The following is a 139,910-nucleotide window of genomic DNA, read 5'->3' as shown; positions in this document are numbered from 1 at the left end:
AGGAGCAGTTGGAAAAAGAGGCGATCGAAAGAGAAAAGAAGTTACTGGAAAAGAAGCATGCAGTGAGAGTGAATCAGCTGATTCAAGAAACTATGACTGCAAGGTAATTCTTTTTAGATTGGAATCTATTTTATATAGGAACGTTTTTAGAGAAGAAGCTGTGAAGTTGACATCACGCGTTGCTTACCTAGAAGAACAACTGAATCCACCAAGGTCCGATGGTGAAACACAAACAGACGAAGTGGAACGAGAATTCTATCTGCGACAAAACCCGCCAGACCCAACTGATGCTAATCAGAATGGAACTTTAGGTTAATCTCACATTTTTCCACCTTATAAAAAATTTGTATTCAGTTTCCCAAACAATTCAAGCCGACCCTTCGACCCCATTATCCATCATTGCCACCCAACCAGACCTTCACAGTCCCAGCCCAATGATGATTCCCTTAGTGACAAGAGATAACAAGAATCAAACGATTTATTGTAGTCAAGAAGCATTGAACCACATTCAGGTAATTTATCGACACCTTTTAGAAGTACGAGACAAGATACTTTAGGCTTGCCAAAACGAAGCCTTCATTTGGAGAAACAAAGCTGCACAACTGGAAATTGTTGCTAAAGATCAGCTAATGAAAATCCAACAGCTCGAAGAAGTGCTCCAAAAAGCCATGGAACCACCGCCAGAGGTATTTTCGCTCCTTGAAAAGATATTGTATTCCAAAATAACTAAATTTACAGAGCCATATCACAATGACACCATCCGCGTTCATTGTGGAAGACGTTTCAAACACTAACAAAGAAGAAGACCCTCACAATGTAAATTTTTCAAATTTCATTTCGATTTGCTACATCGTATTTTTTTTATTCCAGGACCCCATTATCATCACTGATTGTAATTTCGCAGCCTGTCTGGAGACTAAAAATTTGATGAAAAATGAAATTGAGAATCTTCGACAAGTTTTCTCGGAAGCCAAATTTAGAATAGAGGAGATGGAAGAAGATGCAAGCATTTTCCGGCGAGATCTTGAAAAAGCAGATGACGATAGACTGAAATTGGAAGCCGCTTTGAAAGAATCAAATGAGGACATTGACTCGAAAGCAGCTGAAATTGTTGCCTCCCTGAATACAGCCAATCGACTACAGGTAACAATTAATTTCCATTTTTCATGAAACTCTCCTCTAATAGTTGTTTACTGCTTTGGTCTAGGTTCTCAACACTTCCCCCCTCTCTCCGTTCTTCTCTTTCTTTCTCTCTCTGTCCCTCTTTTTTCCCGGCAGTCATAAAACATACACACGGACTCCTCGCCCTTCGTGCAACGATGTCCGAGTGGTTAAGGAGATGGACTTGAAATCCATTGGGCTTTGCCCGCGTAGGTTCGATTCCTGCTCGTTGCGTCAAGTTTTTTGATTTTATTTCAAGCTTTTTTTAGCTTCTTTCACTGATTTTGAAAAGTTTTCAGCACGAAAAAGACCAAATGCAACATGCTATTTCCTATATGGAGGAGAGAATGCAAGTCTATCGAAACACAATTCAAGATCATCATTTGGTAGTGAGTGATGAGAAAATGGAAGATTGGAGGAAAACGATTTCTGATCCAAGGTTGGTGCAATAGATTGTAAATTAGGTATTCATTGCCAATTTTTATTTCAGGTACCAAGTCATGCATTCTAAAGTGGTTCAAACAACATTAACATCTCAACAGCTCTCCGAACACGAGTCGGACTTTTTGAGTACTCAGAAAACCTTGCACGTGAGTCATCAGGTTTAAAAAAAAATTGAAAATCAGAATATCAGGAACTCCAAAAAGAGTACAGTGCCAAAAACACAACGCTGGTCGACAAGTTTAAAGAAGTCGAGGAGATTTTATTGGCTAAAACCGAACTTGTGGATGCTCTGACCAAACAGTTGGAAGATATCAGAAAGGAGCAGACTAAAGAACTCTCATTGAAACAAACCGAACGAGATCAGTACAAAAAATCACTGGAAGAAATGACATTAATTGCTGAAAAAGTTCCGGTTCTGGAAGCGGAAATCATGCAGCTTTCAAAAGATAAAAATGAGATATCAGCTAGACTGAAACATGATCAAGAGTATTTTGAGGACGAATTAGCTAAACTTCTCAACGATTCGATGAATATCAAAAAAGAGCGAGATGACTACTTGACTGAACATATCCGCGCTAATGAAGCAATGATAGAAAGGCTCAAATTGGAAATCACTGGATTAAAGAAAGATCTAGAGGACCAGAAGATGCAAGCACATTTGCAAAAAGCAGAACTCGAGAAAAAACTGTCAAGTACCATCGATCACGTTGAGCAACTCAAGAGCAAGGTGAATTTTTAGAAAATCCTTAGCTGTATTTTGATTTTCCAGGCCGCCCCATCACAGCGTGATGTAGAATGTCAAGCTATTCCACGCCAAATCAACAAGTACGTTGGATGTAAGCCAAATGTGAAAAACAAGGAAACGATTATAGAGAAGGTGAGAAACAAGCATGAAATACCTGTAATAGAAGGGCCCCATAACTTTAAAACAAATTTTCACTGTTCCTATGAGAGATATCGAAATTTTGTCAACTGATTTTTTTATTCAATGTTATATCAATTGACAAAATTTTGATATCTCTCATACTAACCGAGATAGTTGTGCTCAAACTTGACAGTGTGGAGCATCTCTATTGCAGGTTTTACGGTGAATTTTCAACAATTATTTTTCAGGGTGCGTTATTTGATGAAAATGAGGAACGACTGAGAATCTGTAAAGCTGAATTGGACACAACACGCCGCCAGGTTACAGTACTCCAACAAAAGCTGGTTTCCATCATTCAACAGCAAGGCTCACAGAAAATCAAAAAAAGGATAGCAGTGGTGGAAGACACGAACAAGAACACTGTAACCTCTGATGATATGGACACCAAGTTGAGAGAAGTTGAATTGAAGAACACCGAGTTGCTCGAAAGAGTAAGCCACAACAAATTTGAAAAAGATAGAAACTCCGTGTTTTAGATAAATTCCTTGGAAGCTGAAAGATTTGTTGCCAGCTCAATTGAAAAGAGTCGTATTCAAAAGTTGGTCACCGAATTCGACAATCTGAAACAAAAACTCGACAATGACATGAGCAACTACAGTAAGGAGAAACAATGGCTTCAGTGGAGGATTTCAAATTTGGAGAAGGATAATTCAGAGCTTCAGAAGCAAATTCAGCCAAGTATTGAGAAGTCTCAGGAGTCTCTAAATCGAACAAACTTGCGGAAGACAATGTCAGAACCAGATTTTGGAGACAATATGAGTGTTGAAGGAGATGCAGCATCGACTAATGATAGTGCAGAGTGAGAATAAAAAAATCAAGACTAAGAATAAAAACGAAGAATTTCCAGCTTCATGACGGAGAGTGTCACAGCTCCGGTGATTAGTCTTCATTCAGAGCAACCATTTTCACAACTTGCTGATGTTTTGAATCTAGTAAGGTCTGATTTGGAGCAAGTTCTTACTGAGATTGAGGAGCCAGAGACTGTGAAAACAGATGAGCCGCAAATTTCTCTTGAAAAATCGACCGTAAGTTTTTTTTTGGGAGTTTTCTTTATATTCCTCTTAATTTTTCAATCAATAAAATTATCCGACTCCTAAAAATTCCAGACCAAATTTGAATAAAATCAAATATTTCAAAACCAAAACTTTGATAAATAAAAGTGAGTAAGGTGAAAACAATCTGAAGTTTGAAATAATATGTCATCCTAGAACCTAAAATACCACGCATGGTCTCAAATAAATTTTCTATTACTATTCCCTTTTATTTAACGACGTGCCGTGCAAGTTTCTTTTCCTCAAAAAATTTCAAAACTGCTCACAATTTGAAGTTTCATAGTTTTCTGAAAATATTGAAGACCAAATTTGAAATGTTGAATTTATATTGCAGAGTATTCTGAACGATGTGTTGAGCGAATGGGCTGAAGATGAACGAAGAACTTTGGAGCGGCAATTAAAGCGATCCCAGGAAGAGCGAACGATTCTCAAGGTACAGTAGTCTCGGAAATTTTCAATTAATGATTTTGAAATTTTCAGAACAAGAACAATAGAATGTCAAAGGATCTTCAAGTGGCGATGGCGGAGTTGAATGTGTACAGGTCTGAGAAACCACATAAAGAAGATGAGCCGAAGATTTTGGAACGAAGCTCTAGTTTCTCCTCATTCAATCATGCAAAAATAGAAAACGACACACAAAAATGGAAAGAAAAATCTGGAACACTATTCCGAGAAGTGAACAGAATTCGGCAAAACTTGGCAGAAGCGCTCGAGCAGAATAATGAACTCCGATACCAACTAGCATTAGCGAGAGGCGAACGAGAATTATCTTACTGTATTGAAAAGTAAAAATTTTGATTTTGTTAAACTCTCATTCCAATAGTTTTATTCCAGAGATACACAATATCCAATTTCCCCGTCTTTGAGTTACCATACTGCGCATGAGGGTCAACGAAAGGATGATATTATTGTTCACGAACCTCAGGAACCATTCCAATTGGGATCCTCGAAAGCTAGTTTGTCTTGTAGCATTATGATTCGAAGTAACAGCCTGGATAGGAAAAGTCAGCCAAGAGAAAGAAGTCGACAAAGAAGTCGAAGTGCAAATCGTAGACCTCCAATTTCAAAAGATGAACTTTCGAAGCGGGAGAAACGAAGAGAAATGAGAGTGAGTCATTTTCCTGCAACTGAATTCCAAGAATCCGGACGGAATGAGTCATGTAATTTCAGCTCCCGAAAGGCGTATCTCGATCTTCATCAGTCACTTCTCTTTATTTCACATCAAAGGAACAACAGTGAGTGTCTTTTATGGCAAAAAAAGAAACATAATATTTTGAAAGTGATTCCTAGAGAAGATTGGAAATATTTTTGCAGAAAGTTGCCATTAATGTCCGCTTCTTGGCATGAAAAAGCGTTGGAAAACGAATTGCTAGATGGCGACACCGATTACGACAGGAGAAATATCCGGGTGAGAAGGGGTACTTGATCATATGATTTTAAGTAGAACTTGCTGAAGAATGAAATATTGGAACTTATTTGAGAAACTAAGAAAAACGTAATTATAGGTGATATCACTTCGTGAAAAAGTTGGCAAACTATCTCGAGAAAATAAGGATCTACAAGCCAAACTGACTTATTTCACTGCTTCTCAACCAGATTCTTCCAAAATGCTGGAGCTTGAGCAAGAAACCGAGGAACTGAAATCAACTGTGAAAGAATTGCTCCAACGGGTCTCACAAGCTACTCCGAATTATGATCGCCAAATTAAACTGCTTCAAGATGAACTAGACATCCGACGTCAAGAAAGCGCGATGTATGAGAAAAAGTTAACTGAAATTGAGGAAGAACGGAAAGAAATGTACTTGGTGATGTTCAAAAAAGGACAACAAGCAGCTAATATGGAAATCACGGAAGACAAAATGATGGATGCAATGACGGAAGACAGAGTTACTCTCAAGTTTCTACATGATGCCTTTTATTATTATTTATTGAACCGTGGAGATTCCCAGGAACATTTATCGGTGTGTTTTGTCCTATGCCTATATAAAACATCAGTGATGTGGAAGAGAATGTCTTGGAAAAATATCTGCTTATTTCGGTTGTTCCGCAGTGACCGAACCCACAAGATTTTCTCTTGCACGTCTATGATTTTTACATACCGGCATAACAAAAAAACCTTTTTCAATTTTTTTATATTTTTAGGTTATGATGACTATTCTCGGTTTCACAGCTGCTCAAAAGTCCGAAATCGCCAATCAAAAACGTGGTAGATCAAATTGAATTGCTCTTCCCAATTGCCCTTCACATCGTTCTGCATGAACAAACCATTCCAAATTGTTATTGAGCTTTAACAGTAGTAATAATTGTTTAAATTTTATAATTTCTCATATTTCATGAAAACTGATGTCTTAACTTTGTTGTTTTATTTCTGTATCGGGTGCTTTGTAAAAACTGCGTTCTTAAAATTTTTTTTGTCAGCTGGGATAATTATTTTTGGCATTTTCTCGTTTTTTTTATTTCTTTGTTTCAACAACTGCACTGTTTTCTTTTTTTAAACTTAAATATTGTTTATGTATTATATAAAAAAAATAAATAATTATAAAAATAATAAAAATAAGATTACGTAATAAATATCAGGTTGGAAGAAATGAAAGAATCAGAAAATTGAGCGGAAAGATCTCGGGTATGCTAAACAAATAATTGATTTGTCAAAAAAAAAGAAGAAGAATTTTCGAAATGAGACAAAATGAGCAGGACGAGAACAAGGAAAAGAGACAAAGAAGTAGAAAAGAGCATTTAAAAGGTGACATCCCGTGAAAACAGAAATTCGAAAAATCATCAGAAGAATAGAATCAGAAAGAATCAATATTTTCAAAAATGGTTAATACTATGGAAGGATAGACATGTTAGAATCGATCTAGGGACGGAATATAAGAGAATATAGGAGAAGGGGGGGGGGGAGGAGAGTAAAGGCGGAAATTCAAATTTCGAAATGAACGAATATGAAATGTGTAGAAGAAAATTTAATGGAAATTTGAAGGAACAACTGAGAAGGATGACAATTGCTTTTCTAAAGGTAATGAATGGGGGATATTAAGCTTGAGCACGCCTGATATGTGCTGCATTTTTCTGCTGGTACGGTTTGGCAAACGTTTCTGTAGCCACTGGCTGATGGACGATAGTCTCCACTGGTTCCAAACTGGACTCCTCGGAGTTTATTGCCAAATCTCCCATCATCTCAGCAATGGCCCGATCAATGTTCCCACAGAATCCGCGTGTGGAGAATTCGGTTTCAAGACGCTGCCGCTGTAAAAGAACAACACGATAAATTTCGCCCATACATTTGGATCATTCTGATCCGAGAGTCGATAACTAAGATATTTTTCTTTTTTGAAACATCATCTCCCCCCTCTCATCCTGAGATTTTCGGTTATCTGATCCGACTCACGAACCTGTTTAGCATATCCCTCCTCTGTATCCAGTTCTGGCCAGTCGGTCTTGTTCATGTGGTGAAGCATGGCGTCGGCCAAAAGCTCGCCGCATGGCTTGGCAATCTGTAAACATGCAAGATGACTATCGTTTTGTCTGGTGGTTGAGAGGAACATTAATACACTAATGATCAATTCCACAAACCTTTGTTCCAGTAATATCCTCCAAAACTGTTTCAGCGGGACCACCACTGTCACAAACGATAACCGGCCTCCGTTGGTCAAGAGCTTCGATTGGGACGATTCCGAAATGCTCGTTTGGCGGTGTGTATAGAGCTGTATCGCACTGTTGATAGAGTTGGAATTTAACCTTATCCGTTGGCGACGGAATGAAAGTGACCATATCAGTGACATCGAGCTCCTAGATTAACACACTTTTTCGAATGAATAGCTGGAAAAAACACCATACCTTGGTTATATCCTGCAGAAGGTCATAATAAATTCTACTCTCTGGAATATGTGGCATCACTGATCCGGCCAACTGAACGTGCAGATTTGTGTATCCTCGTCTTTTGAGGATTGCTGCAGCTTCCACAATGATATCTAGCCGTTTCTCTGGCCAGAATCTGTTCATTGAGAGGAAGGTGTAGACGTTGTTCTTGGCACGTTCAGCTCTGCTCACTGGTTTTTCGGACTGCAAAACACTTGAACGTAGATACAAAGAACGAATATTAAGGGCCTTACCGCGGTGACAATAAAGTCAATATCACATGGTGGGTAGACAACTCGGACCTTGCTTTTTTCGATATTAGGCATCACTTTGCAGAATTGTGTGGCTGAAAATAAAAGTTATAGAACTGAATTTTGAATCAATCTAGTACCTGTAAAGTTGCTGTTCACGAAAATCTGATCAATTTGTCCGAAGAGCTCTTCCTCGACGATTCCGATCAACTTAGCGTACCATCTGTACAAGAAGAAACGGGACGGAGTGACCAATTGTTGTGGGAAATGGCAGTAGAAAAGGATTTTACATTGTGGGAAGCGCCATTTGATCATCGGAACGCAACTGGAACTTTTGAAAGATAAGTATTATAAAAGAGTTCAAAGATTCCTACCTGGCAGAGTGATCAATGATAGCAACATCTGGGTTCAAGTTGCTGAAGACCATATGCCAACCAAGGGCGACATTTTGAGACCACCAATCTCCTGGATGCAGTTTTAGGCCGACTTCGCGGATTTCTGAAAATAAAGAAAGGGATCTTCCAAATTCTATTTATCCAACTTACCAACTCCGTCAAATGTGTGATTTTTCCAATATTCATCTATCATGGTTGTGAGCCAAGTGACACGATGTCCTTGTGAGACAAAATGTCTGATCAGTGCCACCGTACACCGATCGGAGCCGCCGTTCCACTGCTCCGGATGAACAATGACAACGTGCATCTGAAAATTGAAGGAATTCAACAAGCTTTGGATTCTATACTAATCCCTCTGAACTAATTATAAAAATCCGGTGAATGGAGAAACCTCTATTGCTAGGGATGGCCATAAAGAAAAATCGGATGCGCATAGATAGGATCACTAGTGCAATTTCGAAAGCATCCAGAGTAGCGGGCCGACAAAAAGCCACTATAAAAGGAAAAGGAGGAAATGGGAACAATTTTGAGATGGCGAAAGGAGATGATGCAGGATGAGGAAGAGGTGAAAGTCACGGAAAGTCACGGATAGAAAATAAGGATATATTGATTGACACTCGAGGTGTGAGGTGTCAAAAACTATTGCAAAAAATAATTGAAGAAAATGAGCTTACCTTTTTGATGGCAATGTTGTTATTCAATGTGGAGCTGGACATCTGGGCACGATTCGTGGATTGAGTTAAGCTTCTTCTTGTTTTCGACTCCTCCGAGCTGAGAAAAAAAATTTCAAAATACCAAAAGAGCTCTAATCAAGATTCTTACCTGCTTCTCGCCAGCGACAGAGGTTTCGGTACAGAGCTCACGACGAACGAACCAGATGAGAAGAGAAAGTGGGACGGAGAAGAAAAGAGCGCAGGTGTAAAGAGACAAAATCGAGTAGCGCTTTAGCTCGGTGAACATGAAGGGATAGGTGACACTGTGTTCCCAAGGAAAGAGTGAGAGAGAGAGAGCGATGGAAGCAGCCGGCAGATGAATCGAAGATAAAGCACACAGTCGGACTGCGCTCTAGATGCGACAATAGACCGTCTATTCGATATCGAACACTGTATGAAATGAAGGGGACGACGGGATGAGGCGCAATTCGAGTCCTTCTTTTCTCTCGGAAAATGAAACTCCGCCCCTGAATTGTCGGACAATACCGAAAATCTTGTTTTAAACAGAGTTTCACTCCGCCCTCAACGAAAGTCCCCACTGCTTTCTCTCCGTCTGCTTCATCCCCACTGCTTTCTCTCCGTCTCCCAAGCCTTCTTCTGGTCCGTGATGGTTGGGGAGCGTAGAAGAAAAAGGAGAAAAAGCGAACCTGATGGAGAATTTGAGGAGGCTACAGATTAAAAACACGATCGAATTTTGAGATTTGGTATACATCCATGTGTGTGTGCGACATGACATTGTCTTGAAAGAAGTGCAAATCGTACGGATTCCGCACGTTTTTCGGAATAGGGCAAAAAGGGAAAACTTTTTGAAGATATGTAGGCTACGGGGCATAAGTGTAGACGGCTATGCTGATGAGCCGATAACTAAAGAGAAAGTTGTGTACTATACTAGAAGAGAAGTTATAGGTAAACTGAACAACCTGAAAGAGCATGACGCATAAACCAGGATTTGCTCATTTTGAACATTCTCAACAAAAAGGCTTTTAGATGTTCGAAGAAAACAATTGAATAGAGTAGATTGGGATTTTTGAACCATCTTTTTAAGACACTCAAATTGAAAATGCTCTTATAGACTGTGAATCTATACTTACAATATGAACTTAGTTATGTTGGTTTCCATAAGATGAACATAAGAATGTCAGTTTAAAAAATGTTTGTCATGATTTTACCAGCACTTTTGTGGTTTACAGATTTTTCACACCCCATCCGGAAATTGGTATAATTGAGATTAGTGTGCAAATATAGAATGCCGTTTTATCAAAGCAATTACGGTTATGTTGGAGAGATAAGTGTTTTTCAGTTTAATAGACACTCTCATTGTTCAATTATTGAGAAGCTGCTTGTTGAAGGTGATTACTGCAGTTTACTATACCAGTTTAAATCTTTATAAGCATTTTTGTGTCGTTTTTTTTCTAAATTTACCTCCATTGAATGTGGGATCCTTCAAATAGTTCTTTTTCTCCAGGAACCTCCCTGCTCCTCAAACATCTGGAAATTCCTAACCGGTGAATCTTTCCTGTCGTTTGATGTATTATGTGTTGTAGTCGCGCAATGGCAGAAACAGGAATGTTATATAGCTTAAAGATTGACCGTTGGATATGGATTTCTTCGGTTTTTTTTTCATCTTACGGTGAATTTTTCGAATCTGCTTGTTTTCTGCTATGTTGCAGGAATTCTGATTGAAAATGTTTTTTCTCCAGATTTTCCACGTTTCTTTCAACGTTTCAATAGAACCTCGTCTTATACGTTTATTTTAAGTTCAATTATGTCGGTTCCATCAGAAAATGTCAAAAACGTGCTATTTGATGAAATGATTTTTGTGAAAATGCTAACATTTTGTCAGTTGACAAATTTTTATATCATTTGAAGGAACTGAGATAATTCAGCTCAAAATGTACGCATATCGGGGGCTCCTATTGGAGCATTTACGGTATACATTATAGAATTCCAGATAAGTAGTTAATTGACATTGAATTCCAGATAAATAGTTAATTGACATTTCTCTTTAGTTTGCATAGTCTATCATGATGCAGAAACAAAATAAACCTTTAACTTAACATCAAGTTTTAGTTGTCTTTTTTAGCTTCATCACTGTAGAAGTAAAATTCCGAGTTTACTTATGATTTTTTGTTGTTTTCTGAAAGTATCAGAGTTTTGAAATTGCATTCGACATCTAGAAAGATCGAATGTTCATAAAGAACCGAACTAGCCGATTCGACACTTGATGGACTCGTTATTCCTCTCCCCCTCCTCTGCGGAGTTTGATTTTTCAGCATCTGCTGGCAATCTACCTCCCAGATCGTGGACAATTTTTCATCAATCTACATTCACCTACATGAATGTGTGCGGCGGTTGAGATTCCAGTTTGTGACGCTTAATTTGCCCAGGAAAAAATGAGAAGAAGGAGAAGCTCGGCAAGAGAAAGAGAAAAAGACGATCTTTGGATCTGATAAAATTGCAAGCAAGCGTTCAACAGACACACGCAAGCAAATTCCTATTATTTCGTCGGCAAAACTATAAACGATTTTTGAATTGATTCGCAGAGAGATGGCAGGATTTTAGCTGGTTCCGTTTTTTATTTGAAATGCGTCAAGAACATGTTTGGAAAATCTCTTCCTGAAGTTGACAACAAATCTTTGTGTTTTTTCGTCCGTTAGCTTGTTTTTTTGATTATCCAGTTTTCTGAAGCCACAAATATTGGATAGAGCTTATTCGCGATTATTTTGGAGTTGAAATTTCTACAAAGAGCTGCAGAACATTTGTTCAAAAATAATCTGGAAAATTCGAATGATATTATATGAAATTTTCCAAAAGAAGAACTTCTAGCATGATCATGGATTTTTTCAGATTTTTTTCTCCTATTCTTGGTCTTATGTTCTACCCATGCATTTCTTGGACATCTAACTTAACAGTACCATCTAATTCCGTTTGTCTGTCACTCACGCAGGTCTGAATTTTACTTTCATTCTCGCTTGCTTGCAAAATTCTCCGACCTTTTCTGAACTTTTGTCAGACACCGCCCGCGTACCTCCCGTATCTTTAAAATCTGATATGAATCGGTGGGGGTGAAAGGGCAGATTACATTGAAAAACGGGGCCAATTTGAAAGCAAGAGTTGACGAGAGTGAGAGGATGAAAGCGGCAGCGACAATTTCGCTCTCAGAGCCGCGATAAGCATCGATTCGCGGTCAATGGACGTCTTCTTCTTCTTCTTTTACCGGTGTAGGGGCAATCCGGAATAATCGTTGGCTATCGGTGTCTTTTTCCGACAGGTAGCGGTGAAAAAGAAATAGCCACTCATTACACTAACCCGCATTTTCACTTTTCTCTAATTCAAAGTTCAGGCCAATCCGTGTTTTTTTTCTTTTAGTGGAATAAGGGAAACATTTTTTTATTCCGGAAAATCAAAGGATATGAATTACAAAAAACGCAGGGCAGTACACTGTTCAGTATTATTCTAAATGTTGAGAGCTCATCGGATCATTAAACGCACACATTGACGCAGGAATGGAACATGGAAAACTAGAGTATGGTTATAAAAAATGATACTGGTGCAGACAAGAATACACAAGAGGAATGTATCTACAGGTTTGGAGCTGAAGGATGGAAAGATTAGCTATCAAGAGACAAGAACGTTTGAGAATTTCACAATTTACAGTAGAAAATGAATAAAATAATGAGAAAAATAAGCTAAAAGACGTATTGAGCATAAAAAGCTGTAGATGAAGCTAGGACCAAAAGGAAACAGGTTTTATTGTGGCTCAGTGGAGCGCTTACGTTTTCTACCGGTCACTGAATAGTTCATCTCGCTTTCGTAGGAGTCAAGTGATACCTCACGCCAAATGTAATACGGATTGAAGTCGGCTTCAATTTTGAAATCGAGTTGACCTCCGACTGGCTTCACTTTGTGATCCTCGGTTTTTAGTCCCGGTTTCATAATTTTGCGGTTGAGTAGAGCATATCCTAGCCATTCGATTGGATTTGCAGGTTTCATTTTTAAATTGACTAGTTTTGCGAGAACCTGAAATTTGATCAATGAGAGAGGAATAACGGATAGATAAAACTTACGAATTCCAGATCAGTCTTAATATTATTCTCGAGATAAGTTTTCGGAAGTTTGCAAGAAGCGCTCATCCATGATTTCTGACACTCTGGAGTCATTACAGCGGAGAGGGTAATTGCGACTTTCATTTTCTTCCTGGAAAAATATTTATCTTGAGTTGCATGACGAAAAAGTTACAATCAGCTGAGTTTTCTGATTATCTCGATTCAAAGAGATGGCCCGCTCATCTTTGGGGAGCAGTGTATTTCAGTAAAAGTAGGCCGGGCCGGGCTTTTTTCCGAATTTCGAAGGCCCGGCCCGGCGGGCCCGTCATTTCATAAGTTTTGAAATTTTTTTAAAAACCACATAAAGGGGACCCTTATGTGATTTTTTTTAATCAAAAATGTTTTTTCGAGTTTTTTCGATCTTTTTAGATCAAACAAATCAAACAAAATCTTTTTAGATCAAACAAAATTGAAAATTTCCTCAGGCCCGGCCCGAGCCCGGTCTTTGGCGTGCCGGCCCAGAATTTTAAAAGTATGGTTGCAGGTATATTTTCGGAAATTTTTAATTAGAACTCCGTCGAGAAGATGAGTTTGTAAACGAATAGTATATTTTGAGTGTTGAGTTTCTACAGGATAGTTCACGGATGGCTGAATCCTACATCCCATAAGAATCGTGGACAGTTGGCTAAATAAAAAACTGTTACACATTCAACAGTTTATTGAAAAATACATTTCCTCATACTTGTGGAAATGAATTATGCTGAAAGTTCATGACTATAGGCGGAGGTGGGTCAGCATCCGGATGATACTGACTAAAAACTGCCTCAGATACCTTCAGAAGCCGAACACTACTCTACTTTCGCCCAACAATTAGGAGCTGCCCGCAAAGTAGTTACAGCACGTTCATGGTTCCCTGTGGCAGTTTGCCTTTCGTTCTCAAAATAAATACTTACTTCATCTCACACTCATCATCGCTTCCTTCTGACTCGGTTGCTGAATTCTCCAGGCTCTCTCCATCGTCAACGAGTGGTGGGTAGACTGGTCGCTTTGGCATGTACTGATTGAATGCAGAGACCAGCTCTTCTTGAGACAGTGGTACAGACGCCATGGATACCGCTGCAAAAAAAATACTTCAGTTAAAACTCAATAAAGGACAGGAAAAAGGTATTTTATTGCGGGAATTTATGAAAACTTTCTTTTTTTCATTGAAAATCATTTAAATTCGTAACTTGAATGTAGTAATCAATAATAATTACTGTTTCATTTGTCGATTCTCTAGAAAAAACAAAGACATACGTGGATATTAAATCAATAACGCTATAATTGTATTCGAACGTGAGGAACGTGCGCGATTAGCGCGTCAAACACACAAGAAATGTGTCAGCACAAATACTGGCGCAATTCGCTCGATTCATATTAATTCTCCATATTATCAGCACTAAAGTTTGGAGAATAGAATGAAAAAAATAATTTAGTTATTTTCGTAACAATGAAGAAATTGCCGATTTTTTGAGACCAAACATGTTTGGGTTTGTAATCATTAACGCAAAAAAGTGATACAACATACAATCGTCTTCTCGAAAAAAAAAGAAAAAAATAGAAAAAAAAACTGAGAATGTACAATGAAATACATTTACTTGAATCAGAATAATTGAAACATATGCGAAAAATTTGAATTTTTTTTCAGAAAATATTTTTTTTTAATTTATCACTAGAAGTTCAGGAAGAATAGCGAGACAGAGAAAAATGGAACATAGCAAAAGAAAAACAAGAAAAAAAGATTGCTCCCGGTGAGGCTCGAACTCACGACCTTCAGATTATGAGACTGACGCGATGCCCACTGCGCTACGGAAGCCATGGAATCTCTAACGGCACAATTAACGAAGCGGAAAAATAAAAACATTTTTTTCAATTTGTGAATAAAAAAGAGAAAATAAAACTTTTACATGTAAATAATTGATTATTTATAAATTTTTATTGAATAATTGGGAGTTTATTGTTTTTCAACAAGAAAAAATTAATTAGAATTTCGACAGCTTACATCTACTAGCCATAATTTTCAATTAGTTTTTCGACAACTTAAATTTTATATCAATCGATCCAGAAGTTTGGGTCGGGAAGAAAACTCTCTTGGAGGATAGTTCGAAAATCACTCGTTTTTAAGATATATGCTAAAAACAGGTCAAAAAAGAAATCAACTTAGAGGGTGCAGATTAGGGAAAATAATAGGGAAAATAATTCACGTTTTTATTCATTTTTTTACGTGCACCCTCAAGGATTCTGCCTCTTGTCGAGATCCCTAAACTGCATCATCTACGTTGATTTTTTTTAAGCCTGTTTTTGACATATATCTCAAGAACGAGTGATTTTCGGACTATCCTTCAAGAAAGTTTTCTTCCCGACCCAAAATTCTGGATCGATTGATATAAAAATCTCAAAAATTTTGAAATTAGCGGACGCCCCCTTTAATTTCTGAGAAATCGAAAAGTATCAAGTCGTGCATCGAACTCAATAAAAGAATTGAAAATTAGAAATGAGGGTTTACCTAAAAGAAAAGAAAGAAAAAAAGATTGCTCCCGGTGAGGCTCGAACTCACGACCTTCAGATTATGAGACTGACGCGCTGCCTACTGCGCTACGGAAGCAGGCGAGTAACCACAGGGTGTTGCGCCCACAAATATCAGAGAAACGCGAGAAAAAAGGAATAATGCAATGAGGTGACATAGACGAGGCATTGGGCCATGTGTGGATTCATTCGAGCTGTGGCAATGTCCAACGAAAAGATTTCTTGTGTATATGGAAATAAGAACTTATTACTCATAGTCTTTATTTTAAGGAAAATAGAACCGAAAGTTATGTTTTTTAATCGAATAATAAAAGAAGAAGAGTTTGAAACCAATGGATGAAAATGAAAATGCGCTCAAAAAGTGTAAGAATGAATCCCACGATAAATAAATGAGCTGAGAGAGTATTTCATCAGAAGAGCTTGGAATTTTGGTGAGTAAAATGAAGGTAGATATAAGATAAAAAAGAAGAATCCATGAAACATATCACAAACTGTCACAATTTCAGGTGAGAAGTGAATTTTGATTGGGGTGTGGTGGAGGAAAGAACGTATAGATAAAATGCGTGATTTTGTAGAAAAAGATACAGTGAGGAAAGTAATATTGATTTTTGAAATCAAACGATGATAAAATTTAGGGTCAGTGATAGGATAAGGGGTGGTTCACCGTTTTCTGGCAGTGATTTAAAGATAAAACAAAATAAATGGTGAGCAATAGATGGAAGCAGAGTGTCAGAAATATTCCGAAAACAAAAATAAAAAATAAAAAATTTTCACCAAGAATTTGCCTTTCGTATTTTTGAGTTCAAACAATTGAGAACAGTGAAAGGTCATGTAAAATAATGCATAACTTTTTGAAAATAAAGGCTGTTTGGGGCTACTGGAGAGTGAATGAAAAACGGGGGCTAAAGCAGATGACATTTCTTAGCAGATATCACAACACATTTTGAAACCTAGATGGAACGAAAAATAATTTTTTCAATTATTAAGATATATCGGTACGGTGGTTAATTTTCTTGGTATGACAACATAGGAGGCAAATTAAACGGCGTCTAGTGACGTGGCACCCAGATTGGATTTGTGGATTCCTTGCTGATAAGGGCGTACACTCTGGCGAGCACATCATTGGCGCTGTGCACATTGGAGATTTCATCTGAAAAAGGCAACATTAAGAACCAGCAATTCCTAGCTTGCAACTTACGAGTGAACAAGTCTCCGAAACTTTGCTCGATTCGCTGGCATCTGGCATATTGAGCTTGAGCCTCGTCCTCACTCATTGCACGGTCTTCTTGTCTGTTAGAGGCAAGTTGGTTGTCCAAATCCCTGAAAATCCAGATGTAATTTCAGTAATACTACCAGAAAAATTACATGATCTGCTTTGGAGATGCAAGCTTGACGAAAATGGAGATTGGTTGAATGTTAGCGTTGGTCTGGAGTCGGCGGATAGCGTTTCCACTGACGTCTAGGATACAATGCCTTCCTTGACTAGCAACATCACGGACACTCTGAATGCTGGTTCCGTAGAGATTGTTCTGGAATTGTCCAGCTTCAATGAACAGGTTGTTCTTGACATCTTCCTCCATGATGTGCTTGTTTACGAAATAGTAGTCACGTCCGTTCAACTCTCCTTCACGTGGTTGGCGAGAGGTATCTGAAAATGGAATAATGAGAAATTAAAATTTTTCGATTTTACAACTTACGTGGAACACAGCTGCTAAATCTGGCAGGGTCACGGTTGACAAGCTCATCGTTGATTCTGTCCTTGAGAGCTCCGAGAATGATGACTGGGCGGACGTAGTTGATGTTCTCTCTATCAACAGTTTGATAAGAGAACACTGGCTCCTCGGCAACGTTGGCGGTCTCTTCAGCCAGATCGTTGAGTCTGTCGGTACTCTTGACGAATGGGAACTTTCTCGAGAAAGACAACTGACTACGGCTTCCACGACGATGCTCCAATCCGGTGCTGCTTGAGTTTCTTCCAAGGGATTGAGATCCTGAGTTGAAGTTCACTTGCTTTCTACGAAGTCGTTCTCGTTTCTCGACACGCTTTCTGGATGGAATCACTTGCTCTGTCGTCTCCTCTCCGTTCTCCAAAACCTTTCTGGCGGTCCACCACTCATCATCAGACGAGTTGATAATGTGGAGGATGTCTCCATAGTTGAAACCCATGGTTCTGTGTGGTGGGACCGAGTTTTCACGAGATGGATCGAAATCGAAGAGGGCTCTGACGTATTCCGATTTTCTATTTAATGTTCCCATTCTGGACTGAGAGATGACGTCGTTTCTCAGCTTCTCAATTTTGGACTCGAAGATTTGATATTCACTTGGTCTGTACTGAAGGGTAAGGAACACTGGATTTCCGACGTTTCTCAAAGCCTCAGCTGCTTCCTTATGCGTAGCACTTCTCAAGTCAACACCATTGACTTCTAGAAGAACATCTCCGGTCTTGACGTTTCCACTGAGATCGGCAACGCCTCCAGGGAGAACAAAACTGATATAAATTGGCTCGTTATCTTCTCCACCAACAATGTTGAATCCAAGTCCGTTCTGTCCCTTGACAAGTTGAACTGGACGTGGCTCAACAGGAATTCCAACTGGAGTCTGGGAGCTGTAGCTGGTGTTCACTGGTGCTCCAGAGGAGATGTGGCTTTGAGATCCCATCGAGCGATTGTAGTCTTGAACGGAGCTCGCTAAAACATTTTGGATTATAAGAATATTGTAAAAGTTTTAGAAAACTTACGTCTAAGAATTGGGGTTTGAGAGACATAAACTGGACCGTTGCCCTTCTCGACAACTAGACGAACACGATTTCCAGTGTTTTTGAGAACATCAACTGCGTAATCGTGAGTGACATCGATCAATGAGTGATGATCGACTTCCAGAATCTTATCTCCTTCTCTGAGTCTCCCGTCAGTGTCAGCAGCTCCGTCTGGGATCACTTTGGTCACATATATATCAGTATCTCCCTTGACGTGCTCATTTCCGCGTCCTCCAGCAATCGAGAATCCGAGTCCGCGAGCTCCCTGTAAACAATATATATTTTATTCAACCTTTTTAAAAATGTGTGTCACCACTCACTTTGATCAAATCAATGACAGTCGTGTTGGGTCGTACGACACGGTATTGTTGGACGGATAATTGGCTCAATGATCCGTGATGAACAGGTGGAGGTGGTGGTGGATGCAATGGAGTTGATGGAGAGTGAATTGCATGTTGTAAGTTGCCAGCGCTTACAGATGGTGTAATTCCACTGCGTAGATAGGAAGTGGATCCTCCGAAGTTTCCTCCGATGGCGATTGGAGCATCATCGCGACGACGCTTGAGATGAAGAGTGACAAGGTTTCCGGAGCTTTTGAGTGCATTGACAGCTACTTCGTGTCTCACATTTTCACAGCTGATGTTGTTCACCTTTGTGATAATATCATTCTTTCTGCAACATCAACTATTAAGATACCCTACTATTAATAGGCATGATATACCTCATATGACCATCAGCAAGTGCGGCACCTCCTTCAATAATATTGGTGACATAGATCGAGGTATCTCCGTCTTCTGTTGGCTGGTCCGTACCTATAATCAGATTTTCGATTATGCAATAATTGCCATTCTGGGCGATACCTCCAGTGATTGAGAATCCAAGGCCAGTGTGACCTTTCTCCAGATAAACTGTCTCAATCTCCCATTTACGGCCATACTCGTCGATGACTCCGTTGTGCTGTAAAATTTCTCGATTAGGATTCGTGGCACTAGTAAAGATAAAAGGCTAACCTCAATAGTGCGTCGCTCAGGACCGCTTGGTGTGTCAACTGTTCTAGTCGTGACTTCCTTCCATGTTCCATCATGGCTAGTCTGACGTTGACGCTCATGGAGATAGGATGTGCTAGATGAGTTGTATGGAGAAGATGAGAGTCCATTGACAGCAACTCCGTTTCCGAGTCCAACCGATCCAAGACCTCCTCCATTCAGATACGAGAATCCTCCACGATCTCTAAGCTGAAATTCCACAAGGTTATAGATAAACTCCCAGAAATCAAAAACTTACATCTGAAGCAAGTGGAGTAGTGCTTGAAAGATTATAGTTGGATGTGGAAGTCGTTGTGATTGGGGCGCGGCTGTTGTGAAGAAGTGGATGAGCTTCCAGTCGTTCAATCAGTCGCTTCACTTCGGCAACCTTCTGTGCGTATCCTTTTCGATCGTTGAGCAAAGTTTGTTCGTACAAGTCATGAATGTCGAGAAGTGTGTTCATCAAGTTTGACTTGAATCGCGTGATGAGTGTTTCGATAGTCGTCCGGAGCTCCTCATCTGTGTGTCTGCTGAGTGCAAGATGGTACTCTTCCAGAAGCTCTATCGACTGATGCGCTCCTGTAAAGATGTATTTGATGTTTCTGTTTAGTCCCATTATTTATCTTAAGCCCTTCTCAATTTCCAATTAGACATAGATTTTTCTCTTGGAGTACAATGTTTCCACTTTCCCCCCTCCTGATGATTCATTTTGCGGCAAAACATGGTCAACAAAAAAGTTATCATGCGCAGCACTGTCGACATTTCTCTTCTCTTTCTTGCAACAAACAGCGATGAGTCATCCAGGGATGCGCAGCGCACCTCAATTCCCTCGTTTTCCTTTCGGAATGTACAAGACTGGCCCCCCGGAAAGCCTTCGGAATGGAAAGGAGAAGAACCCCGGTCGGAGGACTGTCGGACACGTATGCGCGCACCATCACAAACAGATTGTTTTCTTTTTGTCCTCCATCTTTTACCTTCACTGCATTTTCTTCTTCTTCTTCGTTTTCGTCTTCTTCTTATACAAATATAATGTTTGCGCATTCAGAGAGACGCATCCTCACCCCCTTTTTCTTCCACCACAACCACCATGCGCGCGCCACAGAAAGCATCGAGAGGGAGGGCTCCGACTAGTGTGAACTTTTTGAAAAACGTATACAGAAATTATTACGTATACCTTTGCTATCTATGTGTATCGGAAGAGAAGATGCGGGTGTATATGTCAACACACACCGAAAACGGCATGAGGTACAAAATCGAGAAGAAAGAAAAAGGAGACGAATGGGGGTGGCCGTATTTGGCAGTTTTTAGGAGGCGATAAGACGATTGAGACAATATCAGTAAAGTCATGAGAGGGTTTAATGGAAAAACCGACGCAAGAATTTTGTTTGGCTAATTCTGATCATTGTGACATTGAGTTTAACGACCACACGGCGACGGTAGATGGCGGTTTTATGATAATTGTTTTAAAGGCGCCAATAACCGAAAATGAATGATCGGCAGGTTCAGAAATCCCCCTTTCTTTATCCATAATTTGAACTAATGATTTGGCCCAGAAACTCACTTTCCGATGACTCGAGAGACATGTTTCCGTCGGTGTTGGGTTTCAACTCCCACTGCTATTTTTTCGATGCTTGTCGCTGAAAAAAGAAGAAAATAAAATAATTATAAGTTTAAGACGGTTGTCAGGGTGAGAGGCTTGAGAGAGAGAAGACCAGGAGAAAACAAAAAAAAGACTCAATTTTAATAAATTTCGAAAAACAGAGCATAGAGACGATAGAGACAAAAAGGAAAAACTGTGGCGGTGATAAGACATAACTTATCAGAAAGAAACAAGAATTTACGGCAAACACACGCACACACATACACATACACAGGGCCCAAGCCGACAGTGAGTTTGTTTTAGCGAAACTTGATGTAAATAAGAGGACAAGGAGATGCCGAGAGCAAGACGAAGGGAAGAATCGAAGGGATTGAAATTTCAACAGGGGAAGAGGAAGAAAAGATTTATGAGAATTAATAAATCCATCGTGGAAAACAAATGGAAAAATGGTTGAAATTCCGAAAAAAGGAAGAAGCCGAACTAAAAAAATTGTGGGGTGTCGAATTTCAATTCGCAGAATTTTGCATATAATTTTCATCTTTTTTGGGGGCTCCAATCTTCTACGATTTGTGGGTTGAGATGTGGAAAAATACAAAAATTATCCTCGTTGTTGTATTCCGGGCGGGTCGCATCTTACTCCAAGATAAGTATCTATATTGGAGGTGACTGGAGGCGAAACAGAGAAGGCAAAGATCTGATAGATATGCTTGAGTGGTGGTGGTGGTGGAAGAGGAAGAAGTAAAAAAGGGTTCGCGTATAGGTAAGGTGAGGAAGAGAGGGGTCTTTTTGGCGTTCATTGGACACCAAAACCTCCGCTATGCCGATGGTTTTTATTATAGGTGTGGGTGGAGGGTACGGAAGAATCGCAGAAGAATCTCCTCCAAAGAAACGGATGTGTATAGATGAATAGATAAAAATGAAACAATCTAACTTGCTGATTTTTTAGTTAGCTTTCTCAACGTGGTTTCTTTCTTCAAGCTGAGCTATCAAAAATTAGCAAACGGTAACAGGTAGATCAAAGATTTCTAAAAAATGAGCTTGTGAGCCCATCTTCAGCTGGAGCGTCCGATCCAGAACTGACCATACAGATCGTACACATATTGAAACTGGAGGGACCGTGAAATGATACATGAGTGGTCAGAAAAGGAGGACACATCAGAACAGCAAAAAAAACAACACTGTCTTATTCTCTCACTCTTCCCGGATGAGTCACGGTCTGTGTGAAATTATATTCAACATGTACAAGCCAACGGAACATTAGTCATGGCATGCGGGAAAGTGAGAGAGAGAGAGAGGATGGTAGTGTATGGGTCTGGATGAGATGGTAGAAAAAAAAACTTCAAGAGAAGAACATCTATTGTACGAAAACATGTAAGGAATTGGAAAGTATGGAGAGGGAAAGAGTATGAGAGAAAAAGTGAGGGGAACGCTAAAAAAACCAAATGTGGTGAATAGAGCGTTTCGGAATAGAGAAACGGAGGAACACCTTATATCTTGGACATCCAATGAAGTTTCTAAAAATTCAAACGAAATTCAGAAAAAAAATTTCCAAAAAATAAATCTCCAGCATCCCGCCACGTGTTTGGAAACTACTTTCATAGCTGAATAGAAGACCTGATAGCTCCAGAGCTTTCAATCTTTAAACCTCCATTCGAGTTTTAGAACTGAAATCAGAGTCACCAAAATTGTGAATCCTCAAGATTGGAAAGATCTTGATATTTACCGCAAAACTGGTATGATACTGATATACCAACTAAACCATAGCTTCTATCAACCTCCAACTTTTTAAAACTGCTCGATCTTTGCACTCGGAGCCATTTAATAACTACAGTATCAAGTCTCAATGGTCTCACGAATTACAAACAAGGTATAAACATGTATTTTTCTATAAAACATGTCTATTGCCTGAAATGGAACGCACAAGTTACTCACTAACTAGAATGTTAGAACAGAGAGACGAGAGCGAAAATGGCAAACATCGAATCGAATCAAATGGAATCAACACATTCGATCATGGGTTAGATGTGTGGAAAAATAGAGATAGAAAGGATGTGACACAAAAGGGAAGAGCATGGGAAATAGGAAAAAAAACAAAGTGAATGGGAATCATCAAAACGAATCGATCGGTTTCCCAGAATGTGTCGTGGAGCGGGAACCGAAACTGTTTATATGCGAATGTGTTGATCGGGAGGTGGTTATGGTAGCTTTTGATGGCCATAAAATCGGAGGCCCCTAAGAAAGAAGTCGACGAGAACTAAGCGATAGAGGAGAAGCAGGGAGAACGAGGGGGGTGCTGGTTTTGCTGCCCCAAGATAATAGTTTCTCAACAAATATTATCATGACAAACAATCGGTACGATGAAAATGGCGACACTGTGTTGGAGATCAAGTGTCATTAGTAGAAACGGAAATGAGTCAACCGCTTCCCTTTAGTCGATGAGCCATTTAAGGTTTCGAAGTTTTTTTTCGAAAATTCTGTATGCAGAGGCAAAAAAAAGTAAACGATTGTGCATGAATTGGAATAGCTATTGATAAGATGTGAAACGTGTGAAAATATGGGAGTAAGATGGGAGATAGAATGAGGGGTATTGACAGTCAAAGGCATTGGTGCGTATAGTTGAGAAAATGCTTACGCATCTTTTTTCCCATCTTTCTCTCTACGGGGGACTTTCCAAGCCCTGACAAATAGTTTTGCGTATTCCCCTTTCATCGCCGAATTTAGAAACCCCCCACAGCGGGAGGTAACAACTTGTCCTAATCATTCACACCTTCAAACAAACGGTTATGCATAAAAAGTCAAGTGGAGGCTAAAGAAAAAGCTAGAGAAAGTCTCTGAAACACTCCGAAATTAACTGTAATAATTCTAAGAAAACGTTTCTATAGAAACAAAAAAAAAAAAGAAAAGAAGGAGATGAGAACAAATTTGAATGAGCGTAAGACTGTGGATAATGCGAAGATGTTTGGAGGACATGGTTTTTGTGATCACTAAGGAGGTGCCTCTCCTGTTCACCACTCACTCTCTTACCTCCCAACAAACATCATGTTAGAAGAGAGGGTTGGAAGCATTGCGCCAGAAAAGTCGGAATAGTATGCAGGCAACTTTTTCGTGGACGGAAAACACTGAGATTATGGAATGGTCAAGGTGTCTTCCTTTTTCTCTATTTGAATAAAACATAGACCGGACACTAAGTTGTCCCGCCATTTTTTCAAAGAGCTTTTCCAACAACTTACAATCACCTCTTATCTGTTTGGCCGTGGATGCCGAGCACCGAGGGCAAATCATTAAAACATGAGAGAAACATTGGTGGCAAAAAGAGAAGAATTGGATAACTAACAGGCGATGGGGGAGAGTTTTTTCAATCGAAAGAAAGATTCATCATCATCAAAAAGTTTGGAATATCAACAGGGCTCAAAGTTCAGGTTACTTTTGATTCCCAATTTGATGAGCATTTGATAACAGTAAGGCTAAAAATAGCAGAAAAAATTTTATCGTTTCCAGAAAAAAACGGTTGAAAGGGTTTAAAAAAATTAATGATAGCGGTCATTAAGATTAGAGCGACTAAAAATAGCCATGAGGTTTACGAGGAAAACTGAATTTTGTAGGAAAGAAAGAAAAGCATGAGAGGGTTTGGCTCGGCACTAAAAACAATGAAATACATAATTAGTGTTTTTGAGGACAACAACATCTGGAAACGAATAAAATGTGAAAAAGCAAACTAGATGTAAAAATTAATAAGATAAAAGGCAACAAAAAGTTTGAGTGGGACCTCATGTGTTCACTTGCTCCGAGACATCAATGCTTGCTAATCAATTATTGTTCTCTGTCAGCAAGATGACCCGTATATTTTTTGTTGGGTGAAAAGTGAGAAAAGAAAGGATCAATTTGGGACTTTTTGAATACTGGGTCCTTAAAAGTGAAGCTCGTCTGAAAAGTTGAAAAAAAACGTGTCTTGAAGATTTTTTGAGAAATAAAACTTTTTTGAGAATTGTAGAGACTAATAAGAAGTTAATAACTTGACAGTTTGTTAATTTTAGAAGAACTGGGTTCAAAAAATATGAAAACGTGAGTCTTGCAATTTTTAAGAATAGAGCAACACTGGAGTAGAATAATCTCTATGAGAAACAAATGGACCATAAAAATTGGACTTCCTTATTGCTCAGTATTGCTGAATATATTTTCAACCTCCAAGTGGAGTTCAGTGACTTGAAAATATTCAGAGTTGTCTTAAAGTTGGAAACACAGAGACAGAAAAAGTGAGAAATTGTTTCTGTAGAATCTTCCGGTAGCAAAGGTAATGGGCCGCAGCAGCTCGGATTAAATGCGCGTCCTTCCTAACGACAATGCAGGAAAAACAAGGTGCAATAGGAAGAGACGAGGTGTATAGAGGTCAAACCCATCTTTGGACAAACGTTCCCCTTCTCTTACAACGAACCGTGGCCCTCCTTCTCCTTCACTCTTCACTTACTTTCCGTTGCAGCAGAACGGTTTTGCCGGAGATGAGGGGCGGTGGAGAGAGATGGGTGGAAAATGAACCAGCGGTCATTCAAGATGAACGAGAGATGCGATGGGACCATGTCAGGTGTGCGGAGACGCTGATTCCCATCTGATGTAGATATTGGACGCTTCGGAGACAAACAGACACCCAAACGCTAGCGAAGGGGGGCACACAGACACACACAGAGACTCACTCACCTTCCACCACCAGAGACGTACACAACACATCGTCAAGTGACGTGTTTGACTCTACCTGTCTGCCGCTCTCCCCTCATTTACCTTCTGGCTGCTCTCTCAATGAAAGAGGTCATACTTATCGGACTCTCTCCTGGGGTTGACCTTGTCGATGTCTTTTAACCACCCCCCCCCCCTCCCCCAAAACGGATGAACACCGTTCGGCATGAGTGGAATGCGCCACCGCCGCCACTCCCAAGTGTTGAGAAATGCAACATTTTGGCAGTACCGTATCGGCAAAGGTGGGCCAAAAAATTCGGCCTTGGAAGTGTCGGATGAAGAATAAGTGGTTTAGTGGAAAGAGAGATCTAGGAGGGATGAGCGGATCAGGTAGCTGGAGACAGAATGAATCTGGATAACGGGTACAAAAAAAGTGTGGAGATTTGAGAATGGATGCGAAGGTAGCGGGAATAAAAAATTAAAATAGGAGCTCATATCGTGGACTTTCAGACTTTGCCAGACTACAGAAACAGTTTTTCCTGAAATTAAGATATTCCTCAAACTTTAAAGTTAAACTATAAAGCTATTCATGGTTCATCACCTAGAAAGCGCAGAGGTACTGTAGTTAAACATGAATACCGTGAAATGAGGTTCGAAGTACAAAAATATACAGAATTCGAAAAATGAAACCGGAAGAGAGATAACTAGAATTATAGTTTCTATATCTGTACAAACGATAAGCTATTCTCTGAGTCAACGTATGATATGCAAATTTTTTCACAGAGTATAGTAATCTGTGACAAATTTCTGGGTTATAGCACACAAAAAAGGTGAGAACACATATTCTTTCGAGTGATTTTTCTTATTTTCAAGTTTCAGCAAATCAAAATATCCATATTTTTTGAGCAATGAGGTATCCGTAGATAATGAAAAAAACTGTGAAAAATTTAAACAACTCGGCGGATGTATTTATACCGCATTTCTTCTATTTAAAGCTCGCACAAACCGTAAACTTTGAGGTCAATTATCTCAATTCCTGTGAAAGATGTCAAAAATTTTTCAACTGGTAAAATATTGGTGATGTTATGATGAATAGTTTATCAGTTGACAAATTTTTGACATCTTTCACAAGAATCGAGATAATTGAGCTTAAACTTGACAATTTCGGTAGGCTTTTATTAGTGGAAAAACGGTAGCAGTAAAACTCAAAAACAAGAAAACAATAAGAAAAAAGGATCTGAGGATGTAAGGAAACTAGGAATAAAACAGTGACAATTTCTAGGTTATTCAAATGTTTCCTATTAAATGACGTCAGTTCCGCAGGTAAATTATGTGATTTCTCGAGAGAAAAAGGGTCATTCCGTTCATTATGGTTGTTTTGCTGCCAGGTACACCATTATTTACCGCCATCTGCCAAAAACTGTTAGGCTTCCGATTTCTCTTCGCACATGATGTCACTGTATGTTTTTGGTAAGCTTTTACATTGAATCCTGCCAGAAAGTTACTCATCACACCATAGTTCAGTGGCAAGAAGGAAAAATTCCAAAAAGTTCTTTTCTCCTTCAATCTTTCGGTCACACATACGAACAGTTAGTGTGGAGCTTGAGCAAACGAATGAGTTGAAAGACAATAGCCTAACTGTCAACAACACAGAAAGCGCCAAGAAGTTCAATCTCTGAACTGTACATTCTTGATTCAGAGAGTAATTTATTCAGAAATTCGGGAAAATGAAGATAAATGAAGACTAAAATCATGAAACAAGAACATATAAGTGTGTGAGAAAATATGAATAGTAACCAAAATAACTACTAATTATGTATTTCCAGTTTACTGCATACCACCAGTAGATTCGAGAATGACTCTTCCGCGTTGATCCACCTTAACGACCTTTGGAGTTCCTGGCTCGACGGTTGGCTTGACTCCACGTTTTGGAGCCTTCCATGGACCCTTTCTTGGCACCATTTGAATACATTCCGGAATTGGGCACACACTACAATAATCAGTTGGTAGTTGCTACTCGAAGTATTAATCTTACCTGTAGCACAGAGTGCATCCAGTACAATCATCTTCAGTAACATGTGGTTGATGGGTAACGGCATCAAAGGTGATGGCTTGGTATCCAGAATCGTTGCAGGTCATGTAACACTTTCCACAGTTGATGCACATATCCTAAAAACTCTATTTTGTAAATTTCGTGATTTTATAAACTTACATGGTCAATAATGGCAACCTCGTGTTCTTGATTACCAGAGGTAACATATGGACCGATTCTTGGAAGAGCTTAACCGATAACATCCTCAACAGTTGGTACTCGAGCGACTTGAGTATCAGGTCTTGAAGCAAAGTGATAGTTGTCAGTGTCAAGAAGGTTTGATTCCGAAAGCTTGAGAGCCTCAAGCTTCTCACGCTCATCTCTGAATTTTCCGAAGAATGGCATATTCTTCTGTCCTTGGAGAAGGATTGGTTTTCCCTTCTGGTGCTTCTCGACAGGTGGAGATTGTCCATCCCATTCCTTAAGAGACTCAGCTCCTGATAAATAGAGAAGTGCCTTGAGTCCAGTGCAGTAGTCTTCGACGACTGTGAAGTCTTGATTCTGAACTGCCGAGCACACTTGGAGTACCGATGCTCCAGCCATCAAGAACCCAAGTCCAGTCTCTGCACTCTCGATTCCTCCGGTAGCCATGATTGGGAATCCGTCAAGCTCGTTGGCAATTGAAGACACAGCCTTCATGGCGATAGGGCGGATAGCAGATCCGGACATTCCTCCGTAGGTGGTTCTCTTGGTGTTTCCAATTGCTGGCCAAGCATTTCCATCAGCCTTCATATGCATCAAAGAGGAAACCGTGTTGGTGGCGGTGACTCCAGAAGCTCCTCCATCTCTAGCAGCACGAGCAATTTCACGAACGTCTGTGATGTTTGGAGTCATCTTTGGGAAGAATGGAATCTAGAAATTGATTAAAGTTGAGTTCACTACACACCGGCAGCTTTTAAATACCTTGACACAAGCGCGAACCCATCTACAAATCTCCTTGACAATTTCCGGACTCTGTCCACAAGCCAATCCCATACCCTTTTCTCCCATACCGTGAGGACAGGAAAGATTGAGCTCAAGGATATCTGCTCCAGCAGCCTCACTCTTAGTGGCAAGCTCAATCCAGTCTTCTTTGTTGTAGACGCACATAATAGAAGCAACCACAATCTTTGTTGGATGGTCACGCTTAAGCTCACGGATGCACTGAAGCCAGTACTCACAAGACTTCTCAGAAATCAATTCAATATTCATGAAGGATCCTTGATTTGGTCCGTACAATGGTCCACTGGTCGATCCGCGGACGATACGTGGAGAGACGTTGGTGACAAGATCCTTGTCCAATCCGTAAGTCTTGGTAAGAATGAATCCCCATCCTTGCTCAAAAGCACGACGGCACATTGGACCAGAAGTGGTTGGTGGAGCAGAAGCGAGTCCGAATGGATTCTCAAACTTCACACCGCACATATCAACGGAGATGTCAACTTCGTCGATTGGAGTGAAGAACTTTGGAAGCTCCGGGGTCTCACCCAAAACGTTTCCGTGTTTTGCTTGAATGTAACGATGCATGTTCCAGGCGGCGATCTGAATTTTGAATGTTAGATCCATTAGGGTCTGATAAGTACCTTTCCGTCATTGACAGACTCAACAGTAGTTTCAGCGACTCCAGCGACATCTCCACCGGCGAATACCCAAGCTTCGGATGTTTGTTGAGTAGTCGAGTCAACTTCGATTCCACCCCACTTGTTCAATTTGCATGGTTGGAGAGCGGAGAGGACTGAAAAACAACTTTATGGTCGTTTGTAGATCAGAAAAAGTGAATCTCAGTCACAGATCTAAAACCCAAAGTTTTTCTCCAAACGAAAGAAAAAATAACCTGTGTCTTCTTTCAACGTGGATCCAAACGCGGAAATCACGTAGTCGCATTTCAAGATAACAATCTGTTCCTCATCCTCGTACCTGAAACGAAAGCGAATTCGCTAAAATTCTCTTTCCCTTTCAGTGCCCCATTCGATACTACTCACCATTTGCCGTTGTCGTCCTGTTCGGTTTTGTTGAATTCGATTGAGACAATACGGCCATCTTTAACGTTGATCTTGCGTGGTGCTGAGAACGGAAGGAACTCGCACTTTTCTTCCTTGGCGGCTTCCATCTAGGTTAATTAGAGCGTGAAGGGTAATTAGGGAAAGTTTAGTGACTCACCTCTTCTGGAACAGCACGAATTCCGGTGAATCCTTTACGGAAAGCGATGGTGACACGAGAAGCTCCACAACGGAGAGCAGATGTGGCACAATCCATAGCAGTGTCTCCAGCTCCCAAAACAACTACACGACCTCTCATTGTTGGAAGTGGGGTACGCTTGCATCCACACATTCCTGAAAAAGGAACTTACTTGACGCAGGCACGGATATATGGATGCATACCTGGTTTACTGGCAGCAGCCACAGCTGGAAGATAATTCTTGGAAGTGTAGAAACCATTTTCAATAGTCAACCCTTCAAAAAGTGGGTCAATCTTTGGCTCTGGATTTCCGATTCCGATGAAGACGGCAGCAGCTCCTTGAGATTTCAGCTTGTCGAGAGTGATATCCTCTTTGCAGAGAGATCTGTTAGTTTCGATTTTGACTCCAACATCTCTGGCCAATTGGATTTCAAAGTCTACAACATCATATGGAAGACGGAATTGTGGAATCTCGGCAGATGAGAGTCCTCCAATATATGCTCTCTTCTCGTAAATAGTGATGTCAGTGTATCCGAGGCGAGCCAGGAACGAGGCACAGGAAATACTGGCTGGTCCACAACCAATAAGAGCAATTTGCTCTTTGTGGGAAGCGTTGCGGTTTTCACGGACTTCCTTTGAAACGATTTGACGAACATTCATTTGTTTGAACACCTGTAAAAAATATTAAGGAATTCGCTCAAGATTCTTGGAATAACCAACATCACAAGCGTATTGTTGAAGTCCTCCGATGTTGATGGCACCTTCCTCACTGGCTTGCAAATTACACGATCCGACACAAAGATCAGAAGTTGGGCAGATCATTCCACAAGTGAGTCCAAGTGGGTTATCAGAGAGAATGGCACGAGCAGCTCCATAGTAATTCTTGTTGGAGATGCTAGTGATGAAGCTCTTGATGTCGAGTTGAGTTGGGCAACTTTTTTGGCATGGTGCATCGGCACATTTGAGGCATCTTAAATTTTTTCTAGTTTGTTTTGCTACTACGTTTCTGAGGAACAAAAAACTGTTCCTTATCACATTATGAGAACTGATTTTTCACAAAGATCACTACGTCACAGGTATCAACAAAATGAGAAAAAGGGAAACAGTTCAAAAATCCGATTTTGCAAAAAGATCGGTTTACGAGAAAACTAAAGTTCATTACACACCTCATAGCCTCTTTCAGAGCTCCGCGCTCACTGAGAGTTGTGTGCTTGATGTCACGAAAATCATTTTTCAGTTTGGATTCTCCACAAGACTGAAACGTAAAATGAAACAAATGTTCTGAAAATTGACAAATTTACCGCTCCGCATCCTTTCTCCTCGTTTCTCTTCCAATTGTGCTTATTCTTCTTGGTGACAGCACTTGGTACCGCGTTGGCCTTGCTTTGGACTTTTGGGTTAAGGATGAGGAGACTCTGGAAATTGAAATTTTTGTTATATATATAATCTTATAATAAATAAATGGAGTGGTGTCTATTTTCTTTTTTGTTTGTCTGTCAGTTTTTCTCAGAAGAGAATTTTCTTAGAAGAAAAATACCACAAACCAAATTCGATCTACCATAAAATGTTTGGGTATGGCAAGTCTGAAGAACAATGAGAAAAAATCATAGAGTTTCAAATTAAAGAAGCGGAGCGACAATCTGTAGGTTTCACCAGCCTACCGTTTGAAGCGCCGGTGGCGCGGCAAACAGGCTGGTTACAGTAAATCCTGTAGTAGAAATCTACCGAAGCGACAGACAACGTTGAGCTCGATTATCTTGATTCTTTGTGTAAGATATCACAAATTTGTCAACTGATAAATTATTTAACCAATTTTCGATATCTCTTATCCGAGATGATTGAGCACCAAGTTGACGGATTGGGGTGGTGCTCTATTGAATAAAATATACATCAGAGACATAATAAATCTGAAAACGTTCAGATTTATTATATATCCTTTCAATTTCAAACTTTGAAATTGTTTTTCTTTGAATCAAGGTGTTGTTTGGGACCATGTGGATACCCTTTTGCCATAATTTGTAATGTAATAAATTTTCACTCTAATAATAATATATTATATATTTTTGAATTTCTGCTCAATATTTTGAAAAGTTCACAGCCACTTTTATAGAGAAACTCTCAAACGTGACCGTCAACGAGAGATCAAAGGTTTCTCGAAAACGCTGCTATCGGGCTGCACGTGTACGTCGCACGTGCGACAGTTATCAGGTACTGTCTCTTATCAAAAATCGAGAAACGGAGAAAAGGCGCCTGCCACGGAACTTTGTTTTAGTATCCAATTTTGATAAAGTGATTCTGGACTGGGCCTAAAAATGGTTTCTGGAGATTTGTAAGATGTATACCTCAATATCCGGAGAATCCTTGCTGAGAAGTGGAAGCCCGACGTTTGGGTTGGAAGTGTTAGGTTTCGGAGTCATATCTGGAATATAGAATTATTTTGAAGAAAAATGAAAAAAAAGGTCAGAGTTTTAAGGGAACAACACCTATAAATCGCAAAAGTGTGACTTGAAACATAAAATACCCATGCTACCGTACAGAATGAAACTTTTCTATCAACATCAGTCAAAAAGGAGACAAAAAATTCACGACACGATACAGGCAGCAACCCGCGCTGCCAGACCAAATGACAGAGAGAAAGATAGAAAGAGGACGAGGGGACTATATTGAAAAGAAAAATGAGAACTGATAATATAGGCAAAAAAGGTGAAGAGAAAGGTGAGAGAGGTAATGAGAATGCCGAGATCGTATCAACCGAACAGAACTGATAAGATTACAGCCGATTTTCCTAATATACTGCATATCATCAGCGCCACGTGTTCAGGTTATCAAGTCTTCGATTGTCACTCCGTTTTGATAGATCTGTGTCCTATCTCTTTTTATCTTTCTTCTATATATTTTCAAAGCAGGTTCATTGTTTCATGCAAGAGATATTTTTCGACTCACTCTTTTTTTTTGACATTTTTATGATATAGAAGGAATGAAAATGATAGAACTGATGAAGGTCGCGTGATTAAGAAGAATAAGAAGATAAAACTTTATTTTCAGTGTGAAATAAAAATTCAATACGCGTAAAGACCAATTAAACAGAGTACACCACAGTAGTTATCTACTACTAACAAATTTTAGGGAAGAAAAAGATAAGATAAGAAAGGATAAGGACCGAAGAGAATATTTTTTTGATCTCTAAAACTGAGAAAAACTGCAGAGACAATCAAATAACTACAGTCAACAAACGAGATAGAGAGCCCGGGTCAATAAAGCGATTGGAAAGTAAGAGAGAAAGAAAGAGGAAAGTGCGCAGAAGAGGTAACCAAACGATTGCGTTGGTCCGAGAGGTCACGTGATGTGTATGTGTCTTGGGTCAGGCTCACTTTGCTCTTAGGAAGGATTCAAATTTACAACATCTAGTCTAATAGGTTTAATAGCGTTGCAAATAGCGAAGGGCATTGACAAAAAAAAGGTCGATCACAAATCAAAAGATCAGGTTTATTTCATTTCTCTGCTGTCGGTTAGTTTTTTTTGTTACATCGCCGAAACAGTTCTCTGTTTGACAATGCGATCGCTATTTTTTGCTATTTTTCTGCGCTTTTCAAATTCTTTTTTGTCTTCAATATAATGATGATGTATACTCGTAGTTTCTAACTTTGGGAAAGATTTTGTGAATGGGGTGTCATTTTCAAAGCGAATGGATTGCAGATGAGGAGAGGAGGATAAATCTCAATGCGATAATTCCTGAATAAGTAGAGAAGAAATGGAGAGAAAATTAGAGATCAATGGGGGTCATTTGTGGAATATGTTTCTATAGGAGTCAATTGATTTCAGAGAAGGCCTTCCAGAATCTCTCGAACGTCGGTCGATCGGTCTGCTCTATCCGGAAGCTTCGCGTTAAAAGTTGCATAATCTCATAGGGGAACACTGTTGGAATCAATGGAACATGCTGAGAAAAACATTATGACTGAAAGTTCAAATTTTCCTCTCACCGCATGTGGTTGATGATCCAAAAGAGCACGAGCATTATCAACGATCTGCTCATTGGTTAGTTCCTCGTATGGTCGCTGCCTGCATTGATAAGCCATCTCATAAACCGTTGTCGACACTGCCCAAGCGTCTGATTTGTGTGTGAATTCGTTCTGGAAAATTCGTATGAAATGATATAAGGTCTTCAGAAATTCGAAACTAACGTTTACAATTGATTCTGGAGCAGAATATCGTAATTGAGCATGGTGGGATGGTCCGCGTGGTGAGCAAATTTTCGCATGGAATTCGCCATCCAGAAGGATGTTGTTGGGTGTAAAGTGGCCGTGAACTATTCGTATGCTCTCCAAGTAGGTCATTGCAGAGAAGACATCTTTACAGATTCTTGCAAGGAACTCGGTGCTGAAAATGAGGAATAAGACTGAGTATTTTTTACTGCTTAACTTTTGTCTTTTTCAGTATCTTCAGCTGGCTAAAAATGAATTAACTTGGTTGCAAATTCAGATTTATCAGTCTACGGTAAACGACAAAAACTTGTCATACATGTTTTGGCAAGATCATAATAAACAAAAGTATAATTTCCTTTTTCACGTTGACAGTATTTTTTCCAAATTCCATTCCGGTGAGATGTGTAACAAAAAAATACGATATGCTAAAAAAGAGCATCAAAATAAGAGTTGGGCCACTCGAAAACCACTCATATTTCCTTTTTCGGGTATTACAAAAAAGCGAACTGAAAAACGAACGCTCCAATTTTGTTGGAATATATATTGGAATATTTTTAGACATGTCGGAAAATGCTATATAACTTTTTTAGGACTTTTAACAATTTTTCATTATTGTCCGGTACTGTATTTTTAATTAATTTTCTATTGGATACGGTACCACGTTATTTGGCTCATGAAAAATGAAAACGAAACTATTTTTTATGAAAATTGTCAAAATATATAATATAAAATTACAATGCTCCCTTCAATCTCTAACCCATTAACTTACTCCAAAGATGTTTCCGATGCTAGCCAGAAGTTCCGAATGCAACCATACTCCACAGGCTCCAATAGCAAATTGTATGACTCATCGACTCCGTAGAGTTCGACAATCCGTGGATGCCTTCCGCATTTCAATAGGCATGATATCTCATCGCCCATCGCTCGTGTCCCATGCACGCAATCTTCTTCCTTCGACGATTTGTGAGCACATTTCAATCCTCCAAAAATGATACACTCCTTGATCATTGTGAACTTTCCCTCGCCAATTGCTTTCCCAATGAGCAGCGCGCTAGTTGGATATTTCTTTCTGGAATTTTTATGTTTTGAAATAATACAGAATGCGCGAACTAACAGGGCAGGAACTTTTTTGACACTTTTATAAGACCCATTGCTGCTATTTTCAGGAGACACTGGTTGGGAATATGTGTGTTCTTCTTTGTTCGGCTCTGGCGGGGGTGGAAAATTAAAATCATTCCACGTCGGAGGTATCACCCGGCAAGATGAGCTGGATTTTGAGGAAACGCTGGAAATAACCAAGTAGCCACATCAGTAACAATATTACTGACCTCAACAGTGTAGATTTCTGAGATCTCGTATACAAAATGTCATTGGCAACCTCGTAATGGCCATTTGACAACTTTCCATTTGATGGGAACACGTGGCACGATGGTTTGTTTCCCATATGGGTAATTATCAGGTCCTTCTTGACATTTGAATCTACGCTCTTGTTCTTTTGCCGTCGTTTCAGACAAACCGAGATGCAATAGATGCTACCAACGAAGATCAGTAAAAAGATTATGCCACCGATTACTGACAACTTTTGCGTTGTTGCTGATTCAGGAGTCGGGACCTTTTCAGTCATGAGTGTAAGGTTAGCAGCTAAATAATTGATATTTTTTTGAGAAACTGTGTGTTTAAAAATACCTGATGTGAAATGAACTTCTGTCAGAAACATCCAATCTGATGAGAACTTTATGGAAATTCGAACCTTACGCCCAGCCCGATTGTGAAGAGGCACTCGGAAATCATATCTGAAAATGAAAAAATTTCTGGTAAACCCAGAATCATACTGGATTTACCGTCTACTGGTGTTATTCAACGTCTGTCTTTCACTTGAACTGATTTGAGAAAATAGTGGGAACGTCTTTCCATCTTGGCTGAAAAATATAGTTTCAGTTTGATTTTTGAGCAAGCTACGATGTATAAGCTTTTTCTCAAGATTAATTTCGAAACAAAGTATGACGCGTAGTAATATACCGTGAAACCTCTAATAGAAAGACCCCGAAATTTTAACATTGAGCCAATTTTTTTCGCTTCATTTGATAGATATAAAGAAGTTGTGAACTAATAAATGGATCATCATAAAATCATAAGTGTTCTTTTACTTGACAGATTTTTATACCGACTTTTTTATATCCAATGCGTATAAGAAAGAGGGAAGATGAGGCGCTCGGCGGACTCAAATTTGAGCCGAATTTCAAACCTGTTTTTCTCGAAACTGGTGAGCCCGCAGCAAAATCTGAATATAGATTTAAAAATGTCTCATTCTCAGCTTTCGAATGATATAGGTCTCTTATCGAATTCCCATACCCCAGTTACAACCTTCCCTAGTTAGTGATTGAGATAATTGATTGATTAATCTATTAAAAAAGCGCCAGAGCCTCAAAAAGAGTCGGAGCCACCTGAGCTCAAACTGGGCATTGTGTGGCACTTCTGTCACAGGTTTTACGGTTTTTTTCTAAGCTTCGATGTCTTCAAAACCACACCTGAATATGACGTCAATTCCATCGATTCGATTCCCAAATGTCGCAAGAACTACATCGGTGAAGTTGTGAATCTCTTCGAACTCAAACAGTATAGTTACACGTCCATCTAAAAATTTTTATTTCGTTTTTCCTCTTCCCTTCCATTCTCATACCAGTAGTATCCCTATTCCAGCCGATCCAACTATTATTCATTTGATTCTTCTCAAACGGTGACGTCTGCGCCACATAACCATCCGTCAGCAGTCCGAGACCCCTGGAATTAATCGGTTTTTGTAAAACCTGTCGATCACATTCATCAATCAAGTTAACTGTTATCAATCGTTTTATTCTCGAAACTTTTATCGTCCAACTCCTCCTTTCTTTTTATAGTAATGGTTTCTGATGCCCTTTCAAGTGAAATAACTTTCCAAAAAAACCAGAACGAACCTTGTGATGCCCGATTCAGTGTACATTTGACTATTCTCAAACATATTGTCTTTGAAGTCTAGAGTGTCGAGACGAGAACCATCTGGCACTGTTGAGTAATAGATGACACCTGGAGAAGATTTATGTTATTTTTGAAACAATTTGCAATATGCAATACCTTCATGTTTCCATCCATGAATTTCTGCTCTCATACAAACAGTTCTTGTGTTCTTTGATGATGGAACGATTCGAATTCGTGAAGCGACTATTGGAGGGTCCAAGGCTCGAATGACAGGGGTGGTGGTGTCAAAGTTGCCATCCATGTACACATGACCAGATCTATTTAGGTATCGAATCCACTGACTACCGGGTCGCATGTAGTCAATCATGTAATGGCTTGCAAACTCCCTTCCGGTCCCGTTTCCGTATCTTCCTTGAGTTTCAACAGAAGTGATCAAAAAGGTGTCGTTAAGAGTGACCTGAAATTTATGAGTTTCTGTAATTACTACATTTTTACGGTAACCCTTATGAAGAAATGTATTACAGAATGTTTTCACGAAAACTGAGACAATCAAATACGCTAATTCTGAAATTTGATAAACTATCAATTTTTTTCAGTTTGCATTCTGGCAGCTCGCTTTCTATAAGATGTCAAAACTTATCCAGTTAACAAAATGTCTCGCGTTTTATTACGAACGTGTCAATGCATGGTCACTGATACTCTGATAGAACACCTCAACCTACACATATACTCAAATAGAAGCTCACCCTACACATACATTTTGCGCATAATTATCTCGGTTCCTTCAGAAGATATCAAGAATTTTCCAACAAATGTCCTCTTAAAATTACCAACATGTTTTAGTTGACACTTTTTTGATATCATTCGAAGAAGCCGAGATAGCTAACCTCAAAATGTTCTCATCTGTTTACGGTTTCTCACAGTGAACAGGATAATCGTGGCCATAGTGACTTCTCTTAGATGAAATATCTCTGCCACAGTACCTGCAAAAATTCGTAGCTCTTGGAGTTGATCTGGGGTTTCGGGCACCACGCCCCTGACGCCAGTTCACTGTGTAATCGAGCATTTTGAGGTCCCACACTTTGTTTGTCGAAACTACTGCTCGCGGTTATTTGTGCATCGAGTACATCACCATTTTGCATACCAATCGGTCGCTCCACGAATTGATCTATGAGAATGAGATTCAGGAGGTAAGTTATAACATTTATGTGACACTCTTATGGTTTTAATTAGAATATATTTTGACGGGGGAACTCACCAACTCGCAGAGCATTTGTTGTCGTCCCATAAATTGCTAAGAGGACGAGTACAATTTGCATCTCATCTGAATAGCAATCCTGGAATAAGTTCTTCGTGGTGGGGCAATAAATGTATAATGCGAAGGAGTAAATGTACAGAAAATGCTCAATATATAGAATTAGTCGGAGAAATTCAAATTTCGGTTTTGAAAAATATGAGTTTTGCAAGAAAGTTCAAATCTAGAATTCAGATAATCTAGAACAAATGAAGAACATGAATGAGTGATCATGAATTATGAATGTGATTATATTCAAAAGTTCAATGCCGAAGAAAAGAATTATCCTAAAGAATGAGCATAAAAGAAACGGAAGGATCAAATGAATCACAAATTCGTGCGCACACGTTGTACATTGCGGCATAGGCCACAAGGACTCTCCAGAGCAATGTGACGGAATACTTACTATATGTAAATCAAAGACATCTGTTCATAATAGCAATCATTGTGAGCCATAAAGAAAATATGAATCAATGGGAAAGGGTGAAAAACGCAAGGGTGAGGTGGTTCTGGCTGGGATAACGACTAAGGAAAAAAGATTTTATAAGGTGCCGGATGCGCGAGGTTTTTTTTCCTTGTTGGAATCCGGGATTCGATTATGCAAAGACATCTGCCAAGTAAGGATTTATGCGCAGGTGGTGGCGCTAGAGAAGTAGGTCGGGGATGAGAATCGAGCAAATGGTAGAAGAAGATTTGAACATGATCTGAACAAGACTGACAGGAACTGATGTTATTTTATTATGAAAATTCAAAATTCAAATTAGAATTTCTGGATTTTAAAAAAATCGTGAAAACAAATTATCAATAACAGTGTCAAACAAATCAAACAAGAAAACTCTACATTTCAAAAAAAAGAACAATAGTCTCTAAAAATTACCCATTAGTCGAATTAACCTACTAACTAATTAGCCAGGCAAGCTTTCCTAATCATTCTTCTATTGTTTGAGTGAAGTACACTTGTACAAACGAACAGTTGTTTTGTACTATTGCGGTTGACAGGAAAAAGAGTGTGAAAGAGGAAGATTCCACAGAAAAAGTCGTCGGTTGCCGTCGCCGACAGAAGGACCCAATCGAAAACAATGGGCAATTATACTATTAACTATGTACATGTAGCACTCCTCTCCACCTCTTCCCCCGAACGCCTCCCAACCATTTAACGGTTATTACTGCAGGAAATCAAAATAATAGAAGTAATGATAATAATAGTATTAACCGCGGGGGCGTTGGCAACCGGCGATGGTAATTTATGATAACTTATGACTAGTAGTACTGTAGAGATTGCGGGATTTGATAGAGGATTCGGAACGGATATGGTGATTTAGTGAAGAGAGGAAATGGGCATAGTAAAAAAGAGAATCCCAACGGAGACAGTTTTCGTTTTGTGTATTCCATAATGAGGAATTCAAAATAAAGTGGTTTCAACGATTCGAAAAAGAGATTAAAGTGACGATCTCTACCACCAACAGCCAATTGCGTAAACGACAACGAACAGGTGAGAATGTTCAACTTCCCATTTAAGCATGATTGATGGGTCGACGAAACATCTGTACCCAATTCGGAAACGAGGAGAAAAATGGGTTGAATTAAAACCGAATTGACATCGCGATGCGTTTTGCCTAATTACTTGAACTTTTTTACCTCGTCATCATCATTAAAAGTTTTGTTGACAGTGTTGAAAAGCTGACATTCAAACTCAGTTTTTCTTTTTTAATCGTTCCCGCGGGAACGGAGAGGGAACAGAGACAATTATTAGGGACAATAATGTAGAAAAAGGGAGTTGAGACGCAAACATTCACTCAGTGAGAAACAAGCGATGCATTTTAGAAATAAAAAAATGTATACTGTGAAATCATAATACACTTGCTTTCACCAGGCTGCTGCAACAAAAAATGAAGTGGTTGTAAGAAAAGCGTGGACAGCAAAAAGTGAATTGGATGAGGAGGAGCTAATGTATTCTGAATGCTCCGGAGCAGTGCGATGCAAAAAGCGTGGAGCAATGTGTGTGGGTGCGGAATGAAAACAAAATTGTGGCACTGGATTGCTATTTTTTCCAAATAAAAAAATTTCAATTTAAAAAAAGCAAAAGTTTTCGAAAGGCAAAAGAGGGAGAGAGAAAGAGAGAAGCGAACAGTTTGAGAATGTTAGAGGTGGTATGTGTGGGACGTTATCAGTGCTGCCGACAGGATTATGAAATGAGAATTGAAATTGAAAAGGCAGCCCCCGGTGAAAGGTGAAAGGAGAGAAACAGTATGTCGAAATTAGTTCCGACTTTTTTACGTGGGAGTTTTTTTTTACCTATTCGAGAAATTTCTAGCTTGACCGGGTGTACTGTATTTTGTGATGGTAATACAAGTATACTTACAAGTTTGTCTCACAATTTTATTTGAAATTAAAACCGGCAAAAGTATATGAATTCCATGATTGCTCTAGAGTTTTCGAAAAATTATAAAACGATCAAAATTTTAAATTTCGAAATTTTAGACTTATTTGACTCACTAGCGAGCATTACAGTTCTTCACGTGAAAATGAAATACAAAACTGAGGAGACGAAATTTGGCTGCTCTCTCAGATTTTCTCAAAAAATAAATATCCTAAGGAACACTACGAAAAACAGGAAAAACGTATTTCCTCTAGTTTTTTTTGTGTTCTGATAGTATCAGTGTGTTGAGTCATAATACTGTTTCCAGCATTTTCCTCCCACTTTCTTAACACAAAAAACTCTGAACACCACGACCAATTTTATGTCACTATCAATCACACAGTTGGTCAGAAAGTGATTTTGATGGACAAATTCTGACAGCAGCCATTTTTTTGCCTACTTGTTTTTTGTTTCAAAAATATAAAACAAAAAAAAAAGTATCTGATGGGGTAGAAATAGAATCGAAATAGAAAATAGTAGTCGAGTTTGAACAAGAATGACTGGTTTTATGAGAGTGGTGGGTTTCGATGGCATTAGAACACCTGTGAGCCCATGGCAAACATATTGAAAAAAAGACATGCGGCAACAAAAAAAGTTCAGACCTACTATATTGGATTAAAAAAAGGAAGGATGGAGATGGGATAAAAGAATGTGTGAGAAGATGATAGAAAAGAAAAGTGTATAATCGAGAAAATAGTTTGCGACCGATGTGTCGGATGAATTGTTGTGAATGAACGGAAGTTGCAAAGCGGGGGGAGAAGGGAAAGGCTAGGAGAAAATAAGGAGACATTGAACTACTACCATAAGACGAGAAGATGAAATGTCACGACACGGAATTTCGTGTATGTGTTGCCATTCAAGTGTGAGGCGGACGACACCGCGGGAGGGATCAGCATAAAAATATGATTCAATTAAGAATGACATGCAACCGTTCGGTTCAAGGATTAGTGGTAACATCCGAACGACATGTGTCAGTGTTCCATGCTGCTCAATTGCTCATGTGCTGATTTTCCAAGTTGGAAATAAGGAAAGGAGGGACCCATTGTGCATCCGCCACACATACATGCATAATAAGGTGCGGTTTTCTGTGACGGCGAGGTCCTGTTCCGTTCGAAACGACTTTACTCGTTTCGTCTTTCCTTCAACTACATGCATAATTTTAAAATGTCCCAAGAAGTTTAGGACTTTCTCCAAAAGATGAAAAAGTTTCCAAAAAGAATGAGTCGGCCCTCTTGTTCTGAAGCGTCAATCCTATTTTTCATACATTTTGTTGGTGCTTTAGTCTTTTGCTGGCTGAAATTTGAGTAGTGGTGAAGACAATACGAGTGACGGGCCTCAAGTATTTTGAGCTAAGAGAGCAAAAGTTTTTGAGTATTCATGAATCTATATGAACAATTCAAAAATGATGAAGGGTTCCGAAATACTTCGGCACTCTCAATTTTTTCCCTCTAATTATTTGTCATTGGACCGAGAAAAGAGGGAGAGGAGCATTCGTAAAAAAAGAACCGAGAATGCGTAAGAGCATAGTTAATGAGGGAAATTTTTAACATCGAACCTAATTAATCACGCAGAGTCCACAAGTCGGAAATTATTTTGGGGAGAGAGTCACCGGAAGATTCATTAGCAATGTGTGAAGTTTGAATCAGTCAACACACGTGATAAAGTAACTGATCTTTGTTGAAAATTTGAAAAATGTTAATGGGATATTATTCAGGAAAAAAACGAAAAGATTAGGAGCCACAGGATAATGGTTTTGTAATTGTATCGAAAACAAGTCTGATTCAGATTTTTTTTCAAAAAAAAATTATAAAAGTGAGTAATATTGGCTCAGTTCAAAAAAGAAACGTTCTTGTTATTTGGGAGCATTTAGATTTCAAACATTATCGCAAATATTGTAAAACTGAAAACTTGTAGATATCTGAGAGTTTTGCGACTTAATGTTGTGTAAGATTTTTAAAAAGCCAACTAGCAAAACGTTCATCATATTATCAACAGATTTCTTGTAAGCTAGCGTATTTTTCAGTTTACTCCCAACCATTCCGATCATTTTCAGGAGTCTGGGGCTCGGCTATCAAGTTTACGATCACTTTAAAAAAATATCTAAATACAACATTCTCAGTTCATGTTTAGGATATGTATAGTCGTTTCCTCCTAATCGAAAAATAAAAAAAAAGAGCTTCATAGTGGTCATTTCAAGAAAAAACGACCGAGTCACCGGACGTCGCGAAACGAGGTAGGATTAGTTTGACGATTAGTAGTTTTTGATCCAAAAGAAGTATACGTTTATTCTTTTACTCATGTTTTCAGTGGGTAATCAAAACTCATACGAAATCATAGGTAAACACAAATGGACACTCAAACAAAAGCAAACTCATTTTGGAATAATAGGTGGGCAATAAAAAGACAATGTATTTACAGACGAGTCCATGTCCAACAATCTTGTTCCAAGATAAGAAAAACGGGTCTCATCGTACATAATAAGGTACTTTGAGGAGGAAAGGGAACATATCACCCCCTCATTCTGTGTAAATATGAACAATGAGGGATGGTTGGGAGGAGATGGTAGTGGTCTGCAGCATTGAGCAAATTGATTTACAATCTGCTTACAATAGAACAAGAGAGGGGGACGTGTGTTGGCACGCGCGGTGGAAATCGGCCCATAGGTAGAGGGAAAGAGGTGTCACCAACAATCTGACTGGTGGCACAAAAACAAAAGAATGTCGGAAACAGGGAAGAAGACAAACGGAAGATGTTGAAGGGATGGAAGGTTAGGAAGAAGTAAAAGAATAAGAAGAAAAAAAAGAAAAAGGAAAAACGGGTTGAGAAGGAATGAATTAACTATTCCTGTCTCTTTTATTTTGAAAAATTGAGTTGGGTTTCTCTGCGACATTCTTGTTCATTCATCACTCCCACAGATGCTTAAGCTCGACAAGAAAACCGGGAATTGAGGAGGAAGCAATGAGATCAGTTACGCGATTAGTGTTGAGATACAACAGACATTTCTAGTGTATAATCTACAAAAAACACGCAAAAACTGTCAAGTTCTATTTGTCCAAATAGTAGGAGATGCTGCAGATCATATATGTTTCTTTTTTCATAAAATTGTATGTTCTCAATGCACACAGGAGGTCAGTAGATGGCAACAGGAAACGGAAGCATCTTGAGAAGCGAGAAAAACCCGCGAGGCAGGAAATGAAGTATTTAATCCAAATTAATACGCCTTCCTAATGTTGTCGGTAAGAAGAGCAGCATTTGAGAATTAGGCCCTCCCGGGCCGCCGAAATGTGTGAATTAAACAAATAAAAACAGTTGACAATAGGAGACGGTGTTAAGTCAATAAAATTTTTATATTCTTTCTCTCTCAAACAATTCACTTCAACAATAAGAGGAGAAGCTTTATAGGAATATCGAAACAAGGTTTTTAGGCAGTCCTCCGCTGTTCGTCATTTGTATAATACGGTTTAGTCCATGTTTCATCGAATTTCGGCATTAGTTTTGGTGTGGATGGCCGGGTGGCGGACATAATGGAGACAAAATAAAGAGGATTAAATTTTGATGTAGTCCCTTACCTCATGAAAGTGGTAGAATTGGGGTACAAAGTTGGAAATACTAAAGGTGATGATACTGATCCTTTTTTGAAATTTTTTCGCTTTTTTTTTCCAATTTTGGGGAGGTAGTATAACAAGTTCTGCAAACATTTGATGCAAAATCAAAAAATTAATTCAAGAATTCATAAAGTTGAAAACCATGTCAGAAAAACAGAACTTCATAAATGCATCATAATTGTATGAATCGACAAATTTTCATTTTGAATTTTGCTAATCTGTGTCGGAATTCCGTTTTTTTATGATTTCGTCAGAAAATTCTCATTTTCAATTAGTCAGAAGAGAAAAGTGAATTTTATATACCGTATTTCTTCTAAAAGCGCACACAAACCGTCAATTTTGAGCTGATTATTCTCGGCTCCAATGGAAAATATCAAAAACGTGCCGGCAAACGAAATATTAGTGATATATTAATAAACAATTTATCAGTTGACAAATTTTTAATATCTTACACAGGAGTCGAAATAATTGAGCTCAAAATTAACGGTTCGGGTGAACAAAAAATTTATAAATATGAAATAAGAAGTTGATTGACCATCTCAAAATTCATGGATTGTTTAAAAAAACAAGCATTGAAAAACCTGAGAACTTACCTCTCATTACAATCAAAACTCAAAAAGCGAAAAGAGATACTACAGCAGACATGAATAAAAATTTTGAAAATCCGGAATAAGGAATAAGGAAGAAGGAATAACAATTTAAAAATCCGGAATAAGAAATAAGGAAGAAGGAATAACAATTTAAAAATCCGGAAGAAGGAATAACGAATAAGGAATAGAAAAAACACCCGGAATAAGGAATAACGAATAAGGAACGAAAAAATTTCCGAACGAAGGAAGATTTCTTTTTGTCTTGAAAAACACTGTTTATTTTAAAATACGAAAAACGAAGAGAGAACTCACAAACCGAGGCACAAACAAGCAAAATGGAGAGGGAACTCTCAAACTAGAATTAAAACACTGAAAAACAAAACCATAATTGTGAATTATCAGTTTTCCAGGCCATAATTTTTCAAATTGAGTGAACAAAAAGTTAATTTGTCAACAGTGTCGTTATTCAATCGGCTTCTTTTCGGGGTACAGATGAGGCCCGATACACTCGTTTTCTGTTCTGACAAAGAATTCGTCAAACTTGCTCCGTTTTTTAGAATTTTTTTATGAAGTATTCAGTAATTGTAAAAAAAAGGAATAAGGAATAAGGAATAAGGAATAAGGAATAAGGAATAAGGAATAAGGAATTCCGCTCATGTCTGTACTACAGTAACCAACATATGAAACACTCAATTCACAGTGTATCACAAATGCATAATTCGCGTTAGTTCTTAGCTCATCAAAAAGATATTCGATCCCGAGATAATGAAAAAAAAAACTAATACGATGCTCAAAGATGCTCACAAAAATATGCATCCCCCTTCTCTCACCCATTTTGTCTCATCTAATTCATATTCCGGAAATTAGACGGCTCTTGAAATTAATAGTTGCATGTTTTTACATAAAATATTCATCTCAAAGCGACACCTCACTTTTTAATTCGTAGTGTTGTTGATCAAAATACAACGGTGGCCAAGAGAGTCATAAATCGACGATAAACTGGGATACGCATTCCAGGTATTATGAATGAAAAACATGACGAGTTAAAAATAGTTGGTGAACAAGACGAAGAGGTATGAACAAAAAGAAAAAAACCGAAGAAAACTACGACACATTCGAAAACGAAGAATAATGGATTTCACGAACGAAAAGGGGGCACGAATAATGAGGCTAATTTTCAACGGGTATGAAAGCAAATGGCTGAAAAAGAGAAGGGGAGAAGAAAAAAATGTTTTGGCATTCACAAATATGCAATAAATGGGAAATGTGTGAAATGTGACCAAGATGAAAAAAAGCGGGAAAAGCGTGAAAAAAGATAGAAAATGAAAAATTGTTCCGAATGTTTGCATTCTTTATTGCTGTCAGTTTCTGATTGACGCCCAAAAATATAGGTACTTGATTTTTGGAGTTCAGATAAAGACTGCCACTGGTTGAAGATATACGTCACCACACGGATCTTGACTAGGGAGCTATAAGTATTCCCAAGTTGTAATTTTGTTTCTTTGAGAAAAAAGTGCAAGATATACAGCAGCCCTCCTTAAACGCTAAAGAGCCGCCCGGGAATGATGCACTTGGTAAAAATAGAGAGTGTCGTTTTTCTGGAAGACAAGTCGGAAAAAAGAAAACGAGGGGGCAAATCCCCAACAATTCTCTGGTTGTTGCTGTCATTTCAAACACCAAACCCGTCATTTATACCATGAGAGAGAAAACCAAGTGAGAAGAGAAAGACCAAGAAAAAGAAGTTCAAAAAGTTGAAGATTCCTAAAATGCCTACGTTTTTTGAGTGTGCGTCAATAGCTCACAACGCTTTAGGACAAAAGCCGAAACAATCTGATTGACAAGGCCTCCTCAACATTCTCCGGGGACTCCCGACGGTGGGGTCTATATGCGTTAAAATGTTGCAGACCCCAGTTTTTCGAGAGTGTGGTCCAAGAGTGTGGTCTGTGTATATGGAGGTCCCCACTCGTATTATTATGTTTATTACGTACTATGATGATACGAATCTTTTTGAAAGAAAAAGAAAAACACAAATATATATTTGAATGGGCATGTGCGCGTATTTTTGTTGTGGCTACTGGAATGTTATACCAATAATATTTCGAGCATTCGGGAGTTTTCCAAAAAATTAAATGAGACTATGGAATAACCGGAAGAACCTATTCTACAAGGGAGAAAAAAATATGCAAGATACCGTGAACACCCGAATAAAGGTCATCCTACAATTTCATTTGAGCTCAATCATCTCAACTGTTATGAGAGGTGACAAAAATCGGTCAACTGATAAAGCTGTTTTTCCTAATATCACCAACATTTAATCAGTTGACACATTTTAGATATTTCTTGTAGAAATTGAGATAATTAAGGTTGAAGAGCAAGTGTAAGGCGGCTTTTATTAGATTGTTTGAGGTGTTCTGTAAAAATTAGATACTGTCTTGTGAAAGCGAAATACTGTGCTTACAGTAATCGCCATTGTCTAGAAATCCGGAATTAAACATCTTCGAACAATCAACTATTAAGCTATTTTTCGTTAAAGATATCATTGACAGAAATCAGAATACATTTGATCAATATTTAGAGAGTTCATTTGTTACTGGTCATACGGTAAACAAAAAGTATTCAGAACTCCAACTACATTATTTCACATATTGACCGAACAACTTTCTGGCATTTTCTCATCACTCTTCACTCTTAACTCATCAAATTTCTCTTTTCTCCGCTCCACTTATCAAAAATCAAAAAACGTCTGCGCCCATTTATCTAGACTTCCAAATTTATCCGCAGTGTATCTAACCCCCCGGGGTGAGGACATTTATCTGTTTGAATCACGAGCTCCAATCTCTCTTTTTCTTAGGCGACGCCAATCCTGTCAATGATAGATAAACACATTTCGTCGGCAATAGAACCGCAAAATAATCGGTCACCTTCGACCAGACACTCTTCATTCATCAGAAATTATGATTCCGAGATTTCTTACAAAAGTTTGTATCATATCTTTGTTGATTGGAGTTCCAGGAGTTACTGATGGTAAGAATATTTCCAAAAACCAAATAGTTTTGAGTTTGTGAAATTTCAGCAAGCACTTCAATGTATTCAAGACGAAGAACTCCAAGTGAGCGAGTCATGTCAATTATAAGACCAAGAATGTTTCAGAATCCAGAATTCAAAAGTGAGTATTTCAGTTTTCCTTAATCAAAAAAAAAATATATATTTAGTAGGCCAGACAATTCAAAAATCGATCCAGTTGAATCCAAATCGAGCCCTTCCGTGCTGTAAAGATGAATCCGGAGGATCAATTTGTAAAAACTTGAGAAGAACGGACATTAAGCTTTTCACGCAGAAGTAGGTATAATTAATTTTTGCAAAACTTTAATCATTTTTGTAGATGCCAAACGGAACCAGATTTCTCACTTGTGGTATGCTGTAATTCTTGCAGTGAAGCTGGAATTTCTTATCGGAAGAGAGCCCAAAAGCAAGTTAATCTTTAGATTCAAAGATATTAAAATTGATTTTAGCTTCTTCATCGGAAAAGCAAACTCCACCAACTGTTTTGATCGTATGAGTCCAGCATACTGTAGCAGATTTGAGACTGGAGATGATGCTTGGAACAATAGACGCTGGTCCTGTGACACCTCTCACTTCAGACTTGGTTTCCGAGTTTGTCGATCGACATGCGGATTTTGTGGTCTCGACTGGATAAAATCTCCAGAGCCTTTGAAATGTCTTTAGAGAATTTTATTAAATCATAATTTATTCATTATAAGTTATTATTGTTTTTATTGTTCCTAATTATGGTTCCAAAATTGATAGGTCGAGTTTATGACCTCCATTGGTGACGGTGATGATGTTGTTGTTGTAGTTGAACTATAAAACTTTACTCTCCATCTTCGCTTCTCCTCAGCCACTGGTTGAACACGACACGCCTATAATTTGAAGTTTTTCACAAAAAATTCATTTTGAAAAAAAAAAACACCTGAAGCGCATTATCCAATGTGTACTGAACGACGCTGAAATTGCAGTAGCCACACGATTTACGACATGTACGGAAAGCAATTTGAGGATTTTCGCCGTCACACGACCACGTGTTATGCGGCTCAAAAACGTCCGTTTTGTTGACATATCTAAACATTTGAAAAAATAACAGTATTTGAGAGTGGGGGAGGGGATCTCAACCTGTCACAGAATCCAGGACCGTATCTGTCAAAACAATGTTCAGAGACAAGAGAGCGAGCAATCAAGTCATATGCCATCCCAACGCCATCAGTATTGCAAGAAGAGCAGCACTGAATTAGTCTGGAAAAAAGGAGATAAATTGATTCTACTCAATCTGTTCAGAATTTCTTGAGAATATTTGAAAGATATGGGATTCAGCAAGCTGTTTGCCTGAAATTCAAACAAAATGTTGTATTTCCCATATTTGTAAAATCCCGGGCCGGGCCTGAGGAAATTTTCAAGGCCCGGGCCCGGTAGCAAAAATTTTGTCATTTTGAGCCAAATTTTGAGCTCTCTATACAATTTTCTCTATTATTTTTTGTGTTTTTGGATTGTTTGTCTGTTTGATCAAAAAATATCAACAAAACTCGAAAAAAAAGCACATGAGGGTCCCCCCTTATGTGTTTTTTGAAATTTTCAAAACTTGTGGAATGACAGGCCCGCCGGGCTTCCGAAAATCGGAAAAAAGCCCGGCCCGTTACAAGTATTGTATTTCCTTTAATATAAGCCAACCCAAAATTTCAGCTCAATTATCTCGATTCCCACAAAAGACATCAAAAAATTCTCAACTGATAAAATATAGGTGATAATATGATGAACAATTCTTCAGTTGATACAATTTTGACATTTTTCACAGGTATCAAGATAATTGAGCCCAGAGTTGACAGTTAGGGTGAGCTAGATGGATTAGAGGAAAAACGGTACTTCAATAATTAAGCTTTAAAACAATCAACTTTTAGATTTTTTTTTCTTTATCACTTTTGTTACGTACCTGAACTCCGCATCTGAATTACATCTCTTTGCAAAAAGCCGTGTATTCTGATGCATTAGCTTCGAACAAGCAGCTGCTCCTAAGTGGTCACGACAGCATGGCGGTTTTGTAGTGTACGATATTACTAGAAAACTCAAGTTGAAGATTTTCATACCCCCTTCAAAAGTTAGTAAAAAACTCAACTTACCTAATGGGAAAGACAGAGCTAAAATGAAAAAGAAATACAACATTTTTGGGAGAAAACCGTAAATGATCAGAAACCGGAGTTAAAATCTAATGAGCAATCGCCTTTTATGATACCGGCACCAAAGGCATGGTGGCACAACTACCGCCCAGATTTGACACATTTCCGTATTTGTTTTTCCGTAGTCTCTCTATTAATTTTCTCTTCTCTTTCCCCACTTAATGGTCGTCATTGTGTTTTGTAGACGCTTGATTTCCGGCTATCAGTCTTACGTGATTCGCATCTAACACACCCGAACAGAAGTTCGAAAAATCAAGTGGGAATTTTTTTATTTGAAAAGTAAAAAAAAAGAGTGTGTGGAACAGTTTGGGGGATTTGGGGTGGGTGTTAATCATCACGTGGTGATTACTGACAGAGAAACATTTGCAGGTTAGTACCATGTTTTTAAACAAGGAAAACAAAACTCACTCCATACATACTGTGGGAACGTGTTATGGATTCTCTTACAAACATTTTGGAAGTTGTTTTTTTTGTTCTGTTTTTAAGCAATACAATAAAATGAGAGAGAAGGAAACGGGTGCGCATCTACATACAGAAAAAAGAAGAATAATGGAAAAAATGGAGAGTGGAAGATGAGGTCAGCATAATAAATAATAAATTTTTTGTTGAAAGCATATATTCCAGAATTCACCGTACATCTGGTATAATAGAACTCATTATTCGATGGGTACTTTTTGAGTAAGAGAATATAATAGATATATGCATAAAGATTTAAAAAATTTTGGCAAAATCGTGTGATCTCTAATAGAGGGAATAAATTAGGAAAATTTAAAAGCTGATCTCTTCCAATTGCACCGAATCACCAGCCATTGAAGCAAACGATAAGGCGGGTCCCATTCCAGCGGCTGGAAAATCAATTATTTTCGAATGTTCAATTATTGAAATTCAGAATTTTTCAATGTACCTCGTCGGGAACGTGTCTGAGCTTCCTGCTTTCTAAGCTTGTATGTTTGACGGAAAGCACAGTGACGCGAGAGAATGGTACTGTTGAATGTGCTGATATCGGCCTTGGTGAGCTCATCCCCAACGTTGTATGTTTCTCGGACCATGCGAGTTTGAGCGTAGGCTACTTCTGGGGCCATGATCTGAAATTTAGGAATTTCTTGTTTTTTTCTAGAATTTTCACTCCTCACATCAATGTTTCTGAGCATCTCAATAAGCATTCTTGGGCTTCGGATCTTGGTTCTGTCCAAATCCTTGACAAAGCAACGGTTTCCAACAGTATCAACAATAGCGGTGAGGTTCTGAAAAAGCAATTTTGCATCCAAATGACAAATGAATTTCAATGAACCTGTTTGAAATCGTGCAAGAAGATCGCGGGTCGGTTAGATCCAAACTTTGGGACATCAATCTTCTCGTACGAATCGTTGGCGTTGATTTCGACGTTTTGAACCAGACGCTCGGTCGTTCCACGGTTCGAGAAGGTGGCCGCGTTCCATCCATGGTATACACCCTTTTGGTAGGCAACGCTTAAAAAGGTAGGGTTGAAATAGTAAGAACTACAGTAATCTAAAATTAAAACTACAGAAACCTGAAATTTGAACTACAGTAATTTCAAATTAAAATTACAGTAATCACAACACTGATTTTCTTCAAGATCTATATCCAACCTAGAATATCTGAGCTTTGTTTTCTCTCTCACCTGATGAGTCCTTGTTGGTAGAGGAAGAAAGAAACCAAAATGACAAAACTGAAGATGGCGATGAGTGTGAAAGTAAGCTTGGTGCAGCGGCGCATTCTGATGTTTTTGTTTTTTTTTTGAAATCAAACATCTGGCCCTGCCAAAAATACCTGCGAGCATTGACAGCGTTCTCGTAGTCCGGTGGTGATGGGGATGGAGTACGTGCCAATGGTGATGGAGAAAGTCGAATAATAGAGAGTGGGCCGAATGAGGAGCTTCTCTTCTCCTTTGGCCTAAAAACATCTGGGTGTGATTAATTAAAGAAGAATTTAAAAAACCTGTCAAAGTTGCCTCCCTCCATCGGAACCCATCCACAGTTGCTGATGTGCTTCTCCTCATCAGCTTCGCAGACGACTACCTGCTAAATCCCTTAGTTTAAAATAGAAGTTAGCAAAGTAAATGAACTTGAACATTTTTGAACAAAACTCAGACGGAAGCTGAAAAGTTTGAGCAAACCTACCTTTGGGTTGTCCTCCTTGACGCCTTCGGCATTTTTCTTATCGGTGTCGGTTTCGGTCTTGGTGAAGATCGTCATCTGAAAATGAAGGATGGATTGTTTATGGAAAACAAATCACGAAATGAATGTTGTATACGCCTGTTCATGGGGTGTGGAAAAGTGACCAGGCAGGAGGCAAGAGCATAAAACAAACAGTCAATGGGGTGGAAAATCGTAATACAATTTGTTATATTTAGGAGTCAGGACACGGTTGTATTGGAACAGGCACTAGATGTACTCCAGGTTATTTTCAAAAATAGAAACCACTAGAGAAGAATATGGTAGGGACGAATGTCGGTGGTTTGAAGGTCTGAATGGCTGGGGAGAAGATGCACTTGACCAAATTAAAATCTTTGGGAGAAGTGAAAAAAACCCAAAAAAAAAACGGATGGAGCAACAGCATCATTAACTAGATGAGTTCTACGGACATAAAATGTTTTTGGTTTGGGACAGGAGAAAAAAAAACGAAAAAAGCGTTTCGAAAATGTTTTATTGTGCCCCCAAAAGGGGTTTTTAGATTAAAAGTTTTTTTTTCGAATGGCCCTAAAAAGGCAATTCGGGTTGATTGAATTTTTTGAGTGGGAAGAAGAGCCAAAACATTCAAACGTTTTGAATCAGGGCTTTCCATCAAGGTTAATCAAAGCAGAACAATAGAAGAACTAGACCACATAGACACTGAATGCTGTGTAATCTTACTGCATTGGAGGAAAAACCTGAGCTTTAGAAAAAAGGTGAGAAGAGAGGAGAGGGGAAACAGGAAACAGGAGAGATGTGATGAAAACAATAAAAAGTTCTTCTTCTTATTATTCTCATTGGCTAGGCGACCACGGCGCACCACGCAAAATTGTACTGGCATTGTACGACTACTTTTGTTGTCAGTAGTATTCACCAGGTACTACAATACAATAGAGTTGTCCACAAACAGACACGAAGAAGACAAGTGGAGTGTGTGCTGGTCTCGGAAATCAAAATGAAGAAGCTTTAGCGACTATCCAATCAACCTCGATTATCAGTGAACTGACATTCTGGCCATAAGTGGTTGATTTACTCAAAAAAGGGGCGGGATTCGAGGGAGGAGGTTGAAGAGGGTAGTCGCTATCTCTCCCCTTTTACGAACAGCTTGGTAGCTCTCTTTCTCGGGTCATTCGGAGGCGGAAGTACGCGCAACACACGTAAATAGTGTTGAGAGAATAGAGGCGAATAATATAAGGTTGGGGACGCCGGAAAACAGTAAGAGGGAAAGTGTTTACCGTGCGTCTTGTCACCCTTTCAGTACGTGCATACTGTTTTCGGAATTGTGAGAGTTCTAATGAGCAGCAGCAGCAGGTGTGATGCGTTCCAATGGGATTATGGAATTAACCGTGGCCGAGTTGAACCTACTGTACCCAAAAAAGAAAATGATGGGAAAGTCAGGGAACCGTATCTAAGACTACATCAAGAAAGTTTCACCTAGTCCTTAGAATATATTAGTTCCAAGCAACGTTCTGTTACATGTGGGAGGACGGAAAAAACTTTACAGCCTTTTTCGCTTTTTTTCAAAATTAAGAGTTGTTTGAAACGCCCTCACCCAAAGGTTCCATATACCCCATACACCAATGTAAACTGAAAACTTGATATATTCTTCTTTGATGTGCCTTTGATCCTGGGCCGAAATTTGATCCTGGGTCAGAGAGTTTTTAGAAGTTTTTAAAACAAGTCGACTTTTTCTAGAAAAAAAGCGGAGACAAAAAGAAGAACTAATTCCAAGTTACTGATTTTCTGTTCCTATTCCAAAGATTAGTTTGAAACAAATATTAACGACTACAGTATACCAAGTCTGAGTAATCTGCACTAGCTAACTCGGTTTAAACCTCAGCTATCAATTTCGACAACGATTTCAAAAACGGAAATGAGTAATTGAGTAAGATTATTTTTCGGACCATCTATCAATTTCAAAAAATACAAAGAAACAAAAAAGAAATCGCTAAGCTTCAAATTGATGGCAGTGCTAACGTTTCTAAAAAAGAACAAACAAGTGTTTTTAGATGAAAAATCATAAAGTGAGAAGATGTGAAACTCTTTGCATTTCTTCATTAAATAGGAAAAAGTAGAAAATATACTTTTGCCTTCGATTAATTAATTCTATTAAAAAGAGCTTTTGGGGGGAGGGAAGTCATATCATCAAACATTCAGAAAATAATTCAGAATAGGAAAAGTGATGTTGGAACATTTATGAGCACTTTCGTATAGCTTTATCTTTTTCTTGCGATGTCTAAGTTATTTTAATTGACCAGAAGTTTTCAAAAAGTTTTTCTAGTAAAAGTTTTTCTAGTATTTTTCTAGTATCTAGTATCATTATTGTCTAAAAATAAAAAAGAACTTGCACTTTGGGTATTATTTACTTTGACCATTATGAGTCAAGTTAACAAAAAAGTGGAACACGTCAGTCTTGAAAAACAAAAAGTGACATCGCGGACAAAGTGTTTACCGAAACTTTTGCGGCGTGGACAGTTGAAAGGGGGGCTCGTCGGCTTAACTGTAATGGTTCTGACCATAATCAGAGAAAACTAAGAGAATGGTCAAAGACAGAGAGTGAAGACACAAAAACGATCGTGACCAAATAACCTTTTTCGATATTGTGCATTGCGGATAGAGTATTGGGAATGGTCACGAGAACAAACAGGAGGGCAATGGATGCGGGGACCGCACCAGCAGCAGGCCAAGTCGTCTCGGACACCGGCCCCCGGTGCGAACGGCTAGTTGCATCCTCCTTGTTTTTCGGAAAAAAAGGACAAGAGCCTCACGGCTTTTTCGGTTTTTATTTTCTTCGTCCATCGCTTCGCCCTCCTTTTCTATCCATCTCGGGTGGCGGTGGCGCGACTGGCTCCCTCTCTCTTTCTCTTTTCTTCGCTCCTCATTCGGTTCACAATCAAACAGATGACCTTTTTATATATCTCCTCGCGTTTTCTCATTTTCTCTTAGCAATGAATACAATGATGAAAGCGAGAAAGAGATAGAAGTGAACCAGCGGCTTTTTTTTAATGGGATGGATATATCTGGATGAATGAGAAAGAAAAAAAGTGAACTTTTAATTTAAAAAAAAAGTAATCAAAACAGCTCTAAACTTCTATGGGGTGCGATTAAAAACCATCAAAGACTACGGGGAAAAAATTCCCTAAAACACAATTCCGTAAAATGTACGAAAAATACTTTTCCTTGGCTGTCCAGTAGATTCGAGGTCAAACGGGAACTTGAGTCTGAACCCGCGACCACTTGAACTGACGACGGAAGGAATGGGTATACTTCCGGAGGTATAGGAAGTTGTAAACAGACTCTTTTTCGTTCTTCTTCAATAGAGAAAACGACTTGAACGATGTGCTTCGACTGAATGAATGGAGAGTGGCGGGCATGGGAAAATGTTTTTTGAAACATTTATGAATAGATTACAAAATTTCGTGAAATGACGGATTTCATTTGATAAATATAAACAAAATGAAGATTATATTATTTAATAGCTGCATCAGTATTTTAAGCTTGATCGAAATACGGTTTGAATGGAGCGAGAATGAAATCCTTCACCTTCTTCAAGTTCTCCACTTTCAAGCACGACTCGTGATCACCATCAATCTAGAAAAATTTCAAACTACGAATTGTGAGAAGTGAAAACTGAAAATCATACCAAATATGTTTCGATTGGTTGCAAAGAGAGCTCATCAAAACCGTTGCAAGTCATTGATCTGGACAGTTCCTCGTTCAGATCCACTCTGTAAAAATGTAAAAGAATGAGGAGATTCTGAAAATCTTTGCAAACTACCTAACAGCTTTTTTGAAGGCGGCATCTCCAAGTTGTTTGCTTTTGAACAGGTATAGTTTGGTATCAGACACGGAGGTCTTGTATTCTCGGAGAAGTTGAGCGAGTTTGATCTGCAAAATTGAAACCTGAGTTTTTCAATTAAAATTCCAAAAGCAAACCGCTCTATCAATTCGATGTTCACTATCTGGAAGGCCGGAGAAAACGTACTGAAAATACTGGAAAGTGTTTTTAGATAAATATTTTCAAACTCACAGTGATGAATTGCTTAATATTTTCGATATCCAGCTCGTTCGTTCGAAGAACCCAAGAATCAAAAAGCATTACGAATGGTATTTGGTATCCCCAGATTTTCAATTCTGCCACGATTTCACGACTCATAATTCCTCCCATTGAGTGGCCCATGACAAAGATTTGCTTCTGGCCGGCATGAGCAGCGATCTGACGTTTAAAAATTAGTTTTTCAATTCCAATTATCCCAACCTCCTGTGCATAGAAATGAGCGAGCTCTCTCAAATCACCACACGGATATTTTAAATCAAACTCGATTCCATAAAGGGAAATGTTTTTGGGGAAGATTTGCAGGAACGAGTAGTATGGATAGATAGTTCCTCCAATTGCATGAACCAAATAGATGCTGAATTTCGAGTTGGGCACCTGATTAAAAAAAGATGAATTAAAAATTAGGCATAAAAGTATACCTCTCTCAATTTGGTTATAACATTTGGAACCTTTGATTCTGGCTTGGTTACAGAACTCGCCAAAGTTTTGCTCAAATCTCCAAAATTGTTGGACTGTAGTATTTCGTGAGCTTTCACATCGAATTTCAACTCTTCAGTCAACCGATGAGCAAGTTGGATAGCAGTCAATGAATTTCCTCCGACATCAGAAAATTTGTCGGTGATTTCTGTTTTGCGACCCAAGACGTCACCACTTGCTTTGACAATCTGAAACTCTCATTTTATTTTATTTATAATTTTTTTTTCTCACCTTCTCTTCCAACGAATTTTTCATCGGGACCATTTCTCGCTTGTATGATTTGCGAACACTTTCAAAAGCCTGCAATAAAGTTGACTTTTCAATTTTCCCACTGGAATTCAATGGCATTTGATCGATTTGCACATAATGGTCAGGAAGATGAGTTTTGTTTTGCAATTTTGCAATCAAGTCAGAATATTGAAATGCTGTTGAAGTTCCAGCCAGAAAAGCAATAAGCATTTGGTTCGAATAAACAATTGCAACCTGAAGCAAGCCTAAGCATAAAAGGAGCTCTTTTTCAAGCTCAGTCAAATCCACTCTAGCGCCTTTCCATTTTACTTGATTGTCGATTCTTCCAATGTATTTAACGATTCCTGATCGGCTATCAACCACATCGCCGGTTGAGTAATTTTTGCCAAAGCATTTAGGATTAGAAGAAAAGTATCCGCGAGCCAGTGAAATTCCTTGAACTTTGAGAATACCTCGAATGGAATCATTTACAATTCGATAACATTCATTTTCCATTGACTCTCCTAAATTTGCTCCAACATTTTCTGACTCCGAAATTCTACATCGATTTGTCAGGGACCACACACAAGTCTCCGTGGGTCCATAAATTTGAATGATTCTCATTTTCGGATACATTTTCAATGCACATTGCAGTGCAGCATCAGAGACTGTCTCTCCACCGATGGTCAACGTCTCAACGGTTCTCAGCCTTCTCATTGTTTCGCTGGTAAATCCATTGAACACGGCGGCGGGTAAGAACGCGTATTGACACTTTTGAAGTTTGTCGGTTATTGTTGTGGAGTGGTCAGCAGAAATGAGACACCCACCATTGAGCATCGGGCCAAAGATGTTTGAAACACTGACATCAAACACATGTTTGACCGAATCGAGAACACGTACTTTCTCACGGAACATGCATTGTTTCGTAGCTGATGTCAAAAATGAGGAGACCGATTGTTCGGCCATAAAGACACCTTTTGGAACACCAGTTGAGCCACTGGTGAATATTGTGTATATTCCGGCGTATTGAGTTCTGGTTTTGAAACTTCGCAAATTCAAAACTTCGAAATTGACATCATGACTCTCATCAAACACGATATTCACTTTGCTCTTCACATATAGTTGTCGATCTTCGGGCCATGAGGGGTCTACTGGAGCATATGAGGCTCCCAATATCGAGCAAGCAAGAATTGAAATTGGTGTTTTACTAGAATATACTCCAATTATATCATCCTCTCTGACTGAAGCAGCTCTCTCGATTTGGTACTGTTTTTGAATGCACTTTGCCACTTTCTCAATTATCTCAGCCAGTTCAGAGTACATTATGGTGTTTGATGAGAGCAAAAGTGCAGGCGACTCGTCCGAAAATAGCTTCCAAGAGGTCAACAAGTCAATTTGGAAAAGAAATGAGGGGAAGTCGGCTCGCCGACGAACGTGTATAATTTTGTTATTTTGCGCTTTTGAAAACGAAAATTTTGCCTTTTTCAAAAACGTTTCGGAGAACAAGTTGACCGTAGACTCAAAATATTTCGAGCTATCGTAGTCTATGGAAATGAGAGGGCCGGTCGGGGTTTCATCAATTGTGAATGAGAAACTGAAGGCGTTATTTAAGGAGAGATGTTTGATTTCACATGTAGCTCCGGGGATGCTCACACTGGGATAGTCCAATTTTTGACGGAAGTTAAAGTAAATCGATATCGCATTCAATTTTCTATTTTGTTCAACCAGCGTGTGAAATGGAACATTCGAACATTTACGGCAATCTTTAAGTGATTTGGAAACGATTGTTAATATTTTTTCAAACTTTTCAACATCTTCTGAGATGGATGTTTTGAACAAGGCATTGTTCATAAAATATCCAACAAGATCTTTGTTCTCTGAATTCCTTCCAGAATTCGCAAACGCAAACATCAAATCTGTTTGTCCAGTGAAGGAACGCACGCATTCACAAAAAACTGCCAGGCAAATATTGTGTGTGGTTGTGCTATATTTCTTCGACATATCCACGATTTTTGACCAGATCCTTGTTGGAATTCTCTTTATGAAACGCTTGTGGTTTTCTTCTTTTACAGCAGACACGTCGTATGGGATAATAGTGTGATTCTCGTTCTCAAAGTATTTGGATGCATTATCAACCGCTTCCTGAAGATTCTCCACACATTGTTGGATTGCAAGTTTAGCAACCGACTGATTCGACTTCAATGGGAAAACAGTTTTCAGTTTAAACGAAGTATACAGCTTGCTAATGGTGTCAGCAAGAACTGTCATAGACCAGCCGTCGGTGAGAATATGATGTTGATTGAAAACAATGTGAATTTGATTGTTATCACTATCCTCCGCAATTCGTACTCTTAATGGTGTAGTTTGCCCAATTTCAAATGAATGATAAAGTTCTTGAGATATCGCATCCAACAAATCCCATCTGTCATCTAGATTATGAAAACTTTCCGTGAGGGAACAAACTTTTTGAATGGGTGGTCTGGAGTTTTCAAAAACACTCCGGTAACTGGTTTGATAGGCAATCAATGAGAGGATCGAGTATTTCAAGCTATTCCAGCAAAATGAAATATCATATTTCACGACAATTTCAAAAATCACATTGTATCTGGAGGTGACATCAACTTGACGTAGCATGAACATTTGAGTTTGAGAATGAGTCAGTTGGATATTATTAAAGTCGGGAATTTTTTCGTCATCTTGATGACAGGAAGGTCGAAACTGGGAATTTGACATTTGAACGAAGTCGGTGAATTGTTGAAGTGTTGGATTATTGAACAAATCGTTGACTTCAATAGTTTTCCCAGTTCTCTTCTGAACTTGCCAAACAACTTGAAGTGCACTCAGTGAGTCTCCACCAAGGGAGAAAAAGTTTGATGAGATGTCAATCCCTAAAGATTGTCCAAGTGTCTCCTTCCAGATGTTGCGGATTGAGGTTACAAGACATTCGCGTTGTTCATTTTCAGGAACCTCTCCTATTTCATCTCTCCTGTGATAGCTCAAACTCTTTCTAGCGATTTGGGCAGGATCTTCCAGTGAAACGAATAAAGTTCCTTCAGTTTCAGTGAGAAGCGCAATTTTGAGAGCATTATCTAGTTCTTCCGAGTTCATTGACAAGTTAGAGAGCATATCTTTTGTGGATTCCGTGGATTTTTCATACATTCTACTGTCTACCAGTGGAGGTAACGATAGGACCAATAGCTTCTGAACGAAAGTTGATTTGAGAGCTTCTACATAACAATTGGCACTGGCATAGTCTGAATTTCCGAGAAGAGGAATAACAGAGCTCAATGATGAGAAAGTGATATACTTGTCGACTTTGATGTTGTACTCTTGGAGAGCTTTCAGAATATTTGAATTTCCATATGTTTTTGTTGTCAACGTTTCTTCTTGTTCTTCAAAAGTTTTGTTGATTTTCGAGGAGGATTCTTTTCCAACACAATTTAGAACATAATCAAAGTGCTTCAAATTCAAACTTTTCAATACCTCCTGAACACTTTTCAAGTGTCGGATGTCACTGGAAATTTTCGAGCTTCTCGACACTTCTATAACGTTCGTCCCAAAAGAATGCAGCAGCCTAGATGCAGACTGGCCGACAAATCCACTCGCTCCAAACACCAACGCATTCTCTCTCATCTTCGTTTTTATCGAATGCGTGTTCGGAGAGATTTGCAAAAAGCCATGTTCGAACACCCCTTCCGAAGTGACACGAACATACAAGCCATCCGAGGCAATTGCATTGCTGACAACTTTTTTGAGCTCCAGATTCTCAAAGTTCTCCACAAACTTGATTTTGGTTCTTGAAACAATTTGATGGCATCGTAGCAGTCCCAAAATAATGTGAACACTTGCAGAATCAGAGGATGTGATAAACAGACATGTTTCATATTGACACTGTTTTAGAAATTTCTCCACTTCAAAATAATTTTGATGAGAATCCGAACAACCTTCAAGATGATAGACGAGGATTTTCGAGGTTTGAGTTGATCCAATATTCTTGTCATATATTTGAAAATCAGAAAGAGCAGCTGTAGTAGACAATGAATTATTCAATTTGCTCCATTTTTCCGAGTAAAAATTGAATTTTAAAACAGGGAAGGTCTTCTTGTGGCCACCAAATTGTACTTCATCAAAACAATATCCGGGTGCGTTGCCATCAATCTTCAATTTCGGAAACAACGGACGAATATCAATTCCGCAACACCAAAGTTCTCCAATACAATCGGATAATGAGGCTTTGGGGTGTTTTTTTGTTCCACATGTTGGGATCACAACAATTTTTGAGTTTTTCTTGCCCAATAAATTCGAAAGAACTCCAGTAGGTCCGATTTCTACAACAACATCGACGCCTGACTTGATGATGTTATCCACAACAAGATCTAGATTCACAGCAGTGGTAAGATGTTTTCTGCAGTATTCAGCGTCGAATCGTTTTATCCGCTGACCAGTGATGCTTGAAATAATTGGAATTCGTGGAGGTTCGGAAGGCAAAGATAAGCAGAGATTCTTGAATTTTTGGGAGACAGGTTGAAGCATTTTAGAATGGAATCCATGATTTGTTTTGATGTTGCGGTACTTGACTTGGCAGAGTTTGAAAGTTTTCTCAAGTTCGTCAATTGCTTCGGTTGGACCAACAATGCATTTTGTGATGGGATCAATTATGGCGGATATTACCACACTATTTGGAAGTTCTTCTTCATAATTCCATACCATCAACATTCGAGCTTTTTGGGTTTGACTGATTAAATTTGATCTTTCTATCAAGAGTTCCATCATTTCTTCTTCCGATATGCATTGAGAGATAACCGCCGCTGCGTATTCTCCCACACTATGGCCGATGAGAAGTTGTGGTTTGATCACAGCTTTCAAGCATTCGAAAATTGCCATACATTGAACAAAAAGTGATATTTGAGAGTAAAGAGTGTCTTGGATGAGATCCTCATTTTCATAATTCCCAGGGTATAAAATTTCTAGAAGGTTGGACACTCCAAGATGTTCTGCAGTTTTGCAATGTCTCTCCAATGAAGATTTGAAATCAAAATTATGTACATACTCATGCGGCAAGATGTTGGCAAATTGAATTCCTTGTGGAGCGAAAAATAATGCAATTTTTGGAGATTTCATAGATGTTTTGATTTTAGAGAAACTTTTGATTTGAACTTTTCCAATGATTTTTGAAGCGATGATAAATGCTCGAAAGTTCATTTGGTTTCTATGATGAAGAAGGGTTGAGGAAAGTTTGTTGAGGTTAGATTTTTTCAATTGAACTTCCATTGTTTTAATAGCTTCAACTAGAGAAGCTTTTGAGTTCGCCGAAATTGGGAGGATCACATTTTCCACGTCATCGTCATTTTTTTCTTCTCTGATCCCTAGCCTTTCAATAATCATATGAACGTTAGTACCTCCAATTCCAAATGAGTCAATCGCAATAAAACTATCATTTTGTATAAATGACTTCTGTGTGGAAACATTGAAAAAGGTTCCAAAACTATCACGAAATTCCGAGAAGTTCACTTGCGGGGGAACTTTTCCAGTTTGTAGCATCTTTGCGCACTTGATCAAAGATGCCAGCCCAGATGCTGCATAAGCATGTCCGATATTAGCCTTGCATGAACCAATTTGTAGATTTTTCTTGAAACAGTATGCTGTTTGAAGCGCATTCATCTCAATGGTGTCTCCGAGTGTCGTGCCAGTGGCATGACACTCCACATACTCGATTCTATTCATCTCTTCTTGTGTCAACTTTTCCAAAACTTCCGTCATACACTTCTGCTGCCCAGCTGGATTTGGTGCCATGAAGCTAGCACGAGAAATTCCATCATTACTGATTGCAAAGTCTTTGATAACAAAGTGAATATTGTCGTTGTCTTTTTTTGCTTCTGAATATTTTTTCAATACCAAACATCCAACACCAGATCCTCTCACGATTCCTTCCGAGTTTCTATCGAATGGTCTACATATTCCAGATTTTGAGAATATTGTTTTCTTCTCATCACTATTTCCAGAAAGACATTCGGAAGCTTCTGCAATTGACGCTGTACCCACTAATGCGTAATCCACAGAACCACTTTGGATCGTTTTCACTGCATTTGCCACAGCCACCAAAGTTGTTGAACACGCACTGTACACAGATACAGTTTCTCCCTTCAAATCAAGACAGTAGGATGCGTAGCTGGCAAGATAGTTGTTCATGTTCATAACGAATAGTTTTCTCATTGCATCATTTTGAGATTCCGGTCTTCCATAGTCAGATGGTTCCGATCCAGCAAAAACTGCAAATTTCAGATCCTGCCGCTTATCAACGTATCCAGAATTTTCTAATGCCAAGTACGAGTGTTGGATGAATTTCCTCACTTGAGGATCCAGCATTTTGGCATCTTCATCGGTGATGTTGAAGAATTTATTATCAAAACCAAATGGAGATTTCAGCAGACTGTTTTCTTTGCCAGTGGATACTACGCCATCTAGCAGGTTTTCCCAGAATTCTTCAATATTCTCAGCTCCAGAAAATTCTGCACTCCATCCAATCACAGCTACACGATTATCATTTTCTCTAAAATTAGTGATGTTATCGCTTTTTTTCGGGCTTGATTTCTCAGTAGATTTCGATTTCAGCATACTGGCCACATAATTCTTCAATTTTTCGTATGTGGCGTTTTCAAAAATTTCAGAAACATTCAATTCCAGGTTGAGGTGTACGTTGAGAGTGTGTCGTAGATTTTCCATACACAAAGAATCAATTCCAAGATCCATGAATGGAATATGTTTCTTATCGTTCATGTCCCTAATGCCGACGACATCGTAGAAAATGGATTCAAAGTCGGAAAATTGTTTCTTCTGAGCAGTTGATTTCAGAACTATTTCAGACAACAAATTCTGTAGGTGTGGTTGTCGGGACACAATTTCTTCAAAGTTTCCATCGAAAACAATTACTTGATGTTTGGAATTTATCAGATCTGTTGAAAACACCGACAAGGCATCTGAATTTGAAAGCGGAATCCATCCATTCATCTCGATTTGCTTTTTGATATCATCACACTCTGATTTGGCCAGCATACCAACTTCTTTCCAAGGTCCCCAGTGTATGATTTTAGTGTTTCGAGACAAATTCTCCAAAAATGAGTTCACCAAACCATTTGCAAATGTATAATTAGACTGTCCAAACGAACCGAGAATACAAGCGATTGACGATGAAAAGTAGAACTTTCCTAATTTTGAGCAACATCGGTTCAGATTTTTGGCTCCTTGAAATTTTGTCAACACCATTTCTTCTAGAATATCTTTTTTGATATTTAGATGAGATGCATTTTTGACGGTTCCAGCAAAATGGAACACATGATCAAATTTGGAATGACTAATAAAATCAGCGACATCTGAAGACAAGTAAGATTTGGTTTCCTCTTCTTTTGGTTCTTTTCTTGTGATGATGACTGACTTTTTGGGTTTGATCTCGTTTAAAACAGCTTTTCCGATTCCACCAGTTCCTCCAGAAATCAGGCACTTCTCGATTTCTTCCATTTTTTGTGGGGTTGGTGTGAGCCTTTTTAATCTTTCAACATAACGTGAACCATTGGAGTAAAAAATGGATTCAAAGACATCTTGGTAGTTGAACTCTTTTTTCAAATGATCGACATGGTCGATTGACACAAATTTGTAGAGTATTGGCTTCTCTGATGCCAAAGATCGCAGCACTCCTGTCCATTCGGTATGAGAAGTTCCATTTTTGAAGCAGGCCACAATGATAACACTATTTTGATCCGGACTGACTAGACTCCATAGCTCTGTGAGTTTCAAAAATTCTTCAATACTATTGGAGAGTGGATGGAACACAATTATTCCGTTTAGAAAACAAGAGACCTCTTCCATTTCAATTTTCGGAATGAGAGTTAGTCGCCCAACGCAAGCGACATTTCTCATTGGAGGTTCATTATTCTCGGCTTTTTCTACTAGCACCTTCTCGAAGAATATTTCCCGGAGAGGTACGCAAGGTTGTTGTCCAATTTCATCATGGAATGGATTCAATTTCCAATGAAGACTATTATTGAAGACAATTGGTGGTAGTTGAACTCTTTGAAAATGAGTTGCTTTCTCGAACACAGTTGTTCCTTCTTTGACAAAAACCATGCAACGCTGTCTTATTGGGTTCCATCTCTCATCATCAAATTGATCCGAAACAAGTTTTCTTTTGAAGCTGTAGATCAAAAATTGTCGGTGTACGTGAACCTTCTTTTGGAGAAGAGAGAGCATGATATCACGGAGAGATGCAGAAGAAGATGCTACGAATTCTCTGAATACACTGATATATCTCTCCAAAGATTTTATAGTGTGCGCTGATAAGAGCATTGGATAGAACACATCTTTCGATTCGTGAATTTCGGGATCATTTTGTTTTGGTTTGATGACCAAAGAACAGTTAGAGCCCGTGAAACCGAAATTATTGATAAGGAATGCCGAGTGCTCGTCAGCTAACAGATCTTCACCAACAAATTGACAATGTAGTGCACCTTTTGTTATCACTTCAGTTGGGCATTTCAAATGCAGTTGTGCCATTTTGTACTTTGTCTGCAGAGACATTAACAGGGTACAGAGAGAAACGAGCCCACTTGCACCTTCAGCATGACCGATGTTTGACTTGCTACTGCTTATTGAGCAATCAGTTGAAATTAACTTTGAGATTGCACTGAGCTCAATAGGATCTCCGAGTTTTGTGCCAGTACAATGGGTTTCGACACCAATGATATCACGGGTGTTGCTTGTAGCTTTTTTCATAATTTCCAGTTGGGATATTCCATTTGGTGTGAACAAAGAAGAACTGTTCCCGTTGTGACCAACTGCCCAATCCACAATACTGGCCATACTTTTCAGTTTTCCAGTTTTTGATATCAGCAATGTGCAAACCGCTTCTGATCTCTTGTATCCATTTGCATCAACATCAAAAGCTTTGCAAAAGTCTTGCACCGTCATTTGAGCATTTTGAAGCACATTGGATGTCATTTCATGCAAAACTAAATTGACTGTACCAACGATTGCACATTCGCATTGACCTGAACGGATAGTTTCGCAAGCAGACGATAAAGCGTGAAATGAAGATGAGCAAGCGGTATCCACTGTCAGAACGGGTCCTTTCAGTTTTAGCCAGTGAGCAATTCGCCCAGCTAGAGCGGAATTCGAAGTGCCTCCACCCCATTCTGCTCTTGGATTTTCCTGATTATGAGCATATACAATTTGAGAAAACTCATAGGTTGAACATCCAATGAACACTCCGGTTTTACTTGGAAGACTAGAAATAGACAATGAGTCAAGAAGCTTGGCAACACTGGTGAGAAGCAAGCGTTGTTGAGAATCTAGGTATCCAGCTTCACTTGGACGAATGCCGAAGTATTCTGGATCCCAGTAGCGGAGATCAGCATCAAGCAAAGCTACTCGTTCTTCAGTTTTAGCGTTTCGGGTTTGAAGCGGTTGTTTGACTCTATTGGTTTTTAGAAAACTCCAATTTTCGTTATTGGTTGACAACTGATTGTAAGGAAGCGTAATATCAAAGCCTACGATTTCAATTTCCGATTTTTTGGCCTCTTTGGCAATCGTTGGCGTCGGTGTTGGAGTTTCGGCTGGGACCAGTTTGAGTACCACAATTGTCATGTTTCGCACCTCGCAAATGATTTGGTCTCCAGCAACCAGAACAACATTAACTTGGATGAATTTGTCAGTTTCCGAAGTGATCACAGTTTGTGCATTGAGATTTTTCAATTTGAAATCCTCTTCTTGTTTCAAAGTGACTTGTCCCATAGCAACCGGTAAGAAGTAGCTGTCAGGACGACGAGGAACAACACTGGCAGTTATGGAATGCATAGCTGAATCGATGAGCGGCCAAGCAAACGGAGATGGTTTTAGACTTGAGAAGCATCGTTTGTCCGATCGTTTTGAATCATCCATTCTTCTGAATCCGCTTTCATATTGTAATCCGTTACGATAGAGTGTTTCGTAGAACTCATGGACGTCAAAAGGCTTCTCGTTTTCTCCAATGACCTGAATTTCCAGGGCTCCTTCCTTCATCTCAACTTTAGCAGAACATACAGTGACGGAATTCACGACCAGCTCGATTGACATGTCCGAGTTCCAGCGGATCAGAAAAGCTTTGCAATCCTCAATGTACCACGGTTTCACAAATTTCACATTTTTCAGAACTAAGTCCAATCCTGAGGCTTTGGATTTGACGAGTTGATCCATTTTAAACATTTGGTATGCTCCAGCAACAATTATTTTCCCGTTAAGGCGATGACCCTCCAAAATTTCGAATTCATGGTTTTGAATTGTATCGCTTTGAACTACAGGAAAATGAGCCAGTGGTGCATCAGTATCGGTATCACATCCATAAACTTTTGGCCATAAAATCTCAAATCCAGACTGCTCTAATTCCAAACAGGATTGGACAAGAGTTTCTACATCGGAATCTTTTTCTTTGCATGTTTGCACAATTCGATGTTTTGACAGTTCTGCCGGAACAATGATCCGTTTGACAAAAGTAGCCAGAATCGCAGCTGGTCCAGCGTCTATCCATACTGCCACTCCGTCGTTTCGCAAAGTCTCTACACAATCCACAAACCTGAAAATGTTTCTTTGCGATAAGGGCATATAGACAAGCCTCACTTCACGGCGGAGATGGTGTGTTTGATGATGTAGGCCTCCGAAAACGTATTAATTATCTGCCCCGTCACATTGCTTACCAAACGCGTCGCCCCCTGCCGAAATCGTATGTCTGCGAGACATTTGCGCAGGGCGACCAGATGGGTCTCATCGATTAGACTAGAGTGGAAGGGGTAGCGTTGGTTCACGAATGTGCCTTGTTTGCCTAAAAAGAGAGGATTAGACGGTTTGATACGTTCCCCTGCCCCTTTACAATGACTACTCACCCTGCCCCTTTACGAAAGCCAATGCCGAATCTAGCTCGGGTTTTGTTCCTGCGAAAACAACTTGTTTTGGACTATTGATGATTGCCACTGAGACTTTGAATTTTCGGAGCACGTCATCAGCAATTTCTCGTTGAACGGCAAGAAGAGCTCCTAGTCCAGCGATGTTTTCCATTGCTTTTCCACGTTCCACAATGAGACGAAGACCGTCTTCAAGAGTCATTATACCGGCGAGCACTCCAGCAGCAAGTTCTCCAACACTATGACCGAGATAGTAGTCAGGTACTAACCCAAATGATAACCAAAGCTGAGCAGTTGCAATTCCAAAACTAAACATAATTGGTTGCATATGTTTTGTGAGTTGGAGAAGCTTATAGTGTTCTGTGTTGAAGAGAATCTCCCAAAGGCTGACTTCTCCTTGCAAATATTCATCACATTTAGCTAAGCAGGATTGCAACGTGGCTCTGAAAACTTCATAGTTCTCGACCAGTTGTCTTCCCATTAGTGGATATTGCGATCCTTGGCCAGTGAGCATCAAAACGCATTTCGATTTTCTTTGGCAAGTCTTCACTTGCGTTTCAGTTGCAGCTTTGATTTTGCTGATAACATCCGAGATGGAAGTTCCAATGACTGGAATCGCAAAGTTTCCAGCTGCCGGTAATGTTTTTCCGGACACCAAACATTTAACAGCTTCAGATTTTGCTTTTTCCAAGTTTTCTTTTTTATCAAAGAAAACATTTACACCGAAGTATGGACAGAAATCTGTAGATTTCGTCTCTCTTTTATCCACGAGTGTCTCTTCTTGAGTCTCGTCTTGACCCATTGGACTTTCTTCCGCAGTGTTGCTCAGTTTGTCGAAAATGCAAGCTGCCAACTTCTCCAATGTTGAGTAATTGTAGGCATCGGCCAAGTTCAATTTGATTTTGAAAGTCAAGTTAATATAATTCAAAAACTCCACCAGCAGTCTCGAGTCCATCCCCAAATCCATGATATTCTTATTGCTTTTCAGTTTACTTGGAGCACATTTCACAATTTCAGAAACTTTCTCTTTCAAAAGTTCCAGAACCTCATCTGCATCTTCAACAGCCACATTAATTGAAACTTCTTCAAAATTATCGGAGAAAGTCGGAGATTGTTCATTTCCATTCATTTCAATTGTGACTGTAGAGAAGGGAAGAATTCCATTGATGATAAGATCTCTGGGCAAATCTTTGCGATTCTTCAATATAACATCCCAGGCAATATTAGCGACCATGACAATTTCTGGCTTTGTTTCAATACAAGCCTTCAAATATTTCAATGCATCCTTGTTGTGTTGACCCAAAAATCCAAGATCCGCTAGGAACTTCCGTACTTGTGGGTTTGTAGCCATTCCGGTATCAATCCAGTTTCCCCATTGAATAGCACATCCTGATTTTCCCTCACGGCGACGGCGTTGGACATGATGTTCCAGGAAAGCATTAGCAACTCCGTAATTGAGCTGACCTTCATTTCCACAAGCTGCAGTGAATGATGACATCATAATGAAATGTTCGATCTGAAAAAATATGGGGTTGTTGCAAACTTAGAAGAAAACTAAATAAAAAATAAACAAACCTTATAACTGAAATGCTTCTCAATTTCTTCCAAAACCTTCACACCGTCAGCTTTTGGTTTGAAAACTTCATTGAATGAATCTTTAGTCTGTCTCTCAATTTTAGAGTCTTTGAGTACTCCAGCAGAATGAATAATTCCAGTAACATCAACGTTAACACGGGTTAGCTCTTCAATCAATTTTTTCTTATTATTGACATCAGCTGCTATTGTGTGAACCTGAAAACTAACGTTTTGTATTTATTAAAAAGAAATCGATACCTTAGCTGTCCACGTTTTGATCTCTTTCAGCACATCGGCACTTGGCTGTCTTCGACTGATCAGGATAACGTTTTCAGCTCCACTGTTCCCCAAGAATTTTCCAATCTCGAATCCTATACCACTCAACCCTCCGGTAATCAACCAATTTCCAGGAATCGAAGAGTTTGAGTCGGTAAAGCTGACTTGTTGGATTTTCTGATCCCATTCAAAACTGATAAGTGGGTACTTTTCAGATGAGATTGTTTTCATGAACGCTCTGGCAATTGAATTTCCAAGACTGAACTCTCCAGACACTCCAAAATTGCACTTGATTTTGCTTTTCGATAAAGTTTTCACAAAATTCAGCAGACTCATGTAAATAGTCTCAATTGAACTATCTTGTAGTTTGTCAAAGTTAATCAAGATGTTTTGTTTCTCAGCAAGCATCTTCCGAAGTTCTTTATCCTGACCACCATCGATGTTGAGAGCTAGAATAAAATTCGAGCTTGATGGGTTTGACAATTGTAATCCTAATCCCGACCATGTTAGGAGGTAATCAAGTTTGAAGCCAGTGGGGCTATTTTTTAGAATGTAAGATTGTGTAAGTTGCTCGACTTCTGGCTCATTTTGGATCGGATTCTCCACTCCGTTCATGGTTTCCCCAGATGCGGGATGCAATGGGAAAGAAACACTTTTCTTCCTTACAATGTGATCTGCCAGTTCATCAACTGTGGGATAATCAAACACATCACTTGCGGTGATTTCATCTTCTGGGAAATATTTCTCATTTAATCGATTCACAAAGTCAACAATTGAGAGAGAATCCATTCCAAGATCAGTGAATCCTTTGGAGTCCAAATCTTCAGAAGTTAAGCTGTCAGTAGCCAAATCAAATACTGCAGACGAAATTTTACGGCGAATATCGTTTCTATCCACCTCAGATTCTTGTTGGAGCTGTGTTTCCAAGTCATTTTCGAGTTTTTTCTTGGATTCTTCTTTTTCCTGCTCCTGTTGTGCTTTGTAGTTTTTCACAAATTCAATCTGGGCAAGTTCCTGAGCCCTGACAGCTGGGATCGAGAGTTTGCGTTCACGAAGAAAAATCTTTGGGGTTGCTGGCTCAGTGATTCCTTTTTCATTTAGTAGTTGCTCAATCATAATGGACAAATCGATAATGTTCGGATTATCAAACAAGTCACTGGTGGTTAACTCAATTTCTGAAAAAATTGAATTTTTTTAAACAAAAAAGGAAAACACAATTTTACCTGGGAAGTACTTCTGGTTCAATCGATTCAATAGATCCACTGTCGCCAGTGAATCCATACCGAGTTCTGAGAAACCTGTACTCATCTGACTCTCATCGATTTCCAAACCAGAGTCAATGACATCGCCCACAGCCAAACAAACCTAGAAGCGAAACACTGATGAGAACTTTTTAAATTCAACATACCTTGTTTCTGACTGCCATTTGAAGCGTTTTTGCAGCCACCAGACTGGTTTCTTGAGATGACAACAGCGTAGATTTCTTATGCATTCTGATAGTTGGCACTTCCAATCCCTTGGCATCTTTGAGCACGTAAATGTTGGATAACACTTGTTTTTCTTGAGAGATCATCTGAAATTTGAATTTTTTTAATGATGCTCTGCACATGTCCATTTTCCTCACCTGGAATTGCCATAGAGCACCATCGTCCACTTGAACCATATAATAAACTGGCGGGAGTATTCCGAGGATCTCCACAAACATATCAGACGGAGTTGGAGCAAACCCAATAATTTCGTTCAGCACAATATTGGCAGTACGGAATGGTGAGACTTCTGATCGTGAGTCAACATAAATCATATTTCTTTGTCTTCTGATGACTGCGTTCGGGCACTCTTTCAAGTACACAACCTTGTCCGGAATTTGAACCTCAACGGCTGGCAGCTCAATATTGTCAATCTCCATGGAAGAAGCAGTCAACGAGAAAAGTTTCTTGTCATCAATGAAAGCAGAAACAGTGAACACTTCATCATCTTCCTCTTTCTTCACAATTGTCTTGAGCCATGCAGGTTTAGTCAGTGATAATTGTTCAGTTTTTAGGTTTTGAATAGAGAATGGAATCTCATTTCTGATTTTCAAAGCGTCAATTGCAATCTCGGTCATTGTTCCAACGTCGAGTGGTTTTCCCTTAAAGAATTGAGGATGACGTAGTTCCGAAATTTGATTCTTAAGAATCAAGGTGTCTTCAGTTTCCTCCTCAACAGTTCCAATCAAGTAGTGATCCACGATTTCTCCTCGTTCTTCGAACCACAGCGTCTGCTTGTTGAATGAATAATTTGGAAGAGCGACAAACCGTTCCACGGGAGAGTATACAGTGCTCCAGTCCAAATCATATCCAGCTACGTAGAGGCTCATTATCATTTGCATAACTTTCGTCGGACTGTCCACTGTTGAAGATTCCGGCTGTGTCTGATAAGACTTGATAGCAGATGAAGTGGTTCCATTCAAATTTAGGTCTGCCAGCTCATTTAGTAAATTGCCAACAGGCAAATCAAATATCTTCTTATCTAGTTTCTCCCATTTCAGTGAACCATCTGCGAGAAGAATCGCCAAAAGTTCTTCAGTGTCTGAAGCAACCACTTCGATGAACTCTGATAGTGATACCAGGAATTTGATAATTGCAAACTTCATTGCAAATGATTGCGGATTCTTTAACGCAGCTACAGTATACATCTCATGAATGACATCATACTGTAGAAGGTTGGGGTAAATAATGTTTTCTCCCAGCTTCACATGGAATCGATCTTTCTTTGCAACCCGATGGGGTTTTCCAGCAATTTTCGAAATTACTGTGCCGGAGTGAGAAATCATTAGAGCATTGCGAATGTTGAAATGGTTTCGGTTATTGGCCAAAGCACTAGCAATACTGCTGATAGGAACATCGGTCATAGGGATGACAGATAGAATTTGCTTCTCTAGTTGATCGAGAGAAGATTGATTCTTTGCAGATATCGGCAGAATGTAGTACTTGTGAATCGGAGTGTATGGCTCTAACTTGTTGTTATCGTTGAATGCAATGGCCGCAGCATTTGTTCCGCTGACTCCGAATGAACTGATTCCAGCAGAAACCAATTCAGCTTCTTCTCCGATGATAGGAAGTCGGATGCTTCCAGCATTGATGTCTTTGTTGAGAACGTGGAAATGGATAAGAGTAGGAACATATTGATACGTGAGCATCATGAAGAGTTTCAATAAACCACAAGTTCCAGCAGAAGCCTCTCCGTGTCCCAACGACGCTTTCACGGATCCAATTATTATATTTTGTAGAATCGAAGAAAGTGTATTGAATTCAATTGGATCTCCCAATGGTGTACCGGTTCCATGAGCCTCCCAATAATCGATCGCAAGAGATGGACTTTGTTTGATAACCGACGTGAGCAACATTTTATGGGCAGTTCCATTTGGAGCTGTCAATGATACACTTCTACCTCCATGGTTCACGTTCACGGCTTGGATAGTGGACATGTAGTGGAAGTTCGGTTTGGCTAATTCCAGCATCAAAACAACACATCCATCAGATCTACCGTATCCGGATGCTCTAGAGTCAAAACTCAAAGACATTCCATGCTGGGAGAGCATTTTTCCGTTGGTTCGCAGTCCTTGTCCTAAAATACAGATCTTAAGTGGTAGATTTGAGACTCTCATACAAACCCTTCTCATTTAAAATTAAATTGACTCCAGCCACAATAACTTTGGAACATCTGTTATCCAACAAGGCATTGACAGCCATTTCTAAAGCAACAAGAGAGGAACTGCATGCAGTGTCAATAGTCACAGATGGTCCTGAAATTAACCATGGATATTTGTAACCTAAGAAACAACATACCGAAAGATCCAAAGACATAATTCACACGTCCAGCAATCACAGCTGCCATAGATCCGAGCATAGCAAGAATCGAGGAGGACTCCATCATATCTTGATACTCTTTTTCCATCAAACCAACGAACACTCCAACATTGCTTGTCTCGGTGACACCACTATTCTCCAGGCATTCCTGTACACATTCCAAAAGAATTCTTTGCTGAGGATCGATTAATTCGGCTTCACTCTTTGAAATTTTAAAGAATGCAGGGTCAAACTGGGTGACGTCCTGTGTGATGAAGTTCCCTCCTTCCACAGGGTTGCCGTATTTTGATCCTAAAAATTGTTTTTATTATGAAAAAAAATATATAAATGCGTCTATTCTTTTTTTTTCTCATTCATGTTATTCCGTTTTCCCTCTGAAAAAATCCGCAACAAAATTTGATCAAACTAATATTTTGGGATTTGTTCTACCATCAATTTTTGACCTACTGTTAATTTTTGATCTACCATCGATTTTTCTCATCTGAAGCGTAACTGGATGGTTTCAAGTTTGATTGTGTAAAGATTGAAATTATGTTTTTTTTCAGGATTTAATTATTAGTGTCAAAAAATTAGAAGCGTTAAGCCAATTAGTACCCTAGTAGCCAAAATCAGGATAATAACTATTTGAAAATCATTATGTTTCATACCTGATATCAACGTGTTCCTTGTGGGAACTCTAGTTGCTGGGATTCTTGATGAAGCATTTTTACCAATTTTGAGGAGCTCCCAGAGCTCGGCAGGAGATGAAACCCCTCCTGGCAAACGACAAGCAGCAGACATTACTCCGATAGGGCTCTGTGCCAAACGTGTTGGGTTATCATCTTCCAATTCCTTGTTATCATCTTCTACATCCTCGTCTTCATTCTCAATAGTTGGTGGATCATTGAGTGTTGAAAGATATCCCGAAAGAAGTTCAATACTCGGATAATCAAATACACAAGTTGATGAAGCATTTGGATAATTTGACTTTATCGCATTTCTCAATTTTACTGCTTGAATAGAAGTCAAACCAAGATCAAAGAATCCTGTTGTGTTGTCGATATCAGTCCATCCAAAGTTGTCTTCGAACCATAAATGAAGCATATTTTTAGATTCCCGTTTCAAATTCTCATTCTCTACTCTCTTCGTTATTTTTGATGTGTCAACTGTTTTTGATGTCGTCGAAAGTGGTGATTGTTTATCGAGTCGTTTAAATGTCACGTTGGAAATGTGAAGGATGACCTGTAAATATTCAACTAAAATAGTACTAGCAGTTTTCACTTACATTTCCCAACATATCATACACTGTAGCACTGCCAGTAATAAAGTTATCTGACGAATCATATGTAAGAATTGTGTGCAACTGTTTTTGAGAAACTTCTCCATTTGCAATGAAACATTTGTCAACTGTAAACGGAACAAATGGGCTGTGGTCGTTGGGATTCTCGAAGAAATAGCAGCCAACGATGGCTTGAAGTGTTCCGTCAATGAGAATATCGAGATCCTTCATTTCTACAAATCTCGCTTCTCCTCGGCCCATAGTGTATCTCAACGAATTGAGCATTTGGAACTCATTCCGATAGGTTAGATGACTTTTGGAGAATCGCTCATAGATATCATCGCCATGATGTGTTTCAGCATTCAATCTTTCATTTGGAATTAAATCAAAATTTTGCGAATCCATGAAGTTAAAACTGATAGCATCATGTTCTCCAAAACACAATGTTGTCATTCCGTCTTGTTTCTTCAGTTTTACGGTAGTTGGTGTTTCAGCAGGAGTAATCTTTGTCAAAAAGTCAATATTGGATAATCCAACCGATGGTTTCCCATGAAGTTGATGAACCAAGCGAATAGACGTTGCTCCAGGAAGCACAATTTTTGAATCAACCATATGATTCTTGACATGATTCCATTTTTCAGATTTCAGAAGAAACTCATATTCGGTTGGAACTGCAATGGGAATTGTATTTGTTGCATGATTCTCAGGGATCGGTAGCCAGAAGGAATTTCGATTGAATGGATATTCAGGTAAACAAATCAACTTTGATGGTTTCCCGAAGATACTGAAAAATTCGATTTGGGATCCTCTGATGAACTTTTCTCCAATAAAGTTGAAATATTCTTTGATGTTCTGAAGAGACTCGGTGTAGGGGTATTCTTCATTTGGAGATAATATCAGAGTATTTTCTGATAGCCTAACGTTAGTTGGTTTGTTGTCAATTGTGGCATCAACCGCTTGTCGAGCAGTTGTGATTGGTTCTCCCTTTAAAGTCAAAACTTCCACATTTTCCACAGAAATTGTAACATCCCTAGCGATTCTCTTCATCTGTCGGATGTCATTGTTGGCGAATGCGTGAAGAAGATCATTGAGATAGTGGGATGGTGCAGCATCGATTGCCGCCAACACTAATAAACTGTTGAATCCACCAACCGCAAATGAAGAAGATAGTTTGTGTTGAAGGATAATTTTGATCAGTGCATATGTAACAGATAGCATATGATAGACTGATCCTTCATTAGAGTGTGGTTCAAATCGGAGCCGATGGCAGAACATGGTATAATGCTCTTCAAATTCTGGAACATTGTTGAAAAATGATGAGCATCCGATAGAGAAGGGAGTGGTGGAAATGTGCCAGTTGGATGCTAGACTGGATTTATCGCTGGTGAGTAGCCTGGAAGGAAATGAACTAAAAGATAAATTTCTTAAAATCAGTCTCACTTTTTCAAATTCTTGACAACTGCTGAGTGATTACATCCAACAACTGCACTGCGCCATTTGAAATGAGTTTTCTGTTTTTGCAAAGTTGTCGAAATGTCTTGAAGGCTCTCACAAGAATTTTCTATCATTCCAATCAAATCAGCAGTTGCTCTTTTCAATGCTTCTTTTGTTTTTGCACTAATTGGTAGTAGGAAACAGTTTGATGAGTTTTCATGCTCAACTTCGATAACTTTCTTGGTGGTTACCACTGTTTTGGTACCAGTGATACCAAACGAAACAATAGCTGAATCTTTAACTTCACTTTCTTCAGAGACGAATGGAAGACGAATATCTTCATTGTTCCTGAAGCAAAAATTTAAATAAAAAATATGCGTTTAGATTACCTTATATGTTCATTTGGTAGGTAATTATGAACAATGGCGGGAACCAGTCCATGTTTGCTTAATGATGCGACTTTCATGAGCTGAATCAGTCCGGATGCCACTTCACAATGCCCGAATTGAGCCTGAAATTCATTAAGAGGTGTTGATCTTATCACTTACTGTGCAAAATTACTTTAACTGAAGACATGATCAATTCTTTTCCCATCGTTTTATAGGCCATTGACTCGGCACTGTCACCAGCGGAAGTTGCTGTTCCATGTCCTCAAATTTGAAATTTTTGATGATTTTTTTTTCCAATTTTCCCACTACCTTCAACATATGAAACATCACCAACATCCGCCAACAGCTGAGAAATCGAGCTAACCACCGGAGTGATAACAGCACCGCAGTGATGACTTTTAGCGTAGGAAATTCGAATAAGTGCTGAGTCCCCAGTTTCCGCAGCTTTGAGAATGATCATTCCGACACCATCTGATCGACAAAATCCGGTGCCATCAACTGCGAACGATTTTGTGTTATGGTGGTCCAGCAAAGTTCTTAAAGAATACAACCATTTGGATGATTGGATCAGTTGGCTTGTAGCGACCACGGCATGTTTTTTTCCTGAAAATAAATTGTGTGTTTTTTTTTAAATTTAAAACTGCAGTTTACCTTCTCTTATTGAATTAACTGCCATTTCGAGGGCAGTGGCTATAGATGAACACGTCGTGTCGACAATTACCGCACGACCCCGAATGCCCAATAATGCTGCTAATCGTCCAGCTGCCATACTGTGTACAGTTCCCATCCATAGTCTTTCGTCTAGGTCATCAACAAGCTTTTCAGCGAGAGCACGGTACTCAGAGTGAGCGCTAATAGCTAGGAATAGATCTGCATCAGGAATCGCAGAGAGACCAGATTTTTCTAATGCATTGTAAGCTGAATGTAGAAGCAGACGGTGTTGAGGATCAACGAATTCAGCTTCATCCTTTGCGACAGAGAAGAAAGAGTTATCGAATAACGAAATGTCTTGTTTGAGCAATCCGACTTCTAGACCAGCATTTCCTTCGCATTGTTTCTTCCTGGTTTCCGAAATTTTGTTGGTTACAAGTTTAGAGGTGAGAAGAGTATCCCAAAGTTCTTTCTCTCCATCAACTCCTGCAAACATAAAGTCAGCGGCAATCACATTCACATCGGTGTCCGTAGAAACAGCTCCTGTAGCTTTTCTAGCCACCGCGTTTGTGGTTTTTTGTACTGGGTTAGAGGAAACGAGAGTTTTCAGAAAGTCGATAATATCTTTTGTGGTTGGATAACTCTCCAACAAATCAAAAGGCATTGTTTGATTTACAGCAGTTCCAAATGCCTCAATCATTTCAATGGATGTCAAGGAATCGACAGCGCCTGTTTCCAGGAGATTAATATCATCTTCATCAATATCCAAAAATTGCTTGACAATTGTTTTTACTGTTGTTTCAATTTCAGCAGCAGATATTCCTGTGTTTGCTTCCTCTTCGACAGCCTCAGCAATCGCATTGCTTAGTGGCTCTGGCCAAAACTTTCTCTTGAGAAATGAGTATCCAGGAGTTTTGACGATTTGTCCCCGAAACTGAAGAGCTGGATCGAAGCCGGATGCGAAAAGCTGGCAGTTGAGTTTTTGGACTTTTTTAATGGGATCCAACTCGGCCACTTCCTCTCCATTCACCACAAATGACATCAGATTAGGGATAGCAGTTTCCTTAAGCTCGCCCGAAATGTGAATCGGAAGTATTTTCTTCACAGTGCTCTTCGAGTGCTGAATCTCAATCGGAATTTTCGATGCTTTAATCTCAATCTGGCTGATGATGTCACTGAGATTTGCTTCTGCCACCACTCCTTTGATTAGCTGCACGGCGCTCTCAAAGCTGATTACTTTGGCAGCGGCAAGGCAGAAAACTTGGCCGAGTCCTTTTCCTCGAAGCGTGCCTGGTAGAGTGTTATACTTCACGAGAAGTTCAAAAGTCGCCATACTGGATATAAGACGAGAGATGTTGTAGGTGAGAGGTGTTAAGGTGAGCTTGAAGGGGAAGAACAGGGCTGTTCTTGCTTCTGGGAAACCACATGTTTCAGCTAGCTTACAATATTTGTCCACAGCTGCGTGGAATGACTCATTTGTCTCATAAAGCATTCTCAGCAACCACAATTTCTCGTTTCCCTCTCCGAACTCCACTTCGAAAGTGCCTTCTTGAGAATTTGTTAGCGAGAAATCTCCTCTTTGAAGTTTTCTAATCATTTCCTCTCGATTTTTTCCAAATACTGCTGCTCGCACATCGTATTTTGTTTTTCTATCGTTAAAAGTGTACAAAATATCCTCGAAGACAGCATCTGACTGATCCAAGAATGTAGTGACATCATTGACTTGGAGCTTCAAAGAATCATGACTCTTGGCAGAGAGAAACAGAACTTTTGACTCCGCATATGCATCTTGCTTCATTGTACTTTGTTTTGGTTTCGTAATGATAGCACATGCATTGGTTCCTCCAAAACCATATGAGCTAATCGCCACCTTAGTCAAATCCATTTCTTCGTTTACGAATCCCATAGACTTCTCTTCTCCCAAATCTTCGGACGGCAATTGAAGATGGAGTTGATGTGGAATTATACCCTGTTGCATGGAATAGAGCGATTGAAGCACGCCGATTAGACCGGCCGCGCCTTCTCCGTGTCCCATAGAGCTAGAAAAGAGAAGATTTCACGCATAGCAAATAAGACTCCTCACCTTTTAGGGCTCATTACTCGGATATCCGGTTTGAATGATTTTTTGATAGCTGTTAGTTCCACTTGGTCTCCAAGTTTAGTTCCAGTTCCATGACACGTCACAAGTTGTACTGTATTGACGTCAATGTCTTTCAAAGCTTCCAGTTGAACCTAAATTTTGGTTGTTTGAAAAAAATACTTCTTGGATAGTAAAATTACTTCATATTGCGAAATTGGATTTGGCGCGGTAAGCGAAGGCGTTTTTCCGTCACTGTTGAAAGCTGACCCAATACATTCACAGTGGATGTTCAGATTATTTTCCGCTGCAAACTGGTTCGAGCACAAAACCGCCACAGCGAACGATTCAGCTCGAACAAATCCGTTAGCAGAACGGTCGAAAGCAGCAAGGCGTCCATTTGGAGAGACCATATGAGAGTTGTAAAGAGAGTGGAAAGATCTGAAAATAAACTTGAGCTTGAGTCACTCAAAAATGTAACTCACCTGGATCCAACATGATTGGCTCCACAGACCAGGGCAAGTTTGGTTTCTCCCGATAAAATTGCCTGTCGTGCAAGATGGAAAGCCACAAGCGACGAGGAGCAAGCAGTTTCAATTCCAACAGCTGCTCCCCGAGAGTTTAGAAAATAGGTGATTCTAAAATCAATTGGTATATTGTGTAAGATAATGTGAAAGAATGTGACACCAGAGTGAGAGACAAATAAACAAACAACCACGAATCTCATTTTCCGTCTAGTTTACTTTTTCTGTCATAACAAACACATTCGTTTTCTCACCTTCCACACATGACACTAGCCGAGTTTCCAGTTGCCATGTACTGATCTGGCGGAAGAAGATCCTTGTAGTCGTAGCACCAAGCGGCAGTGTAAACGGCCACACGCGCTTCAGAAGCCATTTCAATGGAGATTCCAGCGTTTTCCAATGCTTGGATCACTCCTTGCATTAGCATACGCTGTTGGGGATCCATGCAAATCGCTTCCGACTCACCAGTCTGAATAGGAATCATTTCATATTTAAAAGTAGAAACAGCAACTGTGTACTGTCGGAAAATACATACAGTGCCGGTCACTGAGATATACAAAAACTTATTTTTCAGTTGACGAGTCTGCAGCTCGGCTGTCAAGTTTTCGGTAACTTTGAAATTTTCGGAGGGTTTGAAACAGACCTAGATCATAAACTTCGCATTCATAGAATTTTTGAAAATTCCTTGTTTTTCAGCTAATTCGTGATTTTTGAAAGACACCCATTACTGGTCCGTTTTCGTATTAAAAACGTGAAAATACAGGTATCTTTCAGAAATTGACAAATAGCTGAAAAATGTAGAATTATCAAAAAATTCTGGGAATGCAAAGTTTTCAATATAGTCTTACATACTCCGAAATTTTCAGTTATCTGAAACTTCACAACCGAATTCCATCCTTCTGAAAATGCTCAAAATGGTCAAAAACCAACTGACAATATGATTTTGTCTCTCTTATTGACTGGTTCTATCTATAATAAAAATTCTTACCCCAAAGTACTGGTCGTCGAAATGCTCGATACCATTGACAAGAGCAGCTTTGACATCTGGATGCTTTTCACGAAAATCCGATAGATAAGCTTTATCCCTTGGAATAGGGACGATATTATCTCTGTAAATTGAAAATGGTACACAAATTTTAAATTAAAAAACTATTTATTACCTGTTGAGAAAAATGTTCTCCGCCATTTCGTGACCATCCTCTCCATTCGGGATTTTTGCCCAGCTACCCACTAGGCACACACTCATTCTCTCCGAATCTGGAAGAAACTCCAGTTCAGAAAATGCAGTATACAGCATGACATGAGCTCATGGCCAAATAAAGGCGAAGTGTCATCATCATTCTGTTATATACACAAAATTAGAGCCAATTTGGCTCTTGTTATTGACAGTTCCTCCCATATAACACCAACTAATTTGCCATAGTGTCTCATGAAATAACAATCCTATTTTCTTCTGTGTTCACCTAGAGATTGGGGGACGGCAATAAACGGCATCATGTTTCTCGTAAAAAGAAACTCTGATGTTTTCCGATTTTGTCATTGCCCCTTTTATACCAATTTTAGGGAGCATAAAAAGTTGTTTTTTTCCCAAAAGTACAATAGGACCCAATTATGTTGTATAATCGTCACAAACCTCCTTCTCCACTTTTTTCTTCGCTATACTCCATTACGCCTAATAAGAGGCCTTGACGGCACCTCCAAAATTTATGGCCCTTAGCCTCCGCTTCCACTCTTTTTCCCACCTCAACGTGGTATTGGTTCAACTTCATCTCTCTCCTTCTATCCATTCATCTATCCATTCCACACATATCCCATTATTTTTAGCTCATTAATTTTTCAGCACCCGCCTCTTTTTCCTTCACTCTCAGACTGTGCACCTTTGGTTTTTTCTTTGCAGATTTCATCTTTCACGACAAATTTTTATTTCACGTTTTTTCAGTTGCTTTCTGATCCCTATTCGGTCGTCACTAGCCCCGAGAGAGCTATTTCATATAGATGTAAGGCTTTTTTTAAAGCACTTGCTCTTTTTCTTAGTCTTCTGAAAAGTTTTTTTCTTCTGAAACTAGCCATGTGCCCTTGCTCTTTCCCGTTTGTCGTGTTTTCATATCCGGCTTCAGCAAAAAAACTGAAATTTATGTTAAGACAGCTCGACGCACATACATGCAGTTACATGCACATTTTTTCTATGGCTTCAATATACATAAATGGATTGAGCCTATGTTTCATACTGAGACCCTTTTCGTATTTCATTTAATTAGCAACAATATTGAAGACTCAGAAACACATAGGATCTCTTTCATGTCTTCTTCGAAATCATGTAAATGTATATATTTGAAGAAAACGAGAAGATGACAAGTGCTCTGTTAGACAGACGGTGTTGGTTCACTTCAGAGTCTCATGGATTCATTATTCACAAGTAGTCGAAAAGTGCTTGGAAAAGTCGTCTTCTAATGTTCCGTCGATTTCTCCAACGCTCATAAAACGTATTTGGATGTTTCCTAAGACCTTTTTCTATTCGTTTCCACACAAATCCCTGCCATAACGAAATTTTTTCTTGGCACTCCGCGCTCGTCCTAACCAAAGTAACGGCTGGCGCCTATGTGAGCCGTGTATACGCATACGTGTATCCAGGCGAAGAGTACGGAGTAGAAAAAAAATTGTATCTCATTTCTAATTAGACAAAGTTGTATTCCTACACTTATTAGTGCAGATGACAAATTGAGCAATTTCTAAATTGAGCTAATAATCGTAGCCGGGATGTGATACTCCGGAAATTGTAGCACTTTCATGAGAATCTGATTTTTCTGCAGTCTCACACAGTTTCCGGTTTTCAAAATAACATGATGAAAGCAAGTACTGAAAATGTGCTTTAGGTCCACTGTTTCTTTGGTCGAGAATGTTAATCTTTTTTTCAAAACAAATGAACACTCTGAAAAATTTTCTTTTGAGAATAAAAGCAAACTTTTTCCTTTAAAAGTCGATTTTTGATACTGAAAATGATATAGTTTGGCTGAAACTCACGAACGGATTCTGAAAGATAGGTTATGTTTAATCTACGCTGAAATTTTCAGTTTCTATAGTGTTAAGATTCCCTCGTCAGTCGGAAAAACTCTGAAATCAAAAGTAAATTTAATTAAAACCGAACACATCTGTTTCGGTTCAAGGAAAATTTCAATTTCACCTAACAAGTTGATAGGTTCTATCTGATTTGTAGGTTCGGAAAGTATTTGAAAACATCGAAAAATATATGTTCAGCCAATTTTTCGGCACAGTTTGATATTCCGAGCACAATTTTGACATAATATAAATAATCAAATTTTAGAAGTTACCTGAACTTTAATTAAATCAAGTAGGATGAGAGTGTTTTGAATTCATTTTTGAGTCTTGAGAAAATTCAAAAAAAAATACTGAACAATTTCCCATAAACTTCAACATTTCTCACCTCATGTTTATCACTGTTGATTGGTTTCTGGATTCTGCCGGTACAAAACATCGACTTTATCATTCTAAAGGTCTTATGAGAATATTTTTTCTCGAATCTCCAACCCCTCTAGACAGTTGCACTTTGAAACAAATCTTGAAGTGTAAAAATTTGACTGTACACAGAAAAAAATCGGACAGTGTCCACACGTCGAAACGAACGAATAGTGTAACATCTTTCTTCATTTATCAAGTTTTCTCCAGCGATTCCGTTTTTCTCTTTTTTTTTCCTTCTTCTTTCTCTGTTCATTCAGCACAGTTCCATTCTTTTTCAAAATTCATTCTTTGTTGTCTTCTTCTCAATCTGTCGCATTCTGGCAAAAGGGCTCAAAAAAAGAACAGAGAATAGACAAAATTTGGGAACCGGGCCTTTCGCCTTTTCCTGTCGCACGTCCTTCTATCTTCTTCTGTTTCGCGGCGGCACACTGAATAATTATACAAAGCCTTTTCTCATTTGAGCATGCTCCTACCGCCAACGCTAAATTCTAATTATATGTATTTTTGTCTCACACATTTTTGCTCTTCTTCCAATTCTTTTCTTCCACAATTTCTTCTTTTTTTTTGTTGGTTTGAATCTACTCCTCTTCTTTTCTTTTTTTCTTTCACTTCTTCGTTTTTCTCGTTGAGGAAGAACAAGAAAAAGAAAAAGTGAACCAACGTTTGGTGTGATGATTAGGACGAAATGGAGTTTTTATCTGGGGGACATCAATCAATTAAAAGGGGAGCATGAGTGGAGAGAAAGAACATCTGTTGTATTGGTTGCTCCCCAAGCCTGCTTCTTCTTCTTCTTCTTCTTCTTCTCCTTCCTGCCCTCCCCTCCTCATCCCGAAACTTAAGCGACTCGCTTGCTCTCAGTTTTTCCTTTCCTTCGTTTTCTGTCTTCCGTCTCTCTGTTTCGCTCCCTATCTCTTTCCTCAATGCCAAACTTTTTGTGAGATCTGAGCCTGGGCACAGCAGCTTTGAGAAGAAAATTTCGACGACAGTTGTTTCTCTTTTCAGAAGAATTCAGAGAGAGGAATAGGGCGTTCAAAGTTCAGTCTATTTTGATTCTGTTTCACTCCGCCTCAATATTACGTTCACCTACTTTCAACCCCAATTCTTCTTTCAATGATCCTTTCATTTTTTCCTTGAAGCCCTGGCGGGTGTTAAAAAAAATGAATTTCCACAAAAATTTATCTTCAGGTAATTCTATACTAACAAACCGGTATCATGACGAGCAATGAAGAAAGGAACGTTGTGCAGAGGGTGATTGTTGGGCATGGAAAGTATCGCGAGTACCGTCTTTCAAACCACTTGTTTACGGATAGGTCTCCACTTTGGCCGTCGAAACGTAAGTGTAGTGTCTTCGTTTTTCTCTCTCTCTATTCATCCTAATATGTTTATTTTTCCGCATACATTAGTGTTTGAGAAGCAGCAGCAGTTCATTATCCTATAACATAAACTCTTCAGTTATTCTCTAGTTTATTCTCTAGCTCAAAATCCCTACACCACCAATAGTTGCCAAGCTTAGAATCAGAAAAGAGGGCGGAGCATGAAATTTTCATCCGCCCCAGCCCCACAAATCCTCTCATATATATTCTATCCGCTCAGAAAAAGTAGCACGCTTTTCATTATTCTATCTTTTTTCAATCTCTTCTTATCTTTTCCTTCTTATGTGTTCCTTCCCCCTTTTTTTCGTTTGATCACTTTCAACATGTTTATGTTCTATAAGCCAACCAAACCAATTTGTTTCTTATTGAATTCCAAAGTTTCAGACGAGGTTGGAGAGCTGATAGCTGAAATTTTGAAAAGCAGAAAATCAGAGATCCATGAGCTGAAGCGGAGGCTAAAATTACTAGAAGAGGTTAGTACCTAAAGTATGAAAAAAATCTACAACATATTTTTTCAGTATCTACTTGACTGGGTTTTAATTGCAAAGGTTGTGAATAGAAACAATGAAAACTTCTTCCTGGATGTTGTATCAGCTTCGCCAGAGGAAATAGCAAAGTTTGAGAAGGAGAACTTTGGATCCAAACGCAGGTGATACGACGCCGCTCATCGGGTGATAACTTGAGATTTACAGCTGGGCCAAACATCGAGACGTGTCAGAACTAACCGAGAAGGAGATCCAAGAGCTTCTCTCTTCCGAGAGCGATGATAATAAAAGTTCCAGTAAGTGAACTGACTAGGGAAGTCGTTTCAGACACCTGTTGAGAATTTGTTGGAAATTTGAACAAGTATACTATATGTGCCCCTGAACATGGTGTCATTTTCTGTTTTTCCAACTAGGCCTCCAGAAACTGAAAATTTGCGTCTGAAATTTTAACGTGCTTTTAAGCGCCTTTGAGCGCCGCGCCTTTCCCTTTTTCTTATATTCATTCAGGAAAGAGGAGAGAGCAGCCAGCAGTTGTGTAGTGGTGAGGAGGGACGGACGTATCTGACAAGGGTCAGGTTTGATACCCCTCTCCAGAATCTTTTTTGTTTCTTTTTCTGAACCTCTGGAAGTCTCAAAAAATTGAATAAAAACATTTTCGAAATTTTTTTTATCCAGATTCTCATTTATTTGGAAAGTATCATTATTTTTGATAAAATTCGAAATATACTGGTAGATGTTCTGGAAAATTTCTGGAAGTCCCACTTTCAAGGCTTTGCTAGTTGAATTGTTAGTCCGATTTCCCTAGATTGTCTCATTTTTGCCCTGGAAAATGCAATATAAATCAGGAACTATTCAATTCATAACTATTTGACTTGTTCTCCTCAATTTTCGAAGTCTACGATCCATTGAAGTTTCTAAAGAAATCCCTTATTTGTGATTTCGAGATGTATTCAGGCTACCTATTCAGGCTATTTTGTGAAAATACTCATTTTATCATTTGTCTACGTTTAGAACTCATTTTAGCACATTTTGAAAATTTTCGAAAAGTTGTAAAAATTGCCAAAAGGGGTACCCCATGCGACATCTTTTTCAAAAAAAAATTTTTTTTGAAAAATGAACAAACTTTTTCAGATTATAGAGCAACATTTAAAAGTACGATTCACATACAAAAAACTCCGAAGAACTGTTTTTAACCCTTTCAAAAATTCACTCCTAAAGTGTGAAATTAGCACTGAAATCACTTCAACAGCCTATGACTTTTTTCACAGGGCCGATTTGGAAAAACTGACTTCAGTTCTGTGATCAGCGTGTCCAAAAGTACCAATGACAAAATTTTGAGCTAATTCTCAACCGGTGTCTGAAAAGCTTCCGTTGTGAGATGTTTTATATCACTTTATCATTTATCCTATTCAGAAGAGAATGTTGAACATTATGAGTGGATCTGTCGGATGCTTTCAGTATTAACAAGTTCGTATTCGGAAAATGTTAATGATGAACAATGCAGGTATGTTTTTTGACTAGTCCCTCTTTTTTAATCCTTTTTTTTGAAGTACACAAAATCTGAAATTTTTTCTAACAGTTTTTCAACTGCTCCTGTACTTTTTTCTTTCAGTATGATTTACTCCTGTTACTAGATGAGTGAAGTTTTTAACTGGAATCAATTTCCGCGAAAGTTCTTTTTCTCATTCAACACTTTTTAATTTCCTGTCTTGTTTTTCGTGATTTCCTGGGGAGATTTGCCTTGCCTGATTCATCTCCATAATTCTTTCCCCTTCTCTTTTTCCTCTACCGACGCCCTGGTCAACTAAACAACTCCCAGAAGCTGTCACTTTTTAAGGGGGCAGATTTATATACTTCTCGCGCACCCCAGTCTCTTTTCAGGAGAAACAAAAACTTTGTTTTCTTGGTGGTAAAACGCGATTGACACAAAAAATGTACATAGTTTGGTGGATTACGGTAGGTTTCTATATGAATGTATTTTTTTGTTTTGAGTCTGGAGACAGAAGTTGAAGTAAATTCAGTGTGAACATTATAAGACCACCGTAATGTACGGGGGTGTGGCTTCGAATAAAATTGTTTTACAGAATTTGAAAGATAATGTGTTTTTATGGCATATTCACTTCGAAATATGTAATTTAGAATGTTACTAATTTTTAAGGAAGTAGACAGAACAATTTTATTGTTTTGTTTGTGTTTTCAAGAGTTTATAGTTGTTATGAACTTTCATTACATCAAAATCCACTTTCACTTTCAACAACTCGGCGTCATTAACGAACTGGCTTCACATTCTAGAAATGTTCGAATTTTCAGTACCTTACCGTTCCAAAAAATGATTAGCAGCACCATTTAAATCACAGGTATCAAAAATTGGCTCAGGTTTCAAAACCTGATATGGAAAGATTCTCAATATATTTTTTTTTCTCTTTTCAAATTAAAAAAAATTGTGGACGGCATTCATTATTTAGAAACAATAGAAACACACAAAAGTTGTGAGATATTTTCCGCATTTTCAGTTAAAATTGAGACAAGTTTCAAAAAAAAAAAGTCTTCATCAGGAGTATAGCTATGGCCGCTGCCAAGTAGAGATGTCGGTATCTTGGAGAAAATCCGATGTGCGATATTACGGTAGTTTATTATAAATGAGTGTCTCAAGTAAATGAAAATATATAAGTGAGTGGCTCAAGGAAGCATGTTATAACGTAGTGATCTTTCCATGACGTTATCTTAAATATGTATAAATTTTTAATTTTGATTGATTCGCGGTTAAACGAAAGTGTAATTTTTCTTACTAACTACAAAATATGTAGTTTAGAAGATCACAAAATGTATAAACAACAACAAAATTTATCTTGCAAGATATGTCCAAATTGTAGACAGACAAACCTTATTGTTTTGATGGTGTTTTCAAGGGATCGTAGTTATTTTGAACTTTGCTCAGATCAAAAGTCACTCTCACTTTCAACAAGAAGCCCCAAGAACGTGAATATGAACACTGCACGCTCTCCCACAGAACAATTCCGAACTGCAAATTAATTTTTGATCTACAGAAAAAAAGTTTTGCGCGATCACAATTGCAGGTCTGAAACCATAATTTCAGAATTTTTTATCTGATTTTGTGGAGATTGAAGATGATTCAAATGATTCTTTAAAAATTAATTAGTGGTTATAGATTCATGTATGGTTCTTTTCCGGAAGAAAAAATGTCAAAAATGGTAATTTTTGAAAGTTTTTTACAGAAAAAAATCTATCTCCTCTTTCAGTTTTTGACATTCCTAAAAGTTCTATAGCTCAAAAAAATCGCAATTTTTTTTTCTACATTTTCTATGAATTTTTAATTCATCTGATAAAACTTTTTTTATAATTCAAAAACCTCATGAAATTGCACAAAATAGCATTTTTGCGTTGTTTTTTGATTATAAAAAAAGTTTTATCAGACGAATTAAAAATTCATCCATAGAAAATGTAGAAAAAATAATTGCGGTTTTTTTGAGCTATAGAACTCCTAGAAATGTCAAAAACTGAAAGAGGAGATAGATTTTATCTGTAAAAAACTTCTAAAAATGACCATTTTTGACATTTTTTCTTCCGGAAAAGGACCTAACATGAATCTATAACCACTAATTATTTTTTTAAGAATCATTTGAATCATCTTCAATCTCCACAAAATCAGATAAAAAATTCTGAAATTATGGTTTTAGACCTGCAATTGTGATCGTGCCAAACTTTTTTTTCTGTAGATCAAAAATTAATTTGCAGTTCGGAAATGTTCTGTGGGAGAGCGTGCACTGACATTACTTGTGCGGAAGGAGTTTTGACATATTCAGGATTATGGTTCGAAGTTAGACATTTTTTAAATGTATGGAATAAGTGAAAATATTTCTAAGAGCTTTCCCAATTTACAACAAAAAGTTTATCACAAACACTAGGAAACTTTTTGATTTATGTTATTGTGTTTACGTTACAGATGTATATTAGATTACGGTAGTTTGTTATATTACGATAGATTTTCACTGTTTAATTCGGACATCTTCTTGGCGACATATTCAATTTTAACTGTCAACTGCATCTTCATTTTTAACTGTCAAAAACGGAAATGTAAAAAATAAAAGCGTTCTGGAGTTGAAAGGCCTGTCACTAAATTCGAAACCTTTAGTTTTCCCTCATTGTTCTGATAATTTCATGAGGGTTATTAAATCATAGAACTGACTCTATGAGTACTTCATTTTCAGTCTGGAGAATCCGGGAACCACTCGAGTGTTAGCAGAAGTGCAAGCAGAGATTTCAGCCAAAGCGCCAATAGATGCATCAAAAGTTGTATTTCTCGCCGAAGAAGATTCACCAGTCTTGGAACCAAATATTGAAGATCCTCCATCCCCAATTTTGCGAACAGACAACGCAACTAAAGGCAGTAAACCAACCTCATTAAGTGATCAAGATCTGGTCAAACCAATTATTCAAGAAACCATTCCACCTAAACAATTAGTGGAAAAAAGTGATAGGGCTGCCGTCGTAGAATTCGATAAAGAGAAGGATGCAACTGCGGAAAAGAAATGCAACGGAGAAGTTAAGAAGAGACCGACGCCGACTAGTGAATGCCATTCTGATAACGTCGTGAAAGATTCGGTAGCGGGAGAAAAGAAAGGCGGTGAAGAAGAAAATGATGAAAACCAATTATCCCTAAAGAATGATACCTGTTCTGAAGTTTATGTTGGTTCCGGTCCCGTCGAAATTGTCCCTTTTTCATTATTAGTGCAGGAATCTTTATTGACTGGACAGCATTCATCTGCTGTACAGGTAGAAAACGAAGTCAGAATCGAGGCTGAAGATGATCAGAAAAAGGTGGAAGTGACCGACAAGACTGATTCTTCAAGCGACACGGCTACTCAATCTCTTGAATTGTCATCTCCAGAAGTTCTCACTGCTACCAAGCCAACTTCTGAGGAACCATCTCTCCCAAGTGCGACTAATCCATCTCCTACTGAAACAACTCTTACGGAGCCAACGAATGCTACTTCGGGATCTCCGCCCTCAAGGAATCCAGCTGCAGATTTATCCGGTTATTCAAAACTGGGGTATGCAAAAAATGGAGGCGAAATTTCACGGTTTCCGATTTGCAGATTGACGTCGACCAGAGCTTTTAAGCAATCAATTCCACCTGCTACTTCTACACAGCCAAAAATTTCGAGCAACATTTGGGAGCAGAGGGCTCAAGAGCGTAAAGAGAAACTTGTTGCTGAGAGACAACTGCAGCAACAGCCCCCACCAGCGGCACCACTCACTCCGAGGACAGATGTGAAGATCCCGAATAACAATAGAGTAGTCGAAAAATTAAGGTGAGTCGAGAGAAGGGCATTTGATTGTTTTCGGTAGGAAATGACACGGCTTTTTCGAACTTTGATCTCTTTTTTAGTTTAAAGTTTAGGAGTTTTGATCAAAAACATTTTTTTTGAGTGGGCCACTTCCGGTGATTAAAGAGTTTGGTATGACAGTTTTATGATAATGGCCCTTGATGTTTGTCTCTCTTCCTGTTTGTTAGACAAAGAACTGATTATACCCTGATCAGTATGTATTTCAGAACTACAAAATCACAAGGGCCACCACCAAACATCCTTGTGGCCAAGCCCTCTTCTCAAGAGAAAGAACAAAATAAGAAAGAGACTCCAAAGCCTGCCGAAAATGGGGGATGGATCACTTTCGCTAATAAAAAAGGGAAAAACATCGGATTATTCTCGCCTGAGTTGGAGAGAACAGATAATACAGTAATAATTTCTCGGAGCCAACTGGATGATCTTTCTAATCGTCCAACAGATTCGCCACAATCAAACTGCACACCAAAATTAACTACTTCCAGGAGTTCTGAACCAGTAAAAACAGAAATATGTGAAAAAGCGGCTTCAACTAATGAAGTTACTAAACTTGAGTGAGTAGTTGAACAAATATAGTCCAAACTAGAATTAAAATACTTTACAGAGATGAAGACATTAAAGCAGAAAAAAGAGCCAAACGTCGTCAGAGAAAGCAAGATAAAATTAAACAAAATAAGGAGGAAGAGAAAAAAGTCAAAGAGCTGAAACGTATCGAATATGAAACAAATCTTCAAAAGCAGAAAAAAGAAAAAGAAGACCGTCACGAAAGAGAGTTCAAGCAAAAACAATTGGAAATGAAAAAAATTCGACAAGAACGAGAAAGGATGGAACATCGGAAAAGCATGGATCGTATGGATCGGAACAACGCGGGAAATAGTGAGTAGCTGGTGATACGGGGCAATCAGTATAATTTTTTTTCAGATGAGCGTGTGAAAATGATACTGGCCACCAAAGAACGGCTCGAGCAACATCTTCAAGAGAAAAATGTAGCTTGTGAGTTAAATAAGTTTACCGGTTCAGTCTATTCTTAGCTCTTTTCCAGATCGAGTCATCAGCTCAAAGATTTACATCGATTTGCGTTTGACTGAACTGATTGTTGCAAACCAGCAACACATCAACAAAACCAAGTTTGAAATGTTGGAAAAGTTTCAAAAGCGCATATCAGCTTCGGAAATAACTGATTTGTTTCTTGCATTCACTAGTCACACGCTTGAAGAAAAAGAGAGCAAGTTCCAATTAAAAGAGCTTTTGGACTATATGACAAGTTCAAGTTTTCGTGGAAGTAAGTTTGGGACGAGAATAGAAGGTCGCTTCAAAATGCATTCCATCTTTTAACTTTTGACATTGCTCAAATTCCGGGCCTCAAAAGAGCCACAAAGCTTGTTGGGAGATACATTTTTTCTGTAAAAAGTCTGGAAAATTGGCGCTTTTAAAAGTATTATTTTTTGGAAAAGAGCCAGGCAGGATTCCAAAATCAATCATTAGTTTTTAAGACGCATCTGGACTATGATGAGTCTGTACAAAAACATATGAAACATGCTCAAAGTCACACCATCTTTTTAGATTGTAGATCGAAGTTAAAGTTGCAGTTTGTATTTCACCTGTGGAAGAATTATTTTTTTTACAATGCGGGATAATGGGGATTACGGTATGGCAACCGGATTACTTTTCAGATTTGAGTACAATAATGGTTTTGTATGTGAATGTTGTTCTCAATCCTACCTTTTTTCGATTTTTTTCTCTCAATTATTCCGTCGTTTGTTACCGACAATTAGTTCTCTTCGGTATAAAAATGTTCCCATTACTGTCATGATCCTCTAAATTTTTATCAATCACTTCATAGTTCGTCCCAGTCGTCAACGCGTTACTAACAAAACCATCAATTTTTATCTCCTCTTAGTTTTCTAACATAAGTTAGTGAGGATTGGCATTGAGACAGAAAAAAACCGACGAGAAAAGAAAAACCGGTTCAAAATTTCGATGTCGTTTTGTTGTTTTTGTTTCCGATGATGTTACCTACCCTTCATTATTTTAAATTTTAGGTATCAGTTTAATATTATAATTAATCATCTTACAGAGCCAATATCCCCAGAACATGAAGTCATACAAAAAGCGTTTGACGCGTTTCAAAAAACGAAAAAGCTGAATACTTCAGGTTTGAATAATAATTCAGGTTCAGAAGAGAAGAATAAAACTCTTTTTTTTAGATGCCATGGAGATATCATCAAAGTTTTTCACGAAAATCCTGAAAGAATTCTCAGAGGTACACTATAAATCAAGTCTTATCCAATACCCATTAACATTGCCTTCAGATGGGTGATAAACGAACCCCGCAGATTATACAATGCGAAAAGACTCTGTCCGAATACAAACATCATTTTGATGAAGTATTCACATTCATTGGTATCACTTCCTATCTACGCACACGGACTGAGACAGAGTTCTTCTTATGTGAGGAGGACTCGTTGATGGTCGCCACTGAGCCAATGGAAAACTGTGAGTCTCAGAAGTGTTGTGTCAAAGAGGAGCCGGAAATTGTGTTGGATGAGTGCGATGAAGATTATGAACAACCCGAGGTACAGGACATGTCTTGTCAGACAGACGGAGAACCCTACGATTTGAGAGCAGCCTCGTTTTTGCCACGGGACGATTGACTATAATATTTTTCCTCTTCGATTCCCTACTCCGGAAAAAAGTATACTCAACTATTAATTAATAACTATACAACTGCTCAAATTATCTTATTTTATCTTTTATCAATTAAAAAAAAATATTTTCTTAATTGCACTTTTTTCTTCTTCTTTCACTTTGAAACTTTATACCAAACCCGTTGTCTCGCCCCAAAAACCGATCTTCCCGCCCAAATGAACTTTTTTCAGAGTAAATTTTATTTCTTTTTCAATTTTCGACGAAATTTTATAGGAACGGGTGATTTATTGACCCCGCTTGATATCTCTTTCTTATTCGCTCACTCTCTTTCTCTTTTCTCGCATTTTCGTTTCATTTCTTTCTTCTTTCGTCTATCTATCGGTCGTTTTCTTCGTTTTCTTTCTTTCTTTTTTTCATTTTTCAACACTTTGCGACATTTGCAGCAATAAATCTTGCGTCAAGAATTACATCAAGCAATGGCTAGCGAAGCAGTGAGTCAGGTAAGATGTTAATTTTATTAATTTTTTAAAACAGTAGAATAATTGTCAGAATGTGTTTATACAATTCTTCGGGCCTGTCCACATTCCAAAAATTCAATATCGAGAATACCGTGTTCGACTTTCAACGATCGCTGTAGGCAGAGATAATGGGCCAACACCAGAAACGTACTTGGAAGATGTACAAAATATTATCGAAATGCACAAAAAGGAAATATCAGATCTCAAAGACAAAATGCGGGAGCGAATGTCGGGAAAGGAAATGAAAACTGCTTCAGATCGTTTGAACAGGGTAAAGTTGATTTGTAGGATGGCATAATTTTAAATGTTTCCTTTAGTTTATCAGAACAAATATTTACTGGACATCAAATAAGACTCTCACTGGTGGATTTCCGAGAAATCTCCTGACCAGACTTCTTCGTGCCGGCCCAGAATTGATTCGTCAATTTGAGTTGGAAAATTTTTGGTGCGACCATGAGTAAGTTTTGTTTATTTCATTATTTTCTTGTTGTTTTGTTGTTTTTCATTCATTCATTTTCTGAATTTCCAGGTGGACACGCATTAAAACGGCAAGTAACCCAGCGGCCTTCCGAAATGTTTTATCTATTCGCGAGCGAGTCACCGCCGACGGCAGACCGATTTCTCGTTTCGAACAAATCGATGCGAGAAATGCGAGAGTTACGCCGCCACGAAATGCTGTCCGTGGTAGTGAGAGTACAATTGCATTCGAACCAGTTGCGCAAGTTGATGGAGTAGATACGAAGACATCAAAACCAACGGAAGGCGACGGCCAATGCGACCATGCCAAGAATGTAATAGGCGCTGACCTACGCAAGAGGGAAACTAACGCGAATTCAAAGTGAGTGATTAGTCGAAATGTAGTCGTCTAATTATTGAGATTTCAGAGATCAAACAACCAAACAAAGTGGAGGAAAGGAGGATGAACCTGGTGGAAACGATAGTACAGGGTAATGAAAACACATTTGTAATTGCTTCTGAAAATAATAATTATAGACAAGAAGGTGAGCAGGAAGATGGGAGTCGACCGATCGTAAGCGAGACGTCGACTGATGGGGAGGTATCGTCTGGCACGGATAGTGGAGTCAGCTCATCACCAGTTTCGATGAATGAAGAATTGTGTGAAGAGCTAATGCGTAGCCATAATGACAATGCTATTGTTGAATACGTGGTATTGAATCAGCAAGTTGAGAAAAGGTAAGTTGAAAACCAAAATCAGAGGGAAACATATAACCGACTCTACACTTGCACTGCACTGCACTGCACGACTTCGCTGCACGACTCCCCGTAAAAGCTGTAATAAAAAGGCCCTTAACTTTCAAATTTGAGTCAATTTTTCTCGGTTCCCCTCAAAGATTTAAAAACTGCCGGTTAATAAATGGTTTATTATTATATGAGAACAAAATTCATAGTCGACACATTTTCGATGTCTTTCATAGGAATTGAGATAATTGAGCTGAAACTTGACAGTGTTGACCTTCTAGAGCCTTTACAGAATTTTTATTTTTTCAATACATAGATACGAATTTCCAAATGCTTTTTCTTTTTTCAGAAAGAAAGAAGTTCTCATTGGATTAGTACGTGAATTGACTGCTGCTGTCAAATCCAGAAGCCGTCGCGATCGCGACGCTCTAGACAAAACGAGAAATCGACTGCGAAGGTTAATAGATTTGAAATTCAATGCAAAAAGCATTAAAGAGCAAGAGGAAGGAGACGAGCCCCAACAGTGTTGTAGCTCCAGTGGAACTCGGTGAGTTAGAAACGACGGAATTGGGAGAAGTGACTGCATTCTGAGATTTCAGGGCAAAGAAAAGAGCGGAACTGATTGAGTCTGGAGTAGATGAGGGAGAAAGAGATTCGGATAACTCTGAGCAACACAATACATCAGCTGGTGTGAGTTCGGATAACCATAAACAGTAAGTGCAGATAGGAAACTGATACCTCTAAAGAAAAATGTTGTTTTAGAACTTCCAATGGAATCCGGCCATCCAATAATCATAAGAAGAAAAAAGGAAAGAAAGGAAAAAAGCCCAAAAAATGCAACAAAGGTCCAAAAGTCACACAAGAGGAAATTGAAGCAATCAGAAAGCAGAAAAAGGCTGAAGCTGATAAAGAGTTTGAGAGAATTGAAGGTGAGAGACGTGCCCATATGAACCAAGTGGAACTGATGCACCGTCAAAAGTGCTATCGACAATTGGTGCACACTGCGCTTGGGATGAGAGCTCAAGGAGATCCGCTGCCAGTGGAAGTGCAAGAAGTCGAAGGATTCATGGACTATTACGTCAATTCTGTGAAGTTTGAGCACAAGATCACTTTACGAAACTTGTTCTTCGAGCAAAGAGTCGATGACATTCAACGGGTATGTGACTGAATCAAGTTTTACTATTTATTTGTGTATTGCAGGACTACTATGGGTCAGAACTCAGTTCCAAAATGCACGTAATAACCGACTATTACAAAATTGTTGCACGAGGTTTACGATTATGTCAGTATTTCATGTTCCTAGCAGTTCTGGATGAGAGATCTTATGGATACTCGGATTTCGAAGCTTTGATCCTTCAATATTTCTTTATTGGAACAGAAGGTGATATTAATTTAAAAGCGTTTCAAAATATATTTATATGTTCTTAGAAAATCCAGAGACGTCCAAATCAGAAGTTTACCGTAGATTCTGTTTCTTTGTGGAAGTTGCCCTAAAAAATATCTCGGAAGAAGGTATGGAAATTTCACGTCTTTTATTTTATTGAAATGCATTTCTTTTTTCAGAACAAATCGTAAATGCGATACATTACGTTAGAGACAAATTGTGGCTCTTCGATGAGGTGCGTTTCAGGGAGGAAAAAAAAATCAAAAACGAAATACTTAATTTCAGCTGATGGCGCACTACGATGTCACTCGTGTTGAGATGATTCTACGAGAAGGATACCTGGGAATCGCTCAACATATGCTCAATCACCTCAGCACCACTGATACAATTTCTTATATTCAAAGCTGTAGAGGAAAATCATCATACAACATGTCTGAAGCTTGGCTATTGCAAACTAGAATGCCGGGAGAGTATACTTTACATATTTGATTTCCCAACTGTTAGACCACATGAATTTGAAAAACGGTTCCTTCTTGGAATTGTGATAACGTTTAGTTATCCGATTCAATTTGTCATTTGTCATGTAATATTATGATTTTCTGTAATATTAGTACAACTACCAATAAAGTGCATGTTATTTGGAATCATTCGAAAAACCATTGAGAATAATATTTGAAATCTCACGGTTTCCAGATTACACCGAAAAAATTCTAGAAGTCTAAACAAAATTAAAGAATTCATCATCAAAATTTAATCGACTGTTCTACTTGATTTTCAAATATAATACATATTTAATATGTATACCTATCCGATCTACTGTTAGTTTTTGATCTCTTTTTTGATGATCTCTTTTATGCTGCATTATCTAAATAATTGTTTTCTTCATTTTTTAATTTTCAAAAATTCCTATGAAAAAGAACAAACGGAAATATTCAATTCTCATGTCAACCGTGCCATCAGTAAGTTGGATCAGTTTTGTGGACGACGTCGTAAAAAACCTGTGTCGAAGAAATGGAATTCTGCCAGAAAGGTGAGAAAAGTTAAAAAAAAGTCAGTTACCAACGATTTTTCCTTTCCATTATCAGTTGCTACGGGTTGCCAACTGAGACACTGCTACTAAGGAAAAATGCAGGAATAACGATATGCATGTGCGAGGGCAACTTCTTCAATCACGAAATGGGTAGAAAAATTGAACACAAGAAATATGGCAGTAGCTTTTTTATAAAATTAATGAGGTTGGAGGTTTAATTCAGTGGACGGTTAAAGTTCTGCTCCATTAAATGTTTAAATAAAAAGTGGTCAAAATATTTCATTTAGTGGTTGAAAACTGTTTTTCTAATATAAATACTTTTTTCTAGTATAAACGTTTCTGAAAAAAATTTCCAACCAGAAAACGCACTTCAGTTTTTCCGTAAATGACATATCAGCGGGATCATTTAAAATTTCTTTTTCAAGAGAAATAATCAAAACATTTTTCGTGTTCAGTTTTTCCACCCATTTCGTGATTGAAAGAAACTGCCGTCGCACATGTACATCGTGATTCCGGCATTTTTCTTCCACCCGTAACACTGTCCCAGTTGGCAATTGATAATAAGAGGGAGAAAACCAACGCGAGCGTAGCCTTATCTGTTGTTCGGTCAGAAAACTGCAGTCTATCGACTGAAAGCTATAAACTCCCTCTTTTCCACCACCGAGCACATAGATAACCTGACGGTTAGGAGGAGAAAGTTGCTCTCGTTTTTCTGTTTTATAGGTTTCGATTCACAATTTTCTAGAGCATCAAAATAATCTGGTATTTTAAACCAAACTTTCAGATAACTGGGTAAAATGGCCTCCAGATCATGCATATGTCGGGTGTCGGCGGCAATTATTTTAGTGGTCGGCATCCTTCTTCTAGTTGCAGGGTTGGTTATGGTCCTTGGAGTCTTCCCAAACATTGTTCACAATCAAATTAACGACGTGAGTTATTGAAACAGATTGTTGTGATTTGAGAAAAGAATTTTAGGGAAAAGTGTTAGGAACCAATGACGATGGAACTTTAAACTCATTCACCGACAGTTGGGTACATTCCAAATATATTTCTACTATGCAATATTGGGTTTACGATTACACAAATACAATTGGAATTATGAATAGAGCACTGTATCCTGATGTTCGGGAAAAAGGTCCCTATGCTTATGAGTGAGTTGAAATTGGAAAACGAAAAATGGCATTCAGAAAAAAATTTCAGTGAGATCATCACCATGGATAAGGTGAACTTCAGTGCAAATGGAGAATTTATGGAATTTCGTCAAATTCAGACTTTTGTTTTCAATGCAAACAAGTCGTGTCCAGGTTTAATGTTTCTTTTTTCGGAGATCAATAACATAATTTTGCAGGATGCGACCCTTACAAAGATAAAGTGTTGATTCCCGACATGGGATTCCAAGTGGGAATTGACACTATTGACTCAACGGTTGAAGCTATTTTGAAAAACCCAATAGCCGTCCAGCTGTGTCATGCGCTTATGAAAGTAATTCTTATTTCTCATGATTCGAAAAAATACGAAATGTTATAGAAGAGAGCCAATGCTACCATAGCCTGTCAGAATCTAGCTGCAACTATCGAAGGAGAAATCGGAACTCTGATTAGTCTGTTCGGCGTCTCTCCGTTTGTCACTGTGGTAAAGTATAGTACTGTTTTTATTGCAGGTTCATATTGATTTTCAGACTGTTGACGAGTTGTTGTTCTCTGGTTACAAGACTCCATTTGTTGACAAATTTGTGAACACTGCATTGGGAATGTTTCATTTCATTTTTGACACACCGCCAAACCCGCTTCCAAACCCTCCGATTCAATTGAATGTGAATAGTTAATTAGAGAAAAACGACAAGAATTAATTTTTCAGCCCTTGAATGGAACTAGTGATGTTATCAACACAGTTCTAACTGGAAAAACGGATCCATTGAAAGCTGGTTTCATGACAGAATTCAGAAGTATTTCGAATGATTCTATGTTCAACAGTATTGGTAGTACATTACCTCCGATGTGGTGGCCCTACGCAAACAAGACCTATTGCAAAGATCCCACATCTGCATTAAAGATTGTTGGAACTAGTAAGATAGTTTCATGGTTCAGAATTTCTTTTAAAAAATCAATTCAGACGGTGATTTCTTCAAAAACTTCGTAGACAAAACCGATATCTTGCCTGCATTTGTTTCTGATGTTTGTAGATCAATCAACTTTGTTTTTGACCGAGAAGTGACTGTCCGAGGATTCAAAGGGTACCGTTTTATTATGCCACCCACTCAGTTTGACTACACTTTGGACGAAAATTGCGGGTGAGACAAAAATATTATATTCTTTTATATAATCATTTTTGAGATTCTGCGTTCCATTAAAATATGGAGCCTACGAGTATCCCCCACAAAGTGCTTGCCTCCCAAGCGGATTGTTGGATATCAGTGGATGTACCGGTGGCCCGATCATCATGTCCAAACCACATTTCTACCAAGCTGACCGAATGGTGTCCAGATTTGTCCCACGATTCAAACCAACCTACGATGAAGACGAAACTATGTTGGATATAGAACCCGTGAGCTTGAAAATTGGAAAATATGAAACTTTATGAAAATCAATATTCAGAACACCGGAACAGTTCTTCAAGCTCAAAAGCGTCTTCAAATCAATATGCTCGTGAACCAATACAAACATATCAGGTCTTATTCAGTAATGAGACCTGGGGCCTACCCATTGGCTTGGGTGAATGAGTCTTTCTATATGGATCAGGGCACGATAGACCAGTTGAACTCACAGCTATTCGATCCTGTGAATCTTGTGGATACAATTTGTTGGGTAGCCGTTGGTGTTGGAAGTAAGTAGAGAACTGAATCAATATTATTTGTAAATGAATTGAATTTCAGGTGGTATGATTGCTTTGGCAATCGTTATGGTTATTATCTCCTTCTGTTGCTTCCAAGACGAACATCACAAAACTTCATAATTTATTTCACCATTTATTTCCAATTTATAGTTTATCATCAATTCCTCTTTTCTCACTTCACAATGAACAGATTCAAAAATTCACAACAAACTATGGTTTCTGCTCTTGGTGCTTAGTAGGTTGTTGGTCAGCGCCACGGAAGAAACAAGATAGAAAAAAAATTGGTGCTAAAGAAGAGTGAATAAAAAACGGCGGAGTTTGGACAGAAGCATGGCCATTTTGTGTGTATCAGTTGTATTGTTTGAAGACGCAAAAGACAATGCTCAATGCGCGTACACAATGCTTGTTCGGTATTCCGGACAAAACTAATGCGGTCGCTGGGGGGACAAAGAGGGGCCGGCGGCAGAAGCTTTAACCTTGGAAAAGTGGCACAGCCTCTCGCCTGCTCTTGTGTGATTACGTTAGTTGGCATTCACTTCTCTTTTTAACGAACAACACCTTTCGACCGGACCTTAATTTTTTGGTTCGGATAATTATTTATTATGATACTTTCATTTTATCTACTTTGCATCGGTTATGTAAGCAGTAGAACAATTCAGGTAATCGATTTTATTACTATACCACATATAGTTATCAGTGTATGTATCGCCGTCTTATCAATCGGTATGCAATCCCAAATAGTGTCAAACAACCAGAATCCTGGAAATGTGAAGTCGACCCCCATAGAAATCTGAAAAAAAAGTAAAAAATCTGATAATTAATTTCAGTTCTACATTGAGCCCGCACAAAAACAGAATCCAACGTACGTGCAGCAATTAGTTGAAGGAAGTCTGAAACGAGTTCAGCATGTGAGTCAAACCAAAATTAGATGACTTGTTAGACACTTCCTCTTTACCTCCTAATTGACGTTTTCCGTTTGAGGGTATGAACTTGACAGCATCAGTGAGCATGGTATACGATGGCGGTCATTACATTGTTGTTGATTCACCATCCGCGACGGATGTGCATTCGAAGGAGCTGATGTTGAAAGGCATCGCGTCTAGGAACATCGCTCCCGGTGAAATACAATACGTGGTGACCACACATGGTCATCCTGATCACTTTGGACAAGGAAACTTCTTTCCGAATGCGAGACACTTTTTTGGCAGTTATGAGTATTCGGACACCAATTTTATATCAACAGAATTGCACACGGTTTGTAAAAAGGATAAGATTTTAAAAAACTTTTACATTGGTTACCAGAGTGCTCATCGAAACCATGATACCGTGAAGACTATAGTATAACGCTTCCCAAACCGTCAATCTATCGCGGCTCTCGTAAAAAATATTAAGAAGTGATTAACAGAAAAAATATTTTTTCAATCTTCGTAAATATTTTGTCAGTTGACCACTTTTTGATATCTTTTACAGAAAATACGGTAATGATTTCTAGGTGGACATTATAATCAAAGAAATGACTTCAATTGAGCTAAAATTATAGAGGCAACGATTTCTGAGTTTTTCTATGTGCTTTTGTAAAACTCGAAACAATCATTTTCCAGAAAGACATAATGCAGTTAACAGCAAATGTTCAACTCTGGAACACCCCTGGTCATACTGCTCAGGATGTGACCGTTATGGTGCACAACGTCTCATGTTGCGGAATAATTGCAGTCGCTGGTAAGCACCCTTCAGTCAATTTCTTTCACAAACAAATGATTTTTTTTTCATGTGACCTGTTCTACAACGAAGAAGACGCCAACGAGGCAGCGGGTATCTGGTTTCAAGAAGCATGGAACCCAATTATTGGCAAGATTAGTCGGAATAAAGTAATTTGTTATGCGGACTATGTGATTCCTGGTCATGGGAAACTTTTCCGGTACAAAGAACAACATAGAGTTCTCACAGTATTCAGCAAGTTTCAGGATCACACAAGATATGAAAAATGCTGCGGATTGCTTTACTAAATATGAAACTAATGGAGAAGGTCAGGCGGCAGAGCGCCTGCCACAGTTTGAAAACTCATTAGAGCAAGTTGTACGGAAACCGGCTGAAACTCTATTCTCCTCTGCCAACTCGCTCTCTTCAAACTATATTCGGGATCCAACAGTGGTTCCAACTACGAAAACTACCCCAAAACCTGAAGCTTCAACTGCGACCTCTGATTCAACAACTACTTCTATGTTCTATACAGTTGACTTAACAGCTGGTAGGAGACTACGAAAACTTTTGACATGTGAATAATTTTGATTTCAAGAAACTCCCTCAACATCAGAAGATGGCATTTTTGACACTCAGGAAAACCTACCACCGCTTGGATTGAAAATCAAGAAAAATACAAACTACATTGAGTTGCCTGGTATGTAATTTGTTACAGTATCACAAATAATTGTATTTTTAGATTTATCAGGAGATATCCACCCTGTGGTCAATTCATTCGCTAAACGAGTGAGTGAAGTGCTGAAGCAACCACAAAACGAAGCTGAAGTAGCTAAACTAATGCCACATTTCAAAAAATGGCAAACCACACTGACTAAACTCTGGTTTGTTGATATTTGAATAAATTATCAGAAAATAACTATTTTTCAGGAATCAATATATGCAAAGTGCAACTTGAGTACAAGTCATTATTAATTTATATTTATTTAATTTTCTCTTTTTGTTTCTTTTCAATAAAAAATACACGAAATGTTTTGTTTTGGTTTTCAATCGGGAAGTATTATACAATGTGAGATGGGTTTGTGTGGCTTTTGATATTATGTGGATTGTGAATAAAAGATTGTGAATGGAAGAAATTGAACAACGATTTGGTTAGTAGCGACTGTCGTGACGCTCAGATGGATGTGAAGAGGAAGTTAGACCTTGAAAAAAGAAATTATCGATAGAAAAAAACGAAAAAGTGAGTCAGAAATTTTTTGTAGTACCTTGAAGTTGGGGAACGTTTGGAGTCGAGTGATGGTAGTGATTGCGGACGCTTTGTTGAAGAACCTATAAATCAAAAATGTTGAAGAAATACTGTTTAGTATTAGGATGAAACCTGATATAGAAGAGCTCCGCAATTTTCAATTTTGGGCTAGTTTTTTTTGTTTGACAACTGATAAATTGTTCATCACAATATCAGAAGTGCTTTTTCAGTTGACACACATTTGATATCTTGCATAACAGTCGTGATAATTATGTAAGCTCAGACTTGATAGTCTGGGTGCCCTTCTCTTCCAGGTTTAACGGATTACAAACCTCAATTTGCATTCTCATCTCTTCCTGAACATTCAATAATCTCTGCATAGAAGTGTGCATATCTGTCACCAGTCTTGTCATTTGCGGATTGTTTTGTGCATTGTTCTCAGAAAACTCTCGCATCTCACTCTTGACTGCACGGAACCTAAACCACACCTATTAAAAATAGGAAGCTCTATCTGAAATAGTCTCACCTGTGAATCGCTTTCAAAAACTTCCTCTGATATGTCCGCAGACGGCGATTACCACCTTCGCCGCCTTGCAAACACTTGTGAATGTGCCATGTATGCTGTAGAACCCGCGCCGCTGCTTCCTTGTGCTCTCTGGATAATTTGCTGTCGTACATAAAGTTGTTCACGTTGCGTTGCCCTTGAGAAAGAAGTATATTTCTGGATATGACCGCGATGAGAATTGAGGAAATCACGGCTCCCTATAAAATTGTATTATTTTAAAAAGTGCGCTTTTTTCAGGGTACTGAGATCAAAAAATTATTTTCTCACCACTACTCCAACGAAAATTGCAATGAATCTGCCTGCATTGGTTTGTGGCACAATATCACCATATCCATTAAGCATGAATGTGATTGCGATGAACCAGAGGGAGTTCGAATACAAAATTGATTGGGGGTTCTTCTCAGAGAATCCATATCTCTCGCACTGAACAAACATCCAGGACATGATGATCCAGAAAATGAAAGTGAAAGAGGTAAGAAATAAGACTGGTTGTTGGTCAAGCGAGGTTTTGATCACAAAAGAAAAGTTGACTTGGATTCGATTCAACGCGGCTAGAGTTCTAGTGGAAGCATCCTAAATGAGTTTTTTTTTGTAGTTAGTCTTTCAGAGTAATGAAATAAAAACCTGGAATTGCTTGCTGTGTAGAACCATGAATCTTGCAAACAAATACGATCGGCAAAGCATCAGACATGACAGAATGATGTCAACTGGCACTTCTACACTTCGAGTTGAGATGGTTCGCCCTTCCGATGTCCCGTCCTTGTGCAGCGAGGGTTCGATAAACGTCCATTTCATTTCTCCACTTCCTGAAAGAGTTCAATCAACATTTTATTCTTGCAGAATTGTATCCTTACCTGGCAATGGGCAGATGGCACAACACACAAATTCCGCACAAAACTGAATAACCCTTTCTGTAGTGACCACCACCCGCCAATCATCTGCTCCACAGTCCACTAACTCGAGCTAAAACCCGAAGTTTCAAATTTCTTCCTTTTTTTGTTACGCCGTACCGTGATATCATTCAAATGGTAGAGTACAATATGGAAGAGCAAAATGATAGTAGAAAAAGCAACTCCGACCCGGAGAGATTGAGAAATCCAATGATCCTTAGAGACACCATAAACACGTTCAGCGGTTAATTCCGATTCTATCAGCATGAGAATAACACCGAACAGTGCCGAATATAGCGATCTATCCGTAATCCGAACTCTGGAATTGGGAAGAGGAACATTTGATGAAGATGCGAGTTGTTTATAAGATACATCTACTTGGGGCATATTCAGAGTGAGGTGAGTTGGAAGGTTTGCAATGAAGCTCTAAGCCCTTCTTCTGGATCGAGCTCCCGGAAATTGAATATCTCACTTTTTGTGGAAAATGATTTCCTGTTAAATTTCCGGTGACAAGTTGGAAGCATCATTTTTAGCTTGTATAAGGGGTCGCAAAAGCTCTGCCAATCAATACAAAAATACACTCACCGATTGATTAACCGTTCCGATCGAACCCGGTAGACTTGTTTAACCGCAATGCTATCAATAGGGACTCCATATCTGTAATTCGACACTGAAGAATAGCTCTCGGAATCGAGCTTATTTTTGCAGAACATTCTCCAAAATGTCATAAGAAAAAAAAGAATGAGATCTGGATATACCACTCATGGGAAAATCGGAAAATAGAAGAAAACAAAAATCTGGGAAGAATTTGAAAATTACCTGCTGTTATTTCGTTGAAAAGCGGAACTCGTATTATGTGACGTGACCGATCCATTCCGTTCGCATTGGGTCACCATAGCTGAAAAATGTTTCATTTTTGGATTACGGTAGCTCACAGAATTTTTTCCATGATTTACCTTCTTGCAAGATTTTTCTCTTTTTCCAAAAATCTGAAGGATCAGAGCGCGCATGTCTCATGATGAAGTTTTTCGAAATGATGGAGTTATTCAAAAAGTTGTATCAAAAATAAAAAGATAGATTTTGAGGGCGTAGTGGGAAATGAGAAAAGTGTAACTACCTGGCTTTCTACCGGAAATTTGAAACCAGTTCGTATGCTTTCATGGAAAAAAAACGTTGCTTTGTCTCTATGATGTCAATTTGACTACTAATAACTAACTAACGATCCACCACCCATGTCTTGTGAATAATTCACTATCATAATGAAAACAAAAATGTAGTTGTAACCTGTTGTCGTAACATTGTCAGTGCCGTCCTTTTCAAATGCGTCGAACGAAATTGTGCTTGCACTTTTGAGTGAATTCCAGAGTTTAATAAAAATTCGCGAATGAGCAATGACTGGGAGATCAAAAGAAGGGACCATCAAAATCACGAGAAGAGGGTCAGAATGGAGTCATTGTGTGTATAGTAGAACAGACATCAACGAAGCAAAGGCGAATGTTTTAAGAAATCTCATTTGCAGACATCTCGATCCTCATTTGTTTTTACAAAAGGCGTACGTGAATTTGCTTAGAACATATTTCCTTGACAAGCTGTTTTTGGGAATACGAGAGAGAACACGATTTTCAGCACAAAATCCAATTGATTCTTAGGTGGTTGTGTGGGTGTGGATTTTGTCGGGTTAGATTTTACTTCCTGATCTATTTTAGAAAATTGGGTTCAACGTACTGGGAAAGCTGATAACGAAAATCAAAAAATCAAGTTTGTATCGGAAACTCACTTTTCTCAAACGAACATGACGTTTCCAGTAGGTGCTGATTGACACTTGGCTTGATATTATTGATTCGTAGTTGAGATCCAGTGTCTTCTACAGTAATCACCGGACCATGGTGATTCGAGAGGGCGCGAGCTGAAAAATATACATTAAACTATAGACTTTCAGCAAGAATGTTACGAATGGTTTTCTCGATTTTTTCGACATTCCGAAATGCACAGAATTTTAAAATTTAGAAATTTCAGAATATTCCGATTAATCTCGGAATTTCGGGATCCCGCTTTCTCATCAAAAAATTGCCAAAAATTTAAAATATATTGACGAATAGATTTCAGAAACGCAAAAATCAATAGAAGTAATTCCGCTGAAGATTCGCAAGGAAACTTTTTGAGTTTGTATTCGACATTCCGTAGTACAACCCATTTTAGCTCCTAAAAAAGGTTTGGAAACGTTTGGGTCGGAATTTCATTCCGAAAATGCTCTGTTTTTTTTCGGCATTTTCGGAATTCAAAATTCCCCGCCCATCCCTGATTCCCTACATAATTTTTATAATTCCCGTGTGTTTTAAAAAATCAGAATTTTTAAACAAAATGTATATCTTTTGTGCAAGGTGCCAGCTTGTTTATTTCGCAAATTTAAAATTTCCTTAAAAGTCAAACTTACTGTATTGATCATCCTCACAGGAATTTCCAAAAATTAACATAGATTTACTTTTCTAGCGATCTCTTTGAGAAATGATTTGTATAAAATATCGTGTCTAGACCTCTACATATTTTATACCTCCAAAAATTTGTATCTATATCATCCGTACCATCTCACTTTTCCTTATAAACACATCCCCATATATTGTAGTTGCATTCCTTCCCAAACTCACCAGAGTGTGAATCCAGTGACTCTCGACTGAAGTCAATTCTCGTGTACGCAGGCGGAAGGGAGCCCAATTTTTTCCGCGCAGACAGCAGATTTTTGAACTGCTGACGACTTCCGTTTAGCCGTAGGAAATCAGCAGATACCTGGAAATTATAGTGATGATCTTTTGTGTTTTGCGGTAATCCAAAGAACAAAAAAAAACCAAAAAGTTCTGCATGAAAGTTGTAAACCAATCCTTTTGAGAGTACTTTCGGTTTTTTTTACTTCCGACCGTTTTGAACGGGAAATCGAGAACATTGCACATCTTCGTCGTATCGAGTTACCTAGTAAAATAAAAAACACAAAACTTTTTACCTTAACAAGCGGGTTCGAGTCGCTGGTTGTGAGTCCTGCGTGGGCGCTGCTAAAGTCAAAACTTTTTCCAGCGTATCCATTGCTATCAAATGAAGGTCGCGGTGTTCGATAATCCTCCTGCTCCACAGATGGAGCCGATGCAATTGTGGGACCCTAAAAAAAAGTTTTATTGATAAATATTTGAAAATTTGAGAAATACCGGAGATGCGCATTCTAACGATTTTTGATTCATTATGTATGAAAGGAGAAACTAAATTTTAGTAGTAACAAGAAAGAAATATCTTTGCTCTACGAGCTTTCTGCCATTGGATTTTGATGAAATTAGTTGAGAATATAAGAAAATATTATTAGGAGTCTGTCATACACGAAAAAGAAAAAGCCAAACCTCTTTCTCGTCTAGCCACACCTTTTTCGCTATAATTACAGAATCTATTTTTGCCATTACGGCACGTTCACCCACTCCATTTCGACATCATCCATTAAAAAAACAGACGTTTTTGTCGTCGTCCACTTTGTGTTTTTATGGACAGAAAAACAAAGCGTCAGTCGCTATTTTTAGGTTCTTGCTCAACTCTCGAAATTTGGATTTTCAACTCGAATGCACTCAATTGTAGTTTGCAAAGATAATCGTAAAGTACTCACAAGACTTCGATTCCTGTAACTCCGACGTTTATCGCTAAGAAATCGCCTTGCATGAAGTGTATCAGCTGTTTGAAGTGCTGGAAAAGAAAGTGACGAATTTATATATTCTTTGATTTTCCAATTGTTTGATAACTTTTGCTTTCTTGGAGAGCAAAACGTTACTCATGTTAGCGTAAAATTAAATTTTTTCCCAGAAATGATTAAAGAACAAGGCAACATTCATATGTATCTCCTGATTTGATCAGTTCAAAACAAGATAAGAATTATAGCACTAAAAATTCCTGGAATCGGGTGTTTGTTTATTTGATTTTTTAGTAAAATCTGTGTTGTTTTTGGTTTGGAGAAACTGGAAGAAGATAATACAATTTCCATACTGATTTCGAATTTTTATATCGATAAGTATTGAAAACCTCAATTTTTCGTTAGCTTCTGAGAAGTTTCATGTGAAGCGGATCAAGTTAAAAGAAAAAAACTAATTAAGTAATTTTTTGTTCAGCGCAAACCAATATTACGAGTAACCCTGATATCAACAAAAAACAAAAACTTGAAAGCTTATAATCGTTGGAAAGGGGAAATTATGAAATTTTTGGGCTAGTTCGTTCACAACATTTTTAATAGAAATTGAATCAGTAAACATTCTTAGAAAAATATAACAACTCACTCCCAAGGCTTGGTCGATGTCTGGTTGTATTATTATTGTATGCCGTCGGAGTATGAGTATGAAGTGAGAAATATGGTTGTACAGTACACTTGTAAGTAATTTCCGGATGACAATGTAGTCGTGAATTGGGTCGTTCCATTTCTAAGTCCGTGCTACCAGTGATAACATCAGAGTAAGAGAGATCCGGCTGAAAATGAAAAACACCAGACTTAGAGGGCGTCAGAAAAAAATGTGATCTAAGAGAGAGAGAGAAAGAGAGAGAGAGAGAGAGAGAGAGAGTTGATAAACTTGAGACACTAACTGATTCAGTGTTTTTTTTCTCTTGGCGTGAATATATTTCTACACCAGCTACCTTCTCTCATTTTGTAAAGGAGACGGAAAAAGGAGAAAATGGAAAGAAAAAACTAAGCACACAACGAAACAAGAACACGGTATATAAGAAATTAGCTGGCAGGGAGCCAAATCAAGGAAACTCGAGAAAATGGAATTTTTGGCTGTGGAGACAAAAGTCTGATTCGAGTATGGACTCAAGAGCTCCACTACGGCTTCAGTTGCCTGCTGCTGCTCCTTGCTAGTGTGAGTGTGTGAGAGTTAGAGTGAGATTTTCCGTCTTTTGGACAGAAATGAGAATTGTTGAGGAAAAAAGGGGGAGAAGTGATCAAATTACGATTACCTCCATTTGCATAGTTGATAAGTCTATGCTGTGAGAGCCGTGTCCTTTGTGTTGTTCTATCCCGATCAGTTCTGGAAACGAAATTAGGTTAGATTTTTTTGCGGAATTGTTGAGATTATTGAGAAACGAAGGGAAGAGAAGAAAGTTCTTGAAATCAATGACTATTTGAAACGGGAAGTTGCAAGAGGTCAATTAGATAAAATTGTATTAATTTGTCAGTAAAGTTATAGGATTAGTAATGATATCTTGAAGCAAATTGCTGTTTTTATTTTTCAAGCTCACTTTTCGTGATTTCTGAGGACCCAAGCAACTGTACTACGTATTTTTTGCAATATCATCAGTCTGTTTTTCAAAACAGACTTTTAAATTTTCAGGTAAAAAATTCGACAACTGGAATACTCAAAGACTTTGATTCCATAAAGTTATATTTTATTAATACCTAGAAATCGAAAACGAAAAAAAATGTGAATTTCAATAACCTAGACAATGAACTGGATGTTATATCCGAGTCATTAATATGTACACAACTACCTGAAAGTAATTCAAAACGGGCCTACTCCACTTCAAAAGCTTTTCGGTTCTCATATAGCGTCATTTTCCCTCAGCCAAAAAAGAGGTACACTATTCTCTATAGAAATCCAAACATGGACTTTGAATGAAAATGAAGCACGTTGCGGTACTAGCGAATCCAAGACCAAACCTATTTTTTCGAAATTGGACAAAAATAGCATTCTTCTATTGAACAGAATGAAAATCGAAAATCAGTGTGTTCTTCTAGAAGAAAGGGGAAAACGAAAGAAAAAAGGAGTCAAATGGAGTGAAATTGTGAAAGAAAGTGGAAACGTGGATTCAAAAATTACAGCTCGCTTCCGTCGAGAAGATGTAATTCCACTGTTGCTCTAGGTGTTTTTCGTTTCAAAGAATAACATAAGAAACGAACTGAAAACAAGAGAAAAGAACGAATTCCGTTTTGGTGGATGAGTTCAAGAATGAGAATCCCGGATGTACAGTAGAAAATTTATAGGAACTTCTGAATGGGCGGAAACCTGAAAAAGTGAAAATCGTAAAACGGATATCCGGTTTCAAAATGAAAATGACTCGGAAATTAAATTCAGGTAATTTCCTGTTGGCGAAGTTTGAATCGATGTATTTTTGTAAAAGATAGACCAATGTGTATTAAATGAGGTAGTTTGCAATAAAAATGTAATGGAAGGGTCTTCATACCATCAACGTTTAGCCAATTTATCTCGGTTTAAAATTTGCAAAATATAGTATTATTAATGGTTTTTTTTTCAGTTGACACCAGTTTGACATCTTTTACAGGATCTGAATTAAATTAACTCAAATTTTACAGTGTGAAGGCTTTTTTTTTACAGGCTTTACAATGAATACTGAGAACTGTTCATAGGAGACATAAAAAACATACTGTTTATAGTAAAAACATACTGTTTATAGTAAAATTCCAAAAATTACTGATATCACAAAAACTAGCAAACATAATTTTACAAGTTGTAAAAACACGAGACAGCAGGCTTTGAAATAAAACTTCATATTGAAAAAACCGTACGAAACTCTCCAGTTTATCTTTATTTTCAATGCAATCGTGATCGACGAAATGACCTTTTTCGATATGCTGAGAAATTTGAAAAAAAAATCGTTCAGCGGATATCCGGTTTGATAAATGCTTGAAACGACGACTATTTGGATATTCAGATGAAATTGAACTGGATTTCCGATTTTCAGAACTGCACGGGTTTTGCAGATGAAGTCGAATATCAAACTTTTAGAACGATTTTTCAGAAACGTTACACGAAAAATAGGAACCGTTATTTAGGCGTTACTATATGTACATGTTCCATTTCTAGTTAAAAATATCACAAAAGAGTTCTACTAAAAATTTGTCATTCTCATTAATCAATAAAATAATTTAAGTACTTCGTGTTGATAAGAATCGTGGCTAGAAAAACGCGTCAAATATTCCAGAACTGATGATGAATAAATAACACCGGATGGCTCCACCGAGAGCTGATAACCACTCCAAATATGCTGGCAGTGGAAAGTGGTTTTCTTTTTTTTATACTGCCTCAAGATGCCTCATATGCCAAACCATAAATTACCAAATCAACTTGGTCCCAAAAGATGCGAAAGGCAATCAACTTAAACTGGTACAACTATTACGCACATCTTGATAGACGAACTCTTGGTGTTGGGGAGATGTTTTATTTAATATCACGTCTATGGATTAAAAACACCATGTGACACATTTACATATACACTTTTTCATCAATTTTCCGGAGTTTTCATATTTTGCGATTTATCTCGCTAACACAATATTTCAATGTAAAGATGTGTCGTCAGTAATCCAAGTAAGGTCGGAAACGAAGAAAGAAATGAGGGAAAAGAGATGGAGAGAGAGACTGAAATAAACAAGAAAATGAACAAGAATATTTGGTTCTCGTTTAACAATAATGATGACACACGTGTGTTTGCAGAAAAACAGACACATTTTTGGAGGGATCAATAATACAATATGAAATGAACAAAGATGTAATTTTTCTATAATTTTGAAAAGATATTAGTGCACTGTAAAAACAATAAGCACGAACGAATGCTAATGATGTTCAAAAAAAAGAGTCTGTGTCCTATAGAATACAAGAATCAAAAGAGCTAGCGTCATTTCATTATCACAAAGTTCATCCCGTCTACATACCCCCTGAAGAAAATAAAAATAGGATTGTGAGAAACATCTTGTCAAAAAAAATAATCCGTCTAACGTCATAGATAACGTTAATGTTAAGAAAGAAAATTGAATATGTGTGTGTGTGTGTGTGTGTGTGTGTGTGTGTGTGTGTGTGTGTGTGTGTGTGTGTGTGTGTGTGTGTGTGTGTGTGTGTGTGTGTGTGTGTGTGTGTGTGTGTGTGTGTATGTGTGTGTGTGTGTGTGTGTGCATGTGTGTGTGTCAGGGATTATCAAAGGTTTAGTTTGATATGAGACAGATTTATTTTACTTCCCTGCAATCACAAACTATAGTATTTGGAAAATCTTTTAGAAAATGATGTTAGGATTGGTTGATACTGGGCTAATGAGAATGAAGTAATGATTTTCCATCCGATAAATCACCGTCCTCTCAACAAGGTCAACATGACAAGCTATAAATGCATTTCCTAATTAGGAATGTTTTGCAACTTTCGTAAAAGAAACCTTATACAAAGAATGACTCGGAAAAAAAAAGAGTTTCTCACACCCCTTTTTCTGAAAATGTTTTTTACCGGGTACAGATTGAGGATTCTATAGAAAAAAGAAAAAGAAAATTCGCACACCAAAAATTGAAAATATGTACGTCTCCTCTCAGAAAAAAAGTCTGCACGACTAGAAATTCCTTCGCCATGACTACCGGTGAAAAAAACGAAAATAATTGAAGATTTGGGATGGTGGTCAAATCATAGATTCCCTCCTTTGTATCTATTTCTTTGCTTTTCTTTTTGATATCTCCCTCAATTCATAAATAATCCTATTTTTTTCTTAAATCCTATTTTTTCTTAAAAACAAGAAAACAATTAATCAGTTGGTATGCTCTATCATGGAGGTGATGATCTTAAATGAGAATCAATGCATTCAGAACAACAAGTTTGTATTTAATAAAAATAAAAGATGAAGTTTAAAAACGAACTGGTTGCGATTTATAAGAGGAAACGAAGGCAGAGGATGTGAAGCCGTGAGTAATGTGAGAAAATCATCTTCTTGATTCGAAGCAGCTATATGTATTTATTTCATTATCTGCTCGGGGTCCTTGCCTTAGCTTCCTCCCTGACGGAAGCCCCGACAAGTCTCAAAAATCATAACTAGAGACCGGAAAGAAATACTTTTTTTTCACTATTCATTTTCAGGAAGAAACACGTCAAAATGAACAACAGAAACAAAAGAAAAAACAACAACTAAAACACATGTTGAATCGTTAAAAAACCGCTCTACTTCTCAGCGATGACAAAAAGCGAAGCTGGGAAAACTTCGGGTAAAGTGCATGTCCCGTCGTCCCGTTGGAGGCAATGTCTCTAGTCGCTCCACATCCAGAGTCAACTCATAAAATAGTAGAAAAGTGGGTGCTTAAACTGAGGACGGACGAAGAAGAACAGAGGAAGTAAAAGCTGGCTCATCGAGGAAAATGAACTATATTCCTGGATACTTCTTTTTATTCCAATTCCTTCTACGCATTCCTTGCAGGATTAAAGCCTGGGAAAATGGAGGCAAATAGTTCAGACAAGTCGATTTTGATGTCAACCAGTTGTCATTGAAGGGTGACACAGAAAAATTACCTTTTTTTGAGATATTTTTGAGATGAGAGGAAAGATATGAGAACGCTCAGGAAACTAGATGACAAACGAGCATTTCCTTGTTTCTAACCTCAACCAGAAATATCTATGAAAATGTAGGCAACCTAGTTTCCAGAAACGTCAGAAAAAACAACAATTGATGCAATCAAAAAAGCGAGACTAGAATCAGAGGGCATAAAAGTCCGGAAGAGCTAATTTATTTTCTTTTTTCTGCCGTTGCCTTTTCTCCCCTTTTCATCCAGATTTTTCGATTACATCCTGATCATTTTTGGTTTTTGGCGCTATAAATGGAGCTAGTGAGATTGGAGGAGAAGATATAGTTGAAAAATCAAAGTTGGTGAGGTGATGAATTTCGAATTGATATCTGAGTAGCTAGAACTTGAAATTAATAATAAACTGCGAGCACTGGATCAACAGGAAAGGGGTCACAAAAAAAATAGGGAACCATTCGGGAGAAACAGCATCCGCGTCGATAATAAATGAGAGAAACCAGTGTCAGTTGTATTTATAAATGAGTCAGACTTGAATCTTTAACCAGTTACAGCTATCACTCTTCGGAAAATGCGAGGGTTGTGATTTGAGCACAAAACAATGGATGTCTCCAAGACGAAAATACAAATGGGTGTACAATTATGAGAAGCTGGGAATCACACCCATGACATCATTGATATACTGTTTTCGTGAGAAAATTTTGATTTAGGCTATTGATACGAGACATAATATACCTACTTGTAAATTCTGAGTTTTGGAGCCTCATCAAATGATTTATGATTACAAAATGGAGAATGTGGAGATTCCGTTTCTAAAAATGGAAGTAAAAATCAATTGTAATGTTAGCGCAGAATGTCTTCAAAAATTATTTTGATTTTTTGTTATCGCATAATACATAGATTTATCCTATTTTCTACAAATAAAGAAACAGTTTTTCTCACATCACTTACGTAAAATGAACTTAATACCATAGAAGCGTTTTTGAACATTGAAATGAAACTAGGAAAGGGAAGCAGGCAAATTTTGTGACACCAGTGAATTTCTTCAAAAAAACATTAACATATTTAATTATTAAAAGCGGGTTTAATGTAAACAAGCACCCAACAGGCGTTCTCTTTGCTTCATCATGGTCTGCGTTTCCCAATCCCGTACTAATGCAAGAAAATGGTACGTCATGCCGTCTGAAAAATGTCAACTTCTGCAAAATTTCTCTAATTGCGACAAGACCTTCCAAGAAGATGAAAGGGCAACCAAGGTTTTTCCCTCTTTCATTTTAGAGCGAGTTTCAACATTTCTAATGCTATCCACCTTTTTTTTCTTCTAGCCATCAAACACAAGATTATATTTTTTCGAGAGTATCGTTTTTTTGTGAGCAATTATTCTGTCAATCTCAATTATTTCAGTAATGTGAAAATTTGATGTGAATTCAAATCTGATTGTGAACGTTTCACAGGTGATACAATCAAGGGGGGGGGAGGTTTGTTTTCGTGAGCTCAATTTATCAGTATACCATTTTCGCGCTCAATTGAAGTTATTGACAATGATCCTTATCACTCAACTGATTTGAAAAAAATCGTTTCTAGAAAACATCCAAATCGCAGATACTGTCAATGTATGTGAACGATATGGGTATAATTATTATGGATAAAATGGCAAACTTGGCCATTAGTTTCCACTAGCAGAGTGACAAAAAATACAGATGAGTACAATGATGAGAATCTGGAAATCACTTTTATGACATCACTGAATTTATATTTTCCTGAGAAAAAATATACAAGTGCCGCATAATTTTTCTCCGAAATTTTGGAGCCTATTCAAAAGATTTGTGATTTCAAAGTTTAGGATTTTAAGATTTTTGCTTTTGTAAACTACAAGAGAAAGTACGTTTTGAAGTCAGCAAAAATCTTCTCCCAAACATAGTTCGTATTTTTGTTCACGAAAAGAATCAGAACCACCCCTTGTTTCAAAACGCAGAGATCAAAACTATTTCCAGAAATTGATAGTTAAAATGTTTTTACGAAATAATCAAATTTTCCAAATTTGAATAGTCTAGACCAAACTGATGAATTTCGTTGTTCTTGCCAAATTTTCAGTGACCTGTCAAAATTCAATGTAATCTTTGTAATTTTTATTGTACCCCAATCCCATCAATATTTATCACAGAACAAGAAGAAACGAAAACATAGTGTCAATAAAAACGGACTTCATCTAACCACGCTCCCACAGACGGTCTTCTAGCTTCATTATCGTCTAATATTCCCATTCCTGTACCAACGCAAGAAAATGGCACGTCATGCTCTCTGAAGAATGCCAATTCCTGCAAATTTCCTCCAATTACGACACGCATTAGACTTCCTATCAAAGTAAAAGAACATCCATGTTTTTTCCTCTTACCTGAACTCCAGTTAGATTTGGTCGGTTGTCTATGTCAAACTGGAGTAATTTTGCAACAAAATCCACAAGGATGTCGCTGTGTTCGCCCTTAAAGGTTAATTTTTTGTTGAAGTTTTACACAAACGTTTTTACTGTTTTTAGACGAGGCGCTGCTGAAGAATTGATACAGGCAGTCAAAGCAAACTCTTGGAGGTCTGTTGGGTAAGGCAGTCTGAACCCGAAGATTTCTTTTTTTTAATAACAAATTGTTTGTTTTCAGGACACAATATGACCTCTTTCCCGGTTTAATATAAACCGCAACTATTTAATGTGTTTGTTGTTCAACTGTTTGCTTACGATAACAATCATGTAATGAGTAGATTCTAAAGCGTGGTACTTACGTTAGCGTGGCCAGCTCAAATATAGTGATACCAAGGGACCAAATATCACTTTTGATTGAGTAACCAGGGGAAAAAATAAAGGCTTGCTGAAAAACATTTCTTAGAATGTAAAATAATTAATTCTATCAAACCGCGTTGATTTCGGGAGCAGTATATTGCTGGCAGCCAATTGCTGAAACTGCAAGAGAATCCTGGAGAACTCCACTGATTCCAAAGTCACAGATTTTCACTCTTCCGTCGTTGTCAATTAAGATGTTTGATGGCTTTATGTCTCGGTGAATGATGTTCTGTAATTTTACAACTCATTCTGGTACGAAAAAGTCGTTTTCACCATTTTTTCTTTCAAAAACCACAACGCATGAACAACAGAGCAGGTGATTCGGCCGATCACAAATTCTGGAATAGTTTCTTTTCTTCTTAGGATCTCTTTTTTCAAGAATGAAGCGCTCAATGCCAATTCTTCCATGAAAATGTGAATGTTCACGATCTGAAAAAATTAAACAAGTATGATTTTTTCAAAAAGCATCCCAGATTATGTTACGGTTTTTAAGCTTACCCCAACACTTTTATGAACATAGTAACCGTAGAAGTGAACAATGAATGGGCACGGAGAACATCCTTTGATAACATCCACTTCTCGAAGTTTCTTATTTAACATCTTGTTGATATCAGCATTATCACCACCTGCTGTTAGTTGAACTCTAACATCCTGAAGAATTAGAATTAAAACTTATTCGAAATTTTTGAATCTTACTTTTCTCGCAATAACCATCCCGTTATACACCAATCGATACACTGCAGCATGTCCTTCTCCGCTACCAATCCGAGTTCCGCCGTGAATCATATCAGCAACAACAGGCAGAGTGACGCCGGATAGACAAATGTTTCCAGTCGGGCCATTTTTCAAATAATTAATTTCCGGCTCTTTAAGCTCCGGAAGATCTAATTTTGGTCTTGCAATTCGTCTGGGGACAACAACTGGCATTTTGAATAACAGTCTGTAATCAGTGACTTCAAAACGTTTGGGAGTGAAGAATGACCGATCAACACCCGCAAAAAAGAAGAACCAGTACACATGAGCTCATAAACACCATTCATGAGAGCATTATTATATTTATTGATAAGGCAGAAAAGTAAGAGTCATCGAGGTATTGCCACGTAAAAGGGTGTGTGAGGAGAGGAAGTGAAAGCAACCGAAATAGCAATTATTAAGCAGCGTTTGTGTTTGACGCACCAGTGGTATGTTATGTGACTCGTAAAAAAACGTACTCAAAATGACAATAATTCAGAGACATCTAGAAATCTAGAAATAAAATGATAAAAATACTAAAAAACAAAAGCTAATTAACGCATGGAGTGTTGGGAATCGGTTTCAGCTCGTCTTCGCAGCTCGATCTAGCTATTACACTGTTGAACCATTCTGCCACATGGCTAGGATTTCCATTGATCTTTAAGTGATTTTTTAAAGAGAATGAGTCCTCAGATTCAGCACTTACCGTTTTCAATTTATAAAAATCTCCCCTGGAAGGGTCATAATCCAAAAAGAAATCGTGTTTCATCAATTGCTTGTATTCAGGTCTCTCCCGAACATCTTTGCGGAGGCAAAAGTCCAAAAATTCGATAAACAAAGGCGAGAAACTCCGAGTTGTCTGAAACTGTCGATTTCGTTAAAATAATCTAAATCTTTGTTTTCTCACCTCTCCTTTCAAACTTGGAGATGGTAAATTCAAATTTGCTATGATAGTGAGAGTGGTGAATTCCATATCATTCAGTGGAAAAGGATAAATGCCAGTTACCAATTGGTATATCGTAATTCCAAGGGACCATACATCGCTTCTCACGTCATATTTCGAATTAGTCTGGAATTTCAAACTATCCAAATAATAAATAAATGTACGTCTGAAAATAATATTGCTAAAAATTGAAAATTTTCCATACTTGTCAACCGAGCCCTGCCATTGTTTCTTTCAGTATTTATATTTTTGGATCAAATAAGTTTGATTTGATAGAACTCTGCAAGTACTACAACATCATACTTTTTGAAAAACTATATCTTGTTTTTGAACAAAGTTACCGACAAAACGGACCAACGAAAGGAAGAGACCCGCACGGCCCGGCCCGCACCACTTTATGGCTCTTTATGGATAAAATTCAGTTTTTCAAAAAAATCGTTTTATGGACCTCGTCAAGTTCTCTCACATCTGATTTAGTTGAACCAAAAATATTAAAGCTTAAAGAAACTGTGGCAGGGCTCACGATGGTTCGCCAGTACCCAGTTTACAAGTATAATTTTCTATTTGTTTTTTCTAGAAAAAATTCAACTTCTTATCTGTTCTCACCTCAATGGTTAATCGTTCGGGAGCCATATACGGAGGACATCCTTCACTTTTGGAATGTGCCATCGAATTAGTCATAAAACCACTTATCCCGAAATCGCACAATTTTATATTCCCACTGTCGTCAAAGAGGATGTTTGATGGTTTGATATCGCGATGTATAATCGACTGCAAATCGGGAAACTTATATATTTTTTCGTATTGCACAACTCACGTGTCTCTCTTTCAGATAATCTAATGCACTAATCGCCGAGTAGACAATATGACCGGCGACGTATTCCGGGAAGAACTCTAATTTGGAATGGTAAATACGCCGTAATAGCTTCTCACAACAAGCTGACATGATTTGCATACAAATTTTGACGGATGACTGGAAGACTGATTATTACGGGTAATAGAGCCAAGAATCACATACATCGAACATGAAATAACCATAACTCGTTACAATAAATGGAGAATTGCAGAGCGACATTATCCTGACATCCCGAAGTATTCGTTTCAAATTTTCCTTATTGTCGTTTTTGTACATTGTCTGAAGTTGAGGAAAAAAAAATGAAGTTGTACAAATATCTGACTCTATGAGTTTGCATGCGTGTCAAGTGATTCTCTGGGGTGTCGTATATCAATTTATGTTCTCACTAGTCTTTCAGAAAGTTCAAGTATACTGTGCATCCCCACTTCCTAGTCGCGTCATTCTTCAAATACTCTTTAGAGTGGCCGATTGGATCAACACAGAAAACAACAATGGAATTACTAATGCTCTTCACTACCACTTGCTCCCATTGAAAAACCCCTAAACCCATTGAAAACAACAATGTCCCTCTCCATTTTTTGTCAAATTTCGTATGCAACGATTCTGTCAATCTCATTTCCTTATTCTCAAGAGCTACACAAAATTGCAGAGCATATTCTATTTGAGTGATGAATCGTGACCATTAATCAACAAGGGTCCCCCGTTTGACAGTAATGCTCACCTTCACAGCCATCAATTTAGACTTCACCATCGCCGATTCGACTACTCCACATGAGCCACTTCCTAGCAAACCAATTATGTGAATTTCGTTGGGATCCACGGCTTGCTTCAATCCTGGAATTAAAAATATGCAATTCAGAGAATAATTCGAAAATAATGATACGAAAACCAACCATCTATATCCAGCACTCCAGATTTTTTACATCCTTCCAGAAACTCAAACTCCAGCGCATCTTTCTCCGTGTCCCTCCTAGACGGTGACGGTTTCATGGAGAGCGGGGTAACTGAAAATAGAACAATTTCATATTCGATAATTCCAAAAAATAAACAAAAATAACGAGACTCACATTTTCGTTCCATCGGGCTGGTTAAGTACCCGATATTATTCGGTCTCTGGTGTTGTGGACTGGATGAGGTTGAGGAGCATTCTGAAAACGAAAATTAGCAAAGATCAGTATATAATTGGTCAACAGTATGCCCGAGATTCGTTTACAAAAACCGCCCACTTCAAACTAACTAGCTACAATTTGAGCACTGTACTGAATGGTGAATGTTGGAAAACTGGAGCCAATAAATGAAATGCATTTTTTTTCTATCAAAAGTACAGTAACCCAGACAATTTTTTTTCGGAAAACCGCAACTAACCTTTATGCTTTTGGTCGACAGAAGTAGATCTTCTGTCCCGAGGTCGGAGGCGGACCTCTGTTAGTCCTAATTTCAGGAACTTCCATTTCCGCACTCTTGTTTCCAAATCTGAAAAATGAAATTGTGTATTTTTACATTCTCTACACACCCCAAGATTCTTGAAGAAATAAGATCTTAACTGTAAACAACTACAAATTTTCAATGTTCTTAGGTACATTTCTTAATTTGCAATGGCATGTCGACCCTCGAAGAATCAAGAAACCTTCCTATTCGTGTTTTAAACTCACATCAATTTTTCTTTTATTTCTTATCAGAACAATTCATGATTACAAAGAACATTGTGTGCAAGGGTCAAAGTCCTTCTCTCTATCTCTCTCCTGATACATTTTCATTGCAATAGCAAGAAATTTCGTTTTTCTACCTACCCGTAGACATGCAACATGCTATCTATCCCATTGGTAGCTATTTCTGACCCTAATGCCAACTATAACTAGCTTTTTTGTATACGCTTTTTATGTCTATCCCTTACTAGTTATTAGCTTTTCTAATAGCAAGTTTGACACGCAACTAGGTAATAAAAAAACTGCCATAAACCGAGAATATTACCTCGTAACCGTTGCTGGAAGCAGACATTATCCATTTATAGGCGACACGCAATCCAAGAGTGAATGAGAACAAAACAAAAAGAGTGGAGTCGTCCAGGCAGGCAGAAAGGCAGAAAATGACCCGTCGGCGGGGCTCTCCGTCGTCGCTCTCGTTCCAAATTTTAATAAGAAGATGTATGCGAGGTTCTTCGCATGCACGCAGGCAGCTGAGATGGCAGTAGACGGCAATGGCAAAGACACACACACGCTGCCTATCGATTCTGAACGCACAATAGAAGTTGAAGACGCGCAGAAACTGGTCGGAGGGGCTCCCGTCTGGACCCTCTCTGCTTCCTTCTTTCATCAACCACGACGTGGCTGCTGTAGGAAGAAGAGAAAGAAGAAAAAAAGATGGCAAAAGAAGAGGGCTAGGCTATAAATGCAAGCACATACTAGTGAAAATATGCGGGAAAGGACTGCTTTTCTTTTCTTCTTCCGTTGGCACCCTCTCCCCGTCTTCTTGGGTCATGTCTCATTTCCAATTGGTACTCCTAATCCTCTTTTCGACGCTTTTGGGATAGGCGAATCTTTGCGGCTTCTTTCCTTCAGAGAGTGTAAAGCTAAACGCTAATCGGCTATTTGACAATGGACCCATGACCAGCTGGAGCTTCCCTTTTCTTTCGCGGGGCCTCAAGTTTTATATCTCATTAACAATTCTTCAGAGCAAGGATTCGCAGTTGAAACTACAAGAAGATAAGCGATATGTTTTTTTTCTTTTAGAAAATGGCCTAATCTTAGTTGATCTCTTGATCCGTTGATCCGATCTTCTTACATGGTTTCACATTTCCATTTGACATTTCCCTCTTTTTTCCTAATTCAGAAACTCTCCACTTCTTCCGGTGTGTCTACAAAGCAGCAAGGGCTTCTTTGAGCAATTCGTCATCAACAATGCATTGAAAAACGTTTACTGAACTTGAGGGAAAAAACGGGTGTTGGGGAAACATATGAACAGAAAATTAATTGATCTTAATAAGACCTTTCTCGTCCTCGACAGAATACAATCCAAACTTTTTGAATTTGGCTTCTGTCATCTTTTTCAAATCTTCATATGTGATATGGTATCCCATGAGACGATCAAGGTAGTTGAACCATGGCTGGAAACATGTCAACGGTCTCAAATGATGCATGTCGTGAGCTGGAGCACCGGAATAGAACCAGAAGATGCGGTGAAGAGCAAAGGGGAAGTCGTAGCCGATGTGAACCTGAGACCAAACATTTTTCTCCAAAGATCTCTCTCAATGAACTTTGAAAAGAACCAAACTATTCGGTTACATTTTCTCTTTTTGCTCACCTCATAGGAAACACTTTGAGCAACGAAAAACCAGAGCCAGTAGGTCAAGCAGTGGGTTGGGAAAATCCATGGGACCGTGGTGATGAAAGTGGCAACAAAAAACAGCTGAAACGTGGGATTATAGAGATTGAATAATTTGGGATTCTCAGGATAATATGTAAGGATCATGAGATTTTAGGAGTTTGGCAAAGAAACTCTCACTTCAAACGGATGAAGATGTTGTGCGGAGGCGGCGAAAGGAGAGGAGTACATGTGATGAACGGAATGGCACCATCTGTAGAGCCACTTTATCTGAAAATTGGAAGTATGAGACAGTAAGTTTATACATAGAAACATTATGCACAATTCCAAGAAAAATGTTGAAAAAAACTCTACAAATCAATTAAAAATAATTTAACTAGATGTATCTGAATGTGATAAATTCTGATTCAAATGCTGAAAACATATTGTGACTTAAAACAACATAAAAATCCCTCAGTAATTGGGAACAATGTTTACTCATGATCTAACTTATATTCCTTAAAGGTTCAGAAAACTTTTTCAAAACTGTGAAAACTACAATAAGAAAAAAAAATTTTGATTGGATACTTAAGAAATTAAAATGTTATGCCCTTAAAGGTGGGGAGACATGAAAAAAATAATGTTCTCGAAATTCCTTCTAAATATGCTCCTCGAGGAGTTTAACTTGTGGGGGTGAGTAGTGAGGGCGCGGCGCCGCTACCGACTGAGCCACGCGGGCAAAGAGAAATCGGCCGCCCGATTGCATAAAGGTGAGGACGACAGCTGTACGCAGAGTGGCATTAAGCGTTGTACACCGTCACGTTAGAATGCATACCCTAACTCCAAAAAACCTCCGAAAAATCTCTTGTCCCCCCACCTTTAAAAATTTATCGTCCTTTCTGAAGATTTGCTTTCGAAATTGAAATGATTGAAAAAGATTTCAATCTAAATACAAATTTGAACGATGAATTGAAATACGTTCTAAAGTATAATTCTACATCAAACATGCACTTGAAGCTCAAGTAGTTCAATTTCTATTAATTTTATCAAAAAACGTGACTACTGAAAAATGTTGTGATATTATCGTCAACACTTTTTTATCTTACACAATTATCATATCTCTCACAGAAACTGAAAATTTAGAGCTAAAAATGAAAGGTAAGTATATTATTCAGACTCTTGCACGGTTTTCTAATAACCACAGCAAGAAAATACGGCCAAACTGTGATTTTTCATTTTTATTTGAAATCATTGTTCAGTAGCTCCAAACATGGAAGTAATATTTAACTTTCATGTCACTGACTCTGTTTAAAGTTTAATAACTATACTTGGACGACAAATTTATCAGCGATGAATCACCCAAAATATTTTATTAGGAAGCATCGATGGGTTTTGAAATCACGTAGTCATTTCTTGCACGTTTTATGATTTTTCGTTAGAGTACAAGACTGCAAGTGAAAATGTTTTGAATGATGCCAACCATATGAGGTAGGAAATTTTCCAGTTGTTTTAACGTCCACCGTTTTGACTCTGACGTCTCGGGTCGTATCAACAGCTTTTCACAAACCTTATGATTGAAATAGTGGAACCAAAAGTAGGTGAAATCAAATGCAAGGAAGAATATTGCCAATTGCGAGACCATTTCAAAAACTGTTGGTGCAAGAATCGGCAGTTCTGTATCTGGAACCCAAATCAACTGAACAAGAGCCATTGGATAAATCCAGAGAAGTTGATTCCATCCTTGAAGTTTCAAGGATTTCTTCATCAGATCCCATGTGACAACGCGATCCTTCTGAATTTTGGCATTTTTGAAAAATGGTACATCGTAGAGAAACAAGTCGATAACTGTAACGAAGTATTTTGTTAACAAGCAGAGACTGGTACGGTGCTCTCACATGTGAATACAGCAACCCATGTATAATCGATAGAAAGTGCGTAGAATGGTGGGAAGAGTGGTGAGCTCAGAATGTGCTCATTTCCGTTCTAAACTCAAAAATGCATCACTCTTTGAAACCCGATCAGAATAGTTCAATTTACCTTAATCCAGTCCCAAACTGGCTGAAGAACTCTTGTGTTCTTTTCATACTCCAACTGTTCAACAGTGAAATTATGAACAGGATATAGGTCTAACATCTGGAAAAAAAACTAAAATCAAGAATCAAAATAAGACGAAAGCTCAGTCCGGTATAAACGTCAATACCAACAACAAATATGGTCTGAGAATATGAAACTATGTGTCTCATTATCAATCGAATGGTTAGTGATAAGAAGTCAGGTAGAAGCCAAATGAAAGACGTCTGTGCTGCTAAATATGTACTGCAAAACGGTGGGGGAGTGAAATGGGTAAAAAAGGACTAGACTACAATCAATTCATGACTTTCAGCACAAACCATGCTTTGATATAAAAAACGAAAAATTAATTGGACTGATAGATACTGTTCAAGCGGGTCAGACGTAAATCACATGTTCGATGTGATAAGGGGTTTTGAGTTTATTAATGCAAAATTGAGTTATTAGAGTTATTAGTCGAAAACGAACCGATTGAATGTTACTGCAGAACCTTGAGATAAAATAGAATTTTATCACCTTCTGACAACATGAAAAACCTTGAGAAATAATTCCTTAATGCTGATATCTCACATGTCAAGGAGAGTTATAAATGGAATGATACGCTCTCGTTTTATCAGTCTCATCCAAACAATTACATTATCATCAACAAAAACCATCATCTCAAAATTTATTTTTTTAGAATGATTACTGAAAGTTGAGAAACCCGTAGGTTTTAAATTCAGCTCTGCAGAATGGTTTAAATTGGAATGATTTCCAGCAGAATCTAAGAATTTTTTATCCACCCAAAAATTGAATAAGCGGGGGATAGCTGCTCTAGAAAGTGAAATGTTGTTTAATGAATTTTTTGATTTTCAGAATAATATTTTTAATTTCGTATTCTTGATGATGTTGAATATATGATAAAATATGTTTTTAGATTTCAAATGTTTAAACTTTCTCCAAAATTTTCAGGGAATGCAATTACCAAGAGACGATTGCCAGAAGATGCCGCGGGCCAAGGTTTCTCAGATAGTCCCTCTCGAGTATTCTCATTTTTGATTCCGAAAATCTGAAACGAGTTGGCTTATGTTTATCATGTTCAGTGATATCAAGACTGATAACATTTCTACTCATCTGTTATTATAAGTTTTCTGCCAATAATCTCTAACAAATTATTTTAGATTCAATTCAAAAGTTAACAACTATTTTCTGATTTAAAGAAGATCATTTTCTGTAAACCGTTACATTGAAAATCAGCAGTAAAGTATTTTCAACATTTCTGCTTTCTTTCATTTTGGGAACCGGGATAGATTTGACTTTGTTTTTTCTTCCTTCAGTGAGTTTAATTTTCCGAAAATGCGCTTTTACAAACAGCCCCAGCTTTTCACAACATTATTAAAGTGCAATTTTCAGCGCGCTGTGTTCCAAGATGTAACCATTGAGATCCTTTCCACCGTTGCCGCTGCTCCTGCTCTTGCTCCTCAAAACTCAATTTCAATTATGATATTTTTCCCATCATTTCATTTCTTCCCTTTGTTTTTTTCTTCCCATCTCAAAAGCCAACTTGACAGTACGCAATAAAATTCACACGTTTGCTTACAAACCGCATAGGGATCTATTTGTTTTCATCTCTGAACATTCGGAAGGAAGAGCCAAAGGTAAATACATGGTTAGCCCACCTCTGGCAAGTTGTGTTTCGCTTTCATTGTGCCGCTTGGTTTTTTTTTTACTTCTTTGTTTCTGTGGTGCATACCAAGGCTTTAGCCATGAAACAGTACAACTACATGTATGAAGGTAATGTTTTGCTTTAAAATTTATTTCAGAAAATGCTTGAAATTATTATAATTCTAAGAAAGAGGCAATTTTCAACCGATAGAAAATTCTGGACAAATTTCACAATCTGATGTGATTTAATGAATGCCAAGAGCTTGAAATTACTCACGTAAGCTAGGAAGAAAAATGATGTTGGTGTTGAAGAGACATTATGTAAAAAGTAGAGACACATAGAGACACCCCCTAATTGAGTTCCGTTTCGTTTCGCACAACCGACAAAAAACTTATCAACAAGGGACTTGGATAGTGTGTGATTTTGAGAGAGGGTTGATGAAAATTGAATGTTATGCGGGTTACTATAGAGATATGAAAACGGAAAGAGAGAGAGAGACAGCAAGAATGAAAGGCTTCAGTTATATAACTTTGAAAGTCTAGCCTTAAAAACTTTCTTTTTATCATTTAGGTTTTTTTTCAACTTGGGAGGCATATGTTCTGAATTAAAATTATTTTCAGCTGCTCCTCAAGATTGGCGTTATCCAGCAATGGCAAATCAAACAGCTCCAGGTGATTTTTTTTCAGATGTCTTTCACGTATATCTTCCTGATTTCATAAAAAAGAAAAACATGTATACCATAGTAAAAAATGACCGGAAGTACTTTCAAAGGAGTAGGTTCAAAAAATTTAAAAGCTAGGAACAAGCTGCAAAAAACGTAAAAAGCAATTATTTTGGCACTTCATGAAGCAAACAAACAACGAATGTTTAGACTCAGTAGCATAAGTATGCATTATTTCAACTGTATGTAAATTTTCAGAAATACATAGGTGAGACTGTATGGGAAAGAATGTAAAAACGAGAAAAGTGAAAATAAAAACAATGAGCTATCCGTTTTACTAATACTTGTAATCGATCGGGCCGGGCTTTTTTTTCAATTTTAGGAAACCTGACTGAGCAGGTGAACGCTTGGCAAAACTTTTACGGACATGATTTTTATAGCAAGCGAAATCTATTTTTTTTAAATTCTGATCAAGACTGTCAGAAGTACAGAAAACTTAAAACAGACAAAAAAATAAACGAAACAAAAATACAAGGAAAAAATATGTAATGAGTTCAGAACTTGGCTTAAAAAACAAGGATATTAGATACTGGGCATCCTGGAAAGGGACTGTTCTGGTCCAGCGAGAGCCCGGGTGTGGGGTTCGGCCTGTATTTTGAAAATATGGTTTTACTGTTAACAATTTCAGGAACCGCCGAGTCCAAACAACGGGACAACAATCCAATGAGCGACTTCAATTTGGGAAAAAGGTCAGTTTATTCGGTGTTCAAGCTATTTGAAAAGAATAACGGATTCGTACTAGTCTTTGACTAAAAACTGAGAAGCCACAACACAAGAGCAGGTGCAATTCAAAAGAAATTGTTCGCGAAGTGAAAACATATATAAACTGGTGCAATTACAAATTTTTGCTGGCGAAGATTTCAGTTTTTTTTTTCAAAAATTGTCTGTTTTGTTTTATTATTTTCTGTTTTCAAAATAGTCAGGAAGTTATCATTTTGAAATAGTCATGACATCTTCTCCAGTTTTTCGTTTCCTGGTTCTGATTTGATGTGACGTGACGTAAATGGCTCTCGCGTTTTTTTCTTTTTTCCTCAAAAATTCAATTTCTTGCTTTTTCTAGAAATGGAATATTTTCAGAATAAATTAGCAATTCTAGAAATTAGTTTGATGAAATTTTAAACAAATTTATTGTTACGTAGAAATTACGATTTTTTTAGAAACGTTACAAACCCCTCGACACTCATTTTGTTAGTCAACCGTTCGGCAAACACACTATCACTGGAAATCATGTAGAGCTAGAAAAACGAAAACTACCTATTGTTCATACTTGTTTCCTCCAAATACCACCAACAACGACCCTCCCTTTTGGAATCTCTTTTGCCTCATAAAACCATCATGGGAAGAAAGAAAGATTTCTGAGATTTTTTCCTCTTCTTACCTTCATCAGGAAACACAAAAATCAAGTTTTTTTTTCAAACTTTTCTTTTTTTTTCCTTTGTTGTATTACGAATCTCTTCGCGTAGACTCACCGCTTAAAATCATGGTTATACTTCTAGGTTTCGTTTTTACGTATTTTTCTCTTTTTTTTAAATTTAAAAATAAGATTCAGATTCACCTGTTTTCTAGGAGGTTCTGCAGCTGAAATCAAAGCTTTTCAGCTGTCGTATCATAACAAATTTACTCTCACTATCCTTTTTATCACTTTGTTACTGGTTTTCTCACTGGAGAGAAGAAAAAGCTTCTCCCAGCTTCCAGCCAACACTATGCGTCATGATCAAGTTTTCCCTTTTTGTTCACCTACCCTCACTTCCACACATTAGCCCTGTTTTCCATATTAGATGCGACAAAAAGATAGTTTCTCACACAACCTTCGACCTCATCATGACTATCTATGTATTTACGTGAGAAACTGGTTTTCATCGTGTATGCTGAGCGGTGTGGATGAGATGAGAGGGACTAAGTGAGAGTGCAGGCGAAAAATCCGACACTTTTCAGGGGGGCGTTCTCGAAACTAGCGGAGGGTATAAGTTTCAGTTTTTTTTTTGTTTCATCCGATCAGGTGTTCGTTTTCCTTTGTTCGCCAATTTTTTATTCGTTATGAAAAGATTAACATGAACAATTTCCAAGTGTTGCATTCGAATTGCTTATAGAACTGGATTCTTTGGGGTGTATAGGAACTATTCGAACTCAAAAAAAGTAAAATCTGATCGGAATAAAGCAGATATTTAAAAACAAATAGATTTTTGGTAGAATTAGAATGTTACAGTATCTGTACAAACAAAAAATAAGAATAAAAATTTTCTCAGATTTAATGCACTGAGTTCGACTTGACTTTATAACGAAAATCAAAATTGCGAAAACTGAAATCTCACGTATTGATTTAAATATGTCATGAATCTTTAAATGTCATGAATGATTTTAAAATGTCATGAAATTCTAATCGGACCTTTTTCTAATTCACTTCGAGCGTCGTTTTCTGGGAAAGATTTGAAAAAGTTATTACAAGAACTTACCGTAAACACTCTAATAGAAGGTCAGCTTATACTTGCACTTTGAGCTCAGTTATCGCAATTTCATTAATAAATACCAAAAAAGTGCTAACTAATAAAACTTTTGTCATAATATCACCAATATTTGATCATTGGACACATTTTCGATATCTCTCGTAGAAATTGAGATGAATGGGTTTGAAGTGCAAAGTTGCTTTTTACATATCAGAATGTTCCCATTATTCCACGGAAAAGCAATTTCTCTGGAATAGGTAAAAATCCGCTTGACATTGACGGTTAGAATAACCTTTTAACAATTTAAAAGTTTAAATTTGATTCTTTATTTTTTCTTTCAATGAAAAGAAAATATTGCATCAAAATAATCTTTCGAAGATACATCCTTAGCCGTTTGGAAATACGCTCATTATTATAACGACTTTTCTCTTGTATTGAACTTCTGCCAAACATGTTTCTTTCTTTGACGGATAACAAGAAGATGGATAACGATAAATCAGACAAAACGTCATATCCGTTAACTTCCAGAAGTTCTTTCGCACTTTTCACATTTCCCGAATCAAGCTCTCGTTTTCATAACCTCTCAATGATGTATTCACGCATATTAGCACGCTTTTCAGGGTTTCTTTTTCTTCTATTCTTCCAAACCAAAAAATCCGGACAAATAAACACATTTAAACAACTTAGGCACGTCCTCCCTTGAATCGGCAGCATCTCCACCTGCTTTTTTACGAACTCTTTTCTCATTGTATTGTGACTCATCTCTTTATGTTGACCACTAGCCCGCTCATTTTCACTCCTTTATTTGGAACCAAATTCAAACAGGCGGTGCGGTCACTCACTCGAAATTCGTCTACCCGACGACCGTATTGTTTGCAACGGCGGAGGTTGCGCGGGAAAAACTGTTCCTGGCGGATTGACATGCAATGGGCGGGGTAGAGAGAGAGAGAGAGTGCCCTCTCGTCCGTGACCACTACTCATTTACTGTCTGGGACCCTCTGTTGCACCATCTGCGTATCTTCTCTTTCACCTCGGCCTCCAACAGTACGTGCTGAGCGGACCATTGTGTTGTGTGCGCGTGCGGGCTATAGATGTTTACGTCCTCATTAGTCTCTCCAGATTCTTTCAGTTTTCTCTATTTCTTTTCGCTCCCGTTTTTGTTATTTTCAACATCTCCAACACCTTTTAGATTTTATCATAAAGTAAACTTTCGGACATTCTTTACTTAGCATTAGTAACACAATCCCCAACTACAATTCTCGACTTTTCTCCTCCCGTTAGTACTGCATTCGCTCCCCAAAAACTTGAAATTTGAGACCGAAATGTGACGTAAGCTTTGACCTTCTGTCTTGTTTTTTTTCTTTTTCAATGTCTTAGAACAACTGTTCCAGTGGAACTTTTGTTGTCGTTGCGTTGGGGACACAACCTCGTCCAACAGAAACCAATAATGCAATTATTTTGCCGTGGGTTTCGACTTCCACCCAATTATAAATTTTCTGAAGGTCATGTGTTTCTAGTGTTTTCACAAGGCAGATAATGGTTATTGTCTTGACTAGGAATCCGCTGTCAATTCTTCCATTTTTCTTTTTTCTACAATATCCTCTCTTTTTTCGTCTTATTTTAAGACCTTCTAGAACTATTTCATATTTTGACAGTAGACAAAAATGGCTCGCAAGAAGCGTACGATGCCCGCCGCCGAGGTGTACGAGAAATCGGACAGTTTCGGACAGCTACCATCAGCACCACCAATATCACCACATCGAATGGACCATATCTATCCAGACAGTTACGGATCACCACCACCACTTCATCAAGCTTACCATGTTCAGCCAGCACGTGCCAACTATGTACCCGATCAGATTGCACGTTTCAACGTTATTAAGCCGGATCGGCTGGCGAAAAGACATAATCCACAGTTGTATACTAAAAGGTAAAATAAATATGCGTACTTGCTGTGGAATGGCATACAGTACGCAACACACAATATCATTCAAACACAAAAAAACAAAACAGCTCGATAAAATGTTCTCAAAGTTGTGCCACTTCAGAAATGACTATTTTTTTCGTTCAAACATGATGTTCGGAAAGTAAACATATCCAAAAATTTAGGCTTTTTGTATGAAACTACGTGTAACTGACAAAAATAACCGGCAAAAGTTGCACCTGCTCGGCTAACTTTTGCTCTACAATTCTTATAAGCTAACCACTTTTATTTTCAGAGGATGTACGGATGTCTTCTGCTGCTTCCTGTTCTTCGTTTTCCTCTGCGGATGGGTTGTCGTTGCCAGCTTGGGTATCATGTGGGGAGATCCGCAACGACTCATCTATCCAACCGACTCGGAATTCAGACGATGTGGTGTCGATCAAGGAGGATACTATAACTTCAGGTACCTTCAGTTTTTTCAAATTTTCACCAACAAAGACATTTTCAGCAAGCGGCCATATCTGTTCTACTTCGATCTCACCAAATGTATCTCATATGCGACGGCTCTCGGAGGATGCCAAACGACTCAAATTTGTGTGGAAGAGTGTCCGTCACAGTACTTTTCCTACCTCCAACTTCGAACAGCATCTGCCGCAGAGATTCAAAATAAGATGAAAAATGTAGTTTATTGCACTGACGATGTTGATAAGTCTACGGTCACCACTTTCGTTGCTCTCCAAAGTCTTGTACAGCGAGGAAAGTGTGTGTCCTATACGGTCAAGTCTGTGCCTGGTAAGTCCACTGTGTTAGAGCGACATGTACTCATAAATTAAAAAGTTCCAGTACTCCAACGATGTTTCCCCGAGGCGATTTTCAACGCCGTCGATAATGTAAACACTGTTCTCAATAGTTCCAACTCGTTGGATTACCTCAAGAGGACTTTTGGAGACGACGCATTGATCCCTCAAGACATTCAAATCACTGGCCAGAGCTCAGAGTAAGATTTTTCACTAAAATGAACTGAAAATCTATAAAGCATTAAATTCAGAGTGATGAAATCAGTGGTCGAGGACCAACCTGTAACCCATAAAGTGATCCATGACTTGTCTCAAACTTGGTGGCAAACCCTCATTCTCATCTTCGCAGCGGGAATGCTGTCCTTCATTTGGACAGTAATCATGAGACTTCTCGGGTCTCTTCTCATATGGCTCTCTATCTTTCTTGTCCTTGGAGCACTTGGATTTGGAGCTGGCTTCAGTTGGATAAAGTGGAATAATTTGAAGGCAACTGGAGCAATTGACGACTACTCATTCCATCCAGCATTCGATGCTTATTTCGAGATGCCAACAACATGGTTCGTTGTTGCTATCGCCACATCCGTCTTGCTTGTCATTTTCTTATTGGTCATTTTGTTCATACGTCAGAGGATCAGCATTGCGTGTGCATTGATTTCAGAGTCCAGCAAGTGAGTTTTTGATTCAATTTGAAAAACTGAGAAAATTGATAACTGTTGCTGGGAAAATTTCAATATACCCCCCCCCCCACAGTTACGTTTTTTTTAGAGTTCAGAATATTCCCCCACCGTTGATTGGGGAGGGGGGGTTATATTGGAATCCGTGGCTTATTTGAAATCATAAAAATTTCTAGGGGTCTTGTTTTCAAGGTATACGCCGATTTAGGGTGCTAAGCTTATTTTTATTTGGAATCTTCAATATTTCTACCCGTTTTTGCCTAAGCCTATTTTTTGTTGGGAACTGGCATTAACTAATTATTTCTCTAGTAGAATGACAAAAAATGCACGGTGATATAAACCAGAAATCAGGAAAAATTTTAGAAAAAAGTAGGAAAAACGCGGAAATCTAAAGAAAACTAACAAAAAACCGGTGCAAAAACGATAAATTACAAATATTTTTATATGCGTAATTTGGCTGCGTACGTTTGATCTTCAGGCAAAAAAACAGGAAAACTGTTGTTGAACCCCCCACCCTCCTTATGAAAGATGGTGGGTGGGGGTGTGTTCCAACATTTATGCCAGGGGTGTTATATTGGAATGTTTCTGGGGGCTATACTGGAATATACCCCTGTTGCTGATTGGGACGGATCATATCCAGTCCGAGCAAGTTGAACTTAAACAGCTCATGAGCTACTTGCCATCAATAGTGACTATGCCTGAAATAGAGGTTTGAAGAGCTTTTTCTGTTATGGTTACTAGCTTGACTACTTCATCAGATTCTACTCAAAATTTCAATTTTAAAACGCCTGTCAACCGAGCTAGTTTGTCAAAATTGAGTTTTCAAGCGCTTCCGAAAAATCCAACTAGCTGCCGGAGGCTGGAAGCTGACCATACAACCGCACAAGAACAATATTCAACGACTACAAATCAACTTAATTTCAGAGCAATCGGAAGCATGATGTCTACACTGGTCTTCCCTCTCTTCCCGTTCCTTTTACATATTGGAGTATTTGCCTTATGGGGATCAATTGCTATCTGGTTAGCTTCTTCTGGACAAGAAATCTGTCGCATGAAAGAGACAAACGGACAAGTCTACAACACCTCTACCAAATGTGACTGCAATGCAAAGCTTGCCGGATGCACCTATGTTGGAATCGAGAAGGAGAGCGATACAATCTTCTGGCTCCAAGTCTACAATCTATTCGCCTTCTTCTGGCTCTCTTGCTTCGTTACTGCTCTTGGAGACATCGCTTTAGCAGGAGCGTTTGCATCGTACTACTGGGCTCGCGATAAACGTCATGACGTGCCAACGTTCCCGGTGATACGTGCTCTGAATCGTGCCATGAGATACAATCTTGGATCCATCGCGTTTGGTTCCCTCATCATTGCAATTGTCAAAATTATTCGTGTGATGCTGGAATATATCGATCACAAGCTTGGCAAGTCGGAGAACAAGGCCGTCAAGTGGTTCCTAATGTGTCTCAAATGCTGCTTCTGGTGTCTTGAAATGTTCTTCAAGTTCCTGACCAAGAACGCGTATATTATGGTGAGTGTGTTTTGGTCTCCATGGAAAATAAAGTGATCTTTTTTCAGATTGCGATTTATGGAAAGAACTTCTTCTCGTCGGCAAAAGACTCATTCCTGCTCATCACTCGTAATATAGTCAGAACTGTGGTCGTCCACAAAGTGGCTGGAATTCTTCTGTTCCTTGGAAAAGCGATGATCACTCTTGGAATGGGCATCCTCAGTTTCTACTACTTCTCTGGACGTTGGGTTGTCGAAGGAGTGCCAAAAGTCGATCTCTACTACTACTTTGTGCCAATCGTCATTGTTGTCATTGGTAAGACCATTTCTTTGTGCCAAAAAAACAAACAAACTGCCTATTTCAGGAAGTTACTTCATGGCCGACTTGTTCTTTGATGTCTACGAAATGGCCGTCGATACTACTTTCATTTGTTTCCGTAAGTGCAAACCACTTTTATCCGAATTTGTTCTAATTTTCCTCATTTTTTCTAGTGGAGGACAGTGAACAAAATGACGGAAGCCTTGAACGCCCTTACTTCATGTCGCAGAAGCTACTGGAGATTCTTGGCACCAAAAACGAAATTCCTCTCCACACAAAATGATCTCTTTTCGAAAATCTATGTGCCAATGCCTGCTTTACATGACGAAAATCTGTTTTATCTCTCTTTCCCTAACTTATACTCTGTATCATCTCTTTACACCCCCAATCCATCCCGTGAAACATATTTTTGCATGTGTACAGGTAGAATATACCAATTCTTTGAAGAATTACGGCTCCTTTGCTCTCGAACTAATAACTCCCACACTAACACAACATTTCATCTTTGTTATCATTTCTGTCATGTTCTGTAAATTTTGCTATCGACCGCCCTCACAACCCCATCAGCTGGTCATCACTATTTTTTTATTGTTGTCCACTCATGAAACACCTGTTGTACACATGAAACAGTTTTCTTTTCAAAAACGCTTTTTTCCAGTTCTTTTTTCTGTGTTTATCGTCATGCTAAACGCAAAACGCGCCTCACAGGGAACAAAACAAACTTTTCCGAACGAAGATGTGTTTGTGACCAAACAACTGCTTTGCGTTGTTTTGGTGACGTCCGAAAAAAATCATAACACTGTTTTATGTATATCGATTGATGACGTCGATGTATTTTTGGTTTGATTTTTGTAACTGTATTTGGAATTTTTCGTACTATGATAAATCTAACAAGAAAGATGAAAATTAAATTGAAAGTTTGGCCTTTTTTGTACGGAATGAGTTCTAAGAGATCTTCTTTTATTGCTAGAATAATGGAAATTCTCAAAAAATTACATATCAACTTATTGAAATTGGAAAATACCACCCAGAGTTCCGTAGAACTTTCCCGAAACGCGTACACAGACCAACCATTTGTCTTTTTCTGCAGCGGGTGCCACCGGTTGCTGGGCCAGCACTATCGCTCCATCCGCTCCATCACATCAACGAGACTGTTTTTTGCCGTTTAGTGTCGCGCGGAGGCACAGGAGCGCTCCGCCAGTTCTCTTTTCCAAACCAACAGTTTGCACTGTTTCACAATTCACAGACTTGCGCTTTGTTTTCTCGAAGTTCAGGATGTTGCTCTTTATCACGTAGTCAGAGTTGAGGCATTTAGAGGTTGAAAATATTTAGTGTGTGTTTTTACTAACTATTTTAAGATTGAATTTCAATGTCTTCTTATTTCGAAATTTTTTCCTATTCACTTAATTCTTTGTTAGAATAATTGCATCGAAGTCTCGCAAATTTTGCTACCGAAAATGATTCTATCTTACCGATTGGCAATCGTCGGAGGAATGGTTGGTATGTGAATCAGGCCGTCTATGTTCCAAGTTTTATAACAAGAAAAACTTATTTTCTTATTTCAACAGCCTGTGTTCAAGCTGTAAGGAATAGCCTAGGAGTGTTTTTGCAGCAACATCCTTCTTCTCAATTTTTTGTTTCTCTTTCTTTTTTTCTCTATTCCACCAAACCAACCCTTCGTTTTCTATTCATTCTCGGCCGTTGTGTCCATTTTTCTTCCCATCTTCTCACTGTGTCCAACACTCGGTCCGGTTGGGGTCAGTTCGGTCCGCCGTCCCGTCCATCCGTCCGTGAGAGATGCGTTAGTGTATCGGAGGGAGTGAGCGCTGCGCGAGAGTGAAGAAGAGAGAGATTTTCTTTTGCCTGTGTATGTGTGTGTGTGAGTGTGTGCGCGGGTTAGTGGAGTGTATATTCGACGAATGAAGAGCGACGAAAAATACCTTTGTGTGTTCTGTATGGAACAGACCCACCATAGAGCACATTATCGATTAATGGGACACGTGTCTACAGTAACGCTTTTTTTCTCGTTTCTTGTTTCGTTTCTGGATTCTCTCATTCTTATTTTCTCTTCTCTTTCAAAAAATCTGTATTATCATAAAATTTTGAGGCGCGCGTTCTCACTTTCTCCCAAGAATCACACATTTGATAACAACACAACCTCGCGACTGTCACCTCCTGTCATTGTCTTTTCGTTCATTATTATTTACTAGAAAGTATTTTCTTTGTGTATGAAATGTATTGAAATATCATATTTTCCTTTTGGATTCTTTCAAAAGCATCTTTTTTGAGGAGGAGGTGGTGGGAGGCTGAAAAGCATTTTCCTCCATTCCCAAAGTGATTCATAACGGCTGGCCCTGTTTCTGATTCATGTGCTCCTATATACCTTTTCATCTTTCATTTTTCTCATCGCTTCGTTTCATTCGTCTTGGAAAAAAAGTTATTTTTTCAGAAGAAACCATGGCTGGCTGGGACGATTATATCAATATCCTTCTCCAGAAGAGCAGTGCCATCAAGAGAGCCGCTATCATCGGAACTGATGGATCAATTTGGGCGAGAACAAATGACGGGGGCGCTTTCAGAGTGAGTTCTACATTGTATTAGATCAAGTCTGAATTCCAAATGTCAGGCTACCGACGCTGAACTCAAAAAGTTTGCTGCTCTTTTTGCCAACATCAAATCTGTACCAGGTACCGGTGCCGACCTGGAAGGCGTCCACTACATTGTTCCACGTGTCGAGGAGAAACTGATTTTCGGAAAGAAGGAACAGACTGGTTTCTTTGCTGCCAAGACAAATCAAGGTTCGTGGATTTCAACGCATGGCCAACATGAAATCTGAAACTTTCAGCCATCGTCATTGCTATGTACGAAGGAGACAACGCTCAGTCGGCAGCAGTTCGTGCCGGAGTTGAATACCTGGCTTCTTACCTGGAAAGCGCTGGATATTAGATTACATTCAAGGTAACTGAATCTTTTGTTTCATAAATAATCAAATAGCCAGTTAAACAATTGCAGGTCGCCACGGTACAAGCTGCCACCACCCTCCCAACTCCGCTTCATTTCTTATTCGCCCGTTTTGTAACAAGCACCTGCTGATTTCTCTCCCTCTCTCTACATTCACGTTTTAATATTTAATTAAATTTCTCGAGGTTTCGGTCAATCATTCCCGAATTGCTACCATTCACTCCCTCTAAATATTCACTCATTTTTGATGTGATGTTTCCTTCAAACGGATTTATTTTTTCATAAAGTTTTTGATGCATAAATCTGGAAAGAATATATTGACAATAGAATTTCAAAAATTTTTCATTCAGAGAAGGAAAGTAAATCAAAAAACATACGAATTGTTTGTTAGAGCACATTTGCATATACCAGAATTCTCAAGCAGAAAAAACAACAAAGTTATCCAACGATTTGATTTGAAAGAGTCAGCAGAATGACAAAAACTGGCACATATCGTATTCCAAGAGAGCGTAAAGAAGAAACAGGAGAATGAGAATAGTGCCAACAAGGATAATCACCTTCAGAGCTTGAGCACGTTTTTGCAACTTGTGAGCTTCGACGACGTCAGCGCGAGCTTGCTCAGTACGATCAGAAGCAGTATTCAAATTGATTTCTACTCGATGTGACATGTTCTGAAGGAGCTGAACATATAAAAATACTGTAACAAGAATGCCAACTTACCACAACTCTCAGAAAAAACACAGAAAAATGAAATGCAAAGGGAAGAATGAAAAAAATCGGGAGAAAAGCGATGCGCTCTTTTTTCCCTGGTTCTTCATATGACTTTTTATTCATCTCGATCGCTCTGCCTTTCATGGGTCTATTTTGATGGGAAATAAAATACTAGCAGATCAAAGAGTAAAAAATCGTGCTTGGCACGTAGCGGAAAAGATATATGAATACAAATTTCGAAAAATTCATTGATATTTCAAAAATACAAAACTTTTAAAAATAAAAAGGCACGCATTTCAGGAGGAAAATTTGGCGAACAAGCGAAGAGAACCATAGAAAATAGATAAGTGAACACAAGCATCAAATGAGAAAAAGTAGAAAGGAAGGCGAATCGATAGAGACGGAAAAAGATCTTAAAGCGATCGAAATGTGACTGGCTTGAATTAGAAATTGAATAAAAGCTATAGGTGAGGTTGTGGGAAAAAGGGCAGGGAGGGGATTCACGAAAAAGCTATTCATTAGGTACAGTTAAGAGTTCATAAAAGTAAAAAATGTGACAAAAAAGATGAGAAGTTAGCAAATTGGAGTGAAGTGGCATACTGCTGCTTGGAAGAAGACAAGAAGGATAAGTACAGCAATGATAGCACCGATGATGATGCAAACCTTCATCTTTCGAGCACGTTTTTGAAGGGTTCTCGCCTCTTCAACATTTCCACGCGCACGTTTCGCATATTCGGTGGCGTTTTGGACACTGTTCTCGATGTTGTCCACGAATTCACCCTGAAAATTGTACTCAATTAGTGATCAAAGTTTTTGTCAGAGCTTAAGATTATTTTTCGATTTTTAACACTGTACACACATTCTTGAAGGATGCAATCTTCATACGGTTTTTCAGATCTTTGTAAGCTAACGGAGAGTAGGAAAAACTGAGTTTCAGAACTTCAAGAATTCCGTACTTTACAAAAATCAGAGATTTTTCGAAATGCAACTCCATGAGAAATTATCTAATTTTTCTGTAGTTTTTTCAGGATAAAATTCGGAGTGCACCGATATCGGTACAGTCGGACCGATGAGAATCTAAAAAAGTCAATTTCTCCGACCAAAAAGTTTTTTAGTATATTTAGAAATTGTCGTCAAATATTTACATCATATGTTAACAAATTCTTGGAAAATTTTAAAATCAGCGCGATTTTGAAATTTCTTTCCACATATCACTGATATACGTTTTTATGTTCTATACGATGCCCTGATGATTTTTACGCATTGGTTTTTTGCCAATTTTTTTCTGAATTAGCTGCCCCGAGTGTTTTCAATTTCATAAAGTCCAACTCGAGTTCACTTTTTCCAAACTTATTTTATTCTTACCTGACTAACAACCAGAATATGCAAATCATGGAACATCTGCGCGAGTTCTCCCATCTGTCGCTCCAAATTTTTCAACTCATCTGCTCGAGACTTCACATCATCGTACAGCGCCTTCTTCTCATTCATTGCCAACATGACGCCCTTTGTGAGCTCGGAAAGATTTCCAGATGAAACCGCATCTTCAATCTCCTCGTCG

At 38.3% G+C, this 139,910-nt stretch overlaps 26 protein-coding genes and 3 non-coding genes across 29 annotated transcripts in view; 11 read left to right on the top strand and 18 right to left on the bottom strand.

The window, feature by feature from the left end:
• The window catches only part of CBG14695, a gene marked incomplete at both ends in the record, with an annotated part of 7,059 nt that extends 1,257 nt beyond the window's left edge, over positions 1-5,802 (top strand). The window contains 17 exon segments of the mRNA XM_045239736.1: positions 1-103; positions 151-311; positions 355-512; positions 558-686; positions 739-1,143; positions 1,461-1,600; positions 1,652-1,751; positions 1,796-2,332; positions 2,345-2,506; positions 2,719-2,961; positions 3,007-3,329; positions 3,369-3,555; positions 3,917-4,015; positions 4,063-4,367; positions 4,417-4,990; positions 5,088-5,552; positions 5,725-5,802. The exon segment at positions 1-103 is cut by the window's left edge and continues 58 nt beyond it. Of these exon segments, the coding sequence (XP_045095492.1) occupies positions 1-103; positions 151-311; positions 355-512; positions 558-686; positions 739-1,143; positions 1,461-1,600; positions 1,652-1,751; positions 1,796-2,332; positions 2,345-2,506; positions 2,719-2,961; positions 3,007-3,329; positions 3,369-3,555; positions 3,917-4,015; positions 4,063-4,367; positions 4,417-4,990; positions 5,088-5,552; positions 5,725-5,802 (4,169 nt within the window).
• Positions 1,314-1,395, top strand: CBG28223. Its single transcript has one exon. It is a non-coding gene (tRNA).
• Positions 5,803-6,258: 456 nt separating the features above from the next.
• CBG27737 lies at positions 6,259-6,339 on the top strand (the record flags this gene model as incomplete). The annotated part of the gene is made up of 1 exon (XM_045239735.1): positions 6,259-6,339. The coding sequence occupies one exon, from the start codon at positions 6,259-6,261 to the stop codon at positions 6,337-6,339; it is 81 nt and encodes a 26-aa protein (XP_045099576.1).
• Positions 6,340-6,615: 276 nt separating this feature from the next.
• Positions 6,616-9,046, bottom strand: Cbr-bus-8 (the record flags this gene model as incomplete). Its single annotated transcript, XM_045239734.1, has 12 exons — positions 6,616-6,759; positions 6,798-6,828; positions 6,858-6,931; positions 6,975-7,076; positions 7,156-7,371; positions 7,420-7,644; positions 7,695-7,786; positions 7,832-8,016; positions 8,066-8,189; positions 8,237-8,393; positions 8,761-8,847; positions 8,909-9,046. The coding sequence occupies 12 exons, from the start codon at positions 9,044-9,046 to the stop codon at positions 6,616-6,618; spliced, it is 1,575 nt and encodes a 524-aa protein (XP_045095491.1).
• A 3,503-nt stretch (positions 9,047-12,549) lies between these two features.
• Positions 12,550-13,953, bottom strand: CBG14692 (the record flags this gene model as incomplete). Its single annotated transcript, XM_002644657.1, has 3 exons — positions 12,550-12,819; positions 12,867-12,996; positions 13,799-13,953. The coding sequence occupies 3 exons, from the start codon at positions 13,951-13,953 to the stop codon at positions 12,550-12,552; spliced, it is 555 nt and encodes a 184-aa protein (XP_002644703.1).
• Positions 13,954-14,627: 674 nt separating this feature from the next.
• Positions 14,628-14,700, bottom strand: CBG28640. Its single transcript has one exon. It is a non-coding gene (tRNA).
• A 716-nt stretch (positions 14,701-15,416) lies between these two features.
• On the bottom strand, positions 15,417-15,489 carry CBG28815. The gene has a single exon. It is a non-coding gene (tRNA).
• Positions 15,490-16,459: 970 nt separating this feature from the next.
• Cbr-dlg-1 lies at positions 16,460-20,231 on the bottom strand (the record flags this gene model as incomplete). Its single annotated transcript, XM_045239733.1, has 9 exons — positions 16,460-16,730; positions 16,776-17,058; positions 17,108-18,097; positions 18,148-18,430; positions 18,486-18,837; positions 18,887-19,122; positions 19,155-19,400; positions 19,450-19,769; positions 20,165-20,231. The coding sequence occupies 9 exons, from the start codon at positions 20,229-20,231 to the stop codon at positions 16,460-16,462; spliced, it is 3,048 nt and encodes a 1,015-aa protein (XP_045095490.1).
• Positions 20,232-27,285: 7,054 nt separating this feature from the next.
• Cbr-dpyd-1 lies at positions 27,286-32,124 on the bottom strand (the record flags this gene model as incomplete). Its single annotated transcript, XM_045239732.1, is given in 14 exon segments — positions 27,286-27,448; positions 27,494-27,627; positions 27,671-27,696; positions 27,745-28,402; positions 28,454-29,101; positions 29,113-29,264; positions 29,364-29,446; positions 29,512-29,639; positions 29,690-29,862; positions 29,911-30,379; positions 30,428-30,677; positions 30,874-30,962; positions 31,009-31,122; positions 32,050-32,124. The coding sequence occupies 14 exon segments, from the start codon at positions 32,122-32,124 to the stop codon at positions 27,286-27,288; spliced, it is 3,162 nt and encodes a 1,053-aa protein (XP_045095489.1).
• Positions 32,125-33,515: 1,391 nt separating this feature from the next.
• Positions 33,516-38,183, bottom strand: Cbr-ddr-1 (the record flags this gene model as incomplete). Its single annotated transcript, XM_045239731.1, is given in 12 exon segments — positions 33,516-33,644; positions 33,664-33,837; positions 33,889-34,084; positions 34,679-35,194; positions 35,238-35,702; positions 35,751-35,828; positions 36,438-36,543; positions 36,590-36,690; positions 36,864-36,972; positions 37,021-37,366; positions 37,848-38,032; positions 38,123-38,183. The coding sequence occupies 12 exon segments, from the start codon at positions 38,181-38,183 to the stop codon at positions 33,516-33,518; spliced, it is 2,466 nt and encodes an 821-aa protein (XP_045095488.1).
• A 2,576-nt stretch (positions 38,184-40,759) lies between these two features.
• Positions 40,760-41,732, bottom strand: CBG27736 (the record flags this gene model as incomplete). Its single annotated transcript, XM_045239730.1, has 3 exons — positions 40,760-40,858; positions 41,373-41,561; positions 41,637-41,732. 3 exons carry the CDS (start codon positions 41,730-41,732, stop codon positions 40,760-40,762), a joined length of 384 nt encoding a protein of 127 aa, XP_045099575.1.
• A 4,083-nt stretch (positions 41,733-45,815) lies between these two features.
• On the bottom strand, positions 45,816-46,121 carry CBG27735 (the record flags this gene model as incomplete). Its single annotated transcript, XM_045239729.1, has 1 exon — positions 45,816-46,121. The coding sequence occupies one exon, from the start codon at positions 46,119-46,121 to the stop codon at positions 45,816-45,818; it is 306 nt and encodes a 101-aa protein (XP_045099574.1).
• Positions 46,122-47,726: 1,605 nt separating this feature from the next.
• Positions 47,727-48,498, top strand: CBG14686 (the record flags this gene model as incomplete). Its single annotated transcript, XM_045239728.1, is given in 5 exon segments — positions 47,727-47,796; positions 47,846-47,938; positions 47,985-48,111; positions 48,155-48,241; positions 48,258-48,498. The coding sequence occupies 5 exon segments, from the start codon at positions 47,727-47,729 to the stop codon at positions 48,496-48,498; spliced, it is 618 nt and encodes a 205-aa protein (XP_045095487.1).
• Positions 48,499-48,554: 56 nt separating this feature from the next.
• On the bottom strand, positions 48,555-49,983 carry CBG14685 (the record flags this gene model as incomplete). Its single annotated transcript, XM_002644652.1, has 5 exons — positions 48,555-48,692; positions 48,743-48,862; positions 48,912-49,062; positions 49,754-49,877; positions 49,941-49,983. The coding sequence occupies 5 exons, from the start codon at positions 49,981-49,983 to the stop codon at positions 48,555-48,557; spliced, it is 576 nt and encodes a 191-aa protein (XP_002644698.1).
• A 782-nt stretch (positions 49,984-50,765) lies between these two features.
• Positions 50,766-52,213, bottom strand: CBG14684 (the record flags this gene model as incomplete). Its single annotated transcript, XM_045239727.1, has 6 exons — positions 50,766-50,842; positions 50,902-51,241; positions 51,289-51,528; positions 51,640-51,904; positions 51,957-52,039; positions 52,139-52,213. The coding sequence occupies 6 exons, from the start codon at positions 52,211-52,213 to the stop codon at positions 50,766-50,768; spliced, it is 1,080 nt and encodes a 359-aa protein (XP_045095486.1).
• Positions 52,214-55,681: 3,468 nt separating this feature from the next.
• On the bottom strand, positions 55,682-81,205 carry CBG14683 (the record flags this gene model as incomplete). The annotated part of the gene is given in 28 exon segments (XM_045239726.1): positions 55,682-55,780; positions 55,833-55,967; positions 55,991-56,077; positions 56,126-56,173; positions 56,220-56,621; positions 56,666-56,911; positions 56,955-67,563; positions 67,596-67,797; positions 67,859-69,392; positions 69,452-69,667; positions 69,710-70,902; positions 70,951-71,092; positions 71,136-73,333; positions 73,380-73,538; positions 73,555-73,866; positions 74,223-74,796; positions 74,840-76,226; positions 76,274-76,615; positions 76,657-76,778; positions 76,829-76,917; positions 76,966-77,259; positions 77,308-79,346; positions 79,391-79,539; positions 79,588-79,825; positions 79,870-80,022; positions 80,163-80,377; positions 80,897-81,017; positions 81,069-81,205. The coding sequence occupies 28 exon segments, from the start codon at positions 81,203-81,205 to the stop codon at positions 55,682-55,684; spliced, it is 23,442 nt and encodes a 7,813-aa protein (XP_045095485.1).
• A 3,392-nt stretch (positions 81,206-84,597) lies between these two features.
• On the top strand, positions 84,598-93,263 carry CBG14682 (the record flags this gene model as incomplete). The annotated part of the gene is made up of 14 exons (XM_045239725.1): positions 84,598-84,718; positions 85,143-85,231; positions 85,277-85,407; positions 85,451-85,539; positions 86,657-86,747; positions 89,000-89,074; positions 89,473-90,576; positions 90,819-91,163; positions 91,214-91,485; positions 91,531-91,602; positions 91,652-91,895; positions 92,652-92,764; positions 92,817-92,872; positions 92,922-93,263. The coding sequence occupies 14 exons, from the start codon at positions 84,598-84,600 to the stop codon at positions 93,261-93,263; spliced, it is 3,144 nt and encodes a 1,047-aa protein (XP_045095484.1).
• A 471-nt stretch (positions 93,264-93,734) lies between these two features.
• CBG14681 lies at positions 93,735-96,849 on the top strand (the record flags this gene model as incomplete). Its single annotated transcript, XM_045239724.1, has 13 exons — positions 93,735-93,758; positions 93,808-94,047; positions 94,094-94,233; positions 94,306-94,614; positions 94,661-94,723; positions 94,770-94,970; positions 95,326-95,523; positions 95,576-95,689; positions 95,739-96,132; positions 96,177-96,357; positions 96,405-96,488; positions 96,540-96,595; positions 96,646-96,849. 13 exons carry the CDS (start codon positions 93,735-93,737, stop codon positions 96,847-96,849), a joined length of 2,208 nt encoding a protein of 735 aa, XP_045095483.1.
• A 1,338-nt stretch (positions 96,850-98,187) lies between these two features.
• Cbr-scav-1 lies at positions 98,188-100,342 on the top strand (the record flags this gene model as incomplete). The annotated part of the gene is made up of 11 exons (XM_002644647.1): positions 98,188-98,319; positions 98,366-98,541; positions 98,591-98,694; positions 98,739-98,872; positions 98,918-99,022; positions 99,069-99,203; positions 99,248-99,455; positions 99,503-99,680; positions 99,724-99,934; positions 99,985-100,213; positions 100,263-100,342. 11 exons carry the CDS (start codon positions 98,188-98,190, stop codon positions 100,340-100,342), a joined length of 1,692 nt encoding a protein of 563 aa, XP_002644693.1.
• Positions 100,343-101,206: 864 nt separating this feature from the next.
• On the top strand, positions 101,207-102,878 carry CBG14679 (the record flags this gene model as incomplete). Its single annotated transcript, XM_045239723.1, has 7 exons — positions 101,207-101,476; positions 101,824-101,941; positions 102,014-102,140; positions 102,187-102,470; positions 102,519-102,620; positions 102,663-102,804; positions 102,851-102,878. The coding sequence occupies 7 exons, from the start codon at positions 101,207-101,209 to the stop codon at positions 102,876-102,878; spliced, it is 1,071 nt and encodes a 356-aa protein (XP_045095482.1).
• Positions 102,879-103,072: 194 nt separating this feature from the next.
• On the bottom strand, positions 103,073-111,090 carry Cbr-kcnl-3 (the record flags this gene model as incomplete). Its single annotated transcript, XM_045239722.1, has 17 exons — positions 103,073-103,122; positions 103,186-103,249; positions 103,499-103,643; positions 103,693-103,928; positions 103,999-104,304; positions 104,356-104,537; positions 104,586-104,694; positions 104,742-104,940; positions 105,207-105,278; positions 105,441-105,519; positions 106,399-106,527; positions 107,267-107,405; positions 107,617-107,769; positions 108,259-108,335; positions 108,920-109,106; positions 109,593-109,663; positions 111,081-111,090. The coding sequence occupies 17 exons, from the start codon at positions 111,088-111,090 to the stop codon at positions 103,073-103,075; spliced, it is 2,208 nt and encodes a 735-aa protein (XP_045095481.1).
• Positions 111,091-116,102: 5,012 nt separating this feature from the next.
• On the bottom strand, positions 116,103-117,673 carry CBG14677 (the record flags this gene model as incomplete). Its single annotated transcript, XM_002644644.2, has 8 exons — positions 116,103-116,231; positions 116,309-116,395; positions 116,441-116,519; positions 116,689-116,774; positions 116,820-116,975; positions 117,020-117,175; positions 117,245-117,397; positions 117,443-117,673. 8 exons carry the CDS (start codon positions 117,671-117,673, stop codon positions 116,103-116,105), a joined length of 1,077 nt encoding a protein of 358 aa, XP_002644690.2.
• A 355-nt stretch (positions 117,674-118,028) lies between these two features.
• Positions 118,029-121,282, bottom strand: Cbr-jkk-1 (the record flags this gene model as incomplete). Its single annotated transcript, XM_002644643.1, has 11 exons — positions 118,029-118,136; positions 118,185-118,337; positions 118,386-118,547; positions 119,028-119,192; positions 119,239-119,394; positions 119,440-119,556; positions 119,999-120,111; positions 120,171-120,281; positions 120,345-120,425; positions 120,643-120,750; positions 121,249-121,282. 11 exons carry the CDS (start codon positions 121,280-121,282, stop codon positions 118,029-118,031), a joined length of 1,308 nt encoding a protein of 435 aa, XP_002644689.1.
• A 960-nt stretch (positions 121,283-122,242) lies between these two features.
• On the bottom strand, positions 122,243-124,710 carry CBG14675 (the record flags this gene model as incomplete). Its single annotated transcript, XM_002644642.1, has 6 exons — positions 122,243-122,488; positions 122,578-122,682; positions 122,779-122,868; positions 124,145-124,422; positions 124,473-124,560; positions 124,615-124,710. The coding sequence occupies 6 exons, from the start codon at positions 124,708-124,710 to the stop codon at positions 122,243-122,245; spliced, it is 903 nt and encodes a 300-aa protein (XP_002644688.1).
• A 1,682-nt stretch (positions 124,711-126,392) lies between these two features.
• Positions 126,393-127,766, top strand: CBG27734 (the record flags this gene model as incomplete). The annotated part of the gene is made up of 3 exons (XM_045239721.1): positions 126,393-126,420; positions 126,913-126,963; positions 127,642-127,766. The coding sequence occupies 3 exons, from the start codon at positions 126,393-126,395 to the stop codon at positions 127,764-127,766; spliced, it is 204 nt and encodes a 67-aa protein (XP_045099573.1).
• Positions 127,767-131,121: 3,355 nt separating this feature from the next.
• On the top strand, positions 131,122-134,960 carry Cbr-chtl-1 (the record flags this gene model as incomplete). The annotated part of the gene is made up of 8 exons (XM_045239720.1): positions 131,122-131,387; positions 131,677-132,173; positions 132,225-132,378; positions 132,430-132,846; positions 133,777-134,380; positions 134,428-134,674; positions 134,724-134,795; positions 134,851-134,960. 8 exons carry the CDS (start codon positions 131,122-131,124, stop codon positions 134,958-134,960), a joined length of 2,367 nt encoding a protein of 788 aa, XP_045095480.1.
• Positions 134,961-137,134: 2,174 nt separating this feature from the next.
• On the top strand, positions 137,135-137,623 carry CBG14672 (the record flags this gene model as incomplete). The annotated part of the gene is made up of 3 exons (XM_045239718.1): positions 137,135-137,257; positions 137,304-137,475; positions 137,523-137,623. The coding sequence occupies 3 exons, from the start codon at positions 137,135-137,137 to the stop codon at positions 137,621-137,623; spliced, it is 396 nt and encodes a 131-aa protein (XP_045095479.1).
• A 479-nt stretch (positions 137,624-138,102) lies between these two features.
• CBG27733 lies at positions 138,103-138,306 on the bottom strand (the record flags this gene model as incomplete). Its single annotated transcript, XM_045239717.1, has 1 exon — positions 138,103-138,306. The coding sequence occupies one exon, from the start codon at positions 138,304-138,306 to the stop codon at positions 138,103-138,105; it is 204 nt and encodes a 67-aa protein (XP_045099572.1).
• Positions 138,307-138,922: 616 nt separating this feature from the next.
• Cbr-syx-3 overlaps positions 138,923-139,910 on the bottom strand; it is a gene marked incomplete at both ends in the record, with an annotated part of 1,701 nt that continues 713 nt past the window's right edge. The window contains 2 exons of the mRNA XM_002644639.1: positions 138,923-139,129; positions 139,715-139,910. The exon at positions 139,715-139,910 is cut by the window's right edge and continues 16 nt beyond it. Of these exons, the coding sequence (XP_002644685.1) occupies positions 138,923-139,129; positions 139,715-139,910 (403 nt within the window). The remainder of the gene's footprint in view (positions 139,130-139,714) is intronic.

The sequence above is a fragment of the Caenorhabditis briggsae genome (assembly GCF_000004555.2).
Source record: "Caenorhabditis briggsae complete genome, chrX, whole genome shotgun sequence".
In the NCBI taxonomy this organism is placed as follows: domain Eukaryota; kingdom Metazoa; phylum Nematoda; class Chromadorea; order Rhabditida; family Rhabditidae; genus Caenorhabditis; species Caenorhabditis briggsae.
This window is presented reverse-complemented; position numbering and strand designations above follow the sequence as displayed.